This window comes from Pelobates fuscus, chromosome 3, assembly GCF_036172605.1.
Source record: "Pelobates fuscus isolate aPelFus1 chromosome 3, aPelFus1.pri, whole genome shotgun sequence".
Classification (NCBI taxonomy): Eukaryota; Metazoa; Chordata; class Amphibia; order Anura; family Pelobatidae; genus Pelobates; species Pelobates fuscus.
Genome location: NC_086319.1, coordinates 362,870,969 through 363,015,147, shown reverse-complemented (window position 1 = coordinate 363,015,147; position 144,179 = coordinate 362,870,969). Strand labels below are relative to the sequence as shown.

General features: G+C 41.3%; 3 protein-coding genes and 4 non-coding genes across 7 annotated transcripts; all 7 read right to left on the bottom strand.

Annotated features, from left to right (window-relative positions):
* Positions 1–24,892: 24,892 nt before the first annotated feature.
* On the bottom strand, positions 24,893–65,601 carry SNX1 (sorting nexin 1). The gene is made up of 15 exons (XM_063449294.1): positions 65,417–65,601; positions 48,373–48,475; positions 46,372–46,505; positions 46,060–46,126; positions 44,953–44,996; positions 43,545–43,686; positions 42,377–42,455; positions 41,408–41,483; positions 39,718–39,831; positions 38,878–38,971; positions 37,702–37,907; positions 31,514–31,657; positions 29,194–29,274; positions 26,030–26,101; positions 24,893–25,595 (listed from the first exon to the last, which is right to left on the bottom strand). The coding sequence occupies exons 1-15, from the start codon at positions 65,534–65,536 to the stop codon at positions 25,545–25,547; spliced, it is 1,527 nt and encodes a 508-aa protein (XP_063305364.1). The 5' UTR covers positions 65,537–65,601; the 3' UTR covers positions 24,893–25,544.
* An 11,788-nt stretch (positions 65,602–77,389) lies between these two features.
* LOC134601858 (uncharacterized) lies at positions 77,390–126,263 on the bottom strand. Its single transcript, XM_063446360.1, has 23 exons — positions 126,225–126,263; positions 119,865–120,007; positions 118,801–118,878; positions 111,782–111,910; positions 110,998–111,087; positions 110,447–110,559; positions 104,609–104,712; positions 103,829–103,929; positions 102,891–103,028; positions 101,734–101,856; positions 99,669–100,599; positions 99,306–99,578; positions 98,676–98,743; positions 97,222–97,354; positions 96,656–96,754; positions 88,126–88,225; positions 87,205–87,262; positions 86,594–86,725; positions 86,332–86,511; positions 81,838–81,980; positions 80,064–80,157; positions 79,430–79,581; positions 77,390–77,521 (listed from the first exon to the last, which is right to left on the bottom strand). The coding sequence occupies exons 2-23, from the start codon at positions 120,003–120,005 to the stop codon at positions 77,413–77,415; spliced, it is 3,489 nt and encodes a 1,162-aa protein (XP_063302430.1). The 5' UTR covers positions 120,006–120,007; positions 126,225–126,263; the 3' UTR covers positions 77,390–77,412.
* Positions 126,264–131,651: 5,388 nt separating this feature from the next.
* On the bottom strand, positions 131,652–140,819 carry RPS17 (ribosomal protein S17). The gene is made up of 5 exons (XM_063445879.1): positions 140,723–140,819; positions 138,701–138,852; positions 137,348–137,453; positions 133,447–133,512; positions 131,652–131,777 (listed from the first exon to the last, which is right to left on the bottom strand). The coding sequence occupies exons 1-5, from the start codon at positions 140,723–140,725 to the stop codon at positions 131,697–131,699; spliced, it is 408 nt and encodes a 135-aa protein (XP_063301949.1). The 5' UTR covers positions 140,726–140,819; the 3' UTR covers positions 131,652–131,696.
* Positions 132,821–132,953, bottom strand: LOC134603878 (small nucleolar RNA SNORA71). Its single transcript, XR_010090617.1, has one exon. It is a non-coding gene; the product is annotated as a small nucleolar RNA SNORA71 (small nucleolar RNA).
* Positions 137,135–137,267, bottom strand: LOC134603877 (small nucleolar RNA SNORA71). Its single transcript, XR_010090616.1, has one exon. It is a non-coding gene; the product is annotated as a small nucleolar RNA SNORA71 (small nucleolar RNA).
* Positions 137,526–137,655, bottom strand: LOC134603880 (small nucleolar RNA SNORA71). Its single transcript, XR_010090619.1, has one exon. It is a non-coding gene; the product is annotated as a small nucleolar RNA SNORA71 (small nucleolar RNA).
* LOC134603879 (small nucleolar RNA SNORA71) lies at positions 139,041–139,172 on the bottom strand. Its single transcript, XR_010090618.1, has one exon. It is a non-coding gene; the product is annotated as a small nucleolar RNA SNORA71 (small nucleolar RNA).
* Positions 140,820–144,179: the final 3,360 nt, after the last annotated feature.

The window sequence follows — 144,179 nt, the reverse complement described above, 5'->3', positions numbered from 1 at the left end:
GGTATTTGGCAGACAGCTTCTTTTCTCTCTGGCCCCATAATCCTTTGACCTTCAGAGATATGGAATCCCAGATACTTGACAGTTGGCAAACACAACTGAGCCTTCTTCCTGGACACCTTGTATCCTGCCTTCCAGAGAATATGTAGTAGATCGTGCGTTGCTTGCTGACATTTTTCTTTTGTAACTGCTGCTATCAACAAGTCATCTACATATTGTAACAATACACATTCTCCTGGGATAGACTCGAAATCCAGTAGATCTTGACTTAGAGCTGAACCAAATAGGGTAGGTGAATTTTTAAACCCTTGGGGCAGTCTTGTCCAAGTCATTTGGCGTTTTGAGCCCGTCACAGCGTTCTCCCATTGGAAAGCGAAAATACATTGACTTTCTGCGGCAATTCGGAGGCAAAAGAAGGCATCTTTGAGATCTAAGACTGTGAAGTAAGTAGCCCCGCCCGGAATTAAAGCAAGCAGGTTATATGGATTGGGTACAACTGGATGTATACTAACAACCGCATCATTGACTGCTCTCAAGTCCTGCACAGGTCGATACTCATCTGTACCAGGCTTTTGAACAGGCAGCAATGGGGTGTTCCAGGGGGAAGTACAGAATTTTAGGATACCATACCGTATGAACTTATCCAGATAGGATTGGATGTTCTTCTTAGCCTTCTGTGGGATGTGGTATTGTCTTAGGCTCACTGGATAAACCCCAAGTTTCAGTTCAATTTTTATAGGAGGAATATTGCGGGCCAGTCCTGGTGGGTTGTTCTCTGCCCAAACTCCTGGTATGTTAAACAATGTCTCATCACTCCTAGGGTTTTGGCTAGTCAACACTGTATAAAGTCGCCACTCTTCTTCCTTTGGTACAGATAATGTCATGATACCTGAAGGTCCATTAAACTTTAAGGATGTTGTTCCATTTGGTAGGAACGTAATCTGCGCTTGTAATTTTGATAGCATATCACGTCCCAGCAATTGGACTGGACATTCAGGCATATAAAGGAATTGGTGTTTTACTACGTGGCCTCCCAATGTACAGAGTCGACTTTTAAGAACCGGTTTTTCAGCACTTCTTCCAGTTGCTCCTATCACAGTAATAGTCCTTCCAGATGGAGGAGCAACTAGATTAGTCACCACTGAATGTTCAGCACCAGTGTCGATCATGAACGCACTCCTTTTTCCCCCTATTGATACATCGACCATAGGCTCCGCTCGACCAAGGGGGATGGAGCCCGGTCGGTATCAATAGTCCTCCATGACCGTGTCAGCCAATCCTACAAAGTCCCTACCTTCTCTATCGCGGGACCTCTGCGCTGCTGGAATATACCTGTCTTCCCTAACACTTCCTCTGTTCCCATTACTCCCTCTATAACCATTACTCCCTCCGGGGCCTCCTCTACCTCTCGCTCTGCCTCTAAAGTTTCCGTAGCCTGCCCTGGGTTGGTCTCTCTCGTACTGCTCTCTTTGCGGACATTCGTTCCTCCAATGCCCTTCTTCCTTGCAATACGCGCATTGATCCCTACTCAAAGGCTCCCTACTCCATCTATTATTGCCTCTATCTGGTCCCCGTTTATCTACGCCTGCGATCGCTACCGCTAGCATATCAGCCTTTTTACGCATCTTGCGCTCTTCCTCTTTCTTACTTTCTGTATCCCTGTTCATATAGACCTTATTTGCTACCTCCATTAGTTGGGTGATGGACATACCTGCAAACCCTTCTAACTTTTGTAGCTTGCGCTTAATATCTCCGTATGCTTGGCTGACAAAGGCGGAGTTAACCATTCGGGAATTGTCTGCGTCTTCCGGATTAAAGGGGGTATACAAGCGGTATGCCTCCAATAATCGGTCATAAAAGACACTGGGCGCTTCATCGCTTTTCTGGATCACCTCAACTGTCTTCGACATGTTAATGGCTTTCTTTCCTCCTGCTTTCATGCCAGCAATTATAGCGTCTCTATAGGCTCTGAGTTGAACCATATCAGCACCATTTACGTTCCAATCGGGATCAGTGTTGGGATAATGTGTTGCGGCCCATGCTGCTGGATTAGCTTGGTTCAAAACACGGGCTCTATCCTCTAGTGCTTTTATGGCTGCTTGATTTATTCTTGTCCTTTCCTCATTGTTAAATAAAGTCATTAGTAACTGCTGGCAATCAGCCCATGTCGGATTATGCGTCTGTACTATTGAGGTGAACAGATCAGTCATAGCTTGTGGTTTCTCTGTATACGAGGAATTATGGGTCTTCCAGTTTAAAAGATCGGTTGTGGTAAATGGGACATATACGAAGACTGGGTCAGCGTGTGCCATTTGACCTGCGGCATCGATATAAGCTGACCCGGGATTCAGACGAAGAGGCATCTGATAGTGCTTTAATTGTTGGGCACCAGTCAACTGTCGGGTTTGGATGGGGCTACGTAGAGAGGCGTCAGTCATGGGTTCCGGTCGGGGAGAGATAGGGTATGGGGATGTGGGAGGTTGGTTTTGGGAAAAGGTCGTAAATAAAACACTTCGAGCCGAGCTAGATGAAGCTTGACCGGAAGTCTGAAGTGGCGCCAAATCAGGATATTCGTTTCTAATGGGGGTGGGTTCTGGTTCCGGAAGGGGAGATTTAGTACGAGGGGGGGTGGATCCTGTACTGGAGGAGGAAGCGGAAGTGGATGGGGGTAATGAGGGGAGGGCTGCAGGACTTCCTGCGTTTGCGTCACTTCTTCTTAACGGAAAGTAAGGGGGCGGCAAAGGGATCTCGGACTCAGGGGGCGTGTCCAAAATGAGCCTAACACCAGTCCTAGTGGACGAACAAGTCCTAGCTACCATGAGGCGACACTGCTCCTCGTGGCATGTCTGGAGCCATTTTGGCGAGTCATTTACGGCCTGTCTCCAACAGTCAATATAAGGAAACTGGCCGTAAAGTTCAGGCCTACCTGACACAGCCACGTGTAAGCGCTGTACCAGAGTTAGATCCAAACTGCCACGTGGCGGCCATGCCGCAACCAAAGTAGGCCACTCCCTAGTGCACAAAGTAACTAAACGCACAGGAGACATCTTAACCCCAAAATCACAAGTTTTGAATCCCTTTTTAAAATTCTTCACCATACAACCTAAGGGATCCGGAATCGTTGACTGCGACGCACCCATACTTAACAATGGAACGTCGTCGACAACGAATACTATACACGCGTACTATTCAACAGTCACACCCGTTTCCTCTGGCAACAGCACCACGTGGTACGGTTACCAAGTGAAACGTACACAATAACAATAAACACTCAGGGAATTCCCGTACTCACACAGCTGTTACACCAGTCACTATATAATCAATATTATGCCCTTTGGCGTAACTATACAGTCACCCACGCTATAATTCTCTATATACGAATTACCCGTCTATAACACACCCCAGTAACATCGTCTTTTACAAATAGCGGTTACAGTACGGTTAGCATAGGTCAAAGCACAAGTTAAGGTCACAATACAATTATTAGTGGTTATGGTGTTAAACATGCAATGGACAACAATGATTAGTACTTATATACAGTGTCAGTAAATATACAGGGTTATGGTACCGTGCACTATAATACAGCAACACACTATTAACACTCTCGCTAGACGGCTGAGCTCGCGCTATCTAACAAGATATACACTTTACTAAAACAATCGTTAACACATTTACAATTCCCAACTAAACTATTGGCCAGTACCTTGAATGGACTACCTAAAACTATATACACCCGTTTTGGTTAGCCACACTGCCCAATCACCACATATATAGCGAGCTAGAGAACCGAATTTACACAGGCGCCGCTTAGTCTCCCGGTCCCTCCGACCTAGCGAACGTAATATACACCCTAGAACGCTAGTCTAGACAAGACACCGGTGTCCGGCTAGGGCTATTCACACCAGGACCCCGCCTGACTAACCAAATCAAACGGTCTGACTAAAGAGCGTTCGATCGAGCGGTGCGCCTTCGCTCCTTCCCTCCGACAGAGGGGGCAGATACACAGATTCAAAACCCCTTTGGGCCTACCGCACAATCGGTATACCCCTAGTGGGTCCTGCCGTCTAAAACAGCAGTTGTCTTACCTCCTCGTTCCTGAACCTGAGTTCACACTCATCGACGGGGACACCCCAGCACTTCTCACGTAGAGGCCGATGATCTCCTGGACAACAGACCAGTGGTGCCGAGACGAAGGGAGGTCCACGCAGAAGTTCAGGGGTGCAGCCGTAGAGAACGTGGGCAAAGATAGACCGTCTCACGCCTCTGCCTCTCAGCTACCGTTGAACGATGAGCTTCCCGGCCAATGCACCAAATGTTACCGGAGAAACTGACGGAAGCCAAGCACAGAGAGATGGACACAGGTTTCTTCAGGAAGGAAGAGATTCTTTATTGGATCACCGATCGGGACTCAGAGGGACTAGCGTCACCAAAATACCACAAGTTCTGAGCCCCGGACAATAGTGCAGGCTCCTTATATAGGCATATAACTCCTCCCATATTAAGCTCCACCCGCACATTCTCTTAACCAATCAACACAAATAAGAATTAACTTCCTGTTTGACCGCATGGCTTGTCCAGCACAATGGAGGAGGGGAATACTATATCCTGTATTCTTGCACATGCTCCGTACACTACTGATCGTATCTTGCCTCGTGCAACCAACTGATCGATACGTCAGCATATGCACGTACACATGCCACGTGGTAATCTCGGCCTACTAAATTTATTTTTACCGAGATTCCACCACAATTAGAGTAGAGACATCTTGGGTGGGGGCTCTCTGCTCCCGGGACTTAGACATATATGGTCTTAAGTGTTGTTCAAGCATCAAGCAATCAATCCTGATTCCAAGTTAGCCAATTTTAATACAGGATATCATTATATGACACCTATAAGCTTGAGCCTTGGAATCGAGATAAATTCTATCACATAAACACACAAATGTAATAGAAGTTAATGTTTTTTCAATGATGTCCAGAGGCAAAGATGGTGTCTGCAAAAAGTAAACATAAATCACCAAATGTGCCTCTGGAAGTTTCAAATCACTTTGCATGGAATTTGGAATTTTCCGCGCTAATTGTTCCGCATACACAGAAGACACAAAATTGCAGACGAATTCCTTAAACTGTCCTTTAAATTGCCTTTGGTGAATACTCAATTTTGACACCAGTTCAGCGTTAACCCTGCAAGAACCCATATTTGTTGATTCAGAAAAATTGAGTGATTGCACCTGCCGTAAATTCAATGCGGTTCATGAAAAGTGGGTTTCTGCTATACAGAACATGCAGGTACACTGTACATTAAGCTGTGCTGCAGGCAAAGAGATAGGTCTTCACTCAGACCACATGATCAGCGACTCTTGTGAAATGTTGTGGGAAGCGTGTTTTGCTATGACGAATTAGAATCTAAACCCTAAGACTGCTTGACAAATCTAACTCTCCCACCACAACTGACGGTGCACCTGGGTTTGACTCATGCTGTTGGTCCGAGCTTTGTCAGAATGCTTTTTACAGCAGAGATACTGACTCAGCGAGATATTGTCACGAGCTATTTGTGCAACATCAGCACCAAGTTATAAAGGCCTCAAAGTGTGCTGGCCCGTGTCTAATGAGAGATTATTTATGGCAACGTTGATGCAACTATTGAACGATTGACTGGGGAAGTACAATTTGCGGGGGAGGGATTTAGCTGATTCTTGATTGTTATGAGGTTATAAGCCTTTAATCATTTATATTTGTAATTACATTGCTGCGCACGAGCCAAGTAATTCTAGACAGTACTACGGTAATCAACAGAAAATCAGCCCAGGCCCACGTAGAAAGGGAAAAATCCAGATGGCAAACAAAACTGTGTTGTAAGTCTGTTTTTAGTAAAATGACACCGTAAACGCCATATTATTGTAAGGATTATGGCGACACAAGGTTATGGGCTCAGTCTGTTTTCACTACATTGATATCAGCAGATACGCCAATACCTGTACTGGTCGAGGCTGTGATCAGAAGAATGTTGAGATTTGGAGCACACACACGACGTTCGAAAACCGGTGGTTTACTCGCTGCTCAATTAGTGTCCATTCAGTTTTTAGTGAAACCTTAATCAGATTTCCCATAAGGCCTAGGGTCAGAGTTCTGACTGTGACTATGAGAGAGCCACCCCGCTCCCAGCCGGGAGATCAAAAGATTTACCTGCCTAGCCCTGAGCCCCCTTACCTGCTTATTGGAGTGTTGTGTTCTCCACCAAGAGAGAGTACAGATCCCTTTAAGAGACCCCTTGCAGTACCTCTTTGCTTCTCACAAACTCTGAGCACAGCAGCCAGCTCTGATTCATTGACTGAGATGTGGAGCTCTTACAGTTGTCTGCACCCAATATTGGTGCAGACCACAACACTCTCCCAATGGACCATCAGGAATCCAATCCAGAGAGCACTCAACTGAACCACATGGAAAAACAGCCCCTCCTTGCATAAAGGTAAGCAGGACTGGAGCAAAAAACAACAACTCTATCTCACCCACATACACACAAAACAGAGCTCTGGCATTCTGCCTACGGCCCTGGGCAACCTTTATTCAGCTCTGAATAAAACCCAGTTCTGGTGAATGTTAGTTCTACTTTATATTTCCTTATAGGTAAGTCCCAAATATTCAAAAACCACAAAGGTGACAGAGCCACATTAACAAAATACAAAGTTCTACTTTCAGTACGAAGGGTTAAGCTCAGGAGGAAGTAACACGATTTTGGAAGCAATTCAATTTATAGGTAATCATTATCAGTGTATGGATGGGCCCCTTGGTTTTTATCTGCCATTGAAATGTTTCTATGTTTACAATGTATTTTGGTTTGGGGGTTGCGCAGCTTATATATAGAAATGTGCTTATTATCTATATAGCCAATAACAGAATGGAATAAATGGCTCTTGCGTGAGTATTTCACCTTCAATTGCATCATCTGAAATTTTTGCACTTTTTGAAGTTTCCAGACGTCTGTTTGTTTTTGGCACGTTTATTACATTTTCCAGGATGTCCACGTCCTTTCTGTTGAGTGCATTCTTTAATCCAGAGTTAAAAAGACTGCAGAAAAAGCACAACATTAAAGCGGCTCTGTCACTTTTCAATCACACTCACTAAAGATATGATTTCTATGAAATACTAATGCTGACTGTATTGGAATTTTATTGAAATTCCATCGCAAACAGATATTATCAGACAAAGATGGGGCTGCTGTTTTGTCTTATGGGCGGCTCCGCCGTCAACTTTTGTGCAATCCAATCAGCTGATATAAGTGACGTCTGCGGAATGCAGGCATTGTCTTGTTCATTGTGAGATATGATCTATAGCAGTGTTCCCCAACCCCCCGGGCCGCGGACCGGTACCGGTCCGTGGATCAAACGGTACCGGGCCGCCCAGGGGTGTGCGAGCCTGCCGGCTAATGCAGGGCTGGCATTGCCCAAGTGCCAGCCCCGCAATGTGCCTGCGGACCGGAGGGGAGATCAGAGATCCGCAGGCACTGTGCTGACAGCCGGCAGGGGAGGGAGTGAGAGAGGACCCGGGAGCTCTTACCTGCAGCTCCTCCGGGTCCTCCTGTCGCGAGATTTGGAGCGTTGCCGCGGTAACCACGGCAACGCTCCAAATCTCGCGAGAGTGAACTCTAGCCCTGTAACTGGGCTAGAGTTCATCTCACCACCACTGGGACCACCAGGGACTCCCTACCGGACCACCAGGGACTAGGAAATGTCCCCCCTCCTCCCAGTAAAGGTAAGAGGGGGGAAAGGAGGGAGGGGGGACATGAATATATTAAGTTTAATTAAATAAATTTAAAAAAAAAGCCTCCCTACCCTCCTTACCCCCCATACACACACTGCCCCATACACACACTACACACACTGCCCCATACACACACTGCCCCAGAAACACTGCCCCATACACACACTACACACACACACTACACACATTGCCCCATACACACACTACACACACTGGCCCACAAACACACTACACACACACACACTACACACATTGCCCCATACACACACTACACACACTGGCCCACAAACACTGCCCCATACACACACTACACACACTGCCCCACAAACACTGCCCCCATGCACACACTGCCCCACAAACACTGCCCCATACACACACTACACACACTGCCCCATACACACACTACCCCGCAAACACTGCCCCATAGACACACTGCACACACTGCCCCACAAACACTGCCCCCATACACACACTGCCACCCTCACATACACACTGCACCGCTCACACACACATACACACAATTTTGAGTCTATGTCTTTATGTGACTGTGTTTGTGATTTTCTGACTATGTATGTGTCTGCGTTTTTTTTTTTTGTCTTATTAAATCAAAACAAGCGGGCCACGGAAAAATTATCAAACGTTTACCGGTCCGCGGCGATTAAAAGGTTGGGGAGCACTGATCTATAGAGTCTTCCGAGGGATCCTCCATGGAACTCAGTGTTGCACTCTCACGCACAAGCGAGTATACAGCACTGACATTTCCTGGCAGATGTATCACCAGGACCTGTAGAAGGTCTGCAGGAAGCAGGTATCAGCGGTCGCAAGGGACAGCTTCAGGTAAGTAACCCCACTTTCAAAAACACCACGACCACCAAACCCTAACCGGACACATCGCCTTTGGGGTCTATAAAAGTGACAGATCTGAAAATTGCTGGGGGTCGCAGCCTCTGATAATGAATAAACAGTCGCCCTGGTCTTGTAAGCACAGCAGTGCCCACCAGACATTTATGTGTATAATGCCACAAACGTTGGACTTTGAATCTGAGACGGCAACTGTGAAATCAACACAACAAGTAAATTTTAAAAGGATGTCTTATCTTTTGAGTAACTGTAAAAAGTTGTCTTTATTGTTTAACCTTCTGATTTCTTATTCAAAAAAATACACAAAAATACTCTGCTCTCATGGATAGCAAACAATTGCAAGCAACGCAGGTTTATAAAAAAATAAATAAAAATCTTTGTTAAATATACGTGTGGCACAATTATTGAATTCAAATGAGAAAATTACTTTTGAAGTATATTCCCATGGATACTTTACTTTATTTTTAGTAGACCTTGGTGACCATGAACAGGAAATTGTTCAACCATGACTTCCTGTTTCACAGGGGTAAAAATATAAGAGAACACATAGGCCAAATTCCCTCATTAATTCAGAACAATGGATAAAACCAAGGAATACAGCTGTGATAAGCGGCAAAAGGTTGTTGATTTTCATACATCACCACAAGTTGTTTGGAAAGGTTTCAAGAAAGAAGTCTCTACATTCATCCAAAAACAAACTCAAGCATTTTCAGTCACTTCAGACACAAATGTGATCGCTTTCTATGGTCAGATGAAACCAAAATAGAGCTTTATGGGAATAAATACCAGAGGTGGTTTTGGCAGACACAGAGAGGTAGCCATTTAGAAAAGTACCTTATGCCCACAATTAAACATGGTGGCGGCTCTTTAATATTTGGGGCTATTTTTCTTACCAGAGGACCTGGACATTGTGTTAGGATACAAGGCATCATGGACTTTATCAAATATACACAGATATTAATGAACACGTGACTGCCTCTGCCAGAAAGCTTAAAATGTGCCGTGGTTGGATCGTCCAGCAGGCCATCCAAAACATATGTCAAACACAAAAATGATTTACTGACCACAAAACCTAGGTCTGCCATGTCCTCCACAGTCTACTGACTTGAACCCCATAGAAAGCCTGTGGGGTGAAATGCGTCAACCTCGACATTTAAAGGATCTGGAGAGATTTGCTATGGAGGAATGGTTTTATTTTAACGTAGAAGACAGAGCTGTTATCTTGGCAAAGGACGGTAGCACAAAGTATTGACTAAAAGGGTGCCAAAATTGTGACACATATATATATATATTTTTTTTTTTTAAATCTTTTATTAGTTTTTGTGTTAGTTCAGGAGAGAACAATGCATACGTTTATGAGAACGGTGAAATCTCATTTCCAAATAAACACAGTATACAAGTGAGTCATTTATTCTGTACATTCGTATTCACGTTATGGTATATGCAAGATAGCTGATTTGTACCGGTGCCTTCGACATTTCGTAGTACAGTTGACTGGCTTCCACCAGGAGCCGTGTAAGTTTGGGATGCAGTGTATCGCCGTCCTCGTGTATGTTAGTTATCAGACACGGTTTCTATTAGGGCGGTAACTGTACATATTGGCGTTAACGGTCAGCGTGTGTTACTAGGTCGGTACTATTATTCAGTGGGGCTTTCACGTGTATGCTATGCATATTCTACCTGCTTGCGAAGATCACTAGCGGTTATCTTCAGAGTTTATGTTGGTCTGTCTGATGTAGATTAATTTAGAAATAAACAAATATGTTTAAATGTCTATCTGTTCCTGTCCAAATCTGAGATGATTAAATTGCGTATACGCAGAAGTAAGCTCACACTGACACATGGAGTTCAGGTTAAAAGCACTTCAGAAAATTTAATACAATCTGGTTGGAAAACAGTTGTGCAGATCTTTTTAAAAGCAAAATGACATCATCATTGAATATCAGATAATAACTAATAAACATCATTGATTGGATTAAACATTATGTGACTAACTTCGTGTCCACCCACCAATATTATTAATTGGCTCAGGGGTTTGAGTGACCAGCTAGGTGTCCTCCCACCGGGAGGTGGTATTGTTCTGGGCAAGGGTGTGGACAGAAGGCTCAGGCGCCATCTTTCCCAGCATGAGGTTTACTCGGTGGAAAGGGGGGCTTGAGCGTCATTTTACACAGTCAGTGATATCAGGCCTCATGTCCAGGTGCAAGGTCTCTTATGAATAGAACATTTCATTACTACTGTGTTCTCGTGGCCTTCAAACTATACTATCTTACAAGTCCTAAGGAGTAGCCGGCAAGTCTTAAGGAGTAGCCAGCACCTCCTGGTACTTGTCCTTGTAGGAAACACGGTCTTTGTCTACTGTATTAATTGGGTTGGGAAATTCAGTCACGTAAGGTAGTTTTAAAATGAACAAGTTAAGTCATGAGGACAAAATGGAGGATTTGAAGAAGTCAGGTTAGGAGGACAAAATGGAGGATTGTCACAATATAAGGTTAAAATGGAGTTAGTACAATAATTCAATACAAGTACAATAATAATTTTTAATAATTCCACATCAGTCCCCCCTATGAAATGTTAGATTCTAAGAGATAAAACTTTATTATGTTAGTATCAGAAGACGTGTTAACCCAAAGGCACAAAAATGACTGGAGTAACGGTTCTCAAAGTCTTCTTAGTTCTTCAGAGGGACATCATAAATAGACAAGCTTACATTACCATATGGACTTGTGTTATCTGGAATATAGGCACAAGTAGTCATGGTGACAGGTAAACGTTGTTGGTTGCAATAGATATAATACATGCAAATCAAAATATTATTATTATTATTAGCAGTGACGGTTGGGAAAATGGACTCAAACTTTCCTTTTACTGCAAAATCATCTGGTACCCCCCTTGGCACACCTATGGCATCAATATATATATATATCAATCAAACTTTCCCTTTAGAGGGGTGCTCCTCTTTATGTTCTGAAGCATGAATGTGGTGTGTCAAGAGTACCTTGTCATGTATTATGTGTATGGACATAATAACCTTGGCTAGGGCGCATTTGCTTATGCATTGTAGTATTAAACCTGTCCCACGCTACATCAGCGTAGGTGGACTCGGATCATTTAGTCAATATTAATATCACCACAAACTCAGGATGGGCAAATAATCCTGAGGGAGCTTGGCGTTTGGATCTTTTTAGCTTCACGAGGTCTCCTTTTGGGGTCCTCGGCTTTCCATCGATGGCAGGTGGTCAGGCATTATTATGGCCATCAAACACCTACTTGCTGGTATCTTTTTATTTAACAAGTCATTTTTTCTTTAGAGTCAAAAGTGTGTCAAAATCAACAAATGTCACTTCTCATGTTGCAGAGAGAGTCTTGAATCTGGAACAATGAATCCACTGAGTGATCTCTGCAACTTTCACAATGCACTACTGGGTATATGGTCTTGGATGTCACATTGATGACCGGCTAGACTTCTGGCCATCCTGACAAAATGTCTATGATAACTAGTGCATATTTGACCCAGTAGCTCTTTGTCATCTGGATTCTTGAAAGGGATATTGAGAGTTAGCTAGGTGCTTAGGAGTATTTTAGAGATCAAAGAGTTCATGAGGGTCTTGGATAGGTATAAAGTTCCATGGGCTCACTGCCCAGTACATGTTTTTGGGTAAACAGAGCTTAAGAGCGTTGGAGTACAGCCCGTCTTCAAGGGTTGCCCCTTTCTGTTTTTCCAGCTTTGTATTTCTTCAGGGTCAGTAGCTGCTTGTCATTCTTTCAGAAGCTTGAGATCTGTAGGTAGGATCTACATGGTGAGTATAGAAGTTTCTTTAGCGGACACCATTCTGTCCACTTCCCTTGGTGCACTTGTGGCTTGGTTGGCAGCTTTTAGTCAGCTGAGTGGTGCTTCTTATCTTCCAGATTGATCCAAAATAATGTGCTGCACCCAGGGCATGTCTTGAGTCAGTGTAGATATTGGCATGTCTTCCTTCAGGCATTTTGTATGCCACTGAGAAGGCTGTCAATTCAGCGTCTTGAGCAGATGTGAGTGAGGAAAGTGAAGGTGCTTGACGTACCTGATCTTCTGTAGCAACAGCAAATCCAGTATGGTACCTTTCCTCTTTATCCGCAAACAGAGTGGAGTCAGGATCTGGTAAAGCTACTGCATGCTCTGTTGAAAGGTGTCTTGTTTCTTCTTTCATCTGTTCAAAGCAACCATGAGGAGCAGTAGAAGAGGTTTCCTCACCTATTTCTGTGTGAGATTGGGGGGTATTTGTCTTTCTATTCACAGTTCTCTTGCTGACCCCCCTCTGTAGAGATCTGTAAATTGAATGTTCATGTTTTGTTCTAATGAGTCAGGTTCCTTTCATGAGATTTCTGGGGACTTAGTGTAGAAAAAACATGAGGGACAGCCACCTCCCTTACAGGTGTCTTACTTCCATGGGAATCTGGGTCAGGACCGCACTATTTCTTTGAGAGTGCCCAAAACAGTTCTTTCATGTCTGAATAATTTTAATTTTTCGTTAGTGTGGTATTCCCCCCTGGGAAGTGGCGGAAGAGTGGCCAGAGCAACTTTTCTTCAAAATATAATGTTGTCAGGTAGAGGCAGAGTCGTCTATGAGTGGAGGAAATTGGTAAGGAATAAGAAGGGAGGAAGCATATAAAGGATACAGATATGGTGGTGGGGAGATGGAAGAATGAGTAGCGGATAGAGTGAGAGGGAAGAAGGTGGAGTAGGAGGAGGAGAAGGAGGAGTAGAGGAGAAGTAGGAGGAGAGAGGAGAAGGTGGAGTGGAAGGAGAAAGTGGAGTAGAGGGAGGAGTAGGAGGAGGAGTAGAGGGGAAGTAGGAGGAGAGAGGAGAAGGTGGAGTAGAGGGAGGAGTAGGAGGAGAAAGTGGAGTAGAGGGAGGAGTAGGAAGAAGAAGGAGGAGTAGAGGGGAAGTAGGAGGAGAGAGGAGAAGGTGGAGTAGAGGGAGGAGTAGGAGGAGGAGAAGAGGAGAAGTAGAAGGAGAGAGGAGAAGGTGGAGTAGAGGAAGGGGTAGGAGGAGAAAGTGGAGTAGAGGGAGGAGTAGGAAGAGGGGGAGGAGTAAGAGCAGGAAGGAGGAGTAGGAGGAGGAGAAGGTGGAGTAGAGGGAGGAGTAGGAGGAGGAGTGGAGGGGAAGTAGGAGGAGAGAGGAGAAGGTGGAGTAGAGGGAGGAGTAGGAGGAGAAAGTGGAGTAGAGGGAGGAGTAGGAAGAAGAAGGAGGAGTAGAGGGGAAGTAGGAGGAGAGAGGAGAAGGTGGAGTAGAGGGAGGAGTAGGAGGAGGAGAAGAGGAGAAGTAGGAGGAGAGAGGAGAAGGTGGAGTAGAGGAAGGGGTAGGAGGAGAAAGTGGAGTAGAGGGAGGAGTAGGAAGAGGGGGAGGAGTAAGAGCAGGAAGGAGGAGTAGGAGGAGGAGAAGGTGGAGTAGAGGGAGGGGCAGTAGGGGAAAGTGGGGGACTGCAGATGAAGGGGAGGGATCGGTGGGAGGAATAAGCGGGGGTGGGCAGGTAAGGGAGCAGACAGGTGATGTAGCAATGGAGGATACATCAGAAATCAAGACTAGGTAGAAATGCAATGGAGGCTGCAAATAGCCCATGTACAACAACTATTAACTGGCCCTATGCTTTCCCTAGAGAAAAATAATAAAAGGCTAACATGCTCATCTTGTCTCCACAAGCCTCGAACGTTTCACTCCCATGGGTGGCCCATGATGGCTTGCCCACCACTTCTCCACACGGGGTCTTGTGCCCGCGGAGACAGACGCTATCCCTGACTCTCGTTCTTAATTTAATAATTTATAATCTAACATCTCAAAATGTAATTTCTACTTATATCACAAATATACATTATCACAATTTTATGTCTCGTAAATGGGATAAAATTTATTCTACTCTTTACTGATAATGTATTTTTAAAACATACAAAATAGACAAATAACATTGCCTTCTGCAAAATAAATGGAAAAGATAATGGAGATTTTGTTAAGCTTATAAATGGCTATACATTAATTCACATTTCTTGTTCTCCAGTTTCTGGCTGTTGATGACAATGTACAATGTAATAGAGCAGCGGAAAATGCTAGTAGAATGCTTGGTTGCATAGGGAGAGGTATTAGCAGTAGGAAGAGGGAAATGCTCATGCCATTGTACAGAACACTGGTGGGACCTCACTTAGAGTACTGGATACAGTACTGGAGACCATATCTTCAGAAGGATATGGATACCTTAGAGAGAGTTCAAAGAAGGGCTACTAAACTGGTTCATGGATTGCAGGGTAAAATTCACCAGGAAAGGTTAAAGGATCTTGACAGGTATAGCTTGGTGAAAAGACGAGACAGGGGAAATATGATAAAAGCATTTTTAAATACATAAAGGGAAACAACACAGTAAAAGTGGAGACTATATTTAAAAGAAGGAAAACTACCATAACAAGAGGACATAGTCTCAAAAATAGAGGGACCAAGGTTTAAAAATAATATCAGGAAGTATTACATTACTGAGAGGGTAGTGGATGCATGGAATAGCCTTCCAACTGGAGTGGTAGAGGTTAACTCAGTAGAAGTGTTTTAAGCATGCGTGGGATAGGCATAAGGCTAAGCACTTGCTGCTAGTAACAGATCTAGAATTAATATACTATAATGCCCAAAGTCTCAATTCCTATGCATATGCAATAATAAAATATCTGGGCTTACAACAAAAATTATGTTAGTCAGTCTTTAAACTTGGCTTATTCATTTGTTCAAGAAATCTTGGTTTATTAGAACTTTCTTTTAGTAAATGTTCTTTAAGATAACCCTTCTTTCAGCATGTTATCAATCTTTGTACACAAAGCTAAAACACACTTGTTACTTATACGTGAAACGATAGACATATATATTCTATCTACATATTAACCAATACTTGTCACAGACACCTTCCTGACACAGGGAAACTAATAGCAGGATAATCCTAGTAACCGTAACCTTTTTGTTCATAATATATGGGAATTAAGGAAGACAGCATGTCTTTAAGATAGGATGAGCATGACACAATACACGGGCGGAAAATAAATAAATAAATAAAATAAATAAATAAACTCACGGAATGCAAACAATATACCTACAGCCATTAATCACTTTTCCTCTTCACAATCTAGCTTAACAACTTTGCATATTCCCTCTATCCACATTGCATAGCAATGCAACAAATCACACTTGCCTTTACATTTTTAACTCGTCCAAATAATTCTCTATTCCTGCATCAGATTCACTTTCCTAACCTTCGTAATAAACACTGAGCTACATCCCTGACTCCTTATCTTATACAACAGTCTTGGAGAAAATACTTTGTTCCATTGCTAAATCTTATTAGTTTCTGAATAATTTTACTGAACGCAGAACTGAAAAACCAGGAATGTCACCCCTCCCTCTCCCCCCTCGCGTCTCACAGAAGGCAAGGAGAGAGCCAGCATGAAGTTTTTTAACCATGTCAGCGCTGGAAAGACAGTTACGTTACAATTATTGCAAAAGCAAAGAGACACAAAAACACAACATTTAATAATACTCTTCAGTGAAACTCAATACAAAACCCCCACCCTCTACCAGGGTAATGGCTAACACAAAATACAAAAAACAATTATTATAATATACATACATTCTTAACCCTTTGTGATCTAGTTCTTCCTCAACCCTACCTTCCTGCTGAATAGCATTGCTACTCTGTACCAGTAAGCTTGCTTTCTTCTCTGTCAGTAATCTACCACATGAAGGCACAGCAATTTTACACACTTTAGCAATCTCTATCTTCAACTAGATCACACGCGCTAGCCAGCCCTTATTGGGCTTTTCTAACCCTGTTCCATTCCCCTCCTATACAGGCGTCCCAGATATAGGGGGAAAAGGTTTTAAACAGTGTCTACAATGGTGGACTGACACTCGAGAGGGGTGGGTCCCCCCCAGTGCGTCTTCCCAAAACGTAGACTAGTCACTAATTGGAGGTGAGAAGTGTGTGACCAATCACTTCTCTCACAATAGAAATAGAAGAGGATAGAATAATAATATAGGAAGTATAGAAAAGGTAAAGAGTAAGGAAAAAATCCTTAGGGACAGACACAGGAGTTTAAATGACTCCACATTAAACAAACAACAGTACAGTTGAAATACAGTGCATGCATCACAGTTCAAATGAAATCAAAAGTAATCCCTTTCCTTCTACATGTGCTTACTCCAAAGTCACCTCCCTCAACCTCGTAGTGTCCCCGCTCGGAGAATGACTTCCTCAAGTCTCACTACCAGCGGCCAAGGATAACAGCTAACACCGGTCCAAAATCCTTTCTAGCCTCCCTCGTTACAGCAGTCCACAAGGATGTGGCCACCTCTATCCTCACTCCCGTAGTGCCCCTATAAAACCCACTTATAAGTCTCACTACCACGTGATGCGGAAAACAAGCAATACCTGCCTGAATCCCCCCAGGAAACTGAGTCCCCTGCCACAAGGCTAAGTCTCCTACCACAATTAAATAACCAGTGGATCTTCAGCTCAACTAGAGCCGAAGGGTCCGGTTCAGGACGTCCCCAACTCAACTAGAGCTGGATGGTCCGGTTCAGGACGTCCCCAACTCAACTAGAGCTGGATGGTCCGGGTCAGGACGTCCCCAACTCAACTAGAGCTGGATGGTCCGGGTCAGGACGTCCCCAACTCAACTAGAGCTGGATGGTCCGAAAGCGCACAGTGAAGCTAGCTAGGCTATCAAAGTGACACACCATTGGATCACAGGAAACTATGATTCTACACAGATCCCACAGTTCCACCAACTTCTTTTTCCTTACAGCCACAGCCACGAGGCTCCTAAAAGAAGTAAACAGGCAACAGAAGACCCCCAGGAACACATCCACAGGTCAACCCCCCTTTTTCCTTACAACCACAGCACCGTGGTTCCTAAAAGAGGTAAAACAGGCAACAGAGGACCCCCAGGAACGAATCCACAGGTCCATCCCCCTTTATCCCAAAAGGGGTAAAATACAAACAGATAGACAGACACACTGAAGACCCAGGCAAATCCCCTCAGGTCCACCCCCCTTTATCCCAAAAAGGGGAAAACAAGCAAGACAGAACCCCAGGCAAATCCCCTGCAGGTCCACCCCCCCTTTATCTCAAAATGGGGAAACAGGCAAACAATTCAAACACACCCAGGCAACAGATAGACTAAAATGCAGGTAAACAAGTGAGTAACGAGACACCGGGCAAGATATTACCTGTCTTTGATGTCCTCCCGGGAAGCAGTCACAGACACGTGGACGGGTCAATCAAAGGGGCCGGAACATACCGGTGGCTCTGCAGAAGTCTCTACCGTGTACCTGGAGGTGATCAATCTCCTTTCCTACCCCCAGGATTCCCCCGTCCAACAGTATCTTCCTTAGGACGGCTCACCGGCCAGACATAGCCCGATGCCCCACGTTGGGAGCCAAATTGATGTAGATTAATTTAGAAATAAACAAATATGTTTAAATGTCTATCTGTTCCTGTCCAAATCTGAGATGATTAAATTGCGTATACGCAGAAGTAAGCTCACACTGACACATGGAGTTCAGGTTAAAAGCACTTCAGAAAATTTAATACAATCTGGTTGGAAAACAGTTGTGCAGATCTTTTTAAAAGCAAAATGACATCATCATTGAATATCAGATAATAACTAATAAACATCATTGATTGGATTAAACATTATGTGACTAACTTCGTGTCCACCCACCAATATTATTAATTGGCTCAGGGGTTTGAGTGACCAGCTAGGTGTCCTCCCACCGGGAGGTGGTATTGTTCTGGGCAAGGGTGTGGACAGAAGGCTCAGGCGCCATCTTTCCCAGCATGAGGTTTACTCGGTGGAAAGGGGGGCTTGAGCGTCATTTTACACAGTCAGTGATATCAGGCCTCATGTCCAGGTGCAAGGTCTCTTATGAATAGAACATTTCATTACTACTGTGTTCTCGTGGCCTTCAAACTATACTATCTTACAAGTCCTAAGGAGTAGCCGGCAAGTCTTAAGGAGTAGCCAGCACCTCCTGGTACTTGTCCTTGTAGGAAACACGGTCTTTGTCTACTGTATTAATTGGGTTGGGAAATTCAGTCACGTAAGGTAGTTTTAAAATGAACAAGTTAAGTCATGAGGACAAAATGGAGGATTTGAAGAAGTCAGGTTAGGAGGACAAAATGGAGGATTGTCACAATATAAGGTTAAAATGGAGTTAGTACAATAATTCAATACAAGTACAATAATAATTTTTAATAATTCCACATCATGTCTAGTTGTGGGTCTGTCGCATGGATGTAGTAAGAGTCTGTGTGTGCGGATTTGAATAAAGTAATTATGTGTCCGTCCATCTAGGTATGGGCCAGTGTGTTCTGGCTCGTCTATCATTTAGTTGAAGTACGAGGGGGAATGGGGTATATGTATACAGGGGGTGGGGGGGGGGAAGGGCGGAAGGGTGTGGCAGAGAGGAGAGAAAGAGAAGAAAAGAGGTGAGGAAAGGGAGATGGGGGGTGAGGGAGATGAGGGACAAGGTCAGAGCCGTCCACTCCTACGCCCCCGCCGCCCCATCCGGCCAGAGTCTCTGGGCCAGGCCATCACTTGAAGCGTTTTCTCACGGCCGTGTTGAGCCCCGCTGTCGTCCATCTAGAGGCCCCCTGAGGCGTACATGAACCACGGCATCCATGTCTCCGCATGTTTGGCAGCTCTTCCAAGTAGAGATGCGTGTATCGCTTCTGCTCCTTGAATGTCTTCTACTTTGCGTATCCATTCTTCCCTTTGCGGTGTTTCTGTATTTTTCCAATATATGGGTATGAGTGTTTTGGCTGCGTTCAGTAGGTGTCGCAGGATTGATTTTTTTTATATCTGGATATTGGCATCGGCGATATGTGGAGTAGGGCTAATTCCGACGTCCATTCGGTCACTTCTCCCAGAATTCCATGTATCTCTGTTCTAATCATTTCCCAATATGGGACAATCATGCTGCATTCCCACCATATGTGGATCGTGGTGCCCTGTTCAGTCAAGCATCTCCAGCAGTGACACATATATATTTAACACATATTTGGTTGTTTTTTTTACCTGTATTGTGTTTGAAATTGTTAGATATCCATGAGAACGGAGTATATTTTTTGAACAAGAGATCAAAAAGTTAAATAAAAGCATTTTTTTTTCACAGCCTTCTTTTAGATTTATCAAGGGTGCCGATATTAGTGGAGGAGACTGTATCCCTCACTAGAATTCCATTATTGTGAGAACGCAAAACATTCAGCAAAAATAGATTTGTGAAAAGGCACTGGCATAAAATGCATGAACCCAGCTTGGGAGAGAGTGAATGGTTGACACCCCTAATATTTCTTGGATGTAAGAAGTACCAAAAAAGAGCTCCGGGCAGATTTTCGGGGAACTTAGAATATGCTTGCCTATTCCTCAACTGCTGCATGTTAAAGAATAAAGCTAATCCAGGACTCATCCAGCCATGCCCACAGACATGTCAATACAGCACTGTGATAAAACTGTATAAACACACAAAAGCTCAGTAAGCAGCTTTGAAACAAATTTATTGACAGCAATAATTGGACCAAAGTATTTCGAGAGCTGTATATCCCAAGGTCATTACAATATCTTATCCCAGGGCTGGCCTTCCTGACATACACTGAGGTCATAAGGTGTCATTCCATCTCAATCTTTTTGCTGTTATGTACACCTGCAATATTAGTGTTAAATGTGATTTAGAGCTTTACCCCTGTAAATTACAGATATTAAGAATGGCAGTATGGAGGCATCACACATGATGTCTGAGAGTCTCCACTGGGGTGAGAACCCTGAGACAGAATGTTAATCCTACTTCACAATTACTGTATCTGTGATATGAGCACACGTATCCCTTTTGCTTTCACGTAGACACCCCACAAACTGGAAAGCATCGAACACACATCAGTTTACAGGAAATGACCTTTACGATAAGAAGGAACAGAAAGTGATTGCTTCCCGTCCCATCTGTAATATTATCCTTCTTATAACCAAGGTCTCATTGACGTCATCTCAGGACAAATCTGCTGATTGCAATAAATTAACCCAATGTGGGCTGTTGTCATGTTTTAAACAATAAAAGTCAAGCTAGTCAGCCACCTAGACCCATGTACAAATGCCGTAATGAGACAGACTAAAGAAAAACAGATATTAGTAAGGACACACTAAATATTACGGGCTACACAGATTGTCTTCTTTGCACCTTTAACCTGGAGTCTGCCACAAAGAGGAACAAGTCTACAAAAATCTATCTTGGCTTTCCTTGGGGTGCTACCACCTGTGTGCCTTTACGGCTCTGAACAGGAGCAGTTAAGTAGAGGAATTACTCTCGGCTGTGCTTTAGTGGTTACTTTTTGTGACTTTTTATTTTCCAGTTATGCAATAAATGCAAAGCTTTATTAAAAAGTTGCACTCTGAGTACATACTAATTTTGATACATTAAAATAATTTGTTGCACAGATCCTACTTCTTCCACTTTATTCCATTGAGCAATCTAGCCTTGTCGCCAATAGTGAAAAAGGGAGATACAGTTCCCCCCAGACCCTTTGTGTAAGGCTGCCTATTGGACCGTGCGCAGAATAAACAGATTTCGGTGATATACAGTGCCTTAGCAGCACATCCCATTCAAATTATATTACCCTAGACAGAGACATAGGAGAGGGACCTGGGATAACCTGAGGAGGCTACTGATTGGTCCAAAATAGAGTGATATACACTACAACCATTTGAGTTACTCATAAGAGCAAGCAAACAAATGCTTTACCGGTGGTACTTAACTCCTGCTACTGACAAATTCTGTTTCTGCACTAAATCTGGCTCCATGTAGTCTCTTCTTTCCCGGTTGTTGGTGAAGGTATTCCCACTCAATCAATGGGCACTCTTGCTTTCGAAAGGTTACATCCCTTTCACCAGGTCGGAAAATAAACTGGTATCCAAAATTGCTCTCTCTGCCCATAGTGCTATGGGAGAACACTGGGCCGACAGTCAAATCACCTCTCTTTCCACGGTTATTTGAAAAACTAAAGAAGCTTTAGATATGGATAGATTTACCACTCAGTTACACGATACACCTACACCTATTCACAAAGTTTGGGATCCATGAAAGAATGAATGTAATTGCATTAGCTTGCTACTCATGGGACAATACCCTCACACAGCACTACCTTAGCGCTGGACACTTTATCCCCACTGAATTCCTCCCTCTCTGCTTCAAACCTTTCTCTCCCAGAGCATGGATTCTGAAATGGCATCTGGACTTCTCTCTCTCCTCATTGCTGTTCTCTCTTTTTCTGTGTATAGAGTTTATTCCCTCACTGACCCTTCCCCCTTTTATCCTTTACCGCTACCCTTTGTCGGACCAATTTCCATGAGATCGGGTGTCCCCAAATATTGGCACAAAAGGACAGACTGGGTATCGAAGGCATCACCACCTACCCTTGTTTTTCTTCTAAATTTAGTTACCGAGACCTCACAGTTTTCCCCTCCCCATGGTAGATTTTACCTTGTTCTTTTTCCCAGGTTTATGGTATTCCACATGACATGGGTTGAGCATTCATTTCTGGGTGGTACTACACATTGGTTATCCACATGTGGATCCAACGTGATTCTACTATTCTGAACAGTACTGCCCAGGTTTCCATGCGAGTATTGTATGCTGTTCGATTTGGTGACTGAACATTTTGCACCCACGTATTCGCTACAAGCTTGTTGAGGCAAGTGGAATAACCTACAAAAAAATTTTCTAATCTGCCACCGGATTGAAGTCCATGAAATCCCTGCATCCAATTATCTTCAGCAAAAAGCAACTGCACGGGGGTGGGAGAGGCGGAACCTGAAGCACAGATATTGCCTATCTAAATAATCCGGCAACATCAGTGGTATCCCGCACCAATTCTGGCCACATACCCTGCCATTGCACCCGTGGCATTCTGCTGAAGCCGCCGATGCCATTTTTTTCTGACGCAGTACTAAAAGTCGATGTGCAAGCAGTAACAGCACGCACTCAGACGACAGAACGAAATGGGGGCCTGAAACAGGGCCTACAAGTACTGGGGGAGAAGGTACAACACCTACAATCCACACAAGCAGCCCTGTCCAGACAAGTCAACCTACTGGATGACAGGGGGAGACGCAAAAACTTAAAAATCAGAGGGGTGCAGGAATCAGTGCCGCTGGAAGAATTACCGCACTTCATCAGGCACCTAGTGGCTGTTCTACTACCAGCAAGACAAGCCAAAACTTTCCTATTTGACAGAGTTTACAGAATAGCTAAATCCCCGCAAGCACCTAACGCAGCTCTGCGAGACATCATACTGCGGTGCCAATCGATGTCAGACAAATTGGGGCTCATGGCAGTGCTACAAGGAAAGAATCCTTTTGAATTCGAGGAATGCCGACTCTCCTTTTTTCAGGACTTAAGCAGGGCCACACTTCTCTGGCGCAAAAACATGCAACCACTCACTAAACCACTCCAAGCAGCAGGCATTGCCTACAGGTGGTCGACCCCAGAGACCCTCTTGATTACCAAAGATGACAAGCAATACAAGGCCACACACCCCTCAGAGGACCCAGCACTAATGGCAGCACTGGGACTCCCAAACCTAGAGGCGATCTCAACAACACAGTCAAGCCACTGACCTAGGAATGCGGACACAGCAATGGTCGGCGCATTCAGAACACACAGAGGCACCAAGACCCAAACGCTCATGACTTTTGGCCTTTAATAAGGTAATTTATCTATTATGTTATGCAAACATTTGTTATATTATCTACTTTTAGTTAAACATTATGTATCAACAACCAAGCAACAGTCCACAAGACGAAAAATGGGCCTATTGGGGCTACACCACTCAGCTCTGGTGACATCCCGCTCCCCCCCAAATCATGGAGTAAAAGGGTACTAACAGCAAGAGAGCTCTATCACCTCGATTAGCATCGAGCTTTAAAGGGACGCTATAGTCACCTGAACAACTACAGCTTAATGTAGTTGTTCAGGTATGATCTATAGCTCCATGCAGGCAATCTAATGTAAACACTGTATTTTCAGAGTGTTTACATTGATTGATAGGAATCAGACGGCCACCAGAGGGACTTCCTATCATGCAGGGCCCTAAAAAGGCCCTGTACACGTCAGACGTATTAAAATACGTCTGACGTGTGCAGGAGAGAGAAGGCACTGTGTGCGCACCTTCTCTCTCCAGCCTGTCAGCAGAGGAGGGGGGCGGGCAAAGACCGCGAGCTGAGCTGTCAGTCAGCTCAGCTCGCGGCCACGCACACCGCGTGCGGTAGTGCGCTCAGGACTTCAGAGGGCGGCATTAATGCCGCCCTCTGAAGTATGTGCGCATGTGTGGCGAAGTCCCTTTAAGTAATATCTGCCACCACTAGAACTGTGCCCTACTGGCGCCGCTCGATCTTCCCACACTCCCACCCACCTAAACGCACAGTCAACATACTAACAAATCCACCTTGCGACTACACATCGCTGTCACCACTACTACAACATAGCCCTAGGCCCATAGTGCACTACAACTACAGGCGAAAGCCACGCAGCTACAATTGGGTGCCAACACGGGTGTAGTTCAAGTTTAACCAAGGGGCTCCTCAGCGGAATGCCACAACGCACCACAAGCCAAACACAGCCCATGTCTTGGGCGCCATGTGGAACACCATACACCAATAGCCTGAAGAGAAAAGACCGGGGCTTGACTATCATAGTCAGAAGTCATAGCATATACCACACACCTCACCCACCTTATGGCTCCAAGATAACTGCACTGCTTTCTATAGACTGGCATCTTATACACCCACAATTTTACTTGTTTCTTTCCTCGTTACAACATACCAGTCCAATATAATAAAAAATGTGTGAGAACCATACCGTGCACCTACTGTGAGTTGTTTTCAAATGGCGTGTATATACTGTTATGGTATTACACGTATGACTGTCTTTTCATTGCATGAAAATTAAGAATTAAAAAAATAAAAAACACAACACTTAGTGTTTAGTGTAGTGTTGTAATGTTCTCTAAGACATACATACTTGAAAATGAAAGAATTCTCCAAGTTTTCTTCCTGTTTAAACATTTTATATAAACAAGTATGTGAGAAAATAAAGTAAATAGTGACAATCTGAAAGCTGTCAAATATGTAGTGCTTGTGTTATTGCCTGTAGTGTCCCCACAAGCATTACAACTGAACCTTTTGATGACAAATAAAAACACCAAATGTAAGCAACGTTATTTTAACAAACCATTTTATTGAATAATTGTGTGGTTCTCCCAGAATAGAAATACTCCATTCTTTGTATCACAGCCCAAAAAAAATATACATTATAAATTTACTTAATAAACCCTCCCCAGAAATGCCCACTTAGCTAGTAGTTATATTTTTTTATTATTTCATTTTTTTGTCTTTGTAACTTTTTCTCATTTGCTGAAAGCTCTAAACTGCAGTTTTAATAAGAAAATATATGTGGAAGTTAAACAGAAAATATACACATGGAAAGGTAACAGATGTATATGTGACTTCCGTGCACTGTGACTAAAAGGTCAGTGTCAGAGCTTTACCCAAGCCTGCACGTAGCTCTGAACTTGACCCAGCATGATCTCCCATTTGACCATTAAAAATAAGAAAAAGAAAAAAAATAAGTATAGTCTATATTATTGGTCAATCCTTCTGATGCCAAAAGAACCTGAAGTTTTCATCTGGCCGTGCAGCACAGAATTGGTTTAAAGGGAAGTACCTCCCAGAAAATCACACGTATTGGAAGGCAGAGAGAGTTTTTAAAAGGCAATGGGTAGAATATAAATGCATATACATTAAAACGAACAAAACAGACGTGGCAGAAAAGACATAGGTCTGTCCGGGCTGTAATTCCACCTGTGGCCATTAGGATATAACTTTCGCTTCTGGTAAAAATGCTTCCCAATACTTAACCAGCTGGAAGAAAAAAAAAAAAAAATATTGACATGTAAATTGCGGATCACAAAGTGTGCCTCTGTATTTTTCACCTCCACGGCTCAATCTCCCACCTGCAATACTACAAGTTTGGAAGAGAGCCCCAGATTATCAACACCCCCATGCCACATTGACAAAAAGCAAACCGACAAATTGGCTGTAAGATCACGACAGGGCTGAAAAAATAAACCTGCAGCTCCACTATTTTAGCTTGAAGATAAATAAACACAGAAATGTAAGTTTATTCTACAGATTCACATAGTTTACAACAGGGGTGATCAAAATGCTTTTCCCTAGCTTTAATACGAAAGGCAGGGAGTAGCCCGCTTATACAAGGCCCGGTTTAAAAGATTTGTCTTTGAAAGGGGTTTTGCCCAGTTAAGACGATAACATACAATGTAACATAGGCGGCTCACCTTGTGCTGTGCGTTCAGGAGTGTTTCCAGATATTTAACTATGTGACTTTTAAAATCCTTTGATTTCTCTTTCTAGGAAAAGTAGAAGAAAAAAAAAAAACAACAAATAAACCATTCACAAAAAAAAGCAAATCGGTAATTTATATATACGGTGATGGGATTATAATTAATGCCAGATACCCGTTGGATAATACAGATGTAAACCTGCCACCATTTCTCGAGAGGGGGTTATGAGAGACTGACTCTGAGAGTACTTAACTCCTGCATGGTGTATTCTTTTAAAGCACAAAGTCATGTCACCATGTCACCCAGCACATCGTATGCTATTCAACATTACAAGCAGGTCCTCTATTATACCGTATACTGTTGGAGTTTAGAGGGATTTTTATTTTTCCAATTGCACTCAATGACTGACCTTGGTCTGTTTTTTGCCATTATCTATTTTATGTGTTTAGGATGTGTTCACAATATGTTCTATTATATTCTGTGTTTGCAGTGCTTCCCTGCTCATATTTGGGAGGTATTTGAGAGGACATTTATTGGACAGAATTTAATCTAATTTATTTACGGTGTTTTACAAATGCATTAGAAGCACATTTTGTAACTTACACCCAGTTTCAGTACGTAGAGTTATAATTGTTGCTGTTGATTCACTAATATTACAGGATACAAATTAAAGACACATTCATATCCCGAAGTTTGTACACTAGAAAACTCCTAAGTCAGGACGAGCTGCTAAGGGATCTTGGAGGTTTCTGTAAAGTGTTAATAATTTGTGATATTTTCAGTAAAACTTTACACATAAAATAGTAGAGACAGGGAGGTACCCCTGCGCTCTGATAAAGGGAATATGCATCATATGAACAGCAGCAGATAAGAGTAGAGAAAACACCCAATGCAGAAAAAATAGAGTTATAAACATACAGTCAAAGACTTGATTTTACAAGCAGACAAAACGGTTTTATTCATTTCCGGGACACATTTAATATGGAATTATATGTAAACTCCAATGGCTGCACAAGAGAGTAGAGTTTTAATTTGCTATAGGCTTAGCTCATCCTACCAATCCTGTCCTTAACCCCTTAAGGACACATGACATGTGTGACATGTCATGATTCCCTTTTATTCCAGTAGTTTGGTCCTTAAGGGGTTAAACATTTGATCTCTATGAGCCAAGTCACATGTCAATGCCATCAGGTAGCATTTATATATTGTACTTTTCAAATACCGATTTATTGTGATTAGAAAATAAATCAAGGAGTTAAACAGTAACATGCTGAGTGCTGCTGGGGAAACTAGAGATTCTGATTGGCTACTGTGACATTGTTTTTTTTTTATTTTAAATATACCTTACATATTTGTTTTGAATTGGTTATGGTGCAAGGACCCAGAAACATTGCCTGTTCCAGGATAGTTAAGATTTCACTCTGTGCTAAACAGGCGATGTGTAAACAGATAGGCACCATACTGTGACCGCTATCTATTTACAGAGCAGCGCCTCTCGTCCAATGTAACTAGTGGAACTGTTCTTATAAATGACTTCTGCAGTGCAGCTTCATTACAGTAGGCCTGGGCTCTCCCGATCACAGCCCTGAATTATGAAAAGTTTCAGAAGTGTTATTAAAATGGAGATCTGACAGAGAAAGAGGATGCTTAGTGAGTTATACTTCATGTTCTGGTCTTTGTGGTACTATACTGTACTGGAAATAGCGTATAATTTGGCAAATTTTAGAATTGAAATTCCTCTTTTGTTAGTAACAGGTCTGAGTCTCATTGCTCATGTTCTGACATAGGTGAGTCCATGTGTGTGAACTGACAACCACATGCTGGAATAAGTTGCAGGTCTACAATATAAAAAAAACAAAAAAAACTATTTTAAAGGCTCAGTGGATAAGTCAGCAGTTGCAGGCAACTCTTTAAAGAGTTACTCCAAGCCTCATAACATGCTGTGATGGTAGTGATGTGAGGTGTACAGCGTCCCTGTTCTCCTGTAATGTGGCAAACCGTTACCTGGTTCCCTGCTGGGCCGAGCTGCCTTGCTTTTGTGTTGACATGTATGCAGTTTCTGCAGAGCCGATCCCGTAGCCTTTTATTGACTAAGAGCGTCAGCTGACTTCTCTCAGCCAATAAATAATATTCTGTGCATAGAAATATGAACAGAATTTACATTAGCCAGCCCAGAACTATTGTTCCAGGCTGGCTAATGATGACCTTATGACATCGGAAATGCATATAAACCGATAACAGTCATATTGCAGCTGTTATTTTTTTTTAGACAATAGAGACACTGTAGGCACCCAGACCACTTCAGGTAATTAAAATAGTCTGGGTGCTGTGACCTTTTGCACGAACTGCTGCAATGAAAAACATTGCAGCTCTAAGTCTGCCCTCTGTGGCTGTCTATCATACAGCCACTAGAGGGCTTCCGGAATCCAAACAGACATTTGGTCCGTAATCTGACGCTGGACGTCCTCACGGACCTCGAACGTCAAATCCTCCCCATAGGAAAGCATTGAATAATGCTTTCCTATAGGGAGGTCAAAAGTGCATGCGGCCATTGCTGTGCATGCGCATTAGGTCTCCCTCGCCAGCTGACATCGGCGTGGGAGGAGCCTGGCAGAACCAACAGTGTACAATTTATAATGATCTTTGCCATTCGGCTTTCACAAAACTCATGTGACTTCCACAGGCAAACATTCTATTCTATGAATTATTCACCAACATGTGAATTTTTAGGAATTCTAAATTAATTTTAAATGTAAGGTCACAAAATCCAAACGGTGTAAGTTCCGCACAGCAGCCGAGCTTTCAGTTCTGATATTGTAGAGTGACATTTAAAAATTAATTTTGAATTTATGACATTTCACACTTCAGAAAATAACCCTTTGTGTGTGTGTGTGTATTTTCCACTTGTATGTTACTTTAATATATACATTCTGTATATGTGCCAGTAATAGGCCTGACTCTCAGAATGTTGCTCATTAAGCACCTAAAGTTCAAGCCATAAATCAGACGTGCCAGTCTGAACAAGAAAATACCATCAGGAATTATGCCAGCAGAGTTTTAATAGAATACAAGACAGAAACAAATGAAACATGACCTGTTTCGGTAAGAAAGATGGCCTTATTTACAGTGACGTTCATGATCCCTGTCCAGGTACTAACCTCAAACCGTGCCACCTCCTTTCGTACAGTTGTGGAAATCCTTTCAAAATCCCTCTCATACTGCGTCACTCTGGATTCCCACTAATAGGACACAGAGCAATGGGAGGTGCGGGGGGGAGAGACAGTGAATAACACCTAGTAAAAACCTTCCATTCAGCAAATATATAATGCAGCAAAATGACAGTTTTTGTGATAACTGATTGCACATGTGTTGACCATAGTAATATGTAACCCAGGCAGACTGGTGGGATCCCTGAAGTGGAGAATTCTTCCCCCATAGAAGGCAGTCTGTGGATTTTTGGCGGTCTGGCTCCTTTCCTCTTTGATACCAAAGCAGGCATGTCACCATGGCGACCAAAATTATAAAAGGTCGGATGTCACAAAACGTCTATTGCCTCACACTAAAGCCACCATATACTTTTTATCTTTCATAGTAACCTTAAGCCTTCATCCTGTTCCCTAATCCCTCACATTTACTGATTTTCCTATTTTCAATAATCACCCAATGGTATTGGATTTATTTGATTTCATCACAGAGCAATATTGTCTGTTTACAGCCTGGGGAGGCTTTCACTACAACTTTACTCTGGAAGAGGCAGTACTGCCCCAAATCATCCAGTGCCAAATTTACAAACTGCCTGGTATAGGGAAAGCATTTACATAGTATTTTAATTGTCCACAAAACATTTAATAATTACCAACCTCGTATGCAGACGTCTAAGTTATTAACATCTCTAACAATTAATCTATAATTCTACATTACATACAGCTTATATATGATTTACTACAATCCCCTAAATATTTATTCTGTTAACCAAATGCTACAAAGTAATACATTGCCCATAAACCCACTCTAAACTGAATCTTGCTCAAACTCATAATGCCTGCTCGCACACACCTCTTATTATTCTAACATTTTTTTGCTTGGTCATACCTCTATCATTCTACCATTCCTGCTTGGCCATACCTCCATCATTCTACCATTCCTGCTTGGCCATACCTCCATCATTCTATCATTCCTGCTTGGTCACACCTCCATCATTCTACCATTCCTGCTTGGCCATACCTCCATCATTCTATCATTCCTGCTTGGTCACACCTCCATCATTCTACCATTCCTGCTTGATCAAACCTCCATCATTCTATCATTACTGCTTGATCAAACCTCCATCGTTCTACCATTCCTGTTTTGGCCATACCTCCATCGTTCTACCATTACTGCTTGGTCACACCTCCATCATTCTACCATTACTGCTAGGTCATACATCCATCATTCTACCATTCCTGCTTGGCCATATCTCCATCATTCTACCATTACTGCTTGATCAAACCGCTATCATTCTACCATTACTCTTTGGTCATACCTCCATCATTCTACCACTACTGCTTGGCCATACTTCCATCATTCTACCATTACTGCTTGGCCATACCTCTGCCATTCCACCATTCCTGTTTGGCCATACCTCTGCCATTCCACCATTCCTGTTTGGCCATACCTCTGCCATTCCACCATTCCTGTTTGGCCATACCTCTGCCATTCCACCATTCCTGTTTGGCCATACCTCTGCCATTCCACCATTCCTGTTTGGCCATACCTCTGCCATTCCACCATTCCTGTTTGGCCATACCTCTGCCATTCCACCATTCCTGTTTGGCCATACCTCTATCATTCTACCATTTCTGCTCACGCACACCTCTTAGCATTCTACCATTTCACCTTGGTCGTACCTCTATCATTCTGCCATTCCTGTTCGCCCCACCTGTTATTTTGCCATTCCTGTGCACTCACAAACCTATCATTTTTTTGCTTGGCCATACCTCCATCATTCTATCATTACTGCTTGGTCACACCTCCATCATTCTATCATTCCTGCTTGGTCACACCTCCATCATTCTATCATTACTGCTTGGTCACACCTCCACCATTCTACCATTACTGCTTGGTCACACCTCCACCATTCTACCATTACTGCTTGGTCACACCTCCACCATTCTACCATTACTGCTTGATCAAACCGCTATCATTCTACCATTACTGTTTGGTCATACCTCCATCATTCTACCATTACTGCTTGGCCATACCTCCATCATTCTACCATTACTGCTTGGCCATACCTCTGCCATTCCACCATTCCTGTTTGGCCATACCTCTATCATTCTACCATTTCTGCTCACGCACACCTCTTAGCATTCTACCATTTCAGCTTGGTCGTACCTCTATCATTCTACCATTCCTGTTCGCCCCACCTGTTATTTTGCCATTCCTGTGCACTCACAAACCTATCATTCTATCATGACCACTGATGTGATTACTCATTACCTCTGAGATTTCATCCTTTGCCTGCTGCAGCTTGTCTGGTTTGTTAGCCCACAGCAGCCTCGCTTCATTCTCTCTTTTCTTCTGTAGGTTGGCCTGGCCATCCTGCCACTTCTGCCATATTTTCATGCGTTGGTCAAATACTCCCTGTAATAATACAAACACAGTAGTCATACAGCATGTAACCGATTCACTGCTAATAGAGCTTCCAGAGAAGCAGAGAAGGCTTGTAAACCATAGTTTCTATTTTGAAGCAAATGAAAACATTACAATATAAGATGATTGGTTGTAAGGATACATAAATTTAATATAGGAAGATCATTACAAATTCTAAGTTCATTATTTGCCTATAAGGATTCTGGTGGGCAAAAAAAGCATAAAACGGAAAATAAGTGTAATAAAGATTTGTCTGTGGGAAAAAGTGTGTAAAATTTGAATGTTCCATCTTCTTCACAAAAAAGCCACCGAAATGGTAAATATAACTTATATTGGTGTATACATTTTTTTTTTTTTTTTAATCCTAGAATGCTAAATAAGTTGACTCCGGGTTAAAGGAGTTCTAATGAGGATCTTTCCCACACACAGCAAACGCTATTTTTCATGATGTATATATTCAGTTGAGCCTTTTAATTTGGTCCACCTGTAGCTCTGATCATTAGTGCAATTACCACCAGCCAATCATGTGGCAGAAAATAATAAAGATATGATCAAAATGGTCAGCTGATGTTCAAACCAAACATTAGAATGGGGAAGAAATGGACCATGGAATTTGGTGCCAGGACTCGTAGTTTTAGGGTCTGAGAAACTGCAGATTTCCTTGGATTATCAGTGATATCTGATGCTTACGAAGAATAGTGTAAAATACAAAAACAGCAGAACCCCAGTTCTATCTGTGAAACAGCCATGTTATTTAGAGAGGCCAGAGAAGAATGAGTAAGTAAACATCATAAGATATGTTAAAAAGTGTTTCAAGCGGGGGCGGGGCCTGTCAGCCAAGATGGCCAGCCGCACATTTTGAGAGCTCCTGCAACCACGGACAAAAGTGTGAAGATACCGACCGACACAATCGCATTAGCGGCAACCGGAGACCGGGATCAGACACAGAACAGCACTGTGAACATACTGACACATATCCGGCACCGAAGCACCGCGGACACACTTCAAACGACCATGCGGCCTAAACCGGAGCGGAGCCTGAAGCCCGGTGAAGACAGACGATCTCCCGGCCCGGGACGCACTCCTAAGCGGAAGCCCATCACTGCCCTGCTACCCCGCCCTATGGACCGGCAGGGGACATCCCGGTCCTCGCTGGGGACGAATATCCCCACAGTCACGCCTGCACAAGTGACAAATACATCAACCAGCCAAAGCTTACAAGGTCCAACCAAGATGGCGTCGAGGCTGCGGCCCAAGACCAAGCACCCACACATCGTGCCACCCAAGCACACAAGGGACTTTATCAGCTTGCTCTGCACCTATCTCTGGGCAAAGCTCAAAGCCCGAAGGCAACCCCACCGGATGGCAATGAGAGAGGTGGTGGCGTGGATCCGCCCGTCCACACGGCGCACCCTGCTATGGCACCCCCCTCGCAAATCCAGAGCGACCTCCAAAATGAATCAGAGCCGACGCTCAAACAAGCGGGAAACGGAGCCGGGTCCCCCGATTGCTGCAACCCACGAGCCTGTGCCACAGGAGAAGCCCAGACCTACCACTCACTCAGTGGCCCCAGACACCATGAACCAGCACAGTAACAACTTGCACACTGCCACCCACAAAGCCCGCGGCAACGCGGATCGAGATGCAACGAGGCAGAACTCAGGGGAACGAAAATGGCGGAGAGCTCATCTACGACCCATTGGGGAGAGAACCCGGAAGAGAGTAGGGAGGGAAGAGGAGCTCGGTACCAAGCTGCCTTACAGATTCTGGACTATGTGTGGCATCGGCTGACAGAAACTGGCAGTGCCCTCAACAGTTCCTTCCGGCAATACGGGAGCAGTTGTGACTGTATATATGATCCTAAATGCCAACCTTTCCAGGTGGTCAGTTACATTCTATCACTGTTAATTTTGCATACTGACTTTACACGTTTATAGCACTTAATTTAGCAAAAGGAGCAGCCTAGAACCTAGACATGTCTACTACTTAGAATTCCACTATCACACAGCACTTGACAGGCTCAATAGGAAATCTAGCATGTTACAATTTTTACCACTAGTTTTACCAGACCTTGGGAGATTTTGCTACACGTAAAACGACACGTGGCCGCTTAAGTCATGTAAAAATATTTCTTGTCTCAACTCTCCTGCCTCCTTACCCAGCGGTACATTTAAGTACTCAGCATGTCATTCACAGCCGCTAACGGCTCGCTATTGTCTTAACACTATATTTAAAATAGATACTAGCATTACATGTTAGGCTCTATATGCATTTACGTTAGCAGTTTAAGGTCTAATTTCTGTTGATAATAAGCCTAAGACCTGGTTACCTCACCATGACGTGACCTATCAAGCATTAACTCTAAGGCACTTATCGTACGCTCCTGCATAATCCAAGCCACTACTATAGTCTAACTTTGTCTGGACCACCCGTCCTTATTAAAATGTGCCGGTAAGATACTACTCTATCACACTAACATATAAAGTGCACTGTTCCTCATGGCACATACTCGCTAAAATTCTACTCGATATTACGCTTATGTTTAACTACTTTAACTATTCTCACACTAAACTCGTTGGCAATACTATGAAACGTCTAATTACCAAAAAATGTGCAAGCCCTTTTTATGCCACACATATGTTTATTACTCTATGAACATCGCGCTTGTGAGAGCTGTTGTGGCTATACAAGCAATGTTGTAACCACATATGCACAAAAAAAATAAAGAATATAAAAAAAAAAGTGTTTCAAGCATGGGAAAGAGGCAGTGTCACCAAAGCGATGTGCCTGCTTCTTCCAGCGATTTCCATGGTGACTGCCCAACTTTTATTACTTTAGACCATTTTTTCAGAACACTTTTTACAAATAACCCCCCCAAAGTGTCACTTCCACAGCAGTGAATTCGGTTAAAATACCATCTAAGCATGTTTTTGCATGCCACAGCCCAGTTTAGTGGCTGAATGTGTTCCCCGTTTACAGCCACAGTCTACTAACCTTCTAATGGTTAGTTCGGGCAGGATAACACAGCATGTCACAAAGTAAAGTCATTGTAGGCAAGTTCCACAAACATTACAATGATCAGGTGTACTCATCAGATCTCAATCAAACAGAGCACCTTTGGGATATGGTGGAAAGTGATATTTGCAGCATGTAAATAGCGGACAACGCTGGCATGTTACCATGGTTACTGGTAACTCGTATTCATGCTATGAGGAAGTCAGACTACTCTAAAGCATCCTACGTAGTATTATAATAAAGGGGGAACAGAGCGTACTTCGGTAAGGTGTGCTTAGAGTTGTAGTAAGATATGCAAATTGCTACAGTTTCAGGATACTAAGTGCTGAGACAAAGTGTCGGGAAGCGGGGGGATGGGGGGTCATCTTTGCCCCATAGCCAAATAAACATAAAGGGCTATGGTGGCCCTGTGTGCCTAAACAGCATGGGGGTTCAAAGACAGGACTTAGACAGGGATGTGCATTCACAACATGCCTATTTATTCTGGATCTAAAAATATTGGTCAGGAAAAATACAATGCAATGGCTAAAAGTGGCACTCAGCCTATGGTTGGTGCTTCCAGCAAATACCCCATCTGTCATCAACCCACTACTACAACTGATCTCGGTCTCGAAGAATCGTACAGCACCCATACAGAAAATTAAACTACTGTTCGTTGCAATTCATAGCTGGGAAACAACCTCACAAAATCAATTTCCATGTTCAGTCATGCAAGAGATGGGAAGCCAGTGAGAAAAAGGAAAAGGCTGGACTAACTACACTGAAATTATCAGCTTTGGAGGAAAAGGATTTCGAAAGGTAAAACAAATAAAAAATCCAGAACACTTGCTTCATTGTTCTGAGCCGGTGCAGGTCAGGGACAGTGAAATTCTATCCGAAATAGAATTAGGAGAAGCTAACTGGAACAGTTTTTATACATTATTCTACCAACTGAACAACTAATTAAAGCATCTATTTGTAATCCAAACCACAAATTAGAAATGTAAGAGCTTACGTCTGCTGGGTGTGGATTGTATGGACAAAACAATGAGAATATTTTACTCATGATTAATTTTTGCAGGTTTACAACGTCCCAAATAAATAAGTAAAACCCCAACAAAACAGATAGAACTTTCTAGATGAGAGAAGACTTGCAGGATTGTTAAAACCAAGCTGAAGTCACGAACAGGTTTAAACACTGAAATTTGAGGATGAATGGATTGATTTCAGATAAGCTATTTTCAAACAAACGTGAACCCCACAGAGTGGATGTTTGTGCTTTGAAAGAAAAAAAGGACACAAGTTATAGTTGCATAGTAATCAAGGTTGGGGGAGTGGGGAGGTGGACGGGGCATGATGACTCCAATCCATCAAGTTCAAATAAAATTAAAATACCGACGACTAAAATGCCATCTAGTTATTAAGATTATTAGTATGGTAAGATTGGAGAAAAGAAAAATAAAATACAAAGGAAAATGTCACAGTCACTACTCCGTACACAAGTCATACAGATTGTTCTTTTTCTCCCACCACAAGCTCTTTTAATGTTCCATTTAGAACGTATAACTGTTTACCAGCCATTTCTAAATTTGCATACACTGACAATTATATAGTTTTATCATGGATAACTAACCTCTTAAATTAAGGTACACTCAAGAAACCCAGACCACTTTGTCTCAATGAAGTGGTCGGGGTGCCGTGCTCCTGGTACTTTATTCCCAAAATGTAAATTATTGCCATTTTCGAGATACGGTAAGGTTTACATTGCGAGACTAAATGCCCCTCTAGTGGCTGTTACACTGACAGCCACTAGATGGCACTTCCGCTATGAGAACATAGAGTTGGTTTATGATGTTCGTTCATATGCATTGTTTGAGGACGTTGAACGTTTAATCAATAGAGCAGTACTACAACAAAGAGTCCTAAGAAACTAAGGATCCAACTTGCCAGGCAGAGAGATCATTAACCCCGATGTTTATTAACCAAAAAAAATAAAAGTGTGGGCTAATTCCTTGCAAGTGGAATAGTCCAACCTGGTAATAACAAGATCCCTAAATTTTAAAGGAAGGACAGAAAATAAAAGGTGGTACTACATACAGTGCCATAGAATGTATTATCCTGTCAAAACATAGCAAGTTACTTAATAGCAGTGTGTGTAAATGGTAAACAAGTTTAAAAGCAAGGCGGAGCTCCCTCACCTTTAATCCCCTATTGCAGGAAAAAAAAAGTTTTAAAACACACATCCTGAGAGAAAGATATGGTACACACAGGTAGGGTATTCGGGGAGTATGTAGATATGTATAATGCATAATGCACACTAGCATACATACAACTATATAAGGGACTTAAATTCCTATACTGGCACTATAAAAGAGTGTGCTGCAAACCTATATGGCAGTGTATAGGAACCCTAAGTAGGTAAATATATCAATCTAAATATATATAGGGGAACCAATGGGGTAGGAAGCAGAAATACAGAAAAAAATACCCCTCAGCTGTGAGTGATATAACACGGACCAGCCCTCTAGCCTTGTCAATCTACCAAAGAGGAGAGTATACAGAGAAGGTTATATTCGTGAAAAGTGCAAGATTACGTCTGAGCCATATAAAGCAACGTATAGGTGTCATAGACAAGCACTGGATTCAATACTTTCTCTATGACAAAGATATATCAGATTAGTAGAAGTCGAATAGGAGAGAAAACTAAACAGGAGGTGGTGGAGCAGGGGCTGCATGGACCGAGTCTGGGCGCTGGGAAAAAAGGTAAGTAAAGGGGTTATTTATTATACTTATCCCAGCTTTGTATTCCTGGCACCCCCGTACTCTGTTACTACATGTAAAGAAACGGATCCACACATAGCTAATGTACTCCGTGACTGACATCTTCTTTAGTAGAAATATGGCAAATCATTTACAAGAATGAGAAATAATTCAAAGCTACGCACGAATAGAAGCAATTAGTAATAATATACATTCTTACGGTTCCTAAAGGCGGTCAAGGTTCACAAGACCAGTTGTGCCCCTTCCAAAATAGAACTCACCCTGACAGCAGAAAGTAGGCGGATGTAATCAGCCAGCAGCTCGGCCAGCAGGAAGAAGTCACTGTTGGCTTGCTCCTGATGGAGTTGTTCTATCTTCTCCTCCACTTCGGCAAGCTGGGAAAGGGCTCTCGATAGGGCAGTGTTATCCTCAGAGCTGCCAAGCATGGCGAGACTCTTCGAGAACTGGGCAGTGTTCAGAGCCAATTCTGCAATTAAAAAGTGGACACTGGAATGTTTTCTAAACCGTTTTTAATTTAAAATAGAGTTAATGCTGCTTTTTACTGCTGTGAATAATTTAAGTACAATGCACAGTGTTCTAGAAGTTCTGACTGCAGTCATTAGGCAGGAGACACCAGTACATTTGATAAATGCAGCAGTTATCTTTAAACAGGTATAAAACAAAATCAAATACAGATAAATAGATATTTATTTGTATTTGTATTTTATTTTGTTTTATACCGTTTTTTCCTGCTGGATATCTCTATGAGGATTACCATATTCCACAGCGATGGGACAAACAGATTTGTACTGATGGCCATTTTTATACCTTTTACACTGTAAGTGCAACTATTAAAAGCTGATTTATACTTTACAACAGTGCTATACTATGCCATTTTTTATCTTTTACATGCAATATTCATCATTCCAATTGTGAGGAATTCGTGAGAATCCACTTAACTGATGAGCCTGAAAATCACTTCAATTTCGTGAGTGCAATATATTAATAAGGGGCTATTTGTGTCTTTACGTTAATCCCCTACGAGCGTATTTTCTTTTACTTTATAGGTTTAGGTACATCCTTTTTTGTCTAAAGTTGTATTGAGGATTGAGAGGAATCCTTTTGTTGTATCTATACCCGATCAAAAAGGAAGTAACTATCCTTTTATTTTATTTTATTTCTATATACTGCACCTGGGTGGTCTAAACCTGTATTTTTGAGCTACATGATTTTGTTCCAGTTATCGTTTCTTTCTCTTTTGTGTCAGGTGAAAATATTAACAACCCAGGTAGCAAGGTATCATATCATCCCAACAATACGGTTTTCACAACTTAAGAGAAAATAATAAAAGGGGATAAGTATAGATGAAAAAGGAAAAACAGGTTGGGGGAAAGAAACAAATCCCACTGCAAGTGGTATCACCTATGGACAACAGAAAGATTTTCGGCACTATTTACCTTTTCTATGGTTCACTAGAGTCTCGACCACTGCGTGCAGCTTGCGCAAATGCTGCTCTTCATTCTCCACCTCCAGCAGCTTGTCCTCGAACCACTAATATAGGTAAAAAAATTAAAAAATTACATTATATCTATCTTACATATGAGCATATTTACCAACACCCTAATTAAATTAACACAGAACACAGCAGGAATTATTTTCAAACCTTTCTTAACACACTTTAAATAAAATATGACAAGGTCGCCTAGGGTTGCTGTATCTCTCGTGCAGACAGAGCTTGCCAGAATTTCGAATCTGGACTGTCTTTATGGGCGGAATGAGTCTGACATGCAAATGGTAAAGGCTCTCTTCTCTGTAATGGCACATGTAAGCAAAAACATTTTTGAGAGGTGAATGGGGACTAACCTAATGGCAAGCTACCAGGGTTTCTCTGAGCTTTTGCCCATTATCAAAATTCTCATATTCTCTATTCTTGTTGCAAAAAAAATAAATAAAAAATCCTTTGTCTTACTGTTTGCTATTTAATAATGCTGCTCTCTCATCGAAGCTTGTCTATGTATTATCATATCAAAAATATTTCTCAACTTCAGTGCTGATCATTAGGCAGGTCAAGCAACTATTTGCTCTTCCCTGCAAAATGGAAATGTAGGGATCTAATCAGTTGCAATTTTTAAGTTTAGACTGGCTGATTTTATAACGTTTTACTAGCAGTCAGTGCCCAGGTCTCTGTTTAGTGATTAAGCCCAAAGAGCATGCTGCAAAAAAAACAGGCAGATGGACAGAGCAGATACAAAACACTTCCAATAAAAGCTGTATAAATGTATAGAGAAAATACTTACAACATCGGACTCGTTCATTTTGATGGTCATTTTGTTCACCGCATCAGTGGCCCTGTTAAACATCTTGAGAAGTCCTGCTCCACTTAGCGTCTGGGTATTGACAGCACGGGGAAGCTACGAGTAGGAAATTAAAAGCATTTTACAAAAAAAAATTATATCAAATATACTTGTCGAGGCCTATTCATTTAGAACAAATATATATCAAATGAATAATGAATGGTAAAAAGATTTAAAAAAAAAAAGGGAAGCACAACTTTTTTTTTTTTTAAATAAAACAAACTATTCATGCACACACATACTTTTGTTAATGATCTAACAGAGCACAATACTTCAGTTCAGGGTACAAATCCAAATTGATAATACAATGGGGTGTGCCTTTACAAGCCATAATGAAACGAGTGTCTCCGGTCTCTGAGATTAATCAGGCTTTCATCTGAATGTCTCCAAAATGTAACCTATCCTTATCTATGCACTTGTGGCTATTAATTTAGTTTTGTAGCGATCATCTGTACATTTAAACTCATGTATAATTAATAAATAAATGGGTTCACTTTCAAACATGACAATACTTGTCTCTCATTACAGTCTGGTATGTGTCTTCTGTCTCAATCTCATGAAATCTCATGACATCTGAACTCCAGACCTACTTTGAGGGTCCATCTGGCCCCAGAGAGACACTAATAAGTACCTGTCAGGGTTAATACCTCTAAAAGGTTGTCAACTAGAGGGATCTTTTGGAGGTTTGGTCGCCTGACGCTGGACATCCTCAAGCTATGCATGAAGACATCCAGCGTCACCCAACCTATAAGTCCTAATGTGAGCATGTCACTCGTCGAGCATGCGCATAAGGTCCCCCCCGCCGGCTGACAGGGGGGCACTATAGTGAGCTATAGTGGTTGGAAAACAACTATAGTTTCCCTTTAAAAGCTACAGGCCTCTAGCAAGGCTTATGACCATCTTATATCCAATGTGAATACCTACATACTACAAAGATATGAAGATTAATCCTCACCAAATTATATACCCGACCTTTGCTCCCAACTAAAAATGCCACTACATCGCCACAACAATAAACAGTGGAGAAAACACACAAGATTAAATCTGAAATCATCTAGCGCCTTGGCTCTGATCAGTTTTTGCTCATTGAAAAGGTTATAGTGCAAGAAATCTAATTTCCTGTATAGTGATGTCTTACCTCACTCACATCCTTCGCACAATAATTTAAATAGCATGTACATACTGTTAGGGGACACACTGAACTGGAATGAGATCACTTGCCATAGGCATAAACGAGAAAAGACTGGCTGGTCTCCTACAGTAGTTGCATTAACTTTAAATGTTACCATTTAGTCATATTTTAATTTATTACCTGTATATCAGGGAGAGGGGGAAATCATTAACAACCTAGTGTCCCTTTAAGTATGATAACAAGAATATCAAATTATTCCATAGATGCATATGTTGAAGTTATGTCAGCATATAGGGTCTTCTATCATTGGAAACAGACTTATTCGCTAAAGTGTAAAATGTCAGGAAGTGAATTTCAAATTTAAGGAGAAGACAGCAAAACTTAAAACATAGGTAATGTTTTTTTTACAAATTTGGCTATTCCAGCCTGAAATTGGAGATTTCATTCTTCGACATGTTAGTGAAAATCCCTGACAGCCCTTTTATGAATAGGTACTATTACCTCTTCCTTTTCCAGAAACTCCCGAACTTCTGGATCTTGTAAAAGCGTTGGGTGGCTGACTATTCTCTGGAGATATCTAAAAAAAAAAAAACACACATTCAGGTATGTGCCTGCTATTTTTTGCCCACTAGAGAAATACGTGAAATTTGCCAGTGGTTCAACTGAAATGGACATACTGTATTTGACAGACTATAAGTTTTCTTTTAACTCCAAGATTTAAATCCTATTGAATTCTAGATTATAATATAATATAATATATATATATATATATATCGCTTTGGGCAGGCCTAGAGGAAAGATTTAAGATGTCTCTCAACAGGAAAGTGCAGCCTGTTGTGGCAGGAGAGGTGCGAGTCCAGGAGACATTAGTCTGCTCCTCCACCGGGTGCAGAATTAAATTTTTCCTCCTGTAAGGCCTGGCCATCCAGGGTTTACAAGAAGAGTAAACTCAGTCTGCACCTGGCAGAGGTGCAGGCCACAGTCCCTCACCACCAGACCAAGGATCGCTGTGTCCTCCCTTCCTGGGGAAGGGGGAATAAACCAAAATAGAACATTGGAAAAACAAGATAAAATATAAAAAAAAAAAAATAAAAAAAAATGCTTTCCTTGCACTCTCCCCATCCCAGATCCTCTACACACAAATTCCCTATACACAGAAGCTGAATTTTGCCACAATAATAATAATAATTGCCTACAGTAATAATTAATACAATACTGTTTTTTTTTCTCTATTTACTAAATGTTGAAATAAAATATATGGGTACGTCTTACATTATAAATATCATGGTACATTTGATCACATGAATAAGCCAAATGATATTATGCACAAGTAACATGGCAGACCATGGTATTGGATCCTGCCACCCACTTATTGCTGAATAAACTGGATGCCAGAAACAAATATCTCCCCATTAATTGCCTTAATACTTCAACCTGCACCTATCCCTTTGTTGTGCAACAATGATTTACCTCTCCAAAGCTGCCCGTCTACGTTCCAGAAATTCAGAAGAAGAGGAGTCCTCCTTCCCAACTTTCACTTTGGTCATACCTGACAAAAACACATTAAGACACTAATTTCTACGTGATTACATTACACCTGGCGTGCTAAGAACATGGAATCATTTTACTGATGGAATGCAACAGGATTCCTAAAATTCCAGGTAAACTTACAGTAAAATAGTTTGATGTTATCCTTTATTGCCATGTCATTGGCACAGACTAAATAACAAGGGCATCTCACAGTACATACATCACAAAATAAGACACGTTTGCGCAGGCTGGTGGACTGTAATTATTACACCCATTGACAGATTTCTGGGACGAAGTGATGGCAAAATACATGTTTTTATCCATCCACATTTATGCTGGCAATTATACCAAACGCATCCCAAAGACACAAATGGTTTGTGTAAATGATAAAATGACCTATTCCATGGGAATATTCCTTATTTCCGCACAACGTTTTGCACAAACAGGGATTTTTTTCCCCTGTGATTGTCTGCTAGAGGAAAGAGAAACAGGACTGGAGTAAGGGTGAAAGAGCTTTTTATTTTTACAAAAGATTACTTTTGTCATGCAAAAACAAAACCCACCAAACAAAGCAAAAAAAAATCCCACAATGCATTAGTACAGGAATTGCAGACATTTTGTGCACTTTTGATGATAACCAAGCACGATAATATACAGACCAAGCAGGTGTAACAAGCACCCAGGTGTAATTTAATGTCTCAAACTCCTTCCACAGACAAATAAAACAAAAAATATTCTGACAGCATGCTTACTGAGAAAAACACAAAATTAAATAAAATAAAATTACACGTTAAAATGTAAGCAGATAGTCCTCATTAGATTAACATTGTGTTCAATACGGATCAATAGAGCTGCTCTGCAGAGTCAAAGAGTACAAATTACAGTCATATAATACAGACATTTTAAGGCAGTAGATTCTCATGCTGGCTTATTACATGACATTTTGCTTTCAAACAGAGATCTGACACAAAGCTATGGTTTTGTGTAAATACTCAGGGAACTTTACAGTACAGAGTGCTGTAACACACACGGCTTGCTGCAGAAGTCACGTGATGGATATTTCCAAAAACACAATGAATGACCTCAAGACAAATTACACATTAATTACCGATCAGGCTTTTCTCTGGGGGTGGCGCGATAATCAGCCCGTTCTGTGAGTGCTTCTCAGAAAGCTTTTCATACAGGCCCAGGAAGTCGCTGAACCGTCTTTTCACAGTGAAATGTTTACTCCTGAACATAGGCAAGTTGGTCTGGAATAAAAGGTATTACAATGATTGTCTGCTACCATTGACAGACTACATGTACATTTTACTTTAAAACAAAAAACAAAAACACTTGTGTAGATCTTCAGTGCCATTTGGAAGCTGGTCACTAATTAAAACTGACTATACGTCTGGAGCTTAAAAAAAAATTTAAAAAAAATAAATACATTTTTTAAAAATTGCCTTAAACAATATAGTCGACTAGTGATAGATTAGAGTGCTTTATAGATTGAACAAATCTGTCCATCAGCCACCAGCCCTAGCCCAACTAACGCACCACGATTGGAGAAAATGAAATGCTGCACGACTCCCACACAGGTTGCCAAATTTATATGGGGGGAGAGATCACCAGTAAGTTCTTCTCTCCTCCTCACACATGTATATTTGTAGGCATACCTAACATATAGAAAGCTTTAATTACAGCAAAGTTATTAACGAATTGGTATCCTAAATGCACTATAACGAACTTTGAAAATCAGAAGTCGTGTTGCAGGAGGGTTACTATGCGTCTTGGTGCTCTGTCCATTCCCAGAGTTTCCATAGCAGAAGGAGCTGCTCAGAGGCTAGTAGCATAGTACTTGGAATATTGATACTTGTATAGAGTATATCAATTAGTTGATTGTTGTGGAGGTAAAATAGGGAGCAGGGCCTCACCCTAGAGATAGAAACTGAAATATGTGTGGAGGCCAATAAATACAGTATTTAACCAGGAAGTGCGCAGGGCAGTAGCACACGTAGCTGCCCACCCAAACTGGCATGTACAGCGACTTTCAATTCCTGTCTGTATACGCCATATTTGTAGCCTTTACCTCTAGAGCAATGACATACCAGGTTAAGGAAATCCGAAACCAGATGTCTCGACAAAAAGCAAAACTGCAAAAACCCAATCAAGTTCAAGTTCTAAAAAGAAATTGGCTAAGAGGAGATGGAAGATTATCCCTTATATTTTAAAGAATGTAAGCACTGACATGGAACAATACCGATGATGTCAATGAATTTAACAAGGAATGGTAGACTGGGACAGTTTCCTAGTACATAGTTGTCTTAGTGTTATTATTGGTCAGGTGATCAGATTGTCACTCGTCAATATCACTGCCAACTGTTAATCATGACCGATTATCTTAAATTTCAATTGAAGAGATACACTTGGTGTTTACATATTAATTTGTACGCAGGAGTTTTCTGTCCTCTTTGGGGGAAGACATATGGTAAGTGATTGGCAGAAAGTGGAACAGGTATTTTCTGTCTCCTTACCTGGGTTGTTACTTGGTAAGCCATGTACGCATTCATGCCATCCCCTGTAAGAAGAGAAATTGCAGGCAACTCATTTTATAGTAGTCACCTATCAATTAACTAGAATGCCAAGATTTTCAGCGCAACGGGCCAGGGAACTTGATATGCAACACTGAGAAGACTTCCATCTATATAAACAGACACCCATATATAAGCTGTCTGTGAAGTGCATTACAGACTAGAATCAGAGGGTACTATGGGTTATTATTAAACTACCATATTAACAGACATACATATTGTGCTCATTAAGCACGGCTGATGTCTGGGGATTGTAATTCCTTATTTTGCTCGGTGTCGGATGCTCAAATTGCTTAATTGCTCAAATATTGCTCAAAGATTTAACAACTGATTCAACAAAACTGTATTACACAAAACACATTTCCACTTTGTGTCCTGCAGTGCAACTATACTGAACACAGTATAAGGAGGCAGATTTAAAGGGAATATGTGATGAAAAATTGACCGGAAATTTCTCCCATATAAATTAAATACAGTGTATATCACAAATATACATGGTGTATTCAATGTCAAATATAGAGATTCACTCACTTTTCCCTTATTCCAGCGTCACTTTGGAGGTGTTACACTCCGTTCCTATACTTTAACACTCGCTAGGAAGTTTCCATAGCAACCACAGCACATGTTCTGTGGTTGCTATGGTTGAAGAGCAGAGTAACCTCCTGTATGAGGATTTTCTGCTTTCCCTTGTCAGTCAATGCCTCAGCACACCGAGGCATTGACTGACAGCTGGGAGAAAACCTTATTTTTAAGTAGGTTTTTCACCTAATCTATACATTTGCCAACAGAACTGCTAGTACAATGTGTAGCTAGAATCTTATGCTCAAACCAATGAGCATAAGCTGTTTGGGGCATGACAGGTCTCTTAATATAGAGGTGAACAATGCATCCAAATTGCACAGGTAACAAAAAAATCCCTATATTTAAATATACTCTGGATGCAGTCCAGCTACGGCTAAATGTAATTCCCAAAAGTGCACACTTGTAGTTAATAACAAAGTAAATATAAATTAGCCCCACTGTAGGTGGAGAATGCAGTCACCTACTAACCGATTTTCTCTGGATCTCTAATGCTGACAATCAGCTCAAATTGATCCTCCTGTTCTTCTTCTTCAAGCTGAGGACATAAAAAGAAAATATTTTACATATAAAAGGAATGCTATGGGTGGCATCTGTATCTCAAAAAACACTGCGACGTTACAATTACTGTATAAAAAAAATCATTTGACTCATCAGATCAGAAGAAAATTATATGGAAACGCACAATAAATGTACTGTTAGAAATAACGGTTTAGCCTTCGAGCCCATGAGACGACTTGCACAGCTTCTACAGCCCCCACTGTTCTCCTGTACCCTCATTACCTCTTCGTAAGACGTGTGCTTTGCTTTGGAGGGGGCACAAGCTGCTATGAGCATGGGTGTAGTCAGTGGTCCCTTTTTTTCCTCCTCTTTTTGGTTATTTTGAGAACTGTCCACTGCCAGCTTGACTGTGGAATCTGTAAGACCGGATAGAATAAGGATGGTTAAAGCTTGAAAGTTAATGTTTTTTTTTTTTTTTTTTTATAAATAAAAGTATAACATTAAATGCATTAATTTAATGCATTAAATATTAATATTCTCTAGTTTTCAATTACGTCTTGCAAATTGTAATAATGGTACACATTAAAGAACAAACACTGCTGCCTTTTGACCCATTTTGTTTATCTTTTAGCAATTTAGAATGGACCGTAAAGGGTCGTTGAAGGACTGTAGGTTACAAGTGTTAGATGCAGCTGGAAAGAGCATACTTCTCTGGTTGAGGGAGGGCGTTTTTCTTTAAGAGCAAAAAAGTGAACGTTATACCTAGATTTAAAAGAACACTGTACTCACTATTACAACTTCATCTAAATCAAGTGGTTATGGTGCCTACCGTTCTCCCATTCTTAGTGGTCCCAATTTACATTAACTAATTAGAAAGCTTGGGAGCGTGGCTTCAAGCCACACCTCCACAAGCCCACTGGGTATAAAAAGCCACTTCCTAACAAAAATAAGCTCCTGGCTAGCTTCATAATCATGTTACTAGCCCTCCCTTAGCAAACATGTCCATCATCCAAGCCATAAAGTTATTGTCCTCAGCTATGCTCCCACACCCCAACCTCTATCTCTATGTCCACCATTCACATCCCTACCTCATTCTTAAGCCAATTCATTATTCCTCCTTCAGCAGCCATATTATTATTTACCTTTTAAATGATATCCCAGGCTCAATAAACCAAGCCATGTTGCTGCCGTGTTTTCAGGGCAATGTCCCTGGCCGCCTCTCAGAACCACACCCTCCCTCCCAGAGTCACGCCCCTCCCCCTCCAAGTCATATCCCTGCTCCCTTCACAATTATATCCATGATGCCAACCTTTCCGGCCATGTCCATAAGTTCCTTCCTCCCCAGTAATACCCATATGGAACCCAGTCATGCATGACATTCCCCCACATGATAGCAACAATTCCATTCCCGCAATATTAGTAAGGAACGAAAGAACAGCTCTGCCATTTCCACGTGAGCTACCAACGTTGACACAGGATGTAATGACATAAAATAGTAGCAAAACCAAAGAAACCAGTAGAGAAGCCTTCCACGCCCACCTAAACTCCCAGTAAGCTACTAAACTAATAATGGCTAATGATCCAAATCATCATCTTATTCAAAGGTTTATATATTGTTTTACATTATAAGGGAGATAAAATCCCTTTAATAATTTCAAGAAACCTGTATTTCATTCAAAATTACAGTAACAATCAAAGCACCATGACCACTACACTGTGGTTCCAAGACTATGCCTTGACTGCTCCTGGCACCATAACCACTATAATGCGCTATAGTGGTTATGGTGGATGGAGTGTTCCTTTAACGTGCTTATTGATGGAGATTAAACGCCTTTTTGGAAAAGGGAAACAGTACCAGCAGGCACCTAACTTTTCAGAGCAAAGATCAGTGACGTGGAACAACAGGAACACCAGATACTGAATGCATTTGATTCATCTAAGTATTTGACTGCAATATCGGAGTATGATTTCAGTAAAATATTGAATTTCCTCTTCGAGGCTTTACAGACTGTGTGGTAAACTCTGCGCACACTAGGAAGTGACTCGTGCAACCAGAATTCTCGTATCAGTCGATTTTAGAGTAATTTGATAATGTCAGAGATCAAACGACAGGTGCCAGGGAATTAATGAATGAATTGCGTTCTTTAAACCGGTTGTGTTTGGTGTAGTCTCATTACTTGTGTTTGGAATAACTTTCCTCTTGAATACCTTGTGAAAGCTTTTACTGCATTACGCTCTATCTTTGTTGAAGCACATATCTTCACCATTATTTTCCCCACCTACCAGCAAACAGATCCTGTTCATCTTCTTCTGAAAACAGGCCATTTTCCCTGGAGGGTTCTGGAGGAGACTCCTTCTTGGTCTGGGTGGTAGTTATGCTTCTGTCCTATAAGAAAATAATAAAATGGTGTCAAAGGGGAAAAGAGAAAAACAGTTCGTGGCAGAAGACAGAATGTTGACAATGCAAAATATCACAAAGTAAAAAAACATTGAGATGACAGGATCTAACCAGCAGAGTTCCAGGACTTTGTTCTGAGAACCTGGCAACATTCAAGCAGTCCGTTATACCGGTTTTACAGGACAAGGGAAGGGCCCCGTGAAGAGCTAACAAGTGCAAGCAGTAATATTTACTACAACACAAATGTAAGCTACAATTAATTCTGACAATTTAGAGCCGCAAGGAATATAAATACAAAGCAGGAGGTCATATTTTAGGTCTAGTTTCTGTATGTAATATTGAGCTGTACAGTTATGTATTACACAATATGCATAACAGAGGGTTATTTACTAAACGCCCAGATTAGCAGCCATATTGCAAAGTTCGAGTAACGCAGCCAAACTGAATGACTGAATGAATTTGGTTTTTATACTTTGGGTCACAGGTAATGTAATGGTTTAAACAAAAGGTTAGTTGTTATAATGATGACTTGAACCAGAACAATATCCCCGAAGGACACATGATGGAAATTGTCTGTCATGATAGCCTTTTATTTCTGAAGTTGTGTCCATAAAGGGATATACATATTACGATAGTCACAGAGAGCTAAGATTCTCCATCAGTCACTCCCTATCTATCTGTAAGCTGTGCAGTAACGTTCTCTTCATATATCTGGTGGCAGTATAATGCCGTTGCCGAGATACAATGATTTTAATGCTGCGCTGGAGTCTTGCAAGGGCAGCCTGTTAAATCACACTCTATAGATGTAGTTTGCCGCATAACTAGACAGCATTGTCAAAACAAATGTGAAAAAAGTCATACAGGGACAACTGGGTTGGTAGGTGGGGAGACAACTGAGAAACGCTGGAGGGTAGTGCAAGTGAAACAGAGAGGCACATTGAGTGGGAGAACTTTTGAAAAGAGACAGGGTTATTCACGATACCAGGCCTTGTCAGGAAATGGAAAGAGAAAAAAATCAGCGCTAGATTGCCACACAAGAAAATAATAGTAAGGCTGCAATCCTTAAAAGGGAGTCCCCTATAATCCCCTAATGGTAAGAAATGATGCAAAATAGAACAAAAAAAGGTTGCGCCTAAAATATACAGTAAAACATATAAGAGTGTATATAATAAATAATATAAAAATACAATTTAATATTAAATGAAATATAAATGGATAATTGGCAATAGTCCAAAACACTTATCATAAGTCCATAATGGTAGATGCCATGTATAAGAACAGGGATCCTGAGGCGTAAAATGGGGTGTGTCTTCACAAAGGTGTCCTTGAAATCCAGTGAAGTAATATGTGGAGAAAAAGACAAGAGGAACTCCAATGGCACAGTATATAGATGAATACAATGGTAAATAAAATACCGTATATACTCGAGTATAAGCCGACCCGAATATAAGCCGAGGCCCCTAATTTTATCCCAAAAAACTGGGAAAACTTATTGACTCGAGTATAAGACTAGGGTGGGAAATGCAGCAGCTACTGGTAAATTTCTAAATAAAATTAGATCCTAAAAAAAATATATTAATTGAATATTTATTTACAGTGTGTGTATAATGAATGCAGTGTGTGCGTATGTGTGTGTGTATGAGTGCAGCGTGTGTGTGCATGAATGCAGTGTGTGTGTGCATGAATGCAGTGTGTGTGTGTATGCAGTGTGTGCAGGGCCGGTGCAAGGATATTTGCCGCCATAGGCAAAAAAAAAATTGCCGCCCCCTCCCCCCCCCCCATATGTCCTGACTTCCCCTCCTCCTCCCTTAGTGGTCCTTACCTCCCCACCCCCGTGTTCCTTCACCCCCCCCCCCCAGTGGTCCTGACTCACCCCTCCCCTAGTGGTCCTTACCCTACCCTCCCCTCCCCTAGTGGTCCTTACTTCCCCCTCCCCTCCCATAGTGGTCCTTATCCCACCCCCTCCCTCTCATAGTGGTCCTTATCCCCCTTCTCCCTCCCATAGTGTTCCTTTCCCCCCCCCCATCCCTCCCATAGTGGTCCATATACCCCCCCTCCCTCCCATAGTGGTCCTTATACCCCCCCTCCCTCCCATAGTGGTCCTTATCCCACCCCCTCCCTCCCATAGTGGTCCTTATCCCCCCCTCCCTCCAATAGTGGTCCTTATCCCCCCCCTCCCTCCCATAGTGGTCCTTATCCCCCCCCTCCCTCCAATAGTGGTCCTTATCCCCCCCCTCCCTCCCATAGTGGTCCTTATCCCCCCCTCCCTCCCATAGTGGTCCTTATACCCCCTCCCTCCCATAGTGGTCCTTATACCCCCCCTCCCATAGCGGTCCTTATACCCCCTCCCTCCCATAGTGGTCCTTAACCCACCCCCTCCCTCCCATAGTGGTCCTTATACCCCCCCCCCCCCCCCCCATAGTGGTCCTTATACCCCTTTTTTTTTGTTATTATTAATTTTTTATTATTATTATTATTTTTTTATTATTTCTTTTTATTTATATATTTTTTTTTTCGTCCCCCCTCCCTGCTTGATATATGGCAGGGAGGGGGGCTCTCCTTCCCTGGTGGTCCAGTGGCAGTTCAGTGGGGGGGAGAGGGGGGCTGGCAGAGCTGTAACTTACCTGTTCTGCAGCTCCTGTCAGCTCTCTCCTCCTCTGCGCCGTCCGTTCTGCTCTTCTGTCAGCTTACACTGTAAGTCTCGCGAGAGCCGCGGCTCTCGCGAGACTTACACTGGGAGCTGACCGAGGTGCTGACCGGACGGCGCAGAGGAGGAGAGAGCTGACAGGAGCTGCAGAACAGGTAAGTTACAGCTCTGCCAGCCCCCCTCTCCCCCCAGTCTGTATTATGGCAATGCAAATTGCCATAATACAGACCTTGACTCGAGTATAAGCCGAGTTGGGGTTTTTCAGCCCAAAAAATGGGCTGAAAAACTCGGCTTATACTCGAGTATATACGGTAAAATAAAAGTAGTCTTACTCACACTTTTCAGAACTAGAACCTAGCTCTGATATAACGCACGTGAAGTGGAATAATCCCCACTCAAGGATATGTGGAGTAATATTGATTGGCGAGTATCTGGCTCAGATTCAACGTCCAAGTTGGTATTAGTCGACCCAGGGCGGAAAAATAAAGTATATAGTGCTCTCTGTATAGTAATTAAAAGGTGTAAAAAGAGAATAAATATACTACTCACAGTATATAGAGCAGACTTGTACTGCTCAATGTAGGCGCTTGGGTGGTATCATCCCCACCTAAGGATTCTTTAGGCTTCTCGTCAGGTAGTCAGTATATGTATAGTCAGGTGAAAAAGAAAAGAAAATGGCTATAAAATGTTTTATGCCAAAGTATTTTCTTTATTGTAAAGTAATACAATTAATATCTAAACGCGTTTCGCCACAAGGGCTTCTTCAAGTAGATAATAGTAAAAAAGAGCATACTATTATCTACTTGAAGAAGCCCTTGCGGGGAAACGCGTTTAGATATTAATTGTATTACTTTACAATAAAGAAAATACTTTGGCATAAAACATTTTATAGCCATTTTCTTTTCTTTTTCACCTGACTATACATATACTGACTACCTGACGAGAAGCCTAAAGAATCCTTAGGTGGGGATGATACCACCCAAGCGCCTACATTGAGCAGTACAAGTCTGCTCTATATACTGTGAGTAGTATATTTATTCTCTTTTTACACCTTTTAATTACTATACAGAGAGCACTATATACTTTATTTTTCCGCCCTGGGTCGACTAATACCAACTTGGACGTTGAATCTGAGCCAGATACTCGCCAATCAATATTACTCCACATATCCTTGAGTGGGGATTATTCCACTTCACGTGCGTTATATTAGAGCTAGGTTCTAGCTCTGAAAAGTGTGAGTAAGACTACTTTTATTTTATTTTATTTACCATTGTATTCATCTATATACTGTGCCATTGGAGTTCCTCTTGTCTTTTTCTCCACATATTACTTCACTGGATTTCAAGGACACCTTTGTGAAGACACACCCCATTTTACGCCTCAGGATCCCTGTTCTTATACATGGCATCTACCATTATGGACTTATGATAAGTGTTTTGGACTATTGCCAATTATCCATTTATATTTCATTTAATATTAAATTGCATTTTTATATTATTTATTATATACACTCTTATATGTTTTACTGTATATTTTAGGCGCAACCTTGTCAGGAAATGACCATGGAATTGTAAATTGTAGGTCTTAATATACAAGTTGGAATAATTCTACCCCTCCTCCTACTGCTACTTTTTCTAGCACGACTAGCTTGGACAAAACATGCAGCTGCCTGGTGAATTCTTGGCAATACCTGGTACAGTAACTAACTAAAGGTCTATCAAGCCCCTTTTACTGCTTTACAATTAAGAGTTATATACAACTATTTTGTAGATTTACATTAAAGCAGCTCTGTCACCTTCTGGGGTCGGTCTCCTCAATTTCGGTAGCCTGGGTCCATGTGAGAGTAAGTTGTAGTTATCTGAAACTGCCCCTCGAGGCCGCAGCCATGTTCCTCTGGTGGGTCTTTTTTTTTTTTTTTTTAGCTCCAGGCTCTTCCTCTGTCAGAAAACCACGAGAGTACCACATTGATGTCTATGGAGGATCCCACAAGATCCTCTATAGACAATGCCTTTTTCCTACAGCAGTCACTAGTGATGACATACCATGACGGATTATTACAGATCTCAGTCAATATATTAGGAAGCATTGGGGGAGGGCATGCAGGACGTGGAGATGCCAGGAGCGCTCCAGGAAGGGCCTCTAGAGGCTGGCTGAGTTACCTTAGGGACAAATGTAAACACTGCCTTTTCTCAGATTTACAATGGTCAGTCTAACTAGTCTTCTAGTCACACTCTTTGAAATACCTGGTTGGGTTTACACTGTGGATGCCTTACATTGTTTCTGCATATTGCATCCATGGAAAAATAAAGCATCCGATTTACACAGAGAAGACAGGACAATGTCTATTGCTGGCAGTACTATGTGGCAATAGCTTAGCCTCGTCATAGAGGAACTTTCAGACTTGCCTTGGTGACACTTCTGTTTTACCTCACCCTTGGTAACACTATTAAAGCCAAGCATTGGGATCTGGTATGCATTGCAAGCAGAACTACACTTACATCCTACTGCTTATACAAGCAACAGGTGTGTACAATAAAGGGGGAAATGGATAGCATGCAACACTACTTCTGACGTTAAATGTTACCACTTGCAAACGCTGGCTCCAATTAAGGCTGCCAACGTACCTTTTGACCCACAATATAGCTTTGCCTAGTCCATGTTACCACAAAACAACCAATATAACTCACGAAGGTTACAGCTGTCAGACTCTGTCCCCTTGTTACTAGAAGTATTGTATTAAAATAAACCGGGCACTATGTCAACGAACAGTTAAAGGTACATTCAGAGCCCAAAAACAACCTCAGCTCGCAGAAGATATTATAAAGGCAGGATTGTCCAAACCGTGTTAGCTTCAGTGGTTAAACCTTTGCTCCAAAGTTGGCACTACGGTACCCAACATTATCACCACTCAGCTTCTTTCCTCTTTGCCTCCGCAGCCTCTCTCAGGATATCACCGGCTGCCCACTCAGATACATACTAAATACATGCCAAAAATGTAAATACTTAGAATACTGTGTATAACATCATGTTCTTATGGGAATTAGACAAAATGTCATATCTTGGAGATACACTGCTGATATGACGTACAATTTCTCTCATTTACTGGGTGCCTGCTTGTCCCTGACCCCAATCAGCTTTACCATGTTACCCCGATCCTCCTTATCCACTATCTTAAAAATAAAGAGTAACTGACACTTTTTCTGAAATAGACAGTTATTCTTCCTTCGCTATCAATCAACAATGCTGAAGTATACTAGGGGTAAATAATGCATTAGAGGTAGGTAAAAAATACAATTACCTATACTGTACTTCTGTGTTCAGGACAACTTTACCTATCCATGCGCTCTGACCTCGGCAATGACGTGCTATGGGCATGCACAATCAGATACTAAATAATGCCATGGAGAATGGCATGCAAATTGAAAAATAAAAACTAGTGAGAATTAAAATAAAATATAGCAGAACCTATAGCGGCCTTTTTTTTCTTTGCATATTTTACAAAGACCCTTAAAGGTGACATCCTTACTTATAAGAGTGGCAATCATTTTTAGATAATGATGCTTCATCTACCGGGAGCCACGAGACAGTGCCTTATTCCTAAAAGCCGTCGTCAGTGAATACTTCTGGAACTGGCAAAACTTGAATTATCAAGTTCCACATTTGTTTTAGGTTAAGCATTTAGTGTGTGTCCCTTTTTGTTTTCATTTTGCAAAAAGTGCAGAAATCAATGGACAATGACACATTTATAAATTAATCTGAATACACCCCCCTGAAATTCAAGCAGAAAAAAAGGTCATGTTACCTCCTGGTTTTGTTAGTTCAGTGCAGCTAAACTTAAGAGGGCAGCAATCGCTCAGAGCAACTGCCTTGCAAAGACTTCTCATTGAGCTGCACTGGGAAGTCTGTGATTGGAGAGACACAGAAAGTGTGGGCTGGGGAGGGTTTGCAAAGGCAGCAGACAAGAGGACTGCAAGTTTTGCAAGTGGTTTTTAGATAAAAAAAAACCCCAATGAAAAAATAAATAAAAAAAGAATTAAATGCAAACAATTTTTCATTTGGGGTATATCTACAAAACAGTGATTTTTATGTTGGATCTGGGCAGTGGAGTGTCCCTTTAATAAAATGCACATCATTTTGTTAAACAAGACAGCTCTTCCTTTATTATTTTGTTATTTATATTCCGCCATCAGGTTCCGTAGCGCTGTACAATGAGTGGACTAACAGACATGCAATTGTAACCAGACAAATGGACAGACAGGAACAGAGGGGTTGATGGTCCTGCTCAATGAGCTTACATGCTAGAGGGAGTGGGGTATAGTGACACAAAGGGTATAAAGTAGGGATATTGAAATAGGTTGCTAGAAATTTATCATTCACTATCTACTGCCACATCTATTACCAGGCTTACCTAAACTTGTTTATAATTTGGTAAAAAACAAACAAAACAAAAAAACACAGATCAATCAAAAAATAAAAAGCACATTTAAAAAAAAGTATCTGTCATTTTGCAGAATTTCATTAAGATACAATCTTTATGAAATCCTGATGCCGTCGTTGAAATTCCAACACTTTTTGCCAATCTAATGTGACGGTTGTGGCATTCACGCATGGGTCACTGCGAGAAGTTATCTATGGAGGCCCCGCAGTCTCCTCCATTGACTTCAGTGTGGTGGCCTTGTTTATGAATCTGAGTACAACACAGAGCCAGTTAAAAAAATTATGTGAGATTTTTTTTTTGTTTTTTTAACTAACAAAACAATTTTCAACTACCAAAATACAATTCTTAAAGGGACACTATCGTCACCAGAACCACAACAGGTTAATGTAGTTGTTCTGGTGTCTATAGCCTGTCCATGCACACTGTGATCACATCAGTAATCATTGCCAAGTGCACATGCAAAGCAATGGTATATTGTCAACATACCTAGAGTCATGTGACTTGTACGAGCCATGAAGTCGATGCCTCCAGTGCACTCAATAAAATGATACACTGAAGCAACTGGTTTAGAAAAGTCTGATCAACCTCATGTACATCTACTTTTGCATCACTTGCTTTAAGTAATTGTTATGCTAATTCTTTTCAACAAAAAGTATTTGATAGTGAATGGGTTAATACTTCCCATAACGAAACGTAAATAAAAAAAAGTCTGGACAAGTTTGGGCTTTAGCAGTGTAAAAGGACAATGTTTCTAAAACAAGTTATAAATGGATTCTATTCTAGCACGTGAAACAGACAAAAGAAATCTCGTCTCTGTGCTGGCATTTTATCAAAAGCCACACTCAGCCTTAAAGAGGAAATATCAGCTCCTGGGCTTTTGCATAGCTTGATACTAGCTAAAGGTCAACAATGTGACAGGATCCCTTAAATTCATCTATTTTACATGAATTATTTTTCATGTAAACCTCCAATCAGTAAAGAATGAGTTTCCCCTAAACCTGGAATAAACTGGCCAATAACCTAAGGGGGGGGGGGGGGGGGGGAGAATGGGAAAATCAACATTCCATTTACAGTGTGTAATGAAAAATACATGCATCATATTACACAGAACCATTCCAAAGCTCTGTCTAGTTGCTGACAACGCACTCTATATTGCTAAATACGCATCTTTTAACATGCATGCCAAATCCAAAAACAACTCGAATCCTCCTGGCTTATTGCTTTGCATTCATCATATAAATTCCGTTTGGAAAACATTTGCAAGTCATGTGCAGCACAGGGCTGCTGGGGTCAGCACTGCAGAAAACTATAAATTGCTCTCAGATGGGTGTAGCCAGTTATCATTGTTGATTAAAGGATGGGGGGGGGGGGGGGGGGGGGGGGACATTATTTTTTTTTTTTTTACAAACATCCCATGACGAATTGTTTTCTGTACTTCACCCAAGTCCGTTGTAAGGACAAAGTTATAATGACCACCAAATTATGGGTATAGAGAAACTACAAGCTGTTAGTGATCCTTATTACTGAAGCATGGTTTTAATTCATTCAAAGACAAAATGTGTCTACATTTGCTGGGGTTACAGATTAAGCAGTGAGCTCTGTCAATCAGGAAGCCTGAATTTATCCTATCATCTCCTTCTCACAATGTAAATACGTAACTGCATGCTCTATAACGTGCCATAATGCCATACTAGCAGGAATATTTAAAGCATCATTATTAACTTCTATCTGAATGCGTGAAGGCTCTAGACATGCCCTTTGTGTGATTCATAAGTACAATATCACCTTGTACGGTCAATATAAAATTTCTACCCTGAGGAACAACATGGCTTTGTTTCAAATAGAAAATCTTTCTGTGTAGGCCATATATAACTCGTTTGTTATTTACACTGTAACAACTGTGCATTTTGCAGAAGACACAGGGCCTGTACAGTTTATAATGGCATTCTATGCATGTGTATAAACAATGCCACAATCATAATCTAGGATTGTGGGCCAAATTCTGAACAACATCACTATACAGCTTAGTTTTTACATACACATTTTCTCACAATTACAAAAAAAAACACATCCATTAGGCCGTACTGCCATTCACTTATAAAAGCACTTTGTGATTAATGATCTAATATTAGGGATCTGCCTGGAATACCTCTGTTCAAAACTGTTCTAAAGACATTGTCCACATTTACTGCCTAATAGAAACATATTTTGGGGTGTATGTAGATGCAGAGTATGAATACATTTCACATGTCAGAAGACAGAAATGTTACCTTATTCAACAAAATACAAGGCAGTGGTTTCCAAACCTGTTCTCGCGGTTTTGGAACAGTCCAGAATTAGACTGTATTTCCCTTTTCTATTCCAGTGTAGATACTGACAAAACTTGGACTGTTATTGAGTCTTGAGGACCAGTTTTGGGAACCAATGTTATAAGATACGCCACACTTCTTGCAGAATCATTCTAGCCACCATAATGACCTTGTCATACTGAAGTGGCAAATTTCCTGTTCCTGCAGACTCTTTTCAAAATGTTTCCTTTCAGGAGGTAAATATCTATTTTTCCGTCTGTTGCACCGCCTTCTCGGACTGTCAATCAGCCAGCAAGTATACTCTCTTCCTGGCAATATCAGTTTTGTGCAACTTTTAGATCTGATGCAAGTATACATAGCACACATGACTGAATGTGTAATAGGGATCGACCAATATTGATTTTTTTTTTAGAGCCGATACCAATAATCTGTGAACTTTCAGGCTGATAGCTTACCGATACTCTGTACATTTACCATTTTGAAAAAATAAACTATTTCTACATAAATCTACTGTTAACTGAACATGTTTATTATTTATTTTTTGCAAAATTTCTTTTTATTAAGGTAAAGGCACAAAATATACATGCCAGTAAGAATTCTTTATGTTTTCTTATTAGTGATATTGCAGAAGGTCTTGATGGTAAGGTATGTGTTTTTGCTGATGATACTAAGATATGTAACAGGGTTGATGTTCCAGGAGGGATAAGCCAAATGGCTAATGATTTAGGTAAACTAGAAAAATGGTCAGAGTTGTGGCAACTGACATTTAATGTGGATAAGTGCAAGATAATGCATCTTGGACGTAAAAACCCAAGGGCAGAGTACAGAATATTTGATAGAGTCCTAACCTCAACATCTGAGGAAAGGAATTTAGGGGTGATTATTTCTGATGACTTTAAGGTAGGAAAACAATGTAATAGAGCAGCAGGAAATGCTAGCAGAATGCTTGATTGTATAGGGAGAGGCATTAGCAGTAGAAAGAGGGAAGTGCTCATGCCATTGTACAGAACACTGGTGAGACCTCACTTGGAGTATTGTACGCAGTACTGGAGACCATATCTTCAGAAGGATATTGATACCTTAGAGAGAGAGTTCAGAGAAGCGCTACAAAACTGGTTCATGGATTGCAGGATAAAACTTACCAGGAAAGGTTAAAGGATCTTAACATGTATAGCTTGGAGGAAAGACGAGACAGAGGGGATATGATAGAAACATTTAAATACATAAAGGGAATCAACACAGTAAAGGAGGAGACTATATTTAAAAGAAGAAAAACTACCCCAACAAGAGGACATAGTCTTAAATTAGAGGGACAAAGATTTAAAAATAATATCAGGAAGTATTACTTTACTGAGAGGGTAGTGGATGCATGTAATAGCCTTCCAGCTGAAGTGGTAGAGGTTAACACAGTAAAGGAGTTTAACCCCTTAAGGACCAAACTTCTGGAATAAAAGGGAATCATGACATGTCACACATGTCATGTGTCCTTAAGGGGTTAAGCATGCGTGGGATAGTCATAAGGCTATCCTAACTATAAGATAAGGCCAGAGACTAATGAAAGTATTTAGAAAATTGGGCAGACTAGATGGGCCGAATGGTTCTTATCTGCCGTCACATTCTATGTTTCTATATGTGTGTGTGTGTGTAGAGGATGCAGTTAGAGTATTTGATTAGTGAATGCAGTGTGTGTTTGTGTAGTGTGTATATAATGAATGCAGAGTGTGTTTTTGTGTAGTGTATGTATAGTGAATGCAGAGTGTGTTTGTGCAGTGTATGTATAGTGAATGCAGAGTGTGCTTGTGTAGTGTATATATAGTGAATGCAGAGTGTGTTTGTGTAGTGTATATATAGTAAATGCAGAGTGTGTGTAGTGTGTATATAATTAATTCAGTGTGTGTTTGTGTAGTGTGTGTATATAATAAATGCAGAGTGTGTGTTTGTGTAGTGTGTGTATAGTAAATGCTGTGTGTAGTCCTCGGATGAGGAAAGCCTCCCTGAGAACCTGTCCTTGTTTTCAAAGACAACATTGTCAATACCCCTCTGCACCCTACACCGAAGCAGACATCAAAGCCCTGTCTCAGGAAATCAGGGCAATGTTGTGAGCTGACATGGCAGTATTGAGGGAGGAAATGGCGGCGCTCATCGGCCGAATTGTTACAGTGGAGGAGAACCTAAGCACCACAAATGTGGCACAGAAGGCCACGGATGCGGCCCTCAGCGTCTTACAAAAAAGCAATATCGACCTGACCGACCACATGGCTAGGTCCAGGGCCAGAAATGTGCGGCTGAGGGGGGGTTTCCAAGGCCGATAATACTGAGGAACTGCCCCATTTCACCAGGTGCCTCCTGTCTATGCTACTGACACCAAAACAGGTCATCTTTAATTATTGCCTCCGTCTACCAAGCACCCCCAGATGCTTCCCGGGATATTTTACTGAAATTTGTGCGGGACTCAGACAGGGGAATAATAATGGGGGCAACCACTTTCACAACCTACGAAGGATGACAACTCACCTTCTACTGAGATATGTCCCCTTATACAACTGTTTGGAGACAGTCTTTCGGACAGATCACACAAATCCCCAGAGAGCATAAAATACGCTACAAATGGGGAGCACGACGCATTCCAACCCATCAGAAGCGCACTCTCTGCTACAGGACCTAGGGCTGGCGGTGGGATCAGTTCCAGCAGTGAATCGCCCTACAGTCTGTGGACAGAATAACGCCATTTGTACAAGGAACAGCAGTTAAGAGACTTACCACCTTGACAACAACCCGATCTAACATCTGTGTACTACAGTTTCTCACATGTCGCTCGATAATCATTTGGTTTTGATTTATTTTAGTTTACCCGTTGATCTCTATCAGTTTCTTCTAATATGTAGTATCTCTTAACCTGGCTCCGTAAGCTCACACCAAGCCAATTGCAGTTAGCTAAATTCCCCCTGGTGACCAGTGTGTGCTTAAACTAATACCGTACAAGCTGATGTAATGTAGGAAGTATTTCTAGCCAATGGTACCCACTGATACATGCTCCCTTAGTTGAGGCTGTTGGATCTATGTTTATACTCGTTATTTACTTTAAATATAAAAATATATATATGCTGTAGTTACGGAATATACCGTACCCTGCTTATGTCCAATACAATGTCACCTCTGGTTTACTATGTATTGTAAGCACCACAAAAATAAAGAATTAAACATTTAAAAAAAAAAAAAAAAAAAACACAATCGTATATGAAGCACACAATGCAATACTGACTATGTTTATTCTTGGCATGCTAGGAAGGCCCATGGAGTAATCTCAATGGGTTGGACTGAAAGTCCATAAATGTGTAAATTTAGGGCATGATCAAGAAACATCCAGATTTTACAGTCCTACCACATATTGTTAGGATATTCCTGCATTTTAGCCAAAAGCACTGGAGTGAGGCATAATTGCAAAATAGGTTTAAACACGCTGCTTCTGATTAACACAAAATAACATAGAAGTAGCTTCAAAAATGTGTTTGCAGCCTCATTGCTTCAAGACCCCCAGGCTCCATTTAATCACACAAAGAATCTGAACCTGTCATGATGAAGCATGGAACTCATCACTCTGTTCCTATATTCCATAGACAATGCACGACACTTGTAGTCTTCACATTTGTCAGGGAACAATTTCAGCAACAACAGCAAATACATTGTAGCTGCTGTAAATTGTAGAAATAAAATAGTCGACAGGAGGGTTATCTCTTGCTCTCACGCGCCATTTAATTCCTTGCGTACAGGCTATGCCCGCATATGATACGGCTGCTACGGAAACTCCATAGCCCGCGGTTCTAGTGCCAGCACGGAAGTATAGGAACGGAGTGACGTCTCGCCACTGTTTCAGCGCTGACACGCTGCCAATGAAACCAGCGTGCCGATGTCACCAACGAGATTAGCCCTGCTTGGGGATGTGTCCCATACAGGACAAATCAAAGACGACTTCTGGAGGGGCCAAGGCAACACGGACAAAGGCCAGGAGGCTGGTGTCATGCGAAGAATAAACATCCACGAAGCGGAGCTGGAATGGAGGAAAAGCGAGTAAATCTTTATATTAAATACACAAAAAGTATTTATGCTATATGGTGTATTCAATGTATATGGAAACAATTTAAAGCAATCCAGTATTTTCCATTACAGGTTCACTTTAGGGTTCACTGGCAAGTATTGCAGGGCTTGAAATTTGAAGTCTTGTTGTTGGTATAACCCTGTATGTTGAGAACAGACTGACAGCAGACGGGAGGAGACTGATGTACAGTCTGGTGTTGTAAAGTACATAGTACCAATATCTAATGGAAGCAACTAACCTTTTGGGGGGAAATGTAGCTAATTACAACGGTGTTTCTAGCCCAGGTTTGAAATTGTAAAGGGATAAACCAAGCTTCATAAACTCTTTATCTTATTGCAGTGGTTATAGTGCAAGAAATGTGTCTCTGAATATTTACCTTGTAAATGCTTGCTGTTTTTATAGTTTTCAGGTTCATTTCCAGTTTCCAGACAAACCAAAACATCCTCAACTGCTAATCAGCAAAGAACTATATTTTTTCACTATTTAGGCAGCAAACTGTAGTAATTGTTATCCACCTTAGTGACACTAAGTGCTAAAAAGTAAGTGAAAAAACTCCAAACTAAATTATAAAGCCATTTTCATTGTATCATTCTCAGTTACTTTGTATAGTATTTTTGCCAGTCTAGGTTTCCAACCTCTTTAAAGTGTTTCTGTCATTGTCTGGGGCCTATGAAAAATTTACAAGACCACCAACAGTGACTGCTCTGCTGGCAATGTTGTGGCCAAGGCGTACAGGAAAAGGTGGGTTACACTTAACCAGAATCCATCCCTCGAAGCCACCGCTATCTTCTACCTGCTGGACTTCTTCAGCTCCTGGCACTTCAGCTGCCAGAGCCGATGTCCACATTACACTCTAGCGCATGCGCAACAGTATAACACTAAGGTCTAGAGAGAATCCCACCAAAACATCCATAGAAAAAGTCCTTTTAGCCTTGGCCGTCACTGGTGACAGTTGAGGGCTTGACAAAAAGCAGCTCTGCCTTTTGTCAAGCGTAAGAAAAATACTAAGGCAAAGTAGTCCCTACTTTGTCTTAGTATATATTTTGACCTGTTTAGAATTTTAGCGTTTTACCGTTATGAAATACTCTTTTTAGATGGGGGAGAGTGGGTGATAGAGCCACTTAAATCAACTTTGTGGCCATGAGGCAGAAGTAGCAAGATATAAGATACAAAGTTTATTTGTCCTTAAACCAACATATATATTTATGTTACATTAAAAGGTGACTAAATGCTGGAGTCGATCCATTGCTTTGTATGCATTAAACATATTTGCAAACACAATAAATTAAAACACTTTATGGTACATTTGAAGTACCTGCATTTGGTGCAAATACTCAGACTTTCAATTCTTATCAAACCAGGAACACCTCAGGAAACAATCATGATGCTCACCTAAAGGATTAGTCCGAGCACCATAACCACTTCAGCATTTTGAAGTTGTCATGGTGCCTGAATGTGCAGCGGTCCAGATTGAAACACTTCACATACAGCAATTTTGCTGTTGGAGTGTCCCAGGCTTGCCAATATCAATTCAGTGTATATTCTTTATACAGCGGGCCATTTATTGGCTGAGAGCACTCTGCTGAAACTCTCAGCCAAAGCTGACCAGCAAGATGAGCATCCGGCTTCTGCGGGGCATCACCTGGCTTCTATAGAGCTTCATTTTGCATTAGAAGAGGCTCAGTGCCCTCCAGGACCCAGTTATGAGGAAATCCATTGCTGGGAATTAAATAATGGGAAACAGCAGCAGGGTGCTCCTAGCATCATAACCAGTACGTCAGGCTGTAGTGGTTATGACACCTGGAGTAACCTTTTACCTTTCTATAAAACTGATCTGCTTATTCTATATTGCATGCTTTATGAGAATTGTAGTTCAATCATCTGCTTTATACTGTAGTAAACCAATACCTGAAATACAATGCACAGCAAAGAAATTACGTCTTGCACAGCCCAATTTTGGAGAAAGAACGGAAACATTGCAGCTTGGTAGGAAGGGACAGAACAAAAGCACTTCTGACATGTAGGTGCTTTAAAGAGCAAAGCAAAGATGCCAAACTAGTGTAAATAAACATCACTTGTTGTTTGGGCTTTGTTCTCTCTTCAGTTTCTGCAGATACACACATCATACCACTGCACAACTTTTGAAAGTGCTTTGGTTCAGCCACAGTGAAGTAACTTCATATTTCCTCCACCTTCACTCACAGCCCAGGTCTTAATTGCCAACAGTTGGCCCTCTACGCAAATTTCTGCAATACCTTGGTGGGATGTTCTAGCGTATGCACGCAAAATGTTTATGGGAAGTTCTAACCTTATAACCAAAAAAATAAAAAGCTGACTGAGTCTGTAAGTAGTCATTTCAAAAGTTACATTTAACAAAACAACCATTGGAAATCGTCAGTCTATTGTATGTAATACTAAATCTAATCTTAAAAAAAAAAAAAAAATGTTTTTAAAAAAGGTCAGAACTATTATAGTGTGATATAGATATAGATATATATATATATATATATATATATATATATATACACACACACACACCAGTAGAGAAGATGACCAGCACTCACGGATTCCAATAATTTATTAATCCATCTTTAAAAAGCTGCTCAACGTTTCAGTCCACGTTTGTGCCTTTCATCAGGAACTATATATCTTACACATACACACATCTACAGAGTGATATAGCAAAGTCACAATCTGCCAACATACTAAAGGTTCTGACTTCCTATCACTCCCTTATCCCCAATGCCCAGGCAATTTGTTGAATTTAGACTGGCCCAGAATTTAACCCCTTAAGGACCAAACTTCTGGAATAAAATGGAATCATGACATGTCACACATGTCATGTGTCCAGAATTCACTGATATAATATTAGAACAATTCACTATGTGTATATAAAACAATGACCAGTTTATGTAACTACTGTTTAATTGCCTGGTATTATGCATCAGATCAGTCCCCGTCCCCCGTCCCCTCCAAGCCCATAATAATAATAAATATTACTAATAATAATAATAGTATGACTAGTCCAGGTCCATAATAATAATAAATATTACTAGCCCAGGTCCATAATATAATAATAATAATAATAATAAATATTACTAGCCCAGGTCCATAATATAATAATAATAATAATAATAATAATAATAATAAATATTACTAGCCCAGGTCAATAATAATAATAATAATAATAATAATAATAATAATAATAAATATTACTAGCCCAGGTCCATAATATAATAATAATAATAACTGCAGTCCATGGATGACTTGGAGGGAGCTGCCCAGCTGTTGCAGAGCTCCAACTCGCCAAGTAAAGTTGCAAAGCATTGTGGGGGTTGTAGTTGCTCAGTATGTAACTAGTTAGCAATATTAATTAACCCCTAGCACTCCCAGCCATGGAGTGAGCTGAGCCCCCTCTCCCTTCCCCCAGGATACTCACTGCCCCGGTGAATATATCCTCCCCCTCGGTGTCGCTGTCAGTCCCCGGGGCATCCTCCTCTTCGTCCTCATCGTCCAGTTCCGGTGGGACCCGCTGCAAAACACCACTTTCATCCGCCATCACCCGAGCTGCCGGAAGCGGGAGGCAGCAGCAGCCAGAAACTCGCTGGAATAGCGAGCTAGAGGGGGCGCTGCCGAACGTGACGTCAGGCTCTCTGCGGAACAGCGCCACCTGCGGCGAATGGGTGGAACAGCGTGCAGTGGGCAGAGGTCCTAGGAATGAATGGCATAGTCATAGTGTAATAATCAGCACAGTGCAGTATGGAGATTATAGTGTAATAATCAGCACAGTATGGAGATTATAGTGTAATAATCAGCACAGTGCAGTATGGAGATTATAGTGTAATAATCAGCACAGTATGGAGATTATAGTGTAATAATCAGCACAGTGCAGTATGGAGATTATAGTGTAATAATCAGCACAGTGCAGTATGGAGATTATAGTGTAATAATCAGCACAGTGCAGTATGGAGATTATAGTGTAATAATCAGCACAGTGCAGTGTGGAGATTATAGTGTAATAATCAGCACAGTGCAGTATGGAGATTATAGTGTAATAATCAGCACAGTATGGAGATTATAGTGTAATAATCAGCACAGTATGGAGATTATAGTGTAATAATCAGCACAGTGCAGTATGGAGATTATAGTGTAATAATAAGCACAGTATGGAGACTATAGTGTAATAATCAGCACAGTGCAGTATGGAGATTATAGTGTAATAATCAGCACAGTGCAGTATGGAGATTATAGTGTAATAATCAGCACAGTGCAGTATGGAGATTATAGTGTACTAGTCAGTACAGTATGGAGATTATAGTGTAATAATCAGCACAGTATGGAGATTATAGTGTAATAATCAGTACAGTATGGAGATTATAGTGTAATAATCAGCACAGTACAGTATGGAGAATATAGTGTAATAATCAGCACAGTATGGAGATTATAGTGTAATAATCAGCACAGTACAGTATGGAGATTATAGTGTAATAATCAGCACAGTGCAGTATGGAGATTATAGTGTAATAATCAGTACAGTATGTAGATTATAGTGTAATAATCAGCACAGTGCAGTATGGAGATAATAGTGTTATAATCAGCACAGTGCAGTATGGAGATTATAGTGTAATAATCAGCACAGTATGGAGATTATAGTGTAATAATCAGTACAGCACAGTATGGAGATTATAGTGTACTAATCAGCACAGTATGGAGATTATAGTGTAATAATCAGTACAGTACAGTATGGAGATTATAGTGTAATAATCAGCACAGTGCAGTATGGAGATTATAGTGTAATAATCACCACAGTATGGAGATTATAGTGTACTAATCAGTACAGTACAGTATGGAGATTATAGTGTACTAATCAGTACAGTACAGTATGGAGATTATAGTGTAATAATCAGCACAGTATGGAGACTATAGTGTAATAATCAGTACAGTACAGTATGGAGATTATTAGTCACATTATTAGAATATGGCACAGAGCATTAATCAATATATAGATTATTAGTTATATTATTAGAATATGGCATAGAGCATTAATCAATATATATATTACAAGTTATATTATTAGAATATGACACAGAGCACTAATCAATATATAGATTATTAGTTATATTATTAGAATATGGCATAGAGCTCTAATCAATAAATAGATTATTAGTTATATTATTAGAATATGGCATAGAGCACTAATCAATATGTAGATTATTAGTCATATTATTAGAATATGGCATAGAGCTCTAATCAATATATAGATTATTAGTTATATTATTAGAATATGGCACAGAGCATTAATCAATATATAGATTATTAGTTATATTATTAGAATATGGCACAGAGCATTAATCAATATATATATTACAAGTGATATATATTAGAATATGACACAGAGCACTAATCAATATGTAGATTATTAGTTATATTATTAGAATATGCCATAGAGCTCTAATCAATAAATAGATTATTAGTTATATTATTAGAATATGGCATAGAGCACTAATCAATATGTAGATTATTAGTCATATTATTAGAATATGGCATAGAGCTCTAATCAATATATAGATTATTAGTTATATTATTAGAATATGGTATAGAGCACTAATCAATATATAGATTATTAGTTATATTATTAGAATATGGCATAGAGCACTAATCAATATATAGATTATTAGTTATATTATTAGAATATGGCACAGAGCATTAATCAATATATAGATTATTAGTTATATTATTAGAATATGGCATAGAGCTCTAATCAATATGTAGATTATTAGTCATATTATTAGAATATGGCATAGAGCTCTAATCAATATATAGATTATTAGTTATATTATTAGAATATGGCATAGAGCACTAATCAATATATAGATTATTAGTTATATTATTAGAATATGGCATAGAGCTCTAATCAATATATAGATTATTAGTTATATTATTAGAATATGGCATAGAGCACTAATCAATATATAGATTATTAGTCATATTATTAGAATATGGCACAGAGCACTAATCAATATATAGATTATTAGTCATATTATTAGAATATGGCATAGAGCACTAATCAATATATAGATTATTAGTTATATTATTAGAATATGGCACAGAGCATTAATCAATATATAGATTATTAGTCATATTATTAGAATATGGCATAGAGCTCTAATCAATATATAGATTATTAGTTATATTATTAGAATATGGCATAGAGCACTAATCAATATGTAGATTATTAGTCATATTATTAGAATATGGCATAGAGCTCTAATCAATATATAGATTATTAGTTATATTATTAGAATATGGTATAGAGCACTAATCAATATGTAGATTATTAGTCATATTATTAGAATATGGCATAGAGCTCTAATCAATATATAGATTATTAGTTATATTATTAGAATATGGTATAGAGCACTAATCAATATATAGATTATTAGTTATATTATTAGAATATGGCATAGAGCACTAATCAATATATAGATTATTAGTTATATTATTAGAATATGGCACAGAGCATTAATCAATATATAGATTATTAGTTATATTATTAGAATATGGCATAGAGCTCTAATCAATATATAGATTATTAGTTATATTATTAGAATATGGCATAGAGCACTAATCAATATATAGATTATTAGTTATATTATTAGAATATGGCATAGAGCTCTAATCAATATATAGATTATTAGTTATATTATTAGAATATGGCATAGAGCACTAATCAATATATAGATTATTAGTCATATTATTAGAATATGGCACAGAGCACTAATCAATATATAGATTATTAGTCATATTATTAGAATATGGCATAGAGCACTAATCAATATATAGATTATTAGTTATATTATTAGAATATGGCATAGAGCACTAATCAATATGTAGATTATTAGTCATATTATTAGAATATGGCATAGAGCTCTAATCAATATATAGATTATTAGTTATATTATTAGAATATGGTATAGAGCACTAATCAATATATAGATTATTAGTTATATTATTAGAATATGGCATAGAGCACTAATCAATATATAGATTATTAGTTATATTATTAGAATATGGCATAGAGCTCTAATCAATATGTAGATTATTAGTCATATTATTAGAATATGGCATAGAGCTCTAATCAATATATAGATTATTAGTTATATTATTAGAATATGGCACAGAGCACTAATCAATATATAGATTATTAGTCATATTATTAGAATATGGCATAGAGCTCTAATCAATATATAGAATATTAGTTATATTATTAGAATATGGCATAGAGCTCTAATCAATATATAGATTATTAGTTAGAACATACACTACACTACACAAACACACTCTGCATTCACTATACATACACTACACAAACACACTCTGCATTCACTAATTAAATACTCTAGCTGCATCCTCTACACACACACAAACACATAGAAACATAGAATGTGACGGCAGATAAGAACCATTTGGCCCATCTAGTCTGTCCAATTTTCTATATACTTTCATTAGTCCCTGGCCTTATCTTATAGTTAGGGTAGCCTTATGCCTATCCCACGCATGCTTAATGAAGTGGTCTGGGTACAAGGGTCTTGTCATTTTAACCCTGAAATTTAAAACAATTGGTTATAATTCATCTAGTGGCTAGCTTCCAGGCTCAGTTATTCAATCAAATGCTGCTCATAGAGAACATTTAATTGGAGGATTGGATTGGCTGAGATTATCAAGATTGATGATATCAGCCAGGAGGCGGGTTTGCAGCACGCAGCTAGATATAAGATAAGTGAATCTCTTGTGTAAACCCTTGCAGAAGGGTTTAACCCCTTAAGGACCAAACTTCTGGAATAAAAGGGAATCATGACGTGTCACACATGTCATGTGTCCTTAAGGGGTTAAACAAGAGAACATCTAAATGGTAAGGAGAAAACTATAGTTTTTGAAACATTATAATCTTCTTTCAAGTTATTCCTTTATGGACCAATTCTACATCAATTATATTAAATTATATATTGATGTTTTCAGTACATGAAATTATGGTATAAAACGTTTGTTCTGCTACACAGCTGTACTCATCCCAGTGTGTTCGGTCCTGCTGCAGCAGAATTAAACAGATCACCGTATCTGAACATTTTTGGTCTGGTGCTAGCTTTTTCTCCACCTGATCTGATCATAATGATCTGGGTCCTATATTTCTCTCACACATACAGTCACACACTCTCATCACAGTCATGCAGCCCCTAGATACAAAACTTCAATCGCACATGCAACTGACATATTCACACACAACTTATCATCACCAACAATCTCATCACACGTATAATCACATACGCAACTCTCATCACTCATGCAGCCCCAACACACTCTCATAACACATGCAATTACACAGACACATGCAAACCCAATGCACACACAACTTCCATCTCTCAACTTCAATTCCACAGGCACAACTCCTATCACTCTCATTCAGTCCCCACACAATGCAATTTAGATCACATATACAGCTACACACTTTCAAGTACCCTGCACGCTTACACATTTGGGGACTCCTATGTATTCAAACACAACTCCTCCTATCCCATATTTTCAGTTGCATGTCAACACAATTCGTATCACACAAAGTAAATGCAAGTAAAGGATATTACTTTTATACCAGTGTCCCTAACAGGGGATCACCAGGAGAACAAAAGACATTGCACAATACTTGGCGCCTAGGTGTCTGTACCTTCTCTGCCACCTCTCCCAACAGCACCTTGTTTGGGGTTCCTGGGACCAAGCGCAACCTCAAAGAAGTTTTACTGGATCGTGTCAACTCCGCAATCGGATTTGGAGTTCCAAGTGATTTGTGGGTTGCTCCCGGTCAGGCATGCCGTGCCTTTGCAAGTCCTCTCTTGGGCTCTGATGTCTCTGGGACAGCTGAATATGGTGTTGGACTGGGGGGCATGGTCAGGAATGGGGAATACGTGGTTGAATTTAGTTCTTTTAGGAGAAGGTGGTGGTTGGGAGCACAAGTCCTAAGGTACTAGGTGATCACACCAGGCCACCATTTATTACAACCTGTTGTAGTGGTTATGGTACAAGAAGTGCCCTGGTTTCATCCCATCTTAATTTGTGAAACAATTTTAGCACATTTTAACAATTACTCCCACTGACCCTGATCTTTTTGAGCAGAAGAAACCAAATGCTGATGTAGACATATAATCATTGGTTGAGAGCATGTCAATGAATGAGTTCCTATCTTGGCTCTAGAAAACCAGAACCAGCTCAAGTGTCCGATGGGACCCAAGATAAGTGTCAAGATGTGCTGAAATGGTTTGACAAATTACACTGGGACGGTGACAGGGAACTTGTGGTACCATAGCCACTGCAGCAGTTTGTAGTGGTTCTGGTGCTTGAAGTGTTCATTTAAAAAAAAAAAAAAAAAAAGACTGGTTGATATAGATGATATGGAATCCATCCCCTTGTTATTCTTTTCCCTTTTCATTCTTCTCTTTACCCTATTTCCCTCCCCCTTTTTCCTGGTTTGGCATATTTTGTAATATTTTTCTAATCTATGTCTTTTCTACATTTGAACAATATTTTTATATCTTCACCTTTTGTTCTTTGCTCTCATCCCTCGTCCTTTTTGTCTTCTTCTCACTTCATCTCTTTTTCACCAGTTTCCATCACGGTTGGTGACGTTTGTTGATAATGTATCACTTCTTATGCATAATCTGCATAATCATTGATGCATAATCAATGGGACCTGATGGAATACACCCAAAGCTATTAAAAGAGCTTAGTGGTGTACTAGCAAAACCATTAACAGATTTATTTAACCAATCATTGATAACAGGAGTAGTCCCAGAAGATTGGAAGTTAGCGAATGTTGTGCCCATTCACAAGAAAGGTAATAGGGAGGAGTCGGGCAACTATAGGCCAGTAAGCCTTACTTCAGTAGTGGGGAAAGTGATGGAAACCATGTTAAAGGATAGGATTGTTGAACATCTAAAAACACATGGATTTCAAGATCAGAGACAACATGGGTTTACTTCAGGGAGATCATGCCAAACTAATCTTATTGATTTTTTTGATTGGGTAACTAAAATTATAGATCAGGGTGGTGCAGTAGACATTGCTTACCTAGATTTCAGTAAGGCTTTTGACACTGTTGCACATAGAAGGCTTATCAATAAACTACAATCTTTGAGTTTGGATTCCAATATTGTTGAATGGGTAAGGCAGTGGCTGAGTGACAGGCAACAGAGGGTTGTAGTCAATGGAGTATATTCGAAGCTTGGGCTTGTCACCAGTGGGGTACCTCAGGGATCTGTACTTGGACCCATTCTCTTTAATATTTTTATTAGTGATATTGCAGAAGGTCTTGATGGTAAGGTGTGTCTTTTTGCGGATGATACTAAGATATGTAACAGGGTTGATGTTCCAGGAGGGATAAGCCAAATGGAAAATGATTTAGGTAAACTAGAAAAATGGTCAGAGTTGTGGCAACTGACATTTAATGTGGATAAGTGCAAGATAATGCATCTTGGACGTAAAAACCCAAGGGCAGAGTACAGAATATTTGATAGAGTCCTAACCTCAACATCTGAGGAAAGGGATTTAGGGGTGATTATTTCTGATGACTTAAAGGTAGGCAGACAATGTAATAGAGCAGCAGGAAATGCTAGCAGAATGCTTGGTTGTATAGGGAGAGGTATTAGCAGTAGAAAGAGGGAAGTGCTCATGCCATTGTACAGAACACTGGTGAGACCTCACTTGGAGTACTGTACACAGTACTGGAGACCCTATCTTCAAAAGGATATTGATACCTTAGAGAGAGTTCAAAGAAGGGCTACTAAACTGGTTCATGGATTGCAGGATAAAACTTACCAGGAAAGGTTAAAGGATCTTAACATGTATAGCTTGGAGGAAAGACGAGACAGGGGGGATATGATAGAGACATTTAAATACATAAAGGGAATCAACACAGTAAAGGAGGAGACTATATTTAAAAGAAGAAAAACTACCACAACAAGAGGACATAGTCTTAAATTAGAGGGACAAAGGTTTAAAAATAATATCAGGAAGTATTACTTTACTGAGAGGGTAGTGGATGCATGGAATAGCCTTCCAGCTGAAGTGGTAGAGGTTAACACAGTAAAGGAGTTTAAGCATGCGTGGGATAGGCATAAGGCTATCCTAACTATAAGATAAGGCCAGGGACTAATGAAAGTATTTAGAAAACTGGGCAGACTAGATGGGCCGAATGGTTCTTATCTGCCGTCACATTCTATGTTTCTATGTTTCTATGTTTCTATGTTTCTATCTATCATTATTGTTTGGTTTTCAAACCTGTAACGTTCCATAATTTATATCTAATATCTTAAACCTCTTACTATGTCTTCAACACAGTAATTTGAACATAAATAAGACTGGTAGACATGCACAGTGTGAAGTAGAAAGAAACCGATTGGACAGTGGAGGAGAGAAGGATCATAAAAACTGGCTAATGGAGAAATTAGATATATGGACGATGTTTGATAGACAAGGGGATCAGCAAGTTTGTACGTGTGAGTTTATCAATATTTGTTTACACAAGGATATGTGTGTATACAATGTGACATTATTAAAATATATGTAGGTAAGCACATTTTCAAATATGTGAATGAGTGTGATGACTGGTTTACACAGGTTTAGCAACAATAACTAGTTTGTTGTTTGTGGCTGTCGGCTATACGTAAAAGTTCAACTCGAAAAACTCCTCGCAAGAGCACAGTACACCTGAAGTTTTGCTTATTTTGACTATTGCTCAGACCAAATCAGAAACCATAAACTGTCTAAAAAGGATAATGAATGGAATAATATCTGAATGCGTATTCAAGTTTTATATTTATATAACAGGGTATTTATTTTACCAGAGCGAAGTGTGAGGAATTCAAAATGTTACTTTATTGCACGCGATTATCTATGGAAGATCTATCTCCGGTAGAGCAGTGGTTATAGCTTTATTATAGCCTTTCCACCACCTTTAGACGAGTCTGAATGTAGTGGGTAGAATTATTTTTATTACACAGCATACAGCTATTTATACAGAACATTATTTTACAGAATCATGTTGGCTCTCCCTGCAGGGGGTCCTCCATAAAAAGCAATGCACAGTACAATTGTCCCTCCCCAGCACCACTCTGTCTGGGAACTTAATTACATTATCCCTAGCTAACACAATCATCTCTTCACAGTCCTAGAGGCACATCATACAAAATGTCCACCAAAAGCCCCTTTTCACACAATATAAATCTCTGTAAAGCTAGTCACTGAGCATCATCGCTGTCCAAGTAGTGCTCTGATCAGTAAATCTGCTCCCAGTTACAGCGCGTTAAAGTTTTACCAGGTCGTGCCTATTCTTCGATCCGTTGAGGGGAACCAGGCATGAGCCGGCTTAGTCCCGGTCTCCAAAAAAGGGTTCGTGGGAGTACTCTCATGTTCTGGGTACCCACTGATGACCCCCAACTTCCCCTCCAAATAGTGCTGTATTTGGAGGTCAGGACACTGAGCGATACTCACTTATATATTGACCGGTCCTCGTACAGAGCTGATATAAGGAACAGTTCCAGAGTGTTTCAGGGTATCTCCTGGTCAAGCGCTCGATGTGTAAAAATTAGTCCAGGCATTCCCCAGAGGTCCTCAAGGATGGATGGGAAGCACAGTATGAATCTAAAGCCCCCACAGTAACAATAGTCTCTTTTCCAAGTGAATGTAGCTCACCCCTATTAATTGGCTGAGGTTTAATGTAAGGGTGAAGTATGACTGCTTTATTGGAGTTAATGGCACAATTTTATACCTGGGTCTACAACAGGAGATCACCAGGAGAACAAAGCGTATTGTACAAATCCTGGCTCTTAGGTAATTTTATGGTAGGTACCTAACCATCAAAATTAATTAGCAGCCAGCCATTGTCGCTAATAACCATAAAAAAACAGGGTTCCTGTGCCCATATCCAAAAACCAGTGCCATCCCCAGATAGCTCTCCATGGAGCTCCTATTCTGTCCAAAAAGCACTCAGATTGGAGGACTGGATGTTTTGACCGGGCTGCGAGCAACCTCCGATCTGGTTCAGAGTTCCATAGTGCTGGGTGGAGATTCCCAGACATCCTCAATGATAGTGCTTTCCATTGGTATGCTGAGCTACCTTAAGTCTTTGGTACCATTCGATGCCTCACTACCTCCTCTGTCATTCCTCCAAATAGCGCCCTGTTTGGTGGTCCTGGGACCGAGGGCAACCTCAAAGAAGTTTTACTGGATTGCTGCGACTCCGCTATTTGATTTTGAGTACCAGTTGATATGTAGGTTGCTCACCGAGTCTCTGCGAGTCTCCTCTGGGGTTCTGGTGTCTCTGAGACCGCTGGATATAGTGCTGATCTGGCAGGCAGGTTCTGTAAGGGTGAATAAATCGGTGATCATAGTTTCTTTAGCAGGAGGTGGTGGTTTGGAGCCGGGTGGTCTGTCACAATAATAATGACAGCTCTTGTGTCAGGGTACAATTTGTTTTTTTTACCAGATCTTTCTTGTTATGTTTTCTTTTACAAATTTACTGCATTTTTAGAAACTATATTTTCCCTAAAAACTTAGGGAGATAGTTTATTCCCAAACATTCATCAGAACGTGAAATTATTTTACGGAATAATTTTAATTTTCAGATTTTAGATGGTGTTCGGTCATAGATTGTAAACACGTTTGAGCAGCGCCTTCTTCACTTCTTGTCTTGTTAACAATCTGTATGTGAATTATCTGTGGTCAAATATCCCCATACTATAATTGTGACATGTAGTAAGATATGTTGGTCCTGTATAAATCATAATAATAATAATAATGAGAATGTTAAGAAAAATGGCTGTTTCAAATGTTGTGTATCCCCCCCGTTTCTATGTTTTTCGTGATTTAATTAAAATTCTAATTTGTCAAGAATTTGAAGTGAATTTCAAATTTTAGGCTTAAATAGACAATCTAATTACAATTTTGTTCTAAAGTTTAAAATTCACTAAATTCATATTCTTTTAAAAACCCTTTATCCGTTCCTTGTAGTTTTATGATTAGAGCAAAATAGTCACATACACACGTTTTTTTATTTCTAAGAAAAGTAAAAAAACAAATTGAATGACATTAGAGAACAGTAATTCTGCCAATAATAAGTCAATCTTATTAATAATCAGGAGACTTAACGAGTTATGTTAAAGCTTTACTTTTGTACATTCTGACAATTGTGAAAGTTTTAAGGTGTCTGTGAATTGAGGAAGGAAGAGAAATACTTTGGGCAATTCTGGTGCTACGCATACTTCTAATATTACAAAAAGAAAATCTAAGAAAAGCTTGTAGTTATCTATTGATAAAATAAGAAATAGTTTCCTGCTTTTGTTTAAGTGGGCAAGGCTCACCTTGTGATATTTTTGCTAGTAAATATAGATAATGTAATAGCACATAGTTGTGAGATATTGACTGAATTTGGAGTGTGCTGATTTAAAACGTGGTAGGCTTTTTTGAAGTTATTCAAAGTTTTATAAATTATCAAAAACATAGGTGACTGCTATGTCTAATCAAAGGGTCTTTTCAATTATCTTGACCACTTCAGCGTATTGTGGTGCTTATGGTGCACGGTGGATGTTGGTGCAATCCTTCCAGATGTTTGTAAAACAAATCTGAAGTGGTTTGACGACATTAGAAGATTCCCTGGCAGCCAAGGATTACCCATTATGCTTCAGACAATAAGCAAGATTTGGCCATGCCAAAAGGCCACTAAACCTTTTAGCACTGGAGAGCCACAGGACACCTTTATTTAGTAGCAGTGCCAAAAAGGGTAACAACAGAGAAAATGTTTTAATGATGCAGAAACAGAATGGTTGAGGACTGGATGCTACACAATTCTTAGTTTTTTTGTCAGATTGAAAATGGTTAGACACAAACTGGATAGCTATTTTCTGTAGCCTAATTGCTCCTTGACCACCACAATAAGCTCCTTGCACCATAACCACTACAATAAGGAAAGTGGTTATGGTATTTTAAAGGGCCCTTTAGTGTAGCTGATTGTGGCTGTGTTTGACAGAGATGTCCATTAAACTTTGAAGGACTTGAGGTTAGGGTAATCTACAATAAATTACTGGAAACAGGTTGCATTAGAAAACCCTTATCCCACAGTCTATTTTCACCACCCTCAATTATCTCGTGTGCATTTCACGGTATGTTATGATACACCTATCCTTTATGAGCATTTTGTGGAATGGGAATAAAAATGAAATAAAAAAAAAATCTTATAGTAGCAACATTTTCAACTCAAAGCCAGAGGATCATGAAAAACAGAAGTAACAAGTAGTATACAATATATTGCATTGCTTTACATAAAGCCGTCTTATCGGCCACCTTTTACATATTTTTTGAGAGTATTACATTTGAGCTCCTTGCATCCAAAATTCACAATGCAGGGAAAACGGATGTACGTCGGACCCCCAGCATGTTTCTTAAAGGAGTGGATGACACGTGAGGGAAACGGGAGGGATAATTATGGATCTTTGACATCACACTGTAACAGAGAAATGACATTGCTCTATCCTTTATAATAAATTATAACTCTCAGAGAAATAGCTATGTTTGTTTAGAAGGAGGGTTAGCATTAAAACGTACCCCATGGCAATGAAACACTTTATAATTCTAACTTTATAATTGGTAGAACATTGTAATATCATCTATAGCCATCAACTTGGCTACACAATGTCTTAATACATGATGGACATTGTCTAAATAAAGAGTATTCCACTAAATGGATATATTTACATAATTTGCTAATTCGAAGACATTTTGGTCATACCCAGGATATTAACGTAACTAAAAGGAACACTATAGGCATCCAGACCGCTTTATTTCAGTGACGTTGTCTGGGCACAGTGGTCTTGTTTTAGTCCTACAAGGTAAATCATTGCCTTTTTGGAGATATGACATTTTTTTGCATTGCAGCGCTAAACACACCTCTAGTAAATGTCTTCCTGATAGCCGCTAGATGGTGATTCTACTGCTATAACCATGCCAGAAATGCAGAGTTATTTATGTAAAGTGAGAATTCAAAGTGAATTAGGTCAATTTAGAATTTTAGGTCAAAGTTGCCAAACTGGAAGCACAGCTGATTTTTCCAATTCAGCTAATTTGGCCTTAAGGGATCCCTATAGTGTCAGGAAAACAGAGCGGTTTTCCTGACACTATAGTACCCTGAGGGTGCCCCCACCCTCAGGGTCCCCCTCCTGTGGCGCTGAAGGGGTTAAAACCCCTTCAGCAGCTTTCCTTATTCCAGCGCCGGGCTCCCTCGGCGCTGGTGACCTCTCCTCCACCGCCGACGTCAGCTCCCCCGTCTGACGTCAGCGGAGCAGAATGCACATGCACGGCAGTGCCGCGCGCGCATTCAAAGTGTCCATAGGAAAGCATTTCTCAATGTTTTCCTATGGACGCTCTGCGCGATGGAGGCATAATATGCCTCCAGCATCGCAGATGCACCTCTAGTGGCTGTCCGGAAGACATATATATATATTCTGATATATATGCTAAGGGCACAGGACAACTTCACTGCATCAAAGGGACGATGGACAGGGCCATGTACCGTCAAATCTTGGCTGAGAACCTCCTTCCCTCAGCCAGGGCACTGAAAATGGGGCGTGGATGGGTATTTCAACATGACAATGACCCAAAACACACAGCCAAGGCAACAAAGGAGTGGCTCAGTAAGAAGCACATTAAGGTCCTGGAATGGCCTAGCCAGTCTCCAGACCTTAATCCCATAGAAAATCTATGGAGGGAGCTGAAGGTTCGAGTTGCCAAACACCAGCCTCGAAACCTTAATGACTTGGAGAGGAGTGGGACAAAATCTCTCCTGAGATGTGTGCAAACCTGGTGGTCAACTACAAGAAACGTCTGACCTCTGTGATTGCCAACAAGGGTTTTGCCACCAAGTACGAAGGAGTCAAATACTTATTTCACTCATTGACATGCAAATCAATTTCTTACTTTTTTGACATGCGTTTTTCTGGATGTTTTTTGTTTTGTTATTCTGTCTCTCACTGTTAAAATACACCTACCATTAAAATTTTATACTGATCATTTCTTTGTCAGTGGGCAAACATTCAAAATCAGCAGGGGAATCAAATAATTTTTCCCCTCACTGTAGCTATATATATATATATATATATATATATATATATATATATATATATATATAGGATTTTTTTTAAATTTATTTTTAGAAAAACTGAAGAGATGTGAATGTCGAGAAAAAAATTATATGAGAGCAAACCTATGAAATGCACGTAAGTTGTTATGGTGAATGATTATTGAGAACGTACAACTAATGTGGGACTTAAAATCCCAGTGCATGCAGCCCTGGTTTAGTGCCATGCTAAATACGTTTACAATTACATTGAAGCACTTTTCACTAATTTATACTCACCAACATTCATTGCACAAGTATCTGTGCACATCCATTTCCAATAATTTGGGAGTTACGACTAAGGGTCTCAGCTCCTTGTGAGTGTGCATGTAATTCCACTGCTTGGGGACCACACTTCGGTACTTGCCGCTGCACGTAAGAATGTCTTTAATCTACAGCAAAAACACAGATTTAACAGTGACATATAACTGATTAGGTCAATCTGCTTATATACTGCGTATGATGTGATATGACAGACATCAATGGATGTCTTCTTGTGGCATCCAGATCTCTCAAATCTGCTGCTAATTACTTCCAAATGTGGTCAAATTGACATTGTTTCCTTTACGTGGATTGGCTTATATGCAGGTATGATCTGTGCACCAAAACCACTTCATTAAGCTAAAGTTGTTTTGGTGCTTATCATATCCATGTAAACTGTTAGGGAGGAGCTGGTGATCAGGTAGATAAAATTACACTAACTATGGAAACAATTTGTCTTATTATTGCAATAGTTAGCTATTGCTCAGAACACTATGCTTCCACATCATTATGTTATTTTATTGCCCTTATTGTATCCATATATTGTTGTCAAGTACTGCTTTATCAATACCCTTTGAGTAAATAAAGTTCCTTTGACTCTTGAAACATATACCTGGTCCACAGAGGCACTGTTGAAACTACAACATCTTTTTTGGAATGCCTTATCCTGGAGGTGTGGTTGTCTCTGCCCCTCCAACACTGTTGAGCTAAACGCAAACAAATTAAAGAATGTTAAATGCTTCTATTGTATTTTCAAGAAAGCACATATCGATGGAACTGCTGATCACGTGATCAGTGGATTTTTATGTTTCAAGTTAAAATAATCTTTAAATATGAACTAATTTCACTGCATTTTTAATAGGTTATAAATGGTATGTTCTGACTTTAGAACAAGCCGCCATAAATGATAAAAGTATTGGCTGTGCCTACATGTCTTATTGGGCTTTCGGGCTCTCATAATGTCAACACTGTCAATAGGAACCTTCAACTAATTCAATGTTAAATTAAAAGGACGCTGTAACTGCTTCATCTCATTTAAGTGGTTATAGTTTCTGAAATACCCTGACACCATACTTCGATTTGGCATTAAACTGTTTTTGCTGTTTTAATGCTAAATAAGAATCCTTATCAACCCCGTCCCCTCTGTGCTGCTTGGGCTAATCAGGAAGCATTAGCCTGAGCAGCAATGGGTGTATGTGATTGGATGAGAGTGTCAGCTGACCACTTTCAGCCTATTACAGCGGCCATTGCTGGTATGAATTGGTATGGCAATAAGGTAGTTGTAATCTCTGCCTTAGCTATATCACCAATAGGAGCTGGACTGTGGGTGGTCAGGGATCCTTATTTAGTATTAAAGGGACACTAAAGTCACCAGAACAACTATAGCTTATTGAATTTGTTCTGGTGAGTAGAATCATTACCTTCAGGCTTTTTGCTGTAAACACTGTCTTTTCAAAGAAAATGAAGTGTTTACATTACAGCCTAATAATAACTTCACTGGCCACTCCTCAGGTGGCTGTTAGAGATCCTTCCTGGGTCATGGCTGCCTAAAATGCATCCAAACATTCAGTATCTCCTTCCTTTGCTTGCAGACACTGAACTTTCCTCATAGAGATTAATTGATTCAATTCATCTCTATGAGGAGATGCTGATTGGCCAGGGATGTGTTTGAATCATGCTGGCTCTGCCCCTGATCTGCCTCTTTGTCAGTCTCAGCCAATCCTATTGGGAAGCATTGTGATTGGATCAGGCTACCACTTCTGATGATGTCAGCAGACTGCTTGTTTTTCTGAGTCAAACAGCATGCAGAGTTACAGCTTCAGGCTTGAATACAGTAAGATTTTTCTATATTTATGGAGGCATGAGGGGTCCAGGGGGGCTAGATGGTGGTTTTAACACTATAGGGTCAGGAATACATGTTTGTGTTCCTGACCCTATAGTGATCCTTTAACCTGGTCAAAAAATGTTTAACACAGAATTTAGAAACAGCGCCAGAGGCCTCCAGGCACTGTAACAAATTCAATTTGATACATTTGCTATAATACCTTCAGTGTATCTGTAAGCATTCTAAATAGGGATGCAAAATGTGAAAATACTTTGCATTTTATGTGAAAATTCGAGAGCAAAGTTCTAAGCAGGGAAGCCAGACTGAAGAGGGTCAAGGAGAGAGTTGGAATTGAAAAAGCACAGTAACAACATACTATCCATATGGATTACCAAGCTTTAGAACTTTGCCCATCATTACTCTTATTAGTTATTTCACATTGTTGGATGGTAAGCAGTTTTGCCCTTGTTAGCACTGTGTTAACACTGGAATGTAACTAGAATAAATATAATGAGACAATTATTCTTCTTAATCCTGGATTGACTACAGTGAAAGACATTACCTTCTAGTCCAAGACAGCACTGGTTTGATTAAGAATATCCCACTTTCTTCCTGCAGACCATGAAACATTTGGTTTAAGGACGACAAAACATGCAATCGTTCATCTTGGCTCTGCGTCCTCTGCTGTTTCCATCGCAGCAACGTCTGCAACATGTATACAACATCAGTCAGGGAAGCTATGAGAATATTTATACAAAACTGAATTGATTGTTCTAACTAGAAAAACGGTTCTATTCCGTTGGGATACAATAAAATGGATTAACTATCACACTTGTCGAAGTGAATATTGCGTTGAGCCTGAACGATGAGACCTACTATTCTTATTTTACTGGTAGGTAAGTTTTATTTAGCATTTGTTAGTTTTCAAAAATGCCCTGGGGTCTAGATGTTATTAATCATTAATAACCATGTTAATTGTCCTCAATAATTAACCTTGGGTCAGAACCATCATAGGATTGACCATGCAGGACCCGCTGTGGCTGTTGTGGATACCCTCTGATACAGTACACAGCTGGTCCTAATTGCTTACCTAGCGGTTAACTCTGGTTACCAACACAGCTCTAACATATTTGATATTAATATTGCAACATTAACATGCTATATCTTTTGCTTCATCACATGTTTGTACAAAAAAAAAATGTTTTGAAAAATAATGCATTATAAGCCTGCCCCCTTAGTCACACCTCTTCCTTTCTACAAAAAATACTTCCTGGTCAATGTACATACACAGCTGAGTCAGTGATAGCATTGAGTTAGCTTTACTACTCGAAAAAAATCTTGCACCCAGTCAGACTTTCTCCATTATAAATGAATTTTGCGTTCATACAGCGCAGTCCTTGCCCTTATCAAACAATCATACTTTTCCTCTCTCATTAGTGTATGCACCCGCAATTTCAGGCATCTCTTTGATACCTTTAACTCTCTTCTTTGCCCTCCTGTGGCCACCCCCCCAAACCAATCTTACAGTCAATAGCTTTGCATTCTCCTTTACCAACAAGATTAAACAGCTAAGGAAAGAATTCTCCCCACCTTGCCCCTCTCTTTTTCAACAACACCTAAATCATGCCTTTCCTACCCTTCAGACTTTCTCCAAGGCTACTGAACAAGAGGTGGCTGCACTTCTCCTTTCCTCTCACCCTTCACTTTCCCGCTTGACCTTATCAGATTTCTCTCCACTCTTACTTTATCAGACCTTTCTCCCCTTGTCTTGTGCCTTCCTTAACACACATCTTCAACATCTCTCTCTCTCTTCCGGCAGTATCCCTGCTGCCCTTAAACATGGTACTATAGTACCCATCCTAAAAAAAAACATCTCTTGACCTGTCCTCCCCTTCTAACTATCGTCCCATATCCCTTCTCCCTTTTTCCTCAAAGTTCTGAAAAGACTTGTCTTTACCCGTCTGGCCTGCTTCCTCAATTCCACCTCTCTCCTTGACCGTCTTCAGTCTTGCTTCCACCCCCTCCAGTCTACCAAGACTGCTCTTATTAAAGTTACAAAGGACCTAATCACAGTTAAATCCAAAGTCCACAACTCCATACTAATTCCTCTTGACCTCTCTGCTGCCTTTGACACTGTTGATCATGTTCTCCTTCTCCAAACTCTTCAATCACTCGTCTCTGTGACACTGTCCTCTTGTGGTTCTCCTCCTATCTCTCCCAACGCTCATTCAGTGTCAGTTGGAGTCCTCCAACGCTCTGTTCTTGGTCCCCTTCTATTTTCTCTTTATACTGTCTCTCTTGGCAAACTTATTACCTCATTTGGATTCCACTACCACCTGTAAGCCAATGACACCCAGATATATCTCTCCTTCCCAGACATCTCTCCCATGGACCTACAACGTGTCACTTCTTGCCTTTCTTCCATCTCTGAGTGGATGTCCTCCTACTTTCTGAAACTCAATCTCTCCAAAATGAGCTCCTTGTCTTTCCTCCTTCATATATTGATCCTCCTCTTTCACTCTCCCTTCAAGTTGGTGGTAGCCACATCAGCCCATCCTTGCAAGCGCGCTGTCTTGGTGTTACAAACCCTGTCGATTCCACCTTAAAAACATAGCCTGCATCCGCCCCTTTCTTATGCAAGACACTATTAAGGAGCTTGTTCATCAGTAACCTCTAGTAATCTCTTGCATTGATTATTGTAACTGTCTCCTAATTGGTCTTCGCAGAAGTCGTACTGCCTCGCTGCAGTCTGTAATGAATGTATATAGCAAAAAATGAACCTACACCAATATAAAATGATGTGTAAGTCAAAAAGAATTACTTATCCAATATAAATGAAAAACAGCTTCCTCTCAGGATATTCCAAACAGTATCCTATACATCAAATGTTGCCAAACACAATACAGAGGATGCAGCTGATAATCTACAGAAAAGTAAAACAGTACAATAGTGTAATACAGTCAGAATTCAGTTGCTATGTACCAAATTCAATAGCACTCACAAGATGAAGACTTTTAAAATCGTCTTAGGGTGCCTCCCATTCAATGATTGGGGGGCTGATCCAGGGCTCCCTCTCAGCTTCGGATGATGTCACCACAGTATGGAAAGTCGGACTCAGGAAGTAATGGAAAATGTAATCTGCTTTATTGTATAAAAAGTAAAATAAAATACAAGAGCGGTCCGTATTTTACTTTAATTTTTATATATTTTCTATTACTTCCTTTAGTCTCTAATGAATGCTGCCGCCAGACTGATTTTCCTCTCCAGTCGCTCCTCTCACACCTCTCCCCTCTGTCAGTTCTTACATTGGCTTCCTGTCTCCTATAGGAGTCAATTCGAAGTACTAATCCATACCTATAAAGCATTGAACAATTCTAGCCTCTCCTATATCTCTTCACAGATCCATAGGTATGCCCCTTCTCAGTCTCTCCGCTCTGCCCATGACCTTCTCCTGTCTGCTGCACCTACCCGTACGGCCAACTCACGCTTGCAGGACTTCTCGTGGGCGGCTCTCTTCCTATGGAATAGCCTGCCTACCGCCATCAGACGCTCCCCTAGTCTTCAATCGTTTAAGAAGTGCCTTAAAACCCATCTCTTTAGGAAAGCTTATGGCCTCCCAGAGTAACCTCTTCCTTACATACCTGTCCCTTGCTCGCTCCTAAAGGGCAGCACTCTACTCTCTCCTCCAGCTCTGCTTCACTCCACCTTGTTTGATTGCTACCTCCTGTCCTGTTGTGTTTTAAGCCCCACCTCCTATAGACTGTAAGCTCGTTTGAGCAGGGCCCTCTTCAACCTATTGTTCCTGTGATTTTTTTGTAATTCTATCATTTATTGCTAAATCTCCCCCTCTTATAACATTGTAAAGCGCTACGGAATATGTTGGCGCTATGTAAATGCTAATATTAATAAATAAATTCAGGCAGACGCATAGTAAGTACATTAGTACGTGTCTGTCTGTTGTTTCTACGACTGCCTGGAGGAATACTGAGATAGCGACTGATTGTCCCTCTGTCACTGTGGGAGTGTCCTCAGCAGAGCTGAGCTTTGGCATTGTCTCAACTATCTGTAGAATTCTATGCAGCTTTTATTTTTATGATAATGTATCATATGAAAAGGAAAAAATAGAACTAGTAGCTGGACATTTCAAGCTGGATTGTCCCTTTAACAATTAATGGAATGTAATGTATACTCTTGTGACTTCTATAGCCGCTTCACTCAATCCGCACCCAAGCGATAGACAGTCAGAGAAACAGTAAATATATCACGTCGTCCATTGTGTGTCTGGGTGTTCTCTTCTAGAGAGAAGGTTGCTTGGCCTCCAGTAAGACTTCTCATTTAATGCAGCATTGTCACCATCTGGAGACTTTGTATAATTTGCAAAGACCCTCAACTGTGACATAGCTTCTGGGGGTCCGGTGGCCGTGGTGGGGAGGGGGGGGGGGGGAAGGCAAAGGTGAGTTCTACTTATCTGAACCTAACCATGCGGGCGTCACCATCCTCTTACATCTGATCCTTTTCTCCACCTGGCACTTCAGCTGCCAGGAACCGATGTCCCTGCTGTTCTGGTGCGGAAGTTGTTGGCGCTTCATAAATGCCAGTAATAAATAAATACAAATACTCTCACACATCCAGCATTGAGGTCCATGAAGGTTTCCACGAGACAGAGCCAATTTCCCTCCAGTTGTCACTGAGGACAGCTGGAGGATTGACACTTCTTGACGATGGTAGCTCCACCCAGTGTCTAGAAGTTTCAGGTGTAGGAAAAATGCTGAGAAAAATTAGTCCCTACTTTGCCTCAGTATATCTTTTGACTGGTGATTTCTCTTTTTTAGTGAAATTATAACACAGTAAAAAGGACTATTTCATAAGGATTTTATCTTCATGAAATACTAATTTCGCTGGGAGGAGGTGTATTGTTTTTAGTTTCCATGCCCATTAGTGCCAAGTCTGTGGCACTACTAAAGCAATGTCTAAAGGTGAGGGAGCATGGATAGAAAATTATAATTCACACCCCATTTATTTCACAATAAACACGTCAGGTCTCACATAAGGTTACCTGTTGCTTTTTGTCATGTACTTTACTCAGCGTGTGTGAAGCTCGCAACTTGTGGCTAGTTTGCTGTTTTAATAGTGTCTCGGCTCGATCCCAGGATATGTACAGCAAATATCCTCTTACAAGGGACCGTATGCGCTCCTGCACCAGCTGCCGATATTGAGACATCCCTCGGCAGGCATCCTGCGGAGAAACGAAGAATAAAAAGGAGCACGATGGTATAAAAATAGTAAATACAAGCATGATTCGTAGCGTTACAATTTACCTTGAATGCATGAAAGGGGATATCTCCCTGTTCTGCCGCCCTCTTTAGAATCCATTTATTATATTTCTCATCAAGCCGTGAAAACTTCAATGTGTGAAAATCGTTATATTCATTGATTATAGGACTTTTAATCTGTATGAGATGTAGTACAGTTATTATTATAATAAAATAAAAATAATAAGAAAACATTGCATCCCTGACATTGTATAGTGTATCGTTACTCCACACGCACATAGTACGTGCCAAAAGGGTCAGATCACTTGATTTTCTATTAAAAAAATTGTATTTATCATGATGAAAAACAATTTAATGCCACACTTATAGGGATGATCTTTTGTGTAGCTCATAAAACTAGCTGATAAAATTATATTATATTAATTATACATTTTGTTATAAGCGTTTCGGTTTAGTAGAGAAGACCATAAAACATAATGTTTAAAATGACATCGATATAAACAGGCCATGGTTTTCTCTTTATAGTTACTAATGGAGGCACTGCATTTATGCACAAGAGCACTTTGTCAGAGGTATTTATCTGTATAACGGAATTCACTAAGATACAATGTAAAACTTAAGCATTTCATGCAATAAACTTTGGCTTTTCAACTTACTTGCTTATCAACTGGTCTACAGCTTTGTGTAACAGGTGCTGAGTGTGCGTGGAGGTCACTGAAATCACAAAGGGGATATCTTTTATGGATATTAAGACATAGTAAATAACAGCCAATCAAACACTAGCTTACTACTATTTCAAACTGCCTAGAGCTTCTTATTGTTTGTGTAGCATTAAGCATACTGCAAAAAAAAAAAAGAACTAAATAAATTAAATGTATGCAGTAATAGTAAAATAGCCTTTATAGGGGCGGGGCCTGGACGCCATGCTGACCGGTCGCATGCTGGAGGGGCTCCGCAAGATTTTTGGCCTATTTGAAAACTTGTTGGCGCTATCGTGGACCTCAAGATCAGGAGTTTTGATGCCCGTTGGGGGGTGATGCAAAGATTTGGAGCCTGCGGCCTAGTCAGGACAGGAGTGAGGCAGACGGCTGCTGCCCTGCTCACATGCCTGATGCCACACAACGGCTCTGTGATGATCCACAGGCCCCAACTCCCCCAGGGGCCGGTGGGGTTATCCCGATCCCCACTTGAGGGAGCCGCAGCTACACAGACCACCCCTAACTGAACTTACCCAGCAGCCAGGTCCAGAATCAACCAACCTAACAATATTTATTATTCAGATTTTTCCACATATTGTATTTTGATTCTGTATTCCTCGTGTAACTTGCTATCATCTCAAATAAAAGAGAGATTTCAAAAAATAAAATAAGCCTTTTTTGCACATTAATGACAGTTTTTATTGTAAAATTAGTGGTGTGTAAATGTGCAGGATACTAATGCCTTCGTAGCGTAAGCACTGCAGCTAGTGTAAAGCTGTGCTAAAAACATATATTAGGAAATTATTTTCCTAATATATTCCTGTATTTGTATTTATGAATATATACAGTATATTCATTTGGAAGAAATGATAACCATACCTGTCCATTGCTGCCACCTTGTGGATAGTTTTTTTAAAGCCGTTTTGGACACTTTCATCGATCATTGCTTCTGTGTTCCTTTGTAGCAAACTGAACAATACTGTTGGAGACAAATTAATACAGTCACATTAGGGGGAAAAATTCTATTGGAAAGTGATTCAAAGCATTCAATCTTTTTACTGAGAATATTTTTCATGGTAGATAGTCTTGCATACAATCTGTAAATGGAATCCACTTCAACAAAAAGAGTCATACATAGGACATGGCTAACATTCCGAAGCACAACTTAAAGTTTGATAAAAAAAAAAAAAACTCCCTAGTGCCAGTTTCTCTATAAAACCCTGTAATTTCTATTTTCCAAGTTTTTTTCCCTGCATTTGGTAGTTTGATCTACTGAACACCGACCAACCCGTGACTCATTAACTTCAAAGTAATCACAAAGTTAAATACTATCTCTGGGTGGCCACCGTTCATATAACCGAACAACACATGCACTTGGCAAATGGTGGCCATCTTGTCGCCTGAAAGCAGGGAGCGGTACTTGGTCGTCGAGTGTCTGGAACTCCAAGCCGGACACTCTAACCCGCGAACACTGGTAACTTTGTACCAACGCCTGATTCAAGACAAGCCAGGAAAGCACTATTTGGTCAAAAGGTACGCACAAACTAGATGAACAATCGCTACCTATGAGCCAGGGGAACTGTTCGGTATTTCTTTTGTTTTGGGACTCCCGAAAGTGACCGACCGCTACTACTTTTCTTCTGGAACTATTTTGTGCAGACGCCACGTGTACAGTCAGTCGAAACTTTACCCCGGTGGTGATCTGGCTGTATTCGTGGGATCTGAGAGCTATTTGGACACCTTAGGCACTCAGATCCAGGTTATCTGGGGATAAAGAACTTGTGGAGGTCCCTAGTAATATTGTATATGTTTTGGGGTATTTTACATTTTATATTTTGTACCTGGGAAATAATTAGTTTAAGCTAGTACACTCAATTATCTCCCAGACACAGAGACGCCTTGACATGTTTTACTATGCTTGTGCTGGGGACCCCATGCTGGGGGTCTCTGTATAAAAGTGGGCCAACTGGCTATAATAAAGCATTCCAGTTGTACCCTTCATTAAGTCTCGACTGATGTTTAGGTATGTGAACGAAAAAACGCTTGATTTTTCCCACGACCTGCTTTGAATTTCGGGAGAGTACGAACTAGCGTACTATACGAATGGGCTATAATCACACAACCTTCTAGGAGTTCGGGAGAGTGATAACAAACGTACTATAATAAGTACAAGGGGTTTGTTACAATTAGAATCTGTTGAACTGTATTTATTTATGAATAAAATACTTTGTAGTCTTGTACAGTTATTTAATGCCCAAACCGAAATTCAATAAATAATACTAAAAAAGTGTACAAATATACAAAATAAACACACATACTATAAAATAAAAACAATCTATTTAATAAAAACGCATCCAGACAGTCCAGACTTATTCACTAAAGTTAGAATTCAAAATTAATTTCACATTGAAGGGCAAAGTAGCCAAACTGGAAACATAGCTAACTTAGAGAATGTTGGGGGGGCGGGGCCGGGCCGCCGAGCTGAGCGGTCGCAGGACAGCTCGGCTCCTGCAGAATGATCCACAATTAGCCTACAAACTGAGAATTTTGGGGAGAAATACCCGAGACCTACTGCGACCCTCAACGGAATCGGGCTGCCCGAGCTGAGGAGAGGCTTGCCCTCGGGGTTTTAGTCCCTCGGAGGATGGGGCCTGCTGTAACCGGCGGGACCTATGCTGGCGGTGAGTGGAGCGGACGGCCGCCGCAACGCTATCCCGCCCGACGGAGCCTGACACGAAACGATGGCCTGCGGTCCCGGCCCTGTTTCCCCCCCCCACTGGACCGGGGGGGTGATCCCGGTCCAAACCAAACAAAACTAATCTAAACTACACTACCCTGAACCAGGCCGTACAGCTCCCCATGCAACTGCCGACAAGTAGCCCGGGACCCGCTCACAAAATGGCGGCGTCCAGGTGCATGGAACAGAAAACCTCGACCACTGGCACACGGACAGCCATTACCCACTCACTCCTGTACTAGGGGCTATAATAAGCAAAGACACACACAGCGGGGAATACCTCTGGATCCCGATACGGACCAACTGCCACCCAGATGGACATAGCAATCGGGAGGCCCGCTCACTCTTCATCTGAGCCGGGCGCTCACATTGGGGAATCCCCCCCACAGCCGGCCATACACCCAGGGAGAAGCCTGGAATATGGTGGAACCCTGGGCCCACGGACCTGATGATGGGTCCAATGGCGAAGGGCGCGAGCACCCACACAGGCCTCAGGCCGAAGACAAGCGGCCCTCGAAAGCTGAGGCGCCATTACAGGGAGCATGGCACAGCACCACCCGCCCACAGAGACCGCCAGAGGAACCGAGCGCAACAGCACCAGACCCCAGCAACGACCGACCTTGGGGCAAGACGGAGCACAGCAGCCTAGAGCCGGGAAGCCCCTCACACCATCACCCGTACTGCGGCAAGGACTATTTTCTACCCACACACTGGTCTGCCGAAAAACGAAAGGGATGAACTGCTACAGCTCGCTACCAACCATATCTCCCTACTTACTGCGGTTGCCGGACAGACTGCAAGGCTCTCATAAGCATGCTTGTCTCAAACTGGACTGTAACATTACTGTCTTAATTTTAACCTATCCCCCGCTACCTAGCATATATAGCTCCTGCTTAATGGTTCGGAGTACGTAATGTCAGCTAATTACATATGGTCAAACCTGCAAACCACACATACATGATCCGATAGGCATGCGGTAATAAGCTACTACCCTATCATATTTCTAACGCATTAGCCTTGAATTTCTGACATGTTATCGTTTTAACCTATGTGATGTTTTTGCTTATGGTTTTTCACACTAATATCCTAACTGCTTAGGCCTCACCTATTGTTCACTAACTATGTGCATAAGCCTTGTATACCCTCTTACAGTCTAACAGAACACCACACATACTAAAGCGAGAGATAACCCGTCACACACATACTAAAGCGAGAGATAACCTGTCACACACATACTAAAACGAGAGATAACCTGTCACACACATACTAAAGCGAGAGATAACCTGTCACACACACACTAAAGCGAGAGGTAACCTGTCACACACTGTAACGGAGCTCCGTGTACTCCGACCGAGTACCCTCCGTTGATGGATGCTCCTAGCGCTCTCAGAGGACTCCAAGCACTGCAGACGACACCACAACCACCGCAGACTCCACAACCGCCGTAGCTTCACTGGAGCTGCGCCGTCTTCCTTCCACCCTGGATCGGCTTCTGTCCTCCAGGACCGTGTGGGGAAGACCTCTCCTCCAGGAGAGCGTATCTGGAACAAGCTCTTAAAAGAGCTAAGTGATTAAGAGCTCAGGGGAATATGCAGAGCATAGCAATCCCCAGTGTGATATAGCAGTTCCCTCCAATAACGAGACACGGCTACGTATTGAGGGTCAGAAGAGGTCTGAGGTCTGGAACACCCAGCCTGGCTTTTATTGAGGTTACATGCAAATAGGACACTCCCAGGGGGAGGCATAAAATCACCAATCACACATCTGGTGCAGCCCACACATTCCCTCCCCTCAGATAAACAGTTAAACCAATTATTACATACAATAAAAATACAGTTTTTACACACACACTGTAACTTTAAAACCATACATCCAATTTCAATAAAAGTTGCATATTCAGACTCAGCATACATCAAACATAAACACTTCCAAAAATCAGCCAAATCCCTCCAGTGGATCAAAAGTTAGCTGGAAGTCCTTTATGACCGACCGCAAGCACAATTTCCTGCCCAAAACAGTTCCATAGATTTGGGCTGTGCGGTCGGTCAATTTCATGCGAAAAAACGACTAAGTCCCATTTCGAACGGGACTTAGTCTCTGGAGCTGCAAGTTCCGTATGGGAGAAGGTAAGGGTCAGCGGTGTTCGGCAAAATGTGTAGCCGATTTCAGTTCCACAGAATCTTTAGCATACACCGCTGACCGCATTCGAGGAAACCAAGATGGCCGCCGCCACGTGCAATTGACCGGCAGTAACCTCACAGCCTGGGAGGTAAATTGCCTGCACACTTTAGCTTCTGGGTGGTCTGCCTGTGTGGTACTTGGTTCAGTAAGCCCTATTTACTGAACCAAGTGGGGGAAAGCCAGGGGCAAGTTATTTTACCGGTCTGGGGACATAGTCTTAAAGGGGCATTGTTCAGTAAAGTCACAATATGTCCCCAGACGGTTCTTAAAGGGCCATACACACCCATAAATGTTAATAAGTTTTCAGGGGCCCAATCTTTCAGGGGCCATAGTCATGAGGCAGGAGGCTGGCAAACATGCTTCTCCACAATCCAGGGAAGCAGGGCAATTTCTCATTTAAAGGGCCAGTTACAAATAGCGATTTGTAACACATCTCCCCTTTGGGGGGAAGACTAACCAGGCACCTGACCTTCTGTCGGTCAGTGCCTCCGTTAGTCGATCCACCAACCCACAATAAACAGATGTCCGAGTAGCCCCCCCACAACATCAAAGTACAGGAACAGCCCACCCACAACACACAGTCACTGCACCTGGGTATTTGGCTGTGGTAATGAGGCCACATGCCAAGGGTACTTGAAGGGCAGAGGCCAACTGCACTCTGCCCAGATGCCAGCTCTTCTGCTGGGGTAGCCTGCAGGACATCAGGCTCTGGACCAGGGACAAAGGTAGGGCAGAGGCCGACTGCACTCTGCCCAGCTGCCAGCTCTTCTGCTGGGGTAGCCTGCAGGACATCAGGCTCTGGACCAGGGAAAAAGGTAGGGCAGAGGCCGACTGCACTCTGCCCAGCTGCCAGCTCTTCTGCTGGGGTAGCCTGCAGGACATCAGGCTCTGGACCAGGGACAAAGGTAGGGCAGAGGCCGACTGCACTCTGCCCAGCTGCCAGCTCTTCTGCTGGGGTAGCCTGCAGGACATCAGGCTCTGGACCAGGCACAAAGGTAGGGCAGAGGCCGACTGCACTCTGCCCAGCTGCCAGCTCTTCGGCTGGGGTAGCCTGCGGGACATCCGGCTCTGGACCAGGGACAAAGGTAGGGCAGAGGCCGACTGCACTCTGCCCAGCTGCCAGCTCGTCTGCTGGGATGCTTGGGACATAGTCCGGCTCAGTAGCCAAGGGAACATGGACGTCAGTAGGGGTTAACATTGCCTCTGTTAACTCTGGTGCCACGCTAGGAGTTACCTGGGGAGGGGAATTTGTACTTACCCCCTCCTCTGGGTGTCCCGGTGAGGGTAGTTGGGGATCTGGAAAGGCTGTCCAGCATCCCTGTAGGTCAGGCACAGAGACCACGGTCCCATCTGCGCCGTCTGGGGGATTGGTGTCTCCCCTTGTTAGGGTAAGCTGCCGCTGGGGAGAGGGGGTGCTGTGCTCCTTTCCCGGAAACACAGGCTGCCGCTGGAGAGGGAGACCGCCTGTCTCCACTCCCGTAACATTGTCCTGTTGCTGTAGAGAGGGACCAACTGTCTCTGCTCTCTGTAGGACACACTGCTGCTGGGGGGGAAGGTCGGCACCTTCGGCCCCCTGGGGTACACACTGCCGCTGGAGAGGGAGACCGCCTGTCTCCACTCCCTTACCATTGTCCTGTTGCTGTAGAGAGGGACCAACTGTCTCTGCTCTCTGTAGGACACACTGCTGCTGGGGGGGAAGGACGGCACCTTCGGCTCCCTGACACTCACTCTGGGGTTGGGGATCTTCCCAGTTAACATCTACGATATCCTTCCAGCTGAAGGGCTCTAGACCTGGTTCTGCTTGTCGGGTAGGTTGGGGCTGCACGGAGCTGAGCAGGTGTAGGTAGTCTTGCTCCAGCTCCCACTCCCTTGTTACCAGGTGGGTCATGTCTTCTCTCACCTCTCGTTCGTCAGCCCAGACATACATGCCCATCCGGTAGTCGTAGATGTCCCAGAACCTAGACTCCTCCGTGCTGCCGAAATCAGGCTCCTCCTCCATGGCGTCCAGAAGTAGACCAGGACCATCATAATCATCCCCCTCCGGTAAGTCGTGCTCGGCTGTCCAGGGAGTAAGTCGAATGGTATGCCACCAGAGGGCCTGGTATGCGTTGTCTAGCCCGATCTCTCGCCATACCAGGGTCTCTAGTCTTGCCACCCATTCATCCAGGGGCTGCTCTCCCAATAGACACATTCGCATTGCCACACGCCTCTGTAGCCGCTGCTCATCACTGGGGAGACTCTCACCTCGCCGCCACTGGGCATCTTCCAGGGCATCATACCAGAGTTCCCTTCTGGCTACATCCCTGTAATCTGCGGCCTCCTTCTCCTCCTCATCATGGAACGCTGTCCGCAAACCAGCTGATTCCATCCTGTTGTAGTCAGGGGCGCTGCCCAATGGCTAGCGTTGCCCTCAATTGTAACTCCAAACGTTACCAGTGTCTCTGAGCTGCTTCTCCTCGCACTAGGACGCCATCCCACCGCTGCCACCAATGTAACGGAGCTCCGTGTACTCCGACCGAGTACCCTCCGTTGATGGATGCTCCTAGCGCTCTCAGAGGACTCCAAGCACTGCAGACGACACCACAACCACCGCAGACTCCACAACCGCCGTAGCTTCACTGGAGCTGCGCCGTCTTCCTTCCACCCTGGATCGGCTTCTGTCCTCCAGGACCGTGTGGGGAAGACCTCTCCTCCAGGAGAGCGTATCTGGAACAAGCTCTTAAAAGAGCTAAGTGATTAAGAGCTCAGGGGAATATGCAGAGCATAGCAATCCCCAGTGTGATATAGCAGTTCCCTCCAATAACGAGACACGGCTACGTATTGAGGGTCAGAAGAGGTCTGAGGTCTGGAACACCCAGCCTGGCTTTTATTGAGGTTACATGCAAATAGGACACTCCCAGGGGGAGGCATAAAATCACCAATCACACATCTGGTGCAGCCCACACATTCCCTCCCCTCAGATAAACAGTTAAACCAATTATTACATACAATAAAAATACAGTTTTTACACACACACTGTAACTTTAAAACCATACATCCAATTTCAATAAAAGTTGCATATTCAGACTCAGCATACATCAAACATAAACACTTCCAAAAATCAGCCAAATCCCTCCAGTGGATCAAAAGTTAGCTGGAAGTCCTTTATGACCGACCGCAAGCACAATTTCCTGCCCAAAACAGTTCCATAGATTTGGGCTGTGCGGTCGGTCAATTTCATGCGAAAAAACGACTAAGTCCCATTTCGAACGGGACTTAGTCTCTGGAGCTGCAAGTTCCGTATGGGAGAAGGTAAGGGTCAGCGGTGTTCGGCAAAATGTGTAGCCGATTTCAGTTCCACAGAATCTTTAGCATACACCGCTGACCGCATTCGAGGAAACCAAGATGGCCGCCGCCACGTGCAATTGACCGGCAGTAACCTCACAGCCTGGGAGGTAAATTGCCTGCACACTTTAGCTTCTGGGTGGTCTGCCTGTGTGGTACTTGGTTCAGTAAGCCCTATTTACTGAACCAAGTGGGGGAAAGCCAGGGGCAAGTTATTTTACCGGTCTGGGGACATAGTCTTAAAGGGGCATTGTTCAGTAAAGTCACAATATGTCCCCAGACGGTTCTTAAAGGGCCATACACACCCATAAATGTTAATAAGTTTTCAGGGGCCCAATCTTTCAGGGGCCATAGTCATGAGGCAGGAGGCTGGCAAACATGCTTCTCCACAATCCAGGGAAGCAGGGCAATTTCTCATTTAAAGGGCCAGTTACAAATAGCGATTTGTAACACACACATACTAAAGCGAGAGATCACCTGTTACACACATATTAAAGCGAGAGATCACCTGTCACACACATACTGAAGCGAGAGATCACCTGTCACACACATACTAAAGCGAGAGATCACCTGTCACACACATGCTAAAGCGAGAGATAACCTATCACTACACTGATAAGATGTCTTATAGAGTGTTTATTGCAACGATCTAACCTAACTATACTTACAAGCTATGTTTAAAGTCAACTGTTTAAGCCTGATAAAAATATAAAAAAATTGTGCTTATTACTCGTGTGCCCCACATGTTTTACGTGGGATAAGCCAGAGGACTGCTTTTGGGGCACCTCTAGCCAGCTGGTATTACATATATGCACATCAAAAATAAAGATTTACAAAAAAAAACTTAGAGAATGTTTCCATTCAGCTATTGTTACCTTAAGTTTTAAGTTCTCTTTGAATTCACAATTTAATGAATAACCCTGATAACAATACATACAATAAAATAAAAGCACATATAAGCTAAAAAAATATGATATTAAATAAAAATAAATTCTAAACTAAAAACATATTATGAAAAACAGCCATCTATTATGAAATAAAAACACATGCTATAAAATAAAACCATATTATTAAATTTTAAAAATCCATTAAAATTAAACACATACTATAATATAAAAACATATTATAAAATATAAACGCATTATAAAATAAAAAACACATTTATACCTGCAGGGACATTTTCGAGCTGTGTTAGGTTACCAGATATCCCATCTTCATTTAAATTCTGGACACCAGCATTCAAACCATCAATCAGAAAGTCATAGCCTGAACACGTGTTCAAAGCAGCAGAAAAATAATAAGGGCGTCAGATACAGAAAAACATAGAGAACAAACAATTTGAATATTGTAACGCTCTGCAAACTATAGCTTTGATTTAATATTGTTGGATAATATTTTCACATGACTTAATATTCTGGAAAAAAAAAGTTTTCATTTTGTAATTTGTTTATATTTATTTTTTTGATATATTTATATATATATTTTTTTATATATCACTTATTTTTCTATATATTTTATTATTTAACAAAAAATATTTAAAAAAGTTTAAACAAAAATATTAAATCATTTGAAAAGCTTATCCAACAATGTGAAGTCGAGGCATATTTTTGGAACATTATTATTAAACTTATAAAAACAATAATAATAAAAAGAAATTTTAGGAACATATCTATATAAATGATATTGTGGGTTTGAGTACCTACCTGCTCTAGAGCCTTTGAAAGGCCACTTACCTGCAGAGTTTAGAAGCTGCTTTATCTCCTGGATGCACATCCTTATCCTTTGTGAGACCTGGCACAGCTCGTTCTGGATATCCTCACTTGATAAATCTTCTCTCTCGGCGTGGAGAATGATTTCAGTCTGGACCTGCAGAAACACCAAACATTACATGGGATTCCAGTGTCAACATATAGTAGCTGTTAGAAGCAAATTCATTAAAAATTATCTTTTTTTTCATGTGTCATATGTGCCATCTATTTTTCATGTGCCCCCCCCCGCACCCCCACCAACCAGACCGATTCCTCTCCTGCATCTGTCATTAAAAACCAACAAAACAAAACCAACAAAGCCCTCAGTGAATACTATTCTAGTATCCTGGTTTTCCACCCGACCCTTACCGTTTGTGTCACTTTACCCCACTCCCTCTAGCATGTGAGCTTATTGAGCAGGGCCCTCAATCCCTCTGTTCCTGTGCATCCAACTTGTCTGGTTACAATTACGTGTCCATTAATTCACCCATTGTACAGCGCCACGGAGTTTGTTGGCGCTTTATAAAATATAATAATAATTACAACTGCCATGAAACTTGACAGACTTTACAATAGCAAAGCATCATGAAAGTTTCAGTACTACGACTGTGAATCTACCATGTGCTCACCCCTGGTCCAAAGACTGGGCTTCAACATAGACAGGATCAAAACTACTCCCAACAGTGTCGGGATTCTTTTTATTTAATAACATATGGGACAAGGCCAGGTTTACTGCCACCTCCTACCAAGGGACAGGAATCCTGACCTTGTGCTGTGTGATTGGTGTACGGAACATTCCAAGCACCATAACAACTACAGCATGGCTTTCTAACAGCTTCACTTTTTAGCTGGAGTCTGCTGAGCGCCATCCCCTTAGCTAAGCTCTCCTTAGCTAAACTGTGCAGCGCAGGGCCAGCTGAGGCAAATATATTCTGGCCCTCTGAGAGACTGGCAGCAGTGTAAAAAGGGAGATTGTTAAAAAAAAATGTTTGCTATGTACATTGGGTGACACCAGGGTATCCCCGGCACCATAACCACTGCAGTGCAATGTAACGGTCAGAAATTCCATGTTTAATACGTAACCCTAACTAAGATTATTAATAATGTCAAAGTATTGAACGAAGAAGAGTACGTTATAGTTTTTCCAAGAGGATCCTGAGGTTTCAATATAATGTCACTCATTTTACTGATCTCAGTAAGATGACAGACTGAGACCCTGGTGATATTCAAACCAGTAACAGCGAGATAATGTAGCTAAAGTAATAACCACTGAATGATGATTTGCATTCCTTACAACCTCCTCAGGCATATCATCAGGCATAGGGAATTTATTATTTTGCAATTTAAAAATGTTTTTGGGGGGAAATGTCCTTGTAAGGAATCAACAGGAACAGTCATATTATTGTATTCTCTTTTTACTGATTACTATATCTACAAACCATTTTATCTTCTTCGAGGGTCCCTTCATGTCCTGATGAATCCATACCTTCATCAGGTATATAAATGTCTGTAAGGAAAAAAACAGCAAGGAATACAACACTGTTATTCAATATACAAGAATTGTGTGAAATTTGTGGCTAATTAACAACTGATTGCAAATTTTACCCAATAAAAGCTGAATTATTAAAAAAAAAAAATGTTCCACTATTCAGCTGTTTTTTTCACATCAACAATTAGCCTAACAGTTACCATTCCCCTGTGAATTATCCACAATTCGTAGTTACTGAATTGCCCAAAATGTTTAAAGAGACATTAATATTTCAATTTATGTTAATTTAAGAGCACATTTAGGTAGGTGCAGGTGAGGGTGTCAGAGTAAAATAATTTGTAATTTTTAGTCTTATTTCAGCATTTTCTTTTGAATACTAAGGACTTTCTGATTTCAAATTTGAGTTGTTCTTCCTTATTTCTCTGTCATCTATCATCTGCATATTTATTCAATAATTCCGAACTTCCCACTGCAGCAATTTAAAGAACACATACATTCTAACATGCTTATATACAAAGGGTATAACGTGATACATACCATTCCCTGATAAACAAGAGACAAACTCGACATATATACTCACTTGCTACAACTGGTGATGCAGTAGGTCGAGCATCATTTTCAACACCACAATGTGATTTGACAGACTGGGTATCATTTAAAGGAGCAGGAGGTATTGCATCAGGGTGAGCGCTATTGTCAGACATGGAATCTGGTACAATGCTTCTTGCATTCTCGTTCTCCATATTGAATGATGTAATAAGTCGGTTTGTTGTGTCAGGTCCTGGCGGTGACGTAACTGGGTAGTCATTCATGTCATTGTCAGAACGTAATGTATATAAAGGGATTATCTTGTCTGTGCCAGAGAATGACTCATTAGTATTGGGATCACTGTGAATAAGTGGTGAAGTAGAATTCATGTTTCTGACTGATACAGGACTATTACCTTCGTCAGTCACACTTATAAATGCAAGATCTCCATTAATTTTAAATAAATCAGGAACTGATGTCATTAGGCCCGAGTATCCTTCATTCATGGGATATGTTGTGTTAAAGTTATTTTTATCTGGAATAAGTGAAATATCTGAATTGACACTTTGATCAGGCGGGTGAGGTATCTTCACTTGAGAAACAGGAAGTGATAAAGGAAGCACGGCCATTTTGTCAGACGCAGGAAGTGATGCAGGAATGGGGGTACTCATGTCTGTCACAGGATGGGATGTAATAATACTCATCTCATTAGGCTCAGGCAATGGTGGATGATTATGGGCCTCGTCTGGATATGATGTGGCAGCTTGATCTGTCTTTTCACATTCAGAATGCAATAAAAGCGTATCTCTACCATCCTCGAGCACAGATATTGGTGCAATGTTTACAAGTTCCTGCTCAGTAGCTGTAGGAGTTATGAAGTTTTGTGGTGTTCCTTCAGGATCAGTAAATGGTGTAATAGGGCATATTTCGATATCCTCAATATTGTCTGGACCTTCACCAGGAAATGATGTAACAGAGGAATAACTGGCACGAGACATAGAATGTGATCTTGTAGTATGGAGGATCTCCTCAGCTGAAGGTTGTGATGTGATTAGCAGTTGGCTGTCCTCAGATACACGTATTGATGTAATAGCCAACTTGTTCTTCCCAGATAGGGGGTGTAATGTAATTACAATGTTGCTTCCTTTTTCTAAAATAAGTGATGTAAGGATAGATGTATCCTCAGACTGATCAGGTGTTAATCTAGTGTTCTCTTCATACACAGGGATTGAAGTCAAAATGTGTTCACTCTCCTCAGTGTATGATACAATATGCACATCACTACGGCTGGGGTCTACAGGAACCCGGCCATCGTCTAGAACGTCTCCGTGTTCAGAAATGGTTTCCTGCCAAATGGCAAAACATAAACACATGGTGATTGAATTACTAAACAGGAAGGGACCCATGTCAGCAGGCGTAAGCAAGAGATGACAAGTGTGTCAACATACTGTACATGGAATGGGAGGCCCATAGAATTCTACTAGAAATATACCATGGACAATGTTACAAGGGAGCACAATGTCTGGAATCATGGTGGGAATCATGGTGGGAATCATGGTGGGAATCATGGTGGGACAATGGACATAAACCTAATAATGGCAGAGATTATAAAAGAATAGATATAAAGAGCATGTGATTTTAAGAATCTGCAGAGAATATAAGTGCGACATATGTGACAAGAAGAACAGTTGAAAGCACAAAAGCTAATAATATGGCATGAGGCCCTCATTCAACATGGTATACCAATAAAGGGCTTATGAATTGGTTGACAGGTGGGAGAAAAAAAACTATTTTAAAATAGGTGTACCCTCAATGTACAGATTTCCTAGCAGAACTGCAATATATATACATGGAATGCTCTTTAATGAATCTGCTGCCCTATCGTAATATCTGTCCTAGAGTATTAAGTTTGGTGAGCATCGCTGTACAAATATGGGACGCTAGACCATATCTGATATATGATTTTGAAAGTCTGCTGTTACAATGCGTTGTACATCTTTTCGTGTACTATCTCTAAAGATCAATAATAAAACACACACACAAAAAAAGTTAAGATGCAACAAACAGAGTTATTCACTAAAGTGAGAATTCTTGGGAATTCAAAGTGAATTTCAGATTTAAGGCCAAAATTCCCTTAAATCTGAAAACAGAATTAACCTAAAATTTGAAATTCACTTTTAATTTCCAGCAATTTTCTCTTTTGCAAATAGAGCAGAGAACAAACCAGCTGATTGCAAGAACACAAGTCCAAGGATTCTGCATTAGATGGCGAGGGATGAAAAAATAAATGTCACAAAGGATAGTGATACTGAGGGAGAATAAATGAAATAATCACAGTATTGCGTTTAAGAAGAATACAATCTACTGAATTGAATTATTCTCTTTACTGAACGAATTTCTTGGAGCGATCAACATATTGAATGACCTATCTCTCTGAGAGAAGGGACCTCTTACTGTGTGGACCTTCGTCTTTTACTTACTGAAGAATATGGCTTAACATTCCATGGAGGACATTTCTCCGTTTCTTGTACTATATTTTCCTCTTCATTTGGAACAGAAAACTCAGTTTTGTCACATCTAAATGTAGAATCAAGGTCTTCCCACTACAAACAACAAAAGACATGACACTAAAAGAAAGAAACATAATTCTAGCCTTCAGTGTCCTGTATGAAACTTAGTAGTGGTTCTCACTAATGTGTCCATCTGACCATTAGCAAGTATCCCCAATCATTATCCCTAGTAGTCCACCTCTCCCTAATATCACTGCCTAGCTTACTTACCCAATCACTTTCACCTAGCCCACCTCCCCAATAATCTCTTCCTAGCCACTTCCCCAATAAATCTTCCTAGCCCTCCTCTCTTTATTATCACTGCCCAACTTTCTTCCCCAATCACCTTTTTCCTAGCCCACCTCCCCAAATCATCTCTCCTATCCCACCTCCGCAATTATCACTCCATAGCCCACTAGCTTAATCACCTTTTCTTAGCCCACCTCCCGAATAATCTCTCTCTAGCCAACCTCCACAATAATCTCTCCCTAGCCCATCTCCTGAATAATCTCTCTCTAGCCTACCTCCCCAATTATCTCTCCCTACCCCAATTTCCCAATAATCTCTCAAGCCCTCCTCCCCAATTAACTCTCCTCATCCCACCTTCCCAATAAACTCTGTATAGCTCACCTCCCCAATTATCTCTCAATATCCCACCTTCTCAATAATATCTCTCTAGCCCACCTTCACAATTATAACTCTCTATCCCACCCCCCAATAATCTCTCTCTTGCCCACCTCCCCAATTATCTCTCCCTATCCTATGTTCCCAATTATAACTCTCTAGCCCACTTTCCCAATCATCTTTCCCTAACTCACCTCCCGAAAAATCTCTCTCTAGTCCACCACCCCTTATCTCTTCCTAGCCCACTTCTCTAATAAGACCTCTCTAGCCCACCTACCATTATCTCTCCCGAGCCCACCTCTCCAATTATCACTCTTTAACCCACTTCAATCATCTCTACTTAAATCCCCCAATTATCTCAGTTGCCTATTACAGTTGTTGTAGTGAGTATTGTGTATCATAGTAAAGTAAATCAGTAAGGGTGATAAAATGTGCAAGTAACTTAGGGATATGATTTCACACACCTGGGTAGATATATCGCTGGACTGTTTTCCTGAAACCTGATTCTCTAGCTCTTCCAGACGTTGTGCCTGCATCCTTATTTCAGCATCAAGAAGAGAGCGCTGTATTGCAGTCTCATTCTGCAGAGTTTGTAAGCTTTTCTGGGACATGGAGAGATGGGACATGGAGAAAGAGAGTCCAGAGAATCAAAACATTTACAATTGTCTATTAAGTAAGGTAAAGTAGACAATGCAAAATCCATGATCATTAATTTTTTGCTTACGTGAACTCCAAACATTGTTTTTGCCACTTTACAAGGTTTCTTTATGAACCATCAAACAGACAGACTCTCACACACTCATATTATTATTTTTTTAAATTATTTTTATTTCAGTCTACCCAGCCTCGCTAACTTTGGAAGAGCTGGTGTGGAACCTTTTCCTGGGATCCAGTGGAAATTCTTTCCCTATGGCTTAGTGTGCAGCTTGTGTAATCTAGGAATATTGATATGTCTGACAGCAATCTTCGTTCTCTACCAGCACTCCTCCCTCGTGCGCTCTTTAGTGAAGCCAGGGCCAGAGTGACATCACAACCCAGCTCCCGGGCATCACCGCAGGGAGTGCGAGGGAAAAGTGCTGGAATATTAGGAAGAGTACATCTCCCTTGCCACTTCCAATCTCGCCCAGCCAGCTTCCTCCGGGGATGTGCTGTGGTGGCCAGCCACCTCTTGGTGTACTCCTTGCTTACCGCACGCATACCACGGGTTGAAAAACTAGGATCTATACACCAAAACTGCATAATTCAGCTAAAGTTGTTTTGCTGTCTATAGTGTCCCTTTAACCTCATCTGGCGCAAAATGTAATATACATGAATATTTAACTATTTATCACAGAGAAAACATGAGTTGATATTGTGTACCATGTATAATAAACTCAAACACTGAGTTGGACAGTCCCATTACCTTAGTTGTCTCGAGCAGGCCTTTGAAGTAGTTGAGCTCAAATATTTTATTTTCGTTCTGTTTTGACAGATCTTTAGTCTGTTGGTCTTTTAATGTCAAGTCTGCATGGAACATTGATACAAGGGAGGTTAGATATAAAGCAAATTCAGCCACGAATGTTAGGTGCTGGATTCAAGGTAAGTAAAAACCTTTATTTTATAGAATTTACTGCAAAAAGAGCGGAGCGATCTTATCCATAGTTCCCAAGAGGGTATATCACACTGAAAAGGTTAAAGTAACCCTTTATTTTCGAACTACATTTATAGTAGTTTAGAGATATGTATGTAGGTTATTACTGCGAACCCTGTCAAGTACACACAGCAAAAACTGGAGTTCATAGAAAAGAGGGGCATTAGCATAGACAAGAGGCTCCAGAAGGCTATGAGCCCAAAACAGGGACTGTCCTTCTTAAACAGGGGCACTTGGGAGATATACACATTTTACACATTTACAGGTTTTTAGTTTGTTTTTTTTGCATGTAGGATATCTGTTTATTGGCAACATGAAAGTCTCTAGTAATTGGATCAGTCTCTCTTGGTGCATGTGGTGTAAGGGCACAGCTAGAAAACAAATCAATCTCAATACAAGATCTTACACATAATAGATACACCTTCCAAGTGGTAAAAGATCCCAGCTTCTCATAGTGTTTCCTATAATGGAGGCCCATAAAGCTGGTTTAGCTCTTGTAGACTACACACTCTCAGGTACCCTATGAGATATTATTAGAGTTAACCTTCTCACCTTCCTGAGCCTGTAGGAGCTGATCGGTAAGCATCACAATGTCCTCTTTGGCCTGATTCACAGCTTTCTCCAACTTCTTGCGGATCCTGCAGAGGAACGTTTGACTGAACGAGTAAATCATGCCTATATCCTGATTGTCTCTATCCCCCTTTTTTAATAACTGATATGAGGTTGAGGTCATAGGTAACATAGTACTCTATAGAAAATAGAAGTAAAAGTAGGTCTCAGCCTAGACCAGACCTAGCGTCTTGTCTGTTTCTACCACTTCCTGGGGAAAAATCTATATATTTAGGAGTGATGACATCTCTTCCTTGATTGAGTTTATAGCTGGTCAGCAGCATTGAAACTTGAACCCTTATAAAGATTACACTATCAATTTAAGGGGAACCAAAAATAATCAGGGCAATGGTTTATAGCATTTAGGAGAGTTAGATTGCTGAATGATGAGTTTCTGCTTTAGACTGATGTGGTCAAAGATCTTGGTACAGGTGAAACCGATAAAAATCAGGTGGTGGAGGGTTGCACACTTGGCATGATGAATGGTGCACAGCTGGGACTAATAAAATGTTTTACAGATCTGGGACTGTTGGTAGGTTGCTGCTCATATTGGTCTGAATTATGCAAGTTTGGAACATGTGTCTGCAGACAGTATTATACCTGGGTAGCCGACAGTGGTGCCGGTAACAGGCAGATGGGGCTTGTAGTATTAGTAAGGGTTACAGCCTTTCCAGATATGACAGATTACATGATAACTGTGACTTTAATTTCAGGAAATAATCTAACTAGATACAAATATGAGAAGGAAATATAAAGCAGCAAATAGACATATTTAGTGCAAAACAACATAATAAACAGAAACAATTTCTTCAGAAGCCAATGAAGTAAACTGCATTGCAATTGTATGTCTGTCTGTCCATCAAATCTGTCTTTCTATCTATCTATCTATCTATACTGAATACAGGCTAAATAACACGGTATGACAATTTTAATAGTTGGCTAGTGACAAGATCACGCTAGCCAGGATTACAGGAATCATTTTTACTCTCGTTTTAATTGATATTGATGTATGGTCTATAATAGGAGTTTAAGAAAATATAGTCTAATAAATTACCCAAATCATACAGATCTAAAGTCGTCTCCTATAACTGGGCCAATACCATTTATTACTAATGCGACATGCAGTTGTAAAGTGTATCCATTGAAAATGTAAATTCAAATGTTGCAAATCAAACCAGTTTCTTGTGATAATGGCAGCCCACAGTGGCTTCTTCAAAACGTCAAAACAGTCAAAATCAAACCACAGTAAATTAATACATTTAATCCTTTACTTTACTTTGTTGCAAATCAAAGGCCAAAATAGCACATACTTGTCATCTGAGGATTTCCTGTAACAGAGGAAATAGAAAGACCATCCATGATTATACATTACAGGGATGGTGACGGTTTATGATAATGTAGTAACAAAACGTTTCACATGTGTATACTTATAATGCTCCCTTATAATATTAATAAAAGTTACATACTGTTCCTTGCTCTCTTACAGCATGTATAATAGCCACATGGTGTCCCTACTGCTTCATATTATATCTAAAAGTCAAATAGTGCCCCTGGATCTCTTATAAGATGTGTAGCAATCATATAATGTCCCTGTTTTTCTTATATTATTCATTAAAGTCAAATAGTGTCCCTGGCTCTCTCATAAGACGTGTAAAAGACACATAGTGTCCCTGGCTCTTTTTCTGATAAGACATGAAAATGTCATATAATGTCCCTGGTTCTTTTATAAGACATAAATTCATATAGTGTCCCTGGTTCTCTTATAAAGCGTATAAAAGTCAGTGTCAAATAGTGTCCCTGACTCTCTTACTGACAAGACGTGTAAAAGTCACATAGTGTCCCTGGCTCTCTTACTAATAAGACGTGTAAAAGTCATATAGTGTCCCTGACTCTCTTACTGACAAGACGTGTAAAAGTCATATAGTGTCCCTGGCTCTCTTACTAATAAGACGTGTAAAAGTCACATAGTGTCCCTGACTCTCTTACTGACAAGACGTGTAAAAGTCATATAGTGTCCCTGACTCTCTTACTGACAAGACGTGTAAAAGTCATATAGTGTCCCTGGCTCTCTTACTGACAAGACGTGTAAAAGTCATATAGTGTCCCTGGCTCTCTTACTGACAAGACGTGTAAAAGTCATATAGTGTCCCTGGCTCTCTTACTGACAAGACGTGTAAAAGTCATATAGTGTCCCTGGCTCTCTTACTGACAAGACGTGTAAAAGTCATATAGTGTCCCTGACTCTCTTACTGATAAGACGTGTAAAAGTCACATAGTGTCCCTGACTCTCTTACTGACAAGATGTGTAAAAGTCACATAGTGTCCCTGGCTCTCTTACTGACAAGACGTGTAAAAGTCATATAGTGTCCCTGGCTCTCTTACTGACAAGACGTGTAAAAGTCATATAGTGTCCCTGACTCTCTTACTGACAAGACGTGTAAAAGTCATATAGTGTCCCTGGCTCTCTTACTGACAAGACGTGTAAAAGTCATATAGTGTCCCTGGCTCTCTTACTGACAAGACGTGTAAAAGTCACATAGTGTCCCTGGCTCTCTTACTGACAAGACGTGTAAAAGTCATATAGTGTCCCTGGCTCTCTTACTGACAAGACGTGTAAAAGTCATATAGTGTCCCTGACTCTCTTACTGACAAGACGTGTAAAAGTCATATAGTGTCCCTGGCTCTCTTACTGATAAGACGTGTAAAAGTCATATAGTGTCCCTGGCTCTCTTACTGACAAGACGTGTAAAAGTCATATAGTGTCCCTGGCTCTCTTACTGACAAGACGTGTAAAAGTCACATAGTGTCCCTGACTCTCTTACTGACAAGACGTGTAAAAGTCACATAGTGTCCCTGGCTCTCTTACTAATAAGATGTGTAAAAGTCACATAGTGTCCCTGGCTCTCTTACTGACAAGACGTGTAAAAGTCATATAGTGTCCCTGGCTCTCTTACTGACAAGACGTGTAAAAGTCATATAGTGTCCCTGGCTCTCTTACTGACAAGACGTGTAAAAGTCACATAGTGTCCCTGACTCTCTTACTGACAAGACGTGTAAAAGTCACATAGTGTCCCTGGCTCTCTTACTGACAAGACGTGTAAAAGTCATATAGTGTCCCTGGCTCTCTTACTGACAAGACGTGTAAAAGTCATATAGTGTCCCTGACTCTCTTACTGACAAGACGTGTAAAAGTCATATAGTGTCCCTGGCTCTCTTACTGACAAGACGTGTAAAAGTCATATAGTGTCCCTGGCTCTCTTACTGACAAGACGTGTAAAAGTCACATAGTGTCCCTGACTCTCTTACTGATAAGACGTGTAAAAGTCACATAGTGTCCCTGACTCTCTTACTGACAAGACGTGTAAAAGTCACATAGTGTCCCTGGCTCTCTTACTGACAAGACGTGTAAAAGTCACATAGTGTCCCTGACTCTCTTACTGATAAGACGTGTAAAAGTCACATAGTGTCCCTGGCTCTCTTACTGACAAGACGTGTAAAAGTCATATAGTGTCCCTGGCTCTCTTACTGACAAGACGTGTAAAAGTCATATAGTGTCCCTGACTCTCTTACTGACAAGACGTGTAAAAGTCATATAGTGTCCCTGGCTCTCTTACTGACAAGACGTGTAAAAGTCATATAGTGTCCCTGGCTCTCTTACTGACAAGACGTGTAAAAGTCATATAGTGTCCCTGGCTCTCTTACTGACAAGACGTGTAAAAGTCATATAGTGTCCCTGGCTCTCTTACTGACAAGACGTGTAAAAGTCATATAGTGTCCCTGGCTCTCTTACTGACAAGACGTGTAAAAGTCATATAGTGTCCCTGGCTCTCTTACTGACAAGACGTGTAAAAGTCATATAGTGTCCCTGGCTCTCTTACTGACAAGACGTGTAAAAGTCACATAGTGTCCCTGGCTCTCTTACTGACAAGACGTGTAAAAGTCATATAGTGTCCCTGGCTCTCTTACTGACAAGACGTGTAAAAGTCACATAGTGTCCCTGGCTCTCTTACTGACAAGACGTGTAAAAGTCATATAGTGTCCCTGGCTCTCTTACTGACAAGACGTGTAAAAGTCACATAGTGTCCCTGGCTCTCTTACTGACAAGACGTGTAAAAGTCACATAGTGTCCCTGACTCTCTTACTGACAAGACGTGTAAAAGTCACATAGTGTCCCTGGCTCTCTTACTGATAAGACGTGTAAAAGTCATATAGTGTCCCTGGCTCTCTTACTGACAAGACGTGTAAAAGTCATATAGTGTCCCTGGCTCTCTTACTGACAAGACGTGTAAAAGTCACATAGTGTCCCTGGCTCTCTTACTGACAAGACGTGTAAAAGTCATATAGTGTCCCTGGCTCTCTTACTGACAAGACGTGTAAAAGTCACATAGTGTCCCTGGCTCTCTTACTGACAAGACGTGTAAAAGTCACATAGTGTCCCTGGCTCTCTTACTGACAAGACGTGTAAAAGTCATATAGTGTCCCTGGCTCTCTTACTGACAAGACGTGTAAAAGTCACATAGTGTCCCTGGCTCTCTTACTGACAAGACGTGTAAAAGTCATATAGTGTCCCTGGCTCTCTTACTGACAAGACGTGTAAAAGTCATATAGTGTCCCTGGCTCTCTTACTGACAAGACGTGTAAAAGTCATATAGTGTCCCTGGCTCTCTTACTGACAAGATGTGTAAAAGTCACATAGTGTCCCTGGCTCTCTTACTGACAAGACGTGTAAAAGTCATATAGTGTCCCTGGCTCTCTTACTGACAAGATGTGTAAAAGTCATATAGTGTCCCTGACTCTCTTACTGACAAGACGTGTAAAAGTCACATAGTGTCCCTGGCTCTCTTACTGACAAGATGTGTAAAAGTCACATAGTGTCCCTGGCTCTCTTACTGACAAGACGTGTAAAAGTCATATAGTGTCCCTGGCTCTCTTACTGACAAGATGTGTAAAAGTCATATAGTGTCCCTGACTCTCTTACTGACAAGACGTGTAAAAGTCACATAGTGTCCCTGGCTCTCTTACTGACAAGATGTGTAAAAGTCACATAGTGTCCCTGGCTCTCTTACTGACAAGATGTGTAAAAGTCACATAGTGTCCCTGGCTCTCTTATAAAACGTTTAAATAGTCATATAGTGTCCCTGGCTCTCTTACTGACAAGATGTGTAAAAGTCACATAGTGTCCCTGGCTCTCTTACTGACAAGACGTGTAAAAGTCACATAGTGTCCCTGGCTCTCTTATAAAACGTTTAAATAGTCATATAGTGTAGTATATAGCTTCAGCAACTGGGTCATAAGTACTCCAGGGCCCCTGATTGCAGCTAGGAAGCAAGTTTGGCAGACTACAGGAGTCCGTTACAGACAGTGTTACCGGCTCTCTTACTGATAAGACGTGTAAAAGTAACACAGTGTCCCTGACCTTCTTATAAGACGTATAAAAGACCCTGGCTCTCCTGTGTAAAAGACACATAGTGTCTCTGGCTCTCTCATAAGATGTGTAAACGGAAAATAGTGTCCCTGGCTCTCTTATAAGACACGTAAAAGTCACATACTGTCTCTGGCTCACTCATAGTATATCTTACAGCCACACAGTGTCTCTGCTGCTTCATATTACATATACATGTCCTACAGTGTCCCTGCTCTCTTGTAGTAGAAATAAAAGTCAGAGCGGGTCCCTGCTTTTTTACTATAATTTGGTGTCTACTGAATAAACCCCCTTGTCATTTGTCGAACAGCCACAAACTATCTCTGCTACTTTGTTACTTGCAAAATGAACTCTCTCACCGTTTCCCGGATGTTGCTGCAGACAGCGTGTTGTTAACATTGCTCATGATTTCTGTGTGAATATCAACCAGACGAGACATCGCTGTTTCCGCAGATCTCAGCGCTCCGGTCATCTTTAGATTCATAAAATAAAGACATTGTGGATGAAGCAGAATCTTTCATACATGATAATATTTGTAGGAACTACATAGCTCATTTTAACTCCATAGAACTCCATAGTTCCATCTTAAAGGCTGCAGATAATGTATTCATCGAGTGTGAACTCTTAGAGGGGCACTCTAAGCACCATAAACACTGTAGTGAGTCATAGTGGTTATGGCGCCAGGCGTCCCGTGGCACATTCCCCCTGTTAAATGTCAAACCAGACGCCCATGTTCCTGCCCCTTGTGACAGATCAGTCTTTGGAGCGCACGGTAGTGGTTACATTGCTTAGAGTGGCCCTTTAATGCTATGGAATGTTAGAATAGAGGTTTATATTGCCCAGTCACTGAGAGGAGGAATGTGGTATTTGTGTATTTTCTTGTAGTTAAAAATAGTGACATTGATTTTACCTGATCGACAATCCCATCCAGATCCACACCATAATCCTCCGAATCATAGTCTTCCTTCTCTTCACTCATCTTCGAATACAGGCTGAAAAACTAGATAGATATATAGTTATCAGTTAGTGTTAGGTTTGTTATAAAGAGCTGCAAGGATACAGATATAAAACTCCATAGTTGTATATACAATTTTGTCAAGAAATCTGTGATGTTTATTCAGCTAAACATCTAACTGCCGTGAATTGTGAAGTAGATTGCAAAATGTAAAGCAGAAAATGTGCATCTGGATAATTCTTTAATTCCACTATAGTCACAGCTTGTCGCTTACATTATGCAATTTGCTTTTCAATTCTCTACAATTTGGGTTATTGATAAATAAACCCTGCTGTTAACAAATTGCTGAGAATTAAAAAAAAATCAAGTACATTTGGCAGGGAACACTGGAGTTGTTGGCTAAACAGGGAATTGCAAAGTTTATATCAATAGAGCAAATTTGGAAATTCACCATTCTTCCAGCTTGGCCAGTTTCTCTTGCCAATTCTCAGGCAAGGCCAGATTATTGAATAACTGCTTTTGTTTCTCTTAAGGTTTTGGTCTCGTGAGCAAGTTTGTAAAGATACAAATTAGTGAATACCTTAACTGAGAAAATTGTCACATCAAGCAAGTCATCTGATTATGGTGAAAAATATCTAAATTGGGTGCAACTGGGATTAGTTGCAAATTTGATTTAGCGTGACCCCCTCTAGATTTACAGTTGTGCCATAGCCTTATTAGATACATTTGCACAACATACCTCCTGCAGCTGTGTCAGTAAGTGCCTTCTCTGACCACAGGCCTCCTGATAACCTACAATGAAAACGGTGACCGTCTGCTGATATCTCCGCTTCTGGGTATGATCTCTTAAGATGTTCTGCAGCTCGTCCTACCGAGAAAAATATATACTGTTCAAAAGTTTGCATGACTGTGAAGAGTATTCAAAGTTTATACAGATGTGATTGCAATACCAAAGTGTCACCACATTATGACCTAGAATCTGCTCTCAGTCTGCATTCTGCTCAGTCACCCCAGCCTCAACAGTTTATTGCAATTTTGTCATTGTAGTCAGAGCACGCATGCCAGTCTGCCATAGAAGAACACTTAGTCCCGAAAGATGCACAAGGTTCTAGGGTCTTCCTATGAATTCCATATGTATATTCTGCATGTATTCCTAGAATTACCCAAAGTTTATGGACAAACTGCGAACCAAAGAAATGGAAGAATCACAAATGCCTTTGTCATTTATAATATTTAGGCAGCCTGCCCCTTGCTTCTTCACTCATTGTTTACGTCTGAGTTGCAAGCTGTCAGAACTATTTAACCCCTTAAGGACACATGACATGTGTGACATGTCATGATTCCCTTTTATTCCAGAAGTTTGGTCCTTAAGGGGTTAAAGGCACTGTTGTTCAAAATCTGGGGTCTTGGAACAACTCTACAACATGTATCCTCTTGAAAGTCTCCATTGTTTTCCTGCACAGTCCCCTAGAGCTCTCATGCCTTGTTCTAAATAATAACAGGGATATTCACTAATGGGAGAATTCAAAGTGAATTTAAAATTTAAAGGGAACTATAGTGACGCTGGATGTCCTCATGCACAGGCTGAGGATGTCCAACATCAGTTAGGCAACCAATAGTCGCCTGACCATCCAGAAGTCCCTCTAGTGGTTGTCTGGTAGAATTATTACTCCAACGTGAAAAAAGCTCATAGGCTTCAAAATAAACAAAAGTGCAGATTTATTTAAAAGGACCACTCTATGCACCCAGACCACTTTAGCTTAATGAAGTGGTCTGGGTGCCAGGTCCAGCTAGGGTTAACCCATTTTTTTTATAAACATAGCAGTTTCAGAGAAACTGCTATGTTTATAAATTGGTTAAGCCTTCCCCCTAATCCTCTAGTGGCTGTCTCATTGACAGCCGCTAGAGGCGCTTGCGTGATTCTCACTGTGAGAATCACAGTGAGAGCACGCAAGCGTCCATAGGAAAGCATTGTAAATGCTTTCCTATGCGACCGGCTGAATGCGCACGCAGCTCTTGCCGCGCGTGCGCATTCAGCCGACGGGGCGGAGAGGAGGCGGAGAGGAGGAGGAGAGCTCCCCACCCAGCACTGGAAAAAGGTAAGTTTTACCCCTTTTCCCCTTTCCAGAGCCGGGCGGGAGGGGGAACCTGAGGGTGGGGGCACCCTCAGGGCACTCTAGTGCCAGGAAAACAAGTATGTTTTCCTGGCACTAGAGTGGTCCTTTAAGCAGACGTGCCTTTGCATGTAACCAATGTTTCAGTCCAACTACCATGACATATTAAGAAAAGCTTGGTAATGGGACTGAAATGGTGAATGTATGTAGGGCACAGCTGTAAAAAATGATGTTATCTTGTTTATTTTGAAGTCCTGTGGGTGCGCTCTTCACTTTAAATATGTTATTGTGCTGGAGTATGCACCTAGCAACAAGACTGGGCCAATATCTGCTCATTACATATGGTACATATTAATGACACTTCTCTGTGTATAATGCATATATAAATGTATATTAATATATGTGTAAATATTATAGGCATAATTATATATATAACTAATACACACATTAATATCAATGTCATATATATATATATCCCTTATGTGTGTCTCTTTCTACCTCCAGCCGCTCTGTGTGCCACTTTGTCTCGCCCCAGTCCCTCTGTATGTTTCTTTCTCACCCTCACTGCTCCTCTGTGTCCATGTCTCCCCTCTCCTTCCAAATGTCTCTCTCTCCCCCCTCTGTCTCTTTTTCCCCTCCCCTTGTGTCTCTCTCTTCTCCCTCTTTATTTCTCCCCACTTCCTTGTCTCTCTCCCCCTCTGCCTCTTTCTCCCACTCCCCCTGTGTGTCTCTCTCTTCCCCTCTGTCTCTTTCTCCCCCATTTCCCTGTGTCTCTCTCTCTCCCCCACATCTCTCTTTCCCTCTTTCTCTATCTCCCCCTCCACCATCTCTCTATTCCACCTCTTTCTCCCCCTGTGTCTTACTCCTCCCCCTCTGTCTTTTTCTCCCTCCTTTCCCTGTGTCACTCTCTCTCTCCCCACTCTGTCTCTTTCCTTCCTCTCCCCCTGTGTCTCTCTCTATTCTCCCACTGTCTTTTTATTCCTTCTTTCCCTGTGTCTCTCTATTCCCCCTCTCTGTTTCATTCCCCCCCTCCCCTTGTGTCTCTCTATTCCCTTTCTGTCTCTTTCTCCCCCCTCCCATTTACCAAAAGAAGTCAGAGGGGGCCGGCCACGTTCCACGCTGCTGCTGCTGGCCCGGGTGGCAGCCTAGCCGGTCCTGCGGCACACTCACTAATGCTGGGAATACTCACTCTGCTGGGTATTGTGGGAACAGTGAGGGAGCATGATAGAGAGACATGCACCCTCCTTAAGTCCTCCTATTCTGACAGCTCACTGCTGTCAGCATTAGTGAGTGTGCCACCGGACTGGCTAGGCGGCACCAGCGTGGAACGCGGCTGGCCCCTTCAGAGTGTGCCACCGGACCGACCACCCGGTGGCACCTACATGCGCAGCCCCCAGGTGCCACGGCCCACCGGGAAATTTCCCGGTATCCCAGTGGGCCAGTCCGGCCCTGTAGGCAGGCTGTTCCAAAGGAGCTGCCCATGAGAAGTCTTGCAGGTGTGAATTTGTAGTAAGGGTGCGAGCAGCAGACAGGAGAAGGTCACCAGTAAAGCGGAGAGACTGAGAAGGGGCATACCATGAATACTATGAATCAGTGAAGAAATATAAGGGGCAAAGGTCATTATAGCGTTTCCATATAAAGTTGGTGCAATGTAATTGCAGCAATATTTAGAATGATGAGTAACATTACAATTCTTAGCACTATAAATGTCTGGCTAAGAACTAAACGACAATTAAACATCCCCTAACTGTAACCAAACTCCACTGGTAAGCCCCCCAACCTAAGCCCTAGCGGCTCTGCTATTTTTGTGCTGTTTCAGGACAGTTTAGGAGGGACAGTCCGTATTTTCGAGCCCAAATCCCTCTATTTCTCTTTTCTGTCCTCATGTTCATTTTCTAGAAGCTAAGTATTCTTAGTGTATCTGAATTTATACTACAGCTCCACAGCAATAATACCCATTGTAATGTGTCTTTAAACTACAATAAATGTGTTTAGAAATCAGTCTGTGTATATAAATTATGTTTTAGTTGTGTAAGTTGTTATTAGTAAGCCACCCAAACTTTCTCAGAACAGCCTCACCCCTTGACACCCTCCACTCACACAAAATGCAAGTGTCCCTCTTTGACCATTCTGTCTGGTACAGCCAGGACCAGATTAAGAGCCCAGTGGGCCTGGTGCTGACAATTATGATAGGCCTAATTACAAAACCTTATTGACCAAAAACACTAAAACAGTCATACCTGCTAAGCGTCATGTATCTGATGGAGATGGTGCTGGAGGGAAACTCATATGATGCAGCTATGAGAAAACACATACACTATGCTAATCTCATGCTTTCATATTTCAAGTAAATCCATACCATAGCAGTGTCCAGTAAAGCAGGAAGTCTGTGGATGGGGTAAAAGGGTGGGCCACTGACACAAATCACATAACTAAAACTTGCCGAAAGGGGCAAACATACCGTATATACTCGAGTATAAGCCGACCCGAATATAAGCCGAGGCCCCTAATTTTACCCCAAAAAACTGGGAAAACTTATTGACTCGAGTATAAGACTAGGGTGGGAAATGCAGCAGCTACTGGTAAATTTCTAAATAAAATTAGATCCTAAAAAAAATATATTAATTGAATATTTATTTTACAGTGTGTGTATGAATGCAGTGTGTGTGTGTATGAATGCAGCGTGTGTGTATGAGTGCAGTGTGTGTGTATGAGTGCAGTGTGTGTATGAGTGCAGTGTGTGTATGAGTGCAGCGTGTATATGAGTGCAGCGTGTGTATGAGTGCAGCGTGTGTGTATGAGTGCAGAGTGTGTGTATGAGTGCAGTGTGTGTATGAGTGCAGTGTGTGTATGAGTGCAGCGTGTGTGTATGAGTGCAGTGTGTGTGTATGAGTGCAGTGTGTGTGTATGAGTGCAGTGTGTGTATGAGTGCAGTGTGTGTGTATGAGTGCAGTGTGTGTGTATGAGTGCAGTGTGTGTGTATGAGTTCAGTGTCTGTATGAATGCAGTGTGTGTGTGTATGAGTACAGTGTGTGTGTGTGTGTGTGTGTGTGTGTGTGTGTGTGTGTGTTTCAGATCCTTGGTGGGGGATGGGCAATTTTATTTTTATTTTTAATTATTTTAATATTTTTTTTTATTATTATTTCTTATTATTAAATTTAATTAATATTTTTTTTATTATTATTATTCTTTTTTTCTTCTCCCCTCCCTGCTTGATACATGGCAGGGAGGGGGGCTCTCCTTCCCTGGTGGTCCAGTGGCATTGGCAGTTCAGTGGGGGGGGGAGGGGGCTGTCAGAGCTGTAACTTACCTCTCCTGCAGCTCCTGTCAGCTCCCTCCTCCTCCGCGCCGTCCGTTCAGCTCTTCTGTCAGCTCCCACTGTAAGTCTCGCGAGAGCCGCGGCTCTCGCGAGACTTACACTGGGAGCTGACCGAGGTGCTGAACGGACGGCGCGGAGGAGGAGGAAGCTGACAGGAGCTGCAGGAGAGGTAAGTAAACTCTCTGACAGCCCCCACAGCCCCCACAGCCCCCACAGCCCCCAGTCTGTATTATGGCAATGCAAATTGCCATAATACAGACTATTGACTCGATAAGCCGAGTTGGGGTTTTTCAGCACAAAAAATGTGCTGAAAAACTTGGCTTATACTCGAGTATATACGGTACACAAAAAGGGGGCATGTCTGTGTCCCCATGTCTCCCAGTCCCTTAGTGGCTGTGTCCCCATCTCTCTCAGTGTCCCCATGTCACTAGGACACTAGGGGACATTGAGAGACACTGGGAGACACAGGGAAACTGAGATACTAGGGAACACTGGGAGACCTAGGGACACTGAGACTCTTGGGGACACTGGGAGACATGGGGACACTGGGTGACTTTGAGACATGAGGGGACACTGGGGGACATGGGGCACTGAGACACTGTGATACATAGGGGACACTGATATATAGGGGACACTGGAGACTTGATAAAGACCTGGGTGCAGGTCAAAACATTGCGGTGTCCAATAAACCTCCTTAAATTTATCACAATAAGTGCCTGAGATTTTTCTTTTATACTAGGGGACACTGAGACACTAGGAGACATGTGGACACTGGGAGACATTGGGACACTGAGACACTGGGAGTCTAGGGGACGTTGGGAGACTAGGAAACACTGAGACACTAGGGACAGTGGCACACTACGGACACTGAGAGACACCAGGGACACTGGGAGACATGGGGATACTGAGATACTAGGGACACTGGCTGGGAGACATGTGGACACTGGGAGTGCCCCATATCTCCCAAGTCTCAAAGTCACCCAGTGTCCCCATGTCTCCCTGTGTCCCCCAGTGTCTCCATGTCTCTCAGTGTCCCCTAGTGTCTCAGTGTCCCCATGTCGCCCAGTGTCCCCTAGTGTTTGCATCCCCATGTCTCCCAGTGTCCCTTAGAGTCTGTGTCCCCATGTCTCCCAGTGTCCCCATGTTACTAGGACACAAGTGGACACTTAGAGACATTGGGACACTGTGAGACTTGGGGACACTGAGACACTGGGAGAGACATGTGGACACTAAGATACATGGGGACACTGAGAGACTAGGACACTCTGGGAGACTATGGACACAGACACTAGGGACACTTAGAAACACCAGGCACACTGGAAGACATGGGGACACTGAGAGACACCAGGGACACTGGGAGACACGGGGACACTGAGACACTAGGGACACTGGCTGGGAGACATGGGGAAACTGAGAGACTAGGGGCCACTGGGAGACATGGAGCCACTGTGTCCCTAGTGTCTCAGGGTCCCCATATTCCCCAGTTTCCCTATGTCTCCCAGTGTCCCAATGTCTCAGTGTCCCCAAGTCTCTCACCGTCCCCATGTCTCGCAGGCTTGAACCTGCTGTTTGGACTCTGTGCAGAGCTGCTCCCCCGCGGATCAGTGAATAGAGAGAGGTAGGGAGAGAGATGCTGTTACTTCTTATCCCTGCCTCTCTCCATACAAACAACGACCCCCTACTGGCCGGACCTGGTATTGCTGAATAATCTCTGTTTATACTGAGACAGACATTTGTATTGCCGGTATTACTGCAATACTGGCACTGGCTACGCAGCCTCAAATACTTGAGATGTACTTCTGAGAAATACCTGGTAACCATAAGAAATACATGAGAAATACCTGGCAATGCTAAGAGTAGTGTGTGTAAAAAAAAAAAACCACATTTTTTTTTTTAAATCAATGGGCCTATTCCATGGGCTTGGGCCTGGAGCTGCAGCTCCATCAGCCCCTATATTAATCTGGCCCTGGGTACAGCTCTTTGTCTGTTCTGTCTGGTACAGATCTTTGTACGTTCTGTCTGGTACAGCTCTTTGTACGTTCTGTCTGGTACAGTTCTATAATGAAAATGTGCTGTTTTTTTTTTTTTTTATCAAAGCACCATTTCTGTGCTAATCCCTTTCAAATGGGTGATTAAGTATAAGAGATGATCCTCTTATTTTCTATTTTAGTACACAAATTCATAGACAACTTGGCTCATCCAATCAAAAGCCTAGCCCAGTATTCACTATAATCAGACAGACACATATTATGGCCAGTTTGGCATAGATACAGGCCTTGATTTCTGTTAGAAATAGAATTCAGAAAATACCCGTCTCTTCATTACCAAATCTTCCAGGATCTCCATGTCGGTGTTCTGAATATTAATCGGTATGCCCTGTGTCCTTTCGAAGGTCTGGATCGTCTGAAAGCAAAACACTTAGGAAGTAATTGCAACCTACTATATTGCTAATGTATCCGGTGCTAAATTTTCCAAGAGATTAAAAAACACTTTCATTTTTTTAATTTGTCATTAATCATTTTGACATTTTTGTTGATTGCTTGGTGAACTAGACATCAAAATGGTTGTCTGTGTTTGCTTATGTGATTGTTTATTAAAGGTGTGTATAAATGTGGATGTAATGAGTCAATAATCAATTGAAATACATTAGAAAATCTATTGAAAATAAGTGAAAAAAACAAGAATTTAAAAACAAAAAAAATGCAGGAATTGGCATTACTGTATTAGGAGCAACCTTCCAGTAATCACTAATACAAGGCTTGATTTAATAAGCTTTCCAAATGATTCAATACTGTTAGAATATTTTCCAAATGATTTATCTACATAAGTCAAAATTTAAGTCTTGGGAGTTTTTGTAGATAAATAATTAGATAATTTTTCAAACAGCAGTGGATCATTGGGAAAGCTTATTAAAATCGAGGCCTAAATGCATTCATGGTCACTGAAAAGTTGCTTCAAATACAGGCCTCGATTTAATATTGTTGGATACGCTTTTCAAATGATTTAATATAGACTTTTTCAACATATTAAAATATCAAAACATATTTCACATATACAAAAATATTAATGTATTTAAAAAAAGAAAAGAAAATATTCTTCAAAATATTACATAATTTTTAGAGTTTCTCCAAAAAGAATTACAAACACTTATCCCACAATATTAAATCAAGCCCATATTTGTTAACTGCTGTTTACTGTTTTCAGTCTTTAATGTCATTTTTTTTATTGATATTGGCAAGTACAGGTTCAGTTGCAATAGCCACTATTTATATTGACCATATCCAGGAAATTGATTAACTGAAACAATCTTTATGGTACATGGGACTTTGTCACTTTATGTTGTTTTATTAATTCACATAAGATGAATGTTGCCGTTGTTTTCTTCTTACCTTGTCTACACGATTCTTTATTTTGGTGACGTCTTCTGCGATCTGATTAGTTCTACGGGCCATTCTGGAGAAGGTATTGGATCTGAGAACAGTTACTGCTGGTTCATCCACACCTCCGGCCCAAGAAGGTCTGGAGTCCATTGCTGGAAACGTTAGCAGTAAAGAATTAGGAAACATAAAATGTGGTGGGCGATATTATGGGTTATTACCTAAAATGAGAATTTTAAGTGAATTTTAAATCCAAGGTCAAAACAGCCAAATTGGAAAAAATTCTCAAAATTTCTTACGCTTTCAGTTCAGCTACTCTGGACTTAAATTTTACATTTATTTTGAATTCGCTTTGAATTCTAACTTTAGTAAATATACCGGATAGAAATATTTACTCATACAGTGTGAGTACAATTCAATCTTTGGCTCTGATATGGTAAAGTATAACGGTAACCCAACACGTATTGCTTGAGACATAGAAGGGATGCGTATTACCGGTCCATAGAATGGCTGAGCATGGCGCTACCCTGGTGATGTAAATAGTGGGAGGGTAACCAGAATCAAAGTCGAGGGATTCCAGAGAATGGAGAGAACCATAACCCAAACCCAGTCAGGACGGAATACCGTATAATGTTACCTATGGCTGTCAGAGGTATTTTCCCATTGAAGCAGACCAACTCTCCTCAAACCAGTGTCATTCCAGCGTCAATATTGACATGGACCACCTCTCCTACCATCCTACATTAAATTAAGGATGCAAGGCAGCCCGAGTAATTACATGTTTTGGGAGCATGCAATGATGCAATACACTACTAACGCCAATCACTATACAAACCCCTCAAAACCCCCTAAGCCCTGGAGCACATCTCTCAGTTGTGAGTCATTAGTGTCCCAATAGTGCACTTATAGTGATTTGGTTTATCTGGATATTGACTCAGCTTTTCATGACAGTTCTGATATCTCGTATTTCTGACCCGGTTTGGCTTATCGTATACTTTAAACTTGGCTCACACTATGATCTATCTTGTTTCATTAAGTCCCGCCAGCCTAAGGACCGGTAATATGCCTCTATTCTTTTTGTAGAATAGTATGGATTTAAGTACTGCGTGTCAGGGTGTCCAGTATCAAAAGAGCTGTGTCAAAAACCAAAGGAAACCAAATCACTGTAAATGCACTACTAGGACCACAAAAAAATTAGGCCGTTCGTTTTATCGGTTGCACGAACATGCATTAATCATATATAGCCATATTAGGCCGGCTCAGGTAATGTGATTACTTTTACTGTCTTATTTGTAGAGTCTACACGCATTACGTAAACCTCATTCAGTCGTGTCCAGTTTAAGCACAAAGTTATAGCTGATGTTGATATTACTGAGATATTCTACCATTGTTCTAGCATTTGCTGTTGCTTTCAACCCTAATCTTCCATGCCTGTTGTGTATGCATAAGTGTTTATCATCCTCCAACGCATTCCGCATGTAGGTCTTTTTAACGTATATCTAATATCTCCTGTCTCTTCCTATGTATTGTGTGCGGCTGTCACGGCCGCTAGCCTGTTCAGCCACTGTGGCATTCTAGAGGCATGGGCCTCTGTTCCCGTTTTTGACTCTGTCTACCGACTGTCAGGGTACCTGAGGTCTCTACCTCTAAGGGAGGGAGAGACTTGGTGGTTTATCCGTCCAGGCGAGCTGTTTCCTCCGTTCCTCGCGGTTCATCCAGCCACTTAAACACCGGCCGCGAGGAATCCACATCCTTTTCTAGCAGGACGCTCAATACGTGACGTCATGACGCTATCACGAGCGACCTGTCACTCAAGTGTCCGATATCCAATCGGCACTTGTCAGAGGCGTACTTACCATCCGGAGCCAGGGTATTTAAGCTTACTTCTCTCTTCAGCTCATTGCCCTGTCGTGGTTCTAGCTTGTCTAGTCACTCAGTGCTCTGGTATTCTAGTTTGCTCTATTTGGTTTTGACTCGGCTTGTTGTACTACCCTGCTTCTCTGTTATCCCTTGACCCGGCTTGTCTCTCGCTTATCTGTCTTCTCGTTCCCCCGACCTCGGCTTGTCTCTGACTATTCTCTATTATTCTCGGTACGTTAGTCCGGCCATTCTAAGGCCCGGTATACGTACCTTTCCACTCTTTGTACCCTGCGTGTTGGATCCCTGTCCCGATCCTGACACCGACACCAAGTTTAATTCGGCTCTGTGGGTATGTATTCTATGACGCTTTATAAATGATTACATACAGTTTGTATTCTGTTCGCCATTTCATAAACTAGATGATTATTTGTAACTCTATCAGGTTCTCTACCATCTCATCACCTACATGTCTTGGCTACATACAACTTCTCCACAACAATTCTCTGATTCACATCCTACCTTCACCTGCATTAATCCCAACACAGCTGCACAGCCATCCTGTAACTCAGGAACCAAATTGGGACACCTGGTATTATACACAATTTCCTACTCATAGCCCTCACTAGGCCTTTACAATGTGCGGTCATATGCCCCATAGTGGGCAACATGCCATGTCCTAATTCAGCACCTCATTTGGGCATTTTATTTGCATTACATCTGTCTTACAGAGGTTGCATACATGTTATTGACAACATACCTATCCTTAAGACCCTCATTTGGCCATTCTCATGGGGTAGTTGTAATCCCTCCATTATGTACACTATCTTTACCTCACATTAGGCCCTTCGTTCACCTATATTTATTTAGGCGAGTTTATTATTTCCTTCATAGATATCATATTGAAACTGCTCACATGTAGCAAGGTTGTGAGTAAATGTTAACCTGGTCTTGTTTCAGGTTCAATGCCTTCACATGCGGCCATACTGGGCATTTATTTCATTCTCATCATATGGCCCTCTGTGGGCAGCCCAATACTACAAATTCAGCCCATCATTTGGGCTTTGCATAAGTACCTTCCTGCTTCATGGTGGTTATATGTATACACCACTTATGCTCGCTAGGCCTATACCAACCAGTCTATATGGCCCTAACTCGGCCTGCAAAACTCCATGGTACGTTAATCCCTTATGCTATACATTGTATCCTTACTACACACATTGACACTTTGTTCTTGCACAGTATTAGCAATGTTATGTCTCAAATCACCTACATTAAGACACCATATAATCTATTGTGTTGGTTGTATACTGGTCATCCTTTGGCTTGGGCCTTATAGTCAGCCTCCACTGCATGCCACATTACCATCCTTCTAGCCTAACTACAATTCCTACCTTTTTTACCATTATTATTATGATGTTTTTACTTATATCTCGCCATCAAATTCCACAGCGCTTTACAATGGGTGGATGAACAAACATGTAGTTGTAACCAGACAAGTTGGACACACAGGAGCAGAGGGGTTGAGGGCCCTGCTCAATGATGCCCTGCTCAATGAGCTTACATGCTAGAGGGAGTGGGGTAAAATGACACAAAAAGGTAAGGCTAGTATTAGACTAGTGAGAGTTACAAGAGAGGAAGCAATCGGGAGCTATTAACAGTTTAATTGATAGGCTTTTATGAAGAAGTGGATATTTACAAATGGACTGGACCAAACACTAGGGATTCACTATTGGCCATTTTACAGCATCTATACCTTGGTATGCTTATCCTTCTTTTGTTTGTTTCATACATCCGTACCCCTCATACAGCCCTATTTCTCCATCCAGCAGCTCAGGACTAACATTGAGCACTCTGCCTTCCTCTACACTACCTCTACACATGGCCCTCACTAGGCCTTCACTCCATATGTTTACACATAGCCCTCCACGGGCACTACGACAATTTCGGCCCCTCATTTGGGCAATTACATACGTCAATTTCCTGATATACGAGGGTCAAAGAAATACAACCTTTCATACTACATTCCAGTATTACACATGGCCTCGTTAGGCCCACGCAAGTCTTTTCCATGCGGCCCTCTCTCGGCACACACCCGAGAACCTGGAACCTATCACTACACATTTAACATACCCAGGCCTCTTCGGGCTGTCACTATTGTAACTGTTTAGTACCTGTACTTTAAAGCCCCTGCAGTGGTATTTCGCTTCCTGCAGTACACTATGGGATTTGATTAGATGTGATGGTTGGTTATTTCTTAGGGTGTTCTTTCTCATACACAGTTCAGGTCCTTCCAGTGGAAGGATGTGCAGTGGGAACTCATGCCTAAATTTGGTACAATCCGGTATCCAGTACCAACTTTTGATGTAAACTGTTAATTTTCAGTAACTCCACATGTCTGCACTGTTATGTTTTATATTATGCCTTTCTGTCACTATGCCTACTTGCTCCAAACTTGCGGCTGGTTATCCTCAACTTGATAATTTGTGAACTGTAACCTCACCTCTTGAATATACTTCACAGGGGTCTTGTTGTTCAATTATTCCGGTCACCTCCTTAATGACCTATATCATTATGCTAAGTCTCACCAGGTAGACTTTATACCGACCGTTGCATATCTGGGGGTACTTTTACATGTATGGTCAACTGAGTCATTTATTACACTGTTCAATTTCCTTTGGTTAGTTTGGTAACAGATATTAATGTGTGTCCTGGACTCATTGCACTTACTTTACCTACCTTACGGGCAATCTCTGTTTAGGGTTGGTGTCGTAGTTCTGAAATATGAACACTAAGTTCTTGGGTTTCTCTCTCTGGTTGAATTTTGGTTTTGTACCTCTGTACACATTTTCTTTTGCCCTCCACTTTCTATTCACCTATTCTTACCATTGTCAAGCATAGCTTTCATTTATCTGCAAGGTGTATGTCTAATTATGATACATTAATTGTTTTGCCTTTACGTTTAAGTCACCACGTAAGTGACTGGCTTTACGATACTACCTCCTTTCTTACAACAACCACTCGCTCTACAGAACTTATCTTTAGCTTGGTCTGACTGTTAGGGTACCCTAAGTAGCCATGGGTAGTTTTCGACTTCTTGTGCCATTATATAACGGTCCCGCGACGCCATCTCCCATCCTCAACTATGGAGGTATTTGCCCCTCGGGCCAAATTTGAGTTACTGCCTCGCATCTCCGACCTCTTGGCAAAAGCAGTTAGGGCCTCACCTGTCATGGTCAACTTATTTTGAATCTCTTTAAACCTCACCGAGACACCAACAACCCGCCACAACGCTCGGTGGCAAACATGCCCAACGGGCCAAATCCTGGGTAGAGCCACTCATCGCCACTTGGCAACCAGTAAGGTTCCCAAGTCACCAATTTAGCTTAATTGTTTCACGACTTGGCATAACATGGGTCAGCCAGTATCTTGGTGTTATAGAGTATCTCCCACTGACGAATGTTCTCTTTCAGGTATGGTTATAAATGCTGATAAAATGTAAAGTATTGATTGCGCAATGTAGACATGTATGAAAGTGTTAAAGGACCACTACAGGCACCCAGACCACTTCAACTCAATTAAGTGGTCTGCGTGCCAGGTCCATCTAGGGTTAACCCAGCCTGCTGTAAACATAGCAGTTTCAGAGAAACTGCTATGTTTACACTAGGGTTAATCCAACCTCTAGTGGCTGTCTTGTCCCGACTGCAAATATATATATATATAGTCATCAGACCAGAATAGCATTTTAGAATTTGATCTGTTAGTTTCCAGTTTTATGGAGTATGCATAAAAAGAACAAAAACAAAACTAGAATAAGATATGAAATTAAATATATCACGTGAGTATTTAAATCAGAATTAATCATCAATACTTATATTATAATATATAACAATATATCTGTATTTATATTTTGTTATAAAACTGTAAGAGGTTTAAAACAAAATGTTAAGGAGAAAAAAATAAGTAAATGCTCTCAAGCAGTTACATCCTCAGAATTGATGAGTCTGTGCATTCTATAGCTAGCGCCAGCAATCGGAATCCTTTGATTTTAATCCCAGAAAATGTAAATTATAAAAGTGATGAAAGATATCACATGCTACACCCGAAATGAAGTCATATAAAAATGAAGGATATATACGCCTGCAGTGTTTGACAATATACAGAATTTAAAATTGCATTTTATGAAACAAGTATCCCAAATCTTGCAAAAATCTTGTGGATGTGCCTAATTTTTTTTAACAATCTCACTCAGTAAAGTTTTCTATATACTTCTGCAGTTTTGTTTTTTTGGGGTCCCAAAATGATAGATTTAGTCTAAATGAAGGAGAATATATATTTTCAAACACAGAAAACTGTCGTAATAAATGCAAACAATAAACTACATTTCACCAACAGATATAACAAGTTCCAAAGGCATTTTGTCCAAAGAGACATTTTTATTTTGCAAACATTATTCTATTCTATGCCCCTTCCCAAATATTCTCTATTCAGATCTATGTGTTACTCAATACTCACCTTAGTGCTTGCTGCTGGCACCTGCCTGCTCTCTCAGTGTTACTATAAACAGGTTTGCTGTATCCTCACCGCTTTGTAAACTATAAGAATGATGCACACACCCTGAAATACAGGCTGAAGAATAAGACATTAATTCAAATGTCAGCCTATGGAGTAATAATAGACATTGCACATAGTGATGCCGCATTGGGACAAAATTAAAGGGACAGTAAAGCCTGTGCTTTGCTCCTGGAACTTAAGGGCAAATCTCAAGATGCTTCCAGTGTTCCAAACAGATAGACAGGATAGCTGCTGTCTGTAGGCACTATAACCATGTCACCTCTTTGAGTCCCCTGGCACTGTCGCTTCATTTAATGTTAAACCATTTTAGATCATTTTAACACTAAATAAGGGTCCCAGGCTACCCACAGTCAGGCCCTTCTGGAGGCATGTCTAAGGCAGAGATTACACACTTCCTTGTAGTTAAACCCTTCTGTCAGAGCTCTGATAGGCTAAAAGTGGTCAGCTGACACTCTGAACCAATCACAGCTTCTCATTGCTGCTCAGGCTAATACTTCCTCATTAGCACAAGCAGCACAGAGGGTCTGGGGACTCTCATTTAGCATTACAATATAAAAACATTAAAAACTGAAATTATGGCACCAGGGTATTCCAGACTCTAACCAGTTCAGTAAGATGAAGCAGATACAGTGATTACAGTGTCCCTTTAACTCTTCAGTTGTAATGGCAATAAAAGCAGGCAAGCTGCAATAAAAATTGAGCTGAAGATGTTTGGACTTCACGACTTCCTTTACAGTCCGGAACTTCATTCAATACACACAAATTGTGGTGAATTGAAATGTAAATGTATGGATGAAGGAAGGTTCATGCATTGGGTTCCTCGGTAAAGAAAAATGTGGACAGCAGAAACGATATGGGATATGGTTTGTATCCAGACTCAATTCTATAATGCAATTATTGTTGGAATTATATTGGTAGTAGGTGGGTTGTTTTTTTCATATTAGTGAACTGTCTCACTACTAGTATGAAAATCTAATTGGCTTTGTTTTAATTTGTGTAATAAAATATTTCCTTTTTAATAAGCTTGACTGGTCTGCATCTTCACATACTTAGGATGGGGTAATAGTTTACGTTCTTAGTGTACTGTTGGAATAGCACTTGTTTTGTTCATTAGTTTATACAAACGATACTACAAACTATAATCTGATTTTTTTTTTGTAAATTAAATCTGTATGGAAAAAAAATTGATCTGGAAAAATTATCAAATTCAATTACAGTCACAACCTGGCCATTTGTGCCCCATTTCCCCCAGATTTCATTTATGAAAATTGATGTTTTACATAAATATCTATTAAATCAGGTACAATCTGGAAGTACACCCTACAAGGATGCAGAATGACATCTCCCTGATCAAAAAGGTGCATAAGATGCAACAGGGCATTCATTGTCGGGCAGACATGGGCAATTTTGTGCTGCAAAATGCATGAATCACCTCAATTGAATGGATGTGTATACAATGCCAGGCTAAACAGAAAACCAACCTGTGTGAATACCTGGCACGGTTTACATTTACTAAACTTCATAACCATCAGTTTGCCTGAATATAAATCATTGGGGTTATTGATCCAGCAAACAATTATAAAGAACACGGAGGCCGTTGTTGATAGAAACTGTGTAAATAATGACAAAGAAAAACTACAAAGAGGTCACGTTGCTACAGCAGTTCAAACACAAGTCAGTAAAAGGGATAGAACTCTAGCACCGTATCTGACCAAATAGACTGCACATGCGTCCTGAACTCCAAGTCATTGCATTAGAGAAGAATAGGACTTCTCTATATGGACATATATTATATGGCTAAAAGTATGTGGACACCTGACCATCACATCTACAAGAGCTTGTTGGACATCCCTTTCCAGAAACATTGGCATTCAAATTAAGTTGTTCCCGGTTTGTGGTTATAACAGGAATCACTTTACTGGAAAAGCTTTCCCAAGATACTGGATTTTGTGCCAATTCAGTCAAATGAGCATTTTTCAGGTCCGACATCATGATGTTGGACACGAACATCTGACTCACAATCGGCGTTCCAATTCTTTACAAAGATGTTCAGTGCAGCTAATGTCAAGGCTCTCTGCAGGCCACTATTTCCTCCCCACCAAATTCATGAAAACATGGACCTCGCTTTGTGTGCAGTCATAATAGCACAGGAACGGTCCTTTCCAAACTGTTGCCATAAAGTGGGAAGCACCCAATAGTCTAAAATACCCTATCCAGAAGATTCTTCACTGTTATAAGGGACCTAGTACAAACCCTGAAAAACAACCTCAAATATTCTCTCTCTTCGACCAATCTTTAAAGTAGGCACTCTGCATGCCACTTGTTAGCATTCTAGAAGCTATCTCCGTGCTACACTGGCAAGTTTAAGTGCTTATAGTGTATAACCATTGAATCCTCCTGTTTTTACAATAGCGGGTAACTTTATTCTTAGCTGATCTAAACAGTTACCAAAGTAACAAACATGGGCAGCCAAATGATAATTTAATATTGCAATCAGAAAGATACACCCATAATAGCAAAGATAAACTAGCTTTTATATTTACATTTAAAAACAGACAAAGTGTATTTGGGGGTCTGAGAATCTTATGATTAAACCAAAAACCACGAAGAAGCTGCTTTAAATAGATTCTAATAAACAAAACCTACATTACTGCCCAATTGACATCAATTGCTAATTATTCTCATCCATTATTGGAATTGACCACTAGTGTTCAATGACACCAAAGTTTGAAATCATCTCCCATCCATTTCTCCTATCCTGAGGCAGAGAATTTCAGGAGATTTAGTTTAGCAATTGAGGGTCTTGCATCTCCACCACGAGAAAATAAGAAAGGGTATCACCATATCAGTTCCATTTTATACGACCACCACATTTCAGTGATCGTGAATTTGTGGCACATCCAATGGAGTTCCAGTTCATAAAGTTCTAGACTCCTAATTCCAATCTGGTAGGAATAGTGCAAGGAATAACCTACGCAATTCCATTATCCCATTCGCAGGGGATAAAAAGAAAAAGGAAATAAAACCTCACTCATCACATTGACTCATGGTCAGGACAGAGGTGCTGCTCCAGTGAGACCATATTTTCAGGAAGGCCTTGTTAGTATTGTGGACAGCTGTTTTTTCAAGGACAAAATATGCCATACCTTGACTCCAATTGATGAATAGCTAAATTGAAAACGCAAATGTCTAACTGGCCAATCTTGTAGCAGTGCAGACAGTGTTAGATTACTCATGTTTCGATAACTAAAGCATTTGAGGCTTCCAATTCAGCAAGGCAGTGTCTAATAACATCTCCAACTACCACCACAGCCTTTGAAGAAGAAAAATGCCCTCCATCCACTGATGTATCAACTAAGAGGCCACCACACAGGAAGGCAAAAACATTGCAATCCACAACCCCTAAAACAAATTGGGAGGTATGTAAGAACATAAGGGATGGGACCTGACAAGAGACAAACAATCTGGTCATCGTTTAAAAAAAAAAAAAAAAAAGTGTCACAATGTTTTATTAAATGTTAAATTCGTCCTGATTCATCTCCATCAATTTGTCCTCCCATTTTCCCTTAAAAGGGTGTGAGGAGTTGGCATCTAAAATACTGGCACGGGGCCCGACGCATTTGAAGCGAACTACGGCAGAGCACAAACTTTATCACAGTACTTACATAGATGATTACCCTATCAGCGATCCCAGCTACCTTTAAAGGGCTCATAGCACGATCAGTGCTATATCTGAGAGGCTTAAGCTACCTTTCAGTGGTCGTGTTCAGTGTTGGAGAGCTGCTGGTTTGCTTTGAGGTCTGGAGCATCCAGAGGAGCGGAAGATCTCTGCTCCCTATGCAAGCTGCTGGTTGGTGCCCCACCTCCCCTCAACTGGTGGGATTGATACCAGTCTACACCTTGGTGGCTGCCCCGCTATACTGAGAATGTGCGGGGCTAATGCTAGAAACAGTAAAAAGCTAGAGCGTCCCATATAACATGGCAGACATTGCATGCTTCTCCGACCCCTGCGGAGAGAATTCTGATATAGAATCAAAAGTGAACAGACACTACGAGCCCTTTTGGGCAAAGCTGACTGCTCGAAAGGAAACCGCAGCTCCAGGTGACCCGACCAATAACTTGACTCAGAGACCACCGTCTAAGGTTTATAATGAAGGCACCTGGTTTATTATACTGTTTTTGGAGATTTCATTCCCCTCTTCATGTTCACGATTCTCCTTATGTAGGGGACTTTCAGACTACTTGACCCCTTAAGGACACATGACATGCGTGACATGTCATGATTCCCTTTTATTCCAGAAGTTTGGTCCTTAAGGGGTTAAGGAGCCTCCTGGGGGTTTCACTTGTTAGATTTATGTAGCTCCAACAAATTCCGTAGCACTTTACAATTGTTCTGGCATTGGTCATCTTTTTACTTTTTTTAGCTGTACAATAATGATATCACCGTAAGTCTATTCACATGGCTTACTGTCAAATATATAAGGATTTATCATACAACAGCAAGCATATAATTGCCTGCATTATTGCTTCAGTGAATTTGACATGGTTTATCTTTATATGTGAAATGGTGGGGGAGGCTATGGACCCAAACCATTAAATGGACCCTATAGTGCCATTAAATCAAAGCAGTTTCCCAGGCACTATAGGGTTAATAGGTCCTCCCCCCTTCCCATTATGCCTGGCAATGGCTGCACACGCACGCATCAGACCTCCCATAGGAAAGCATTTTTCAATGCTTTCCTATGGGGAAAATCTGACGCTGGAGATCATGCAGAGCGTGAGGACTTCCAGCGTTAGAATCCAAGCTGACTTTTGGTCCATTATCTGTCTGGTAGACAGCCAGAAGGCAGACTTAGAGCTGCAATGTAAACATTGTAGCACTAGGTGCAAAAGGGATACAGCACAAAGACCACTTCAATGAGCTGGAGTGGTCTGGCTGCCTACAGTCCCTTTAACAAATATACATTTAGCTTTTTGTTTTTTTTATCCCGCACAAAAAAAAAAAAAAAGGTTGGCTATATCTTTAGGTGCACTTCTAACATTGCAACAAAACTTTAATTGTGAAGGGAAGCCTTTTCTAGAATTGTCTAATACCATAATTTATACTAAAGTGCCAGGTACCACTCTGCTGCTTACTTGAAACATCCACTCCTGTAATACTAGGATCAATGGATGCCTGTTGGTAGCATGTGCAATAATTAAGTATCGGGGTATTGTCTAGCGATGCAGGAACAAAAAGACAAGTCTGAGACTTCATAGAGTACTTGCTATAAGAAAAATCCAAGGCTAGCATATATATTCAATAATATATCATACACATACAACGCGTTAGCAAAAATCAATAAATGCTTAAACAAAGACGTAACATTTGGTGTTTTCCAAAGTTTATTGGTAATTTTACAATACAAATGTTTAAACAGCCCCCCGTGGCGTTTTGAAGTTCATCCCGACAGTTGGCTGGGTGACTTGCAGGTTGGATAGGCCGCCAAAGTCCTGGAAAAAAGAGAATAATGTTAAGATGCTGGAAATTACAATGTGGAAATAGTAAGAAATCTACATTACATATGGACCAATCACTTGTAGAGGTGCAAAAAATCAGGACTAAATAGTTAACAATTTGCACTTGCCTATTTGCATACTGCATAACTCGCATTTCCACATAATTTTTTTAATTTAGTTTTCCATTTTCTTGAAATAAACATTAAAGGGACACATTAGTTACCAGAACAATTACAGCTTAATCTACGGGTTCTGGTGCCAATAGCCTGCGCCTGGAAGGCGTTCCAATGTAAACAATTCCTTTTCAGAGATGGACACGTGAGGTGCTTCCAAGTGTGCAGCACCAACATGTTCAGTATCTTCATACTTTGTATTGAGAGGAGAGGCTTAACATTCCCCATAGTGATATATTGATTCAATGCATCACTGATAAGATGCTGATTGGTGCAACAAATAATTTTGCTGTGCATGTGCAATAGCCTCCCAATGCTTTCCTACAGGATAGTGTTATTGACTGACAGAAATGGACATAATGGATATTCTCAGCCATGGAGGGGTCAGGGGACCTGATATAGTGTCAGATTATAATATATGGTCATCAAGACTGATGCTGACAAAAGGAGAGCTCTGCTATCAACTTTTTCTCAAGTCCACAAAAGACAGTTTTGGGATTCAGGCTGTCTATGGAGGATCCTGCCACCTTGCATGGACCTACACAGCTCTCAGTGTACTCTTGCACAAGTATACAGCACAGACGTGGCTCTTGCCAACTTAAGTACCAATAGCTGAAGAGGGAAGCAGGACCAAGATAGCAGCGGCTGTGAGGGACAGCCTGAGACTAAAAATAATTCCCCCTCCCCCTGCACATGCCCATATTGGATCTGTCCATTCCAGGGGTCTTTGTGAAAACCCAAGAAAGTGATAGATCCATTTAAAACATTTAAACAATTTCACATGCTCTTTAAAAACTAAAATAAGTGCGAAAGAATGGATTAAAGATGATGAGTTTGAAAAAAAACACAGTTAGACTGCATTTCTGTGTGATGGTTACAGGGTTTGGTATGTACAAGAGTCAGACAGCCAAACACGGGAAAAACCATCACAACATTCTCTCCCTGCAGTATCAATGACCAGGCAACTTATAGAGCCACAATCACTTTCGATGCAGGTCAAAAGAAAGCCACAATACACAATGCTGAATAAAAACAAAAGGAGGAATAAACAGAGTGGCCTTTTAACATACAAGTTAAAAGGCCACCCTAAACATTATTCACTACATGCTTCTGATTCTACCCCCCCTCCCCTATGTTCTATGTGAGAATTTTTGGAAACAAAAACCATGGGGCATCGATGGTGCAAGCCAAACAACACAGTCTACTTCCACATTAGCAGTTTGTTCAACGTTGTACATCATTCATTGGCTGAACATCAGTCAGTGAACCAAGTCAATGAATGGCAAACTATATGCGTGGAATATTGCAAATTTGGAAGTTCCACTTCTACGCTGGCAATACGCTCTCTGCATCAATCAGCTAGAAAACCAGAAATGGTAAGTGATTTAATTGCTCATGCAAAGCCAACGCGCAGCACTGAAGGCACAATGGGTCCATGACTCAAGTTACTTTAGCAAAGAGATCCATGGAAAAGATCTTACAATACATACCAACAACTTCAGCATTTCCTTGGTGTCAGGGTCCACCTCAATAATCTCCTGGTCAAGGGCAGATACCTAGCAAAAGAAAAAAAAAAGAAAATCAAATGAGGATAATTAAGAAGTACCCGTCATTAAAATATACTCAGAAATACAGATGAACATTATGACATCACACAGAAATATTGCAAGTATTTAGCAGGATAGCGTCAAAATACTCCTAACTAGTGACAGAAGAGGGAAGGCACTTTTTTTTTTTAAATCACCATAACGGAGATAAAAAGTTAAGAACTACATTTACTCTACAACACTGAGCGTGTTGACATTTGTAATAAACTCACACCTAATTTGATTCCTACAGCTGCTATAAGGAAAGTCTCCTTCCAAAAAGTAATTTCTGACAGTAACAATTATTTCAAACAGAACTCATATTGACCATAAATTTCTTTATCTATACATTTCTACTAGTCATATAGACAAAAAAAAAAAAAATCATAACGGAGGGAATATTTAAGGAATAAACATCTCATTCACTTACAGATCTGGCCATGCATCTGCATGTTTAAAGGATTAGCCCAGACATCATGACAACTTCAGACCCTGTTTGCACCATATACAATTAATGTTGCTGCCGGTGGTGTAACTCCACTTCTGGCCACTTTAGAAAGCTCAGAATTAGACTTCTGGGCTTTTGTCACTCCTCTGCACATATGACCACTCAGCTGATGCCATCAGGCAAATAATGAATTACATTATTGGCACCTGGCTTTTTGCAGATCCTTGCCCAGAGCCTATTAATTTGGCCCTGCCAATGGCAGTAGTGCCATTTGAGCCTTGCCAAATGGTGATTAACCAGTGCAAATATTTTAGCCAGACAATTAAGTGAAATGTCCTTTATACTACATCTGGAGTAGAATTATTTGTGTTGATATCACTATCATTCTTTGTTACAGACAGAATAGCTACAAGAATCAACAATACTTTTTTCTCACTAAACTCAATTATAGCAAATTAAAATAGAAAAGCTGAGACTATAGCCGACTTGTCACAAGACGTATTTTAGATTAAATTTTGTCCTTTGGATTTGATATAATTCGGTAGTTTGTGACAACTCATTAAGTGCAACATACCAAATAAATAAAATCTTTAATAGTTGTCCAAAACTATATCCAATTACTATGACTGCTCTGAAATGATATTAATATACTTAATGTTATGTTTGCAATGCAAGCACCATTTTAACTTGGAGGAAGTGTTCAAAATCAGACGAGCCAATTGCCTCAGATCTGGTCTAACAGTCCTCGGATGGGTGGAGTGTCCAACAGGTATTACTCTAGAGTCCCGCAAATAGATGGCATTACAGGAAATGCCCCAAATTCACAACTAGTTGTACCAAAACAGAATGAATGCATACCATACAGACAAGTTTAAATGCATGGAAAATCCTTTGATGCCAGCAAGGTATCCAGACTACAGGTTAGTGGCGGAAACTATAAAAACACAACTCAACATTTCCAGGTGGGCAGTGCCACCATCTTCCACAGATAACCTATGAACACGTGTATGCTGGGTGTATTCCCTTGATTCCCAGACCATGGGGCCATATGTAAGGAATCACAGGATATTTCTTACTTTACATCAGACACCAGGCAGTGCCAGCACAAAAATGCAGTCATTACTAGGGTTTGACCGATTATCGGTCTGGCCGATATTCTGTATTTTCGGCAATAAAATCGGTCAAAAAAAAAAAAATCAAAAAAATCCCGATAATGCAGACCAGGGCCGGTATCAGGGTCATGGGGGATCCAGCACCCTCTTACTTACCTTCCCAGCAACCCCCTGTCTAACTCTTGCGTGTCCCTCGGCCGTCAGAGCGTTGCCACGAGTTACCATGGCAACACTCCGCGCAGAACACAGGCAGCAAGAGTTAACAGGGGAGCTGCTGGGAAGGTAAGTAAAAGTGTGCTGGGCCCCCTAGGGAATGCCATATCCCCCTCCCTAGCCAGGTAAAAAGCAGGGAGGGGACGACTAAAAAAATAAAAAAATAAAAGTTCAATATTTAAAATAAAAAAAAAGTTAAAATGCAGCTGCCCCCCCCTCCCTTTACACACACACACACACACACTCTTGAAAACATAACAAATATGGACTGGCACAGAATATCAGTAAGTTATCGGCCTGAAAGTTCTCAGATTATCGGTATATATATATAAAAATAAATAAACACAAACCAATATTGGTCGATCACTAATCAATACCAAGTTAAAAACCATGTTGAAAACTAAAAATTACATCAAAACAGCTACACTTCCAAAGGGAGTTTAAAAACAAAAAGTACAATATCTTTCAGAATACACATTTACAATCTTACCTTCCTATTCTTATAAGCAATGGCGACAAACACTAGCAACCAACAGACAAATGCATTTAAGCTGGTGCAAACAAATGACATTTATTTTAATCTATGGTCGAACAAAAAACATACAACCGACTCCACAGGTAAATCGATCAATTAGTTTAATCATAGATAATGTATTTAATTCACATAAGCTGAAATGCACACGTAAACAGATTCCTTCCAGAGAACCTCATTGCTATATAGGATTAAAAGATGCAAACCTAAATGTACAGAGTTTTTTTTAGAAACCAGAAGCTCAAAGAGGTAGCAATAAAACCAAGGTGGTGATTGGAGTACAAAATCAGCCCCATTATTAGCTACCTATGGAGTAGAACAATGGCAATTACATTTATTTGGTTCCAACACATTCCACAATTCTGTACAATAGGTGAAACACGACAAACCATTCTAACAAACACATTTGACATACGAGGACAGTATGTGAACAGTGCCCTGCCTAAACAAGTAAAAAGGTGTTGAGAGACAAATACAAAGAGGGAAGTGAGGGAATCTTGATATACTGAAAAGGATGGGGTGGGTGATCGTGAATAGGGAACATGATGAGATGGGAGACAGCATAGGAAGGATGAAAGGGAAGATGTTTTAAGGGGTGAGCTGATAAACTAATCTAAACAAGTAAGTTAAGGACTGCAGTGATTGGGAGAAAATTCCATAATAATATTTGAACATGAATGGAGGAATTAAAAGATTACATTACAAAAACGATTCTTGTTCGTGCCATGTACCTCAATCCCCTGCTGGAATTTTAACCATGGATTTCATGTCACCTGTATTTTTTTTTTCTTCTTATAGTTTCAGGGATTGGCAACCTTTTGCATCCTAAATGTTGTGGACTACATCTCCCATAATGTTCTTATGGATAATAATAATGCTAGCAAAGCTTCATGGTACATTTAGGCCACCACATATGAAATGCCGAAGGTTGCCTACCCCTGCTCTATAGTGTAAATAAAACTAAATTAGCTATATAAGATAGCTCACTACTAATTTGAACACTGCATTACACAGGGCTAGTACTGCCAGAATCATGAGTTTAATTAATGGACCACAATGCCAACAACGAGCATGAATGAGATTGGCAAAGACGTACAGTGTTATTCAATAAAGTGAGAATTCAAGGTGAATTTCAGATTTAAGAAAAATATAACCAAACTGGCTATGCTTTCAGTTCGGCTAATCTGGCTTTACGCCTGAAATTCACTTTGAATCCTCACTGTAGTAAATAACCCTGACAAATAATGCAAGACAGAATGTGTACCTAAAGTGTGCACAAAAGAACACTGTGTGATGGTTACAGGGTTTGGAATGTACAAGAGTCAGACAGCCAAACACGGGAAAAACCATCACAACATTCTCTCCCTGCAGTATCAATGACCAGGCAACTTATAGAGCCACAATCACTTTCGATGCAGGTCAAAAAAAGCAGAATAATAAAATCATACTTAGAAATAACAGAGGTGTAGATACAAGATTTATCTTATTCTGCCAACTTACCTCTGGGACATAGTTATCCCTCCTCTCTCTTTCCTCCTCCTGCAGTTTGATGGAGATGCCTCTGACAGGGCCTCTCTGGATGCGCTTCATCAGATGTGTGACATACCTACAGAGACAGAACAGGTCAGGTTTTGATGCCCTAAGAGGAGTTCAGATAGCCGATGTACGAATGAGGCAGTGTGTAAAATGTACAGGGTTTGGTAGGTACTATCACAACCTCCAAACACGGGAAATATTTCACATCATGCTCTTCCTGCAGTATCAATGACTAGGCAACTAATAGAGCCACAATCACTTTCGATGCAGGTTTAATGGGATTTTCAAAGCAGAAAAAAAAAAAGTCAAAACATTGCAATATTAAAGGACCACTATAGTGTCAGGAAAACAAACTAGTTTTCTTGGTATTATATAGTCCTTAGGTTCCCCTGCACCCGCTGGGCTGAATGGGTTAAAACCCCTTCAGCCACTTACCGTAATCCTGTGCCGGGCTCCCTCGGCGCTGGTGACCTGCCTCCCCCTCCAACGTCAGCTCCTGAGTGGAGCTGAATGCGCGTGCGCGGCCAGAGCTGTGCTCGCATTCAAACTGCCCATAGGAAAGCATTACTCAATGCTTTCCTATGGACATTCTGCGTGCTCAATGCGATTTTCGAATTGAGCGTTGCGGAAGCGCCTCTAGCGGCTGTCAGGAAGACAGCCACTAAAGGCTGGATTAACTCTGCAATGTAAACATAGCAGTTTCTCTGAAACTGCTATGGTTACAGCTGCAGGGTTAAAACCTGGGGGACCTGGCACCCAGACCACTTAATTGAGCTGAAGAGGTCTGGTTGACTATAGTGGTCCTTTAATAATACATGATACAGATGCTGCGCAACTGCTTTTATCAGTAAGATTGCATGGCATGAAAAAATATTATACAAATCCCCTGCAGCAGCATGATCAGAGCTATGTCTACACACAGACATTAAAAACCCCAAAACTCTACCATAATCAGTACAGATTATTGTGATTAATCACAAATACTAAATTATTGTAGGGATTATGGTGCAAAGAGGCTATGTGTTTGGTGCAAACAGTGGAGTTGCCTTCCACACCTATTTCGATGTCAGCCAGGGCCTTCTGCGGTCCAATGAAAAGCTTCGCATAGAAATCCTTTGATTGGACCGTTTCGCCAGCCAAGAGCGCATGCACGCAATCTGAGCCAGCAAGAGGAGGGATAGTGGGAAATGTAACAAAACAAGCAATACTAAGGGGAAAGGGAGGCAGGGGGCTCAAGATAGTTGGAGTAACTAAAACCAACCCTTTCACGAGAAACTGTGCACCCTAGCCACTACTCCATTCTGCTGTAAAACTTACCCAGCGATCTTATTGCGCAGTTTCTTGCTTGGGATGATGGCAATCTCTTCACACACACGCTTGTTGGTATGGAAGTCATTGCCCAATCGGGTGTAGTATTTTTCAATTATGACCCGAGCGGCCTTTTTCACGGTCTTTGTCCTGACGCGTCCCTAGTGAAAAAGAAAAATTAGTCATGGAAAGGTTCGCTGGGAATGCAGAGGCAAAAAATGATATTTGTAATTTAAAAAAAATAATAAAAATAAACACACACACATTAACAGGTGTCTTAAGTGCAGGAAGGCATCATCTCTTATGTCCTTTGTCATATGCTGGCATTAGATGTGAACCTGTATAGGGCTGTGCAAAAGTTACAGGGTTTGGTAGGCATGGTCAGCATCTCCAAACACGGGAAAGACTTTCACATATTTACTCTCCCTGCAGTATCAATGATCAGGCCATAAACAGGACCAAAATCACTTTCGATGCAGGTTTACAGACAAGCATGTGTACAAAATTGCTAAGAGTTATTCACCAAGGTATGAATTCAATGTAAATGAAAAATGTATTAAGTCCCAGCAGTCGATTAGTCACCGGTGTTTTCAATTAGGCTATTTTAGGTTAAAATATGAAGTTCGCCTTAAATTCTTGATACCTTACACTTTAGTTAATAACGCTCTTAGCTGTAGAATCTACAAAAGGTAAGTTGCTGGTACCTATGTGATAACACGATAAGAAAATATGAACACCTTGGTTATAAAGTATATCAACAGAAAAAAAATGGTCACCGAATACATTAAGACATGTGAAATTAACCTGTCCTGATGGATATTATAACTTGCACAACAGGAGATATTTATCAAAGTGTAGTGATTGGAAAAGTGGCGCAACATTGAAAGACCCATTGCCAATGCAATGTGCCTGGTTAGTTCACAGGTTCCCAAGGCAATTGCACCACTTTTTCCTGTTCTGGACACTTTGACAAAACCACAACTGTCCTGATCAGTTACACAGTCTTCCTAAGACAATACAATAAAACGTGTTACGTTGTACAAGCTATATACCATTATACCTGCTCGATATGTACCAAAATCTTTTCCTCTCACCCCATCTCAATGCAGGCGATTTCAAGTTGTAGAGCATTCTCTCAAAAACGTGATACAGAGATCTCGGATACAATGTATACGTTATGGACAGACCTTGAGAGACACACTGCATATACAGCTCAGTGTGGAAGACCCACACCGCTCAAGGCAGGGGACACACACACTGCATACACCGCTCACGACAGGGGACACACACACTGCATACACCGCTCACGACAGGGGACACACACACTGCATACACCGCTCACGACAGGGGACACACACACTGCATACACCGCTCACGACAGGGGACACACATTTCAGGGCAGGGGACACACACTGCATACACCGCTCAGGGCAGGGGACACACCGCTCAGGGCAGGGGACACACACTGCATACACCGCTCAGGGCAGGGGACACACACTGCATACACCGCTCAGGGCAGGGGACACACACTGCATACACCGCTCAGGGCAGGGGACACACACTGCATACACCGCTCAGGGCAGGGGACACACACTGCATACACCGCTCAGGGCAGGGGACACACACTGCATACACCGCTCAGGGCAGGGGACACACACTGCATACACCGCTCAGGAAGCAGGTTAGGCCGCAATCCCCGGACTATATTATCCCAATAAGGCCCTGACTCTCCACGGCAGGTTCCAGTCTCCCCCCCTCCCATAGCACAGCCTGCAGCTCGGCCCCCGGCACCGATCCGGACAGGCTGAACCCCCGGCCTCCAGGCAGAGCTCAGCGGGGCCTCCATGACACCCAGCGGCTCCATCAGATCCCCGTATCTCCGGCCGGCTCGGGCCTCCCCTGCCAATACAGGGCTCGCAGGCTCGGTGTGGGTGTCAGGGAGACTCCGCGGCCTCGCTCGGGCCCGGTCTGATCACTAAAACACAGGATGGCAGAGGATAGTACGGCGGACAGGCAAAGATGGAAACCCACCATGTTGGACCGAGCTGGTAGAAGAGGGCAAAGGATGCTGGGAGCGAGGATATAAAGAGGCGGAAGCGACGGCCCACACAGCACTAATACAAGCGGCCTCTAGCGGAACGGAGGGGAATTGCAGGTTCATAAGGAAACCAGTACTGTGAACTGCAGGCTGGGTGCTCCATTCATTTACTGCAGGCTGAGTGCTGCATTCATTTACTGCAGACCGAGTGCTGCATTCATTTACTGCAGGCTGAGTGCTGCATTCATACAGGCTATTGGGTTATCATTACAATGCATTGAATTCGAATTGCAAGAGTTAGGCCAAAACAACAAAGTTGGAAAATTAAAATGCAGTTGAGTTATGGTGAGCTTAGATTTTATAGCCCAACATATACAATTCAGTTTAATTATACAACAGTTTTGGTGTTTAATTACAAAACTATTAAACTGCATTAAATAGGAATTGTCACTTGTCTGGAATTGACAGTATCTTGTTTCCACATCCCAGCAAACATTATTGAAGTGTTTACCTGAGTGAACATCTCAGTTGAGGTAAGTAAAATATACCCTTCTGCATTGAGGGTGACTGCATACCTCCCAAGTGTCCCTATTTAGAAGTGACAGTCCCTATTTTGGGCCCAAATCCCTCTGTCCCAGTGTTCTATCCTATTATCCCTCTTTTCTAGGAGCTCCATATTATTGGTGTTTCTGAGTTTATAACAGAGCTTCACAGCAATAATGCTCGCAGTAACACTACAAAAATATGTTTAGACATGAGTCTCTGTAAATAGGATACATTGTTCTTATTCTACATTACATTATATTAGCATAAATAGTTTTTAGTAAGTCACCTACAATTTGTCAAGCAGCCCTGCCCAGCCACACCCCTACGATTAAAGTGTCCCTCTTTGCCCATTTGACATGTTGGGTGGTATGTGACTGTCGCTTCATGATGCTGGGTGGGCTCTCTGCACAGAAACGGTGTACAAACGCAGGGTTGTTCTTCCACTCTCAGGTAATGGCAGCAACTTGTTTGGTAAATAGCCATCCCTCCCTGCCCAACTTCAGCTCCCTATCCCCATATTTCCTGTTCTCTAATTGTGAGGTCTTGTATCTACACGTACAGGGAGTGCAGAATTATTAGGCAAGTTGTATTTTTGAGTATTAATTTTATTATTGAACAACAACCATGTTCTCAATGAACCCAAAAAACTCATTAATATCAAAGCTGAATATTTTTTGAAGTAGTTTTTAGTTTGTTTTTAGTTTTAGCTATTTTAGGGGGATATCTGTGTGTGCAGGTGACTATTACTGTGCATAATTATTAGGCAACTTAACAAAAAACAAATATATACCCATTTCAATTATTTATTTTTACCAGTGAAACCAATATAACATCTCAACATTCACAAATATACATTTCTGACATTCAAAAACAAATCAGTGACCAATATAGCCACCTTTCTTTGCAAGGACACTCAAAAGCCTGCCATCCATGGATTCTGTCAGTGTTTTGATCTGTTCACCATCAACATTGCGTGCAGAAGCAACCACAGCCTCCCAGACACTGTTCAGAGAGGTGTACTGTTTTCCCTCCTTGTAAATCTCACATTTGATGATGGACCACAGGTTCTCAATGGGGTTCAGATCAGGTGAACAAGGAGGCCATGTCATTAGATTTTCTTCTTTTATACCCTTTCTTGCCAGCCACGCTGTGGAGTACTTGGACGCGTGTGATGGAGCATTGTCCTGCATGAAAATCATGTTTTTCTTGAAGGATGCAGACTTCTTCCTGTACCACTGCTTGAAGAAGGTGTCTTCCAGAAACTGGCAGTAGGACTGGGAGTTGAGCTTGACTCCATCCTCAACCCGAAAAGGCCCCACAAGCTCATCTTTGATGATACCAGCCCAAACCAGTACTCCGCCTCCACCTTGCTGGCGTCTGAGTCGGACTGGAGCTCTCTGCCCTTTACCAATCCAGCCACGGGCCCATCCATCTGGCCCATCAAGACTCACTCTCATTTCATCAGTCCATAAAACCTTAGAAAAATCAGTCTTGAGATATTTCTTGGCCCAGTCTTGACGTTTCAGCTTGTGTGTCTTGTTCAGTGGTGGTCGTCTTTCAGCCTTTCTTACCTTGGCCATGTCTCTGAGTATTGCACACCTTGTGCTTTTGGGCACTCCAGTGATGTTGCAGCTCTGAAATATGGCCAAACTGGTGGCAAGTGGCATCTTGGCAGCTGCACGCTTGACTTGGTTTCTTGGTTTCTCCACACGCTTCTTGCGACCCTGTTGACTATTTTGAATGAAACGCTTGATTGTTCGATGATCACGCTTCAGAAGCTTTGCAATTTTAAGAGTGCTGCATCCCTCTGCAAGATATCTCACTATTTTTGACTTTTCTGAGCCTGTCAAGTCCTTCTTTTGACCCATTTTGCCAAAGGAAAGGAAGTTGCCTAATAATTATGCACACCTGATATAGGGTGTTGATGTCATTAGACCACACCCCTTCTCATTACAGAGATGCACATCACCTAATATGCTTAATTGGTAGTAGGCTTTCGAGCCTATACAGCTTGGAGTAAGACAACATGCATAAAGAGGATGATGTGGTCAAAATACTCATTTGCCTAATAATTCTGCACTCCCTGTATATTTCTGCCTGGTCTCTATTTTTCCTGAATGCAGCGATTAGACGCTAGCACATTGCTCCTGTATGAAAATCTCTCCAAGAGATGGCCATCTTTTAGCGTCTTGGAGGTAGGGACATTTTTGGTTGCATGGCAGAGGGGCTTAGCAAATGACTCTGCTTTCAAATCACTCCATACCATACTTGCACCTATACAACAAATAACATCATGCAAGTGAATATATCTGTTATTTTCCTTCTCTCCATGACTGTTTATAATCATTCATAATACTGCCCTGGATGGACGTTGCTAGGTAGCTAAAAGCCCAGGGCTGAAAGGTGTTTCGGCTCCTCCCACATATGATGTCCATACCTCCTCCTAAAACATGCCCAATACCAGGCACAGGTAACCTTCGGCACGGCAGATGTTTTGGACTACACCTCCCATGATGCTTTGCCAGCCTTATGGATGTAAGAGCATTATGGGGTATGTAGTCCACAAGACCTGGAGTGCCGAAGGTTGCCTACCCCTGCCCTATACCAAGCTCTTAGTCCAATTGTAAGCCGTAACGCGGGCTATGAATTCATTCAAGGTTTTGGTGTCACAATGTGCATTAAATAAATCTACATTAATAAACTCCACATAGAGACATGGATAAAAGGAAGAGAAAATAAATTGCACTAGAATCCGGGAGGATTACAAGAGAGACGGATGACAAAGAAAAGGTCAAAAAATAATATTGCGACTAAATAATAATAGGGGTGTTGGTAACAATACAGAGAGGGTTAGGGGACATGAGGGGAAAAAAGTTAATCCTTTCTTATTTAGAATGTTAAAAG

Excerpts from the sequence above, each read along its gene's own strand:
- RPS17 (XM_063445879.1), bottom strand. Across the intron at positions 137,454-138,700 it reads CTGCGCAATAAGATCGCTGG|GTATGTCACACATCTGATGA; the intron begins GTAAGTTTTACA and ends CTGTCTCTGTAG. Across the intron at positions 133,513-137,347 it reads GGGATAACTATGTCCCAGAG|GTATCTGCCCTTGACCAGGA; the intron begins GTAAGTTGGCAG and ends TTCTTTTGCTAG.
- LOC134601858 (XM_063446360.1), bottom strand. The coding sequence starts at position 120,005 with ATGGACTCCAGACCTTCTTGGGCCGGAGGTGTGGATGAACCAGCAGTA. Across the intron at positions 110,560-110,997 it reads TGGATGGGATTGTCGATCAG|ATGACCGGAGCGCTGAGATC; the intron begins GTAAAATCAATG and ends ATGAATCTAAAG. Across the intron at positions 99,579-99,668 it reads TATAAGTGTGACTGACGAAG|ACAAGATAATCCCTTTATAT; the intron begins GTAATAGTCCTG and ends TCTCTGGCACAG.
- SNX1 (XM_063449294.1), bottom strand. The coding sequence starts at position 65,536 with ATGGCGGATGAAAGTGGTGTTTTGCAGCGGGTCCCACCGGAACTGGAC. Across the intron at positions 46,506-48,372 it reads TGAACAGGATCTGTTTGCTG|ATTCCACAGTCAAGCTGGCA; the intron begins GTAGGTGGGGAA and ends CCGGTCTTACAG. Across the intron at positions 44,997-46,059 it reads TAGAGATCCAGAGAAAATCG|GGGATGGCATGAATGCGTAC; the intron begins GTTAGTAGGTGA and ends CTCTTCTTACAG.